The sequence below is a fragment of the Garra rufa genome, chromosome 10, assembly GCF_049309525.1.
Source record: "Garra rufa chromosome 10, GarRuf1.0, whole genome shotgun sequence".
NCBI lineage: Eukaryota > Metazoa > Chordata > Actinopteri > Cypriniformes > Cyprinidae > Garra > Garra rufa.
This window is the reverse complement of record NC_133370.1, coordinates 45033669-45177847: the sequence shown is the minus strand read 5'-3', so window position 1 is coordinate 45177847 and position 144179 is coordinate 45033669. Positions and strand designations below refer to the sequence as shown.

At 38.2% G+C, this 144179-nt stretch overlaps 2 protein-coding genes, 1 long non-coding RNA gene and 2 pseudogenes across 3 annotated transcripts; 3 read left to right on the top strand and 2 right to left on the bottom strand.

The window, feature by feature from the left end:
- The first annotated feature begins 234 nt into the window (after positions 1 to 234).
- LOC141344604 (E3 ubiquitin/ISG15 ligase TRIM25-like) lies at positions 235 to 7652 on the top strand (annotated as a pseudogene).
- A 2760-nt stretch (positions 7653 to 10412) lies between these two features.
- On the top strand, positions 10413 to 14802 carry LOC141344603 (tripartite motif-containing protein 16-like; annotated as a pseudogene).
- Positions 14803 to 32361: 17559 nt separating this feature from the next.
- Positions 32362 to 34923, bottom strand: LOC141343479 (uncharacterized). Its single transcript, XR_012356765.1, has 3 exons — positions 34113 to 34923; positions 33660 to 33762; positions 32362 to 32774 (listed from the first exon to the last, which is right to left on the bottom strand). It is a non-coding gene; the product is annotated as an uncharacterized lncRNA (long non-coding RNA).
- Positions 34924 to 71561: 36638 nt separating this feature from the next.
- On the top strand, positions 71562 to 102211 carry greb1l (GREB1 like retinoic acid receptor coactivator). The gene is made up of 31 exons (XM_073848681.1): positions 71562 to 71730; positions 71950 to 72126; positions 72314 to 72490; positions 73781 to 73903; positions 74457 to 74573; positions 78251 to 78394; positions 78492 to 78617; positions 79110 to 79250; positions 81316 to 81501; positions 81690 to 81992; positions 82181 to 82309; positions 84081 to 84215; positions 84498 to 84695; positions 85835 to 86015; positions 86106 to 86295; positions 87471 to 87607; positions 88187 to 88526; positions 88599 to 88714; positions 90228 to 90478; positions 90565 to 91094; positions 92158 to 92260; positions 92343 to 92498; positions 92603 to 92748; positions 92855 to 93016; positions 94029 to 94233; positions 95373 to 95541; positions 95628 to 95834; positions 96328 to 96469; positions 98157 to 98357; positions 98600 to 98738; positions 100197 to 102211. The coding sequence occupies exons 1-31, from the start codon at positions 71568 to 71570 to the stop codon at positions 100358 to 100360; spliced, it is 5658 nt and encodes a 1885-aa protein (XP_073704782.1). The 5' UTR covers positions 71562 to 71567; the 3' UTR covers positions 100361 to 102211.
- Positions 102212 to 103016: 805 nt separating this feature from the next.
- Positions 103017 to 128839, bottom strand: LOC141344602 (NLR family CARD domain-containing protein 3-like). The gene is made up of 19 exons (XM_073849476.1): positions 128752 to 128839; positions 127899 to 127985; positions 127609 to 127695; positions 123941 to 124027; positions 123634 to 123720; positions 123138 to 123224; positions 122806 to 122892; positions 120378 to 120464; positions 119808 to 119894; positions 119526 to 119606; positions 118423 to 118509; positions 117676 to 117762; positions 117106 to 117192; positions 116896 to 116931; positions 116411 to 116482; positions 109757 to 111562; positions 108699 to 108872; positions 104273 to 104451; positions 103017 to 104144 (listed from the first exon to the last, which is right to left on the bottom strand). Coding segments are annotated over exons 1-19 (3354 nt in total). The 5' UTR covers positions 128799 to 128839; the 3' UTR covers positions 103017 to 104142.
- Between the last annotated feature and the right edge of the window lie 15340 nt (positions 128840 to 144179).

Genomic DNA, 144179 nt, shown 5'->3' with positions numbered 1-144179 from the left:
ATTTTTCTGTTTTTCTTTTCCCCCCGGACAGCATATTGACTCCCCCCCTCAGGAGAAAACGCATTCCAGTGGATTGTTTGCATTTGACCCCCTGTCTGATCAGGGCTCTTCGATTTCCCAAACCTTCCCTCCTGTTACAGCGCCCCTGGCTCTAACTGCAAGAGGTTTTAAAAAAATAACAGAGCAAAACAAGAAACTAGGATACAGGGAACTCAAATAAAACAAAAACACAACATGATGAGAATAAATTTAACTCGGAAGGAAAAGGAAATACTGGAGATAATCACAGCAGAGGTTACATCCACAGCGTGTGACCCCAAATGTCCGGTTTTTACTGGTATTACTATACTTGTGGGAACATTTTGTTCATGTAACATACCAGGTACACACAGACACACACCAACATCTATGGAAGAAACTATCTATGGAGTATGTGATGGTTGCTTCATCCAACAGAGTTTCTTCCACAGGCTTTTGGTTGTGTCTGAGCACCAGATGGCGATGTTTCCATTCTGGAACTTTCAGGGGAAAGCTTTAGAAGCTTTAGGGACATTTCTCAGGTCCCCATGAGGAAACAGGCTTATAAATCATGCACAATGAGTTTTTTTGAGTAAGTAAAAGTGTGCACAATCTCCTGTGAGGGCTAGGTTTAGGTGTAGGGTAGGTGTAGGGCCATAGAAAGTACGGTTTGTACAGTATAAAAACCATTACGCCTATGGAATGTCCCCATAAAACATGTAAACCCAACATGTGTGTGTGTGTGTGTGTGTGTGTGTGTGTGTGTGTGTGTGTGTGTGTGTGTGTGTGTGTGTGTGTGTGTGTGTTAAGAGGCAGGGGTGTAAACTTTTGAACGGAATGAATATGTGTAGGCTACATTTTTTTACTTATTTTGCCTAAATATCAGATCTTATTTATGTAGTACTGCCCTTCAGAAGCTACAGAAGATAACCTACTTACATGTTCCCAAGAAGTTAAATTTACCCCGATCTTCAAATTCAAGTTCTTAACACAGCTGTGGATCATTCAGGTAACTACACAGTATTAAGAATCAAGTCTATGTAAACTTTTGAACAGGGTCATTTTTATAAATTACTATTATTTTATCACGTGGACTATATGTAAACGTCTTTTATGCGAAATATCTTATTCAGGTCAGTACTACATTTAAAAAACAAGAATTTTGTATGATTTCTTTTATTTTGGTAAAATAATTAACATTTTACAGATTCTGCGAGATGTAGGTTAACTTTGACCTCAACTGTAAAACTAAAGCAATTGAAGTTAATTCTTAAAGGGATAATTCACCCAAAAATAAAAATTCGATGTTTATCTGCTTACCCTCAGGGCATCCAAGATGTAGGTGACTTAGTTTCTTCAGTAAAACACAAACAAAGATTTTTAACTCAAACCGTTGCAGTCTGTCAGTCATATAATAGCAGTCAATGGGCTCCACAGATTTGAGAGTCAAAAAAACATGCACAGACAAAACTTTCCCTTTAACATGAATGAAGGTCACTCTTGAAACAACAGTTCTGCTTATGTTTTAGACTCTAGAAACCTTTAATACTTTTTATTTTGACTTTTTCAAAGTCCCTAACTATTTGAGGGTGTGTGTTTTATTATTAGTATGTACTTGAACAATAGACACTGATGATATAAACATATGCATTAAAAATATATGCTCACATACCACCATTTCAATTACATAGCATGGGATATTATAACTGTAATGTAAATCTTACAGTGTGAAATACAGTGTCGTGTTACAGTGCTAATATATAGTCAAACCACGCTGACATACCAGTTTTTTCACATTTCACTGAAACAGAATCAGGAAATATTTCAGCTTGTCAGCTGAGGAATCTGAAACATAAGCATTGTCAAACTGTCGTATGCACATCTCTCTTTGTGTGTAGTTTTTCTCAGGACCAGTTCAGCTGCTCTGTGTGTCTGGATCTGTTGAAGGATCCAGTGACCATTCCCTGTGGACACAGCTACTGTATGCACTGTATTACAGACTGGTGGAAACAGAAGAGAGTCTACAGATGCCCTCTGTGCAGACGCACCTTCACTTCAAGACCTGCTTTATGTAAGAATGTCATAATTGTTGAGATGGTAGAGAAACTGAACACAACAAATATACAAACTACACATTCTGCTCACGGTTACGCCGAACCTGGAGATGTGGAGTGCAACATCTGTACTCGGAGGAAATACAAAGCCGTCAAGTCCTGTGTGGAGTGTCTGAACTCTTACTGTCAAAGTCATCTTGAAAAACATGAGAATCTTTTTAAAGACAGGAGACACCGTCTGATGGATCCCACTAGACGACTCCATGAGGTGATCTGCCCAAAACACAACAAACTGCTGGAAATCTACTGTCGAACTGACCAACAATTCATTTGTTTTCTGTGTTTGATGGACGAACATAAAAACCATGACACTTTAGCAGCTGAAGCAGAAAGGACAGAGAAACAGGTATGAACTAAATTCAAACTCTGATGTGCCAATGTTAAGGGGCCAAGAACAACAGAACAGTTGAGCAGATAAAAATGACAGTGAGCACCAGACCAGCTGCAACAATCAGTAATTAAAGACATTTTAGATTCAGCCTGGCATGCTGTCAAATTTGTTGATTCGTTAAATGAAAACTGCTTTTCTGTCAAAACAAAATCCATAACTTTTTTGATATATCATTATAATTTATGGCCACAAGGTGGCGCTGCCCTGAAACTTTTTGAGAAGCTTCAGGACATGGTGCTGAAGACACATACCACATTTTGTAAGGATATGCCATTGCATTCATGAAATATTGTATTGCATTTTATGACAAAATTTTAAATAGTCAACGCCCAAAAAATTTGGATACCATTTGACTCTATGTCTCTATATTTCCTGACCACTTTCCTGGTGGTGCTCTGCTTAGGCTGTGGTTTCAGGTCTTGGTTATTATCAGTGGTGGAAATAGCCATGATTCACTCGGAGAACCTTTTTCCGGGACATTATATTTTTAAACCACAGATGCAGAAAATCCCATTACTTTATTTATGAAATGTGCATGACATTTGGAGATTATCATAAGGGTTTCGTGTGAATATGTTAAAGCTTTACAGATGCAGTTTGGCATCATAGCATCATCATCTAGGAAGAGTTTGAAAAAGTTTTCTTAGAAACTAATGGCCGACAGGAAGTTTGGCCATTTATGTGATAACTGGTAATTGATAATTGGTATCTATGTTTTTGGCATAATCAATTAAATCTATCAAGACCAGTCTCATGATGATAGGCTAAACTAATCAAAAGCTATTAGCATTTAAAGTTTAATTAAAAATTTTGACCACAAAATGGCACTGCCCTAAATCTTTTTGAGTACCTTTAGTATTTATCACCAGTAGGGCATGGTGCTGAAGACACATATCGAATTATGTAAGGATATGGCAATGTATTCATAAAATATAGCATGTTATGACAAAATTCAAAATGTTTGACGACAAAAATGGCCGACATGGAAAATTTTGGATATCATTTGATCTCTCTGTACATCGTAGCCATTTTTCTTATCTCCCAGCCACTAGGTGGTGCTGTACTGAAACTGTGCAGGTACTCTCAGGTCTTGGTTATTATAACACACTCCAAGTTTGGTCTCAATATGAAAAACCGTTATGGAGATAGAGCATCACAACCAGTTTGGCATACTCTTTGCCAAATTAGTTTGCATGTTGTTGGTGAATGGATTGGCTAATCAACTTGAATTCCATCATTTTTTGTCAGCATAGTCTAAAGATGGTGTAGGAGGATCTAAATAGTGGACAAAAATTTCATGACAAAAATTGTTCTAGAGTGCAGTCGATACATTTTCTTTTTTGCTGTGGTCTAAAGATGATCTGATTTGATTTTGTGAAAATTTTATCCACAGCCTAGGAAAAGTTAGAAAATCTAAAGGGCAGAACAGAAAATTTGGCCACTTATGACATAATTAATATCAGTGTTCTCTGCATAATCCAAGCAATCTATCAAGACCAGTTTCATGACAAAAGGCAAAACTAATCAAAAGCTATTATAATTTTGGACCACAAGATGGCGCTGCCCTGAAACTTTCAGGTCATGGTGTCAAAGAATTTGATATGCCAATGCGTTCATAAAATACAGTATTTTATGTCATAGTAGGTCATAGTCATTTTTAATATCTCCTGACCACTTGGTGGCACTGTGCTGAAACTGTGCAGTTACTATCAGGTCATGGTTATTATAACACACACCAAGTTTGGTCTCAATAGGTCAAACTGATGTGGAGCTGTAGCTTCACAACCATTCTGGTGTGCTCTTCATCAAATTAATTTGCGCGTTATATGAGAACGGTTTGAATAATAAACTTGAATTCCATCATTTTTTTACCGGCATGGTCTGTAGGAATAGGTTTAAAAAAAATTCTAGAATTTACAGAGTGCAGTCAAATTAATTTGAGCCGAAGAATCAGAGGTTATTTGTACTCTTATGGTTCAAAGTGCAAATTTGAGCTGTTGGGGATGCTAGAGGGTTTGAGTTAGAGACTTCAAAATTGTTGTTTTTGAAGTTGAGACTGCCTTTTATCTTTGTGCCAAATTTAATAACTTTCCCACAGGTGGTTCTAAGTGCTGCTCTATATGCATAACCTCATATATATTTATCATGAAAGTATTAAAAGCATTGAAATTTGTTTACTTACTGATTTGGTGTCTGAGATTTTACATCCTTTTTGGGGTTTTTTAACAGAGGCTCTTGGGAGAAACACAAAAAAAAGCTCCAACAGGGAATTCAGGAGAGACAGAAGCAACGCCAGGAGCTAAGAGATGCTGTGAAATCTCAAAAGGTGAGTTTGACTTTCTTTCTCACTGGAGCTCACTGTGGGTGTGTGAAGCAGCAATAAGAGCTGATTGTGATGTATGTCCTGACAGCTCTCTGCACAGGCAGCAGTGGACGACACTGAGAGGATCTTTACTGAGCTCATCCGCTCCATTGAAAGAAGCCGCTCTCAGGTGATACAGCTGATCAGAGCTCAGGAAGGGGCTGCAGTGAGTTAAGCTGAAGGACTCTTGGAGCGACTAAAGCAGGAGATTAATGATCTGATGTGGAGAGATGCTGAGCTGGAGCAGCTTTTACATGCAGACAATCATGTCCATTTCCTGCAGGTAACAGAACTGAAACACAAAACAGTGAGGGGGGAAACTTTTCCTTACTTGGTGCATCTCATTCACTAATAATTGCACAGACTATTTAATTTTTACACATGCAGGAGAAATAAAGTAATTAAAGGGGTCCTATTATGCCAGTGTGTGGTGTGTATGTTTGGGCATAAAAAGCATCTACAAAGTTACAAATCTCAAAGTCCACTCCAAAGGGAGATATTTCATTTTTTTTAAAAATCCCTTTTGATGAACTACAACGAACACCTCCTTTGGACTACAGCGTTTTTTTTCCACATGCTATGAGGTCACAACATAAATTGCACCCGCAGAAATTCAAATCATTGGGGAGGGACGAGGTCTGGATTCACTTTAGCTATACTTTAGCGATATAGCATGGACAGGTCACTTCTAGGATGCTTCAGCGAGCTGCAATATCCATATTTAAATCGTTAGAGTCACTTTAATCTAGCTTGCGCAGTTGTACACAGAATTAGCTGCTTTAGGAAGGGGCGTGGAAGTACTTTAAAGCCATCTAAGCTGTTCGTCAATCGCAAAGCAATGGGACTGCTAACCAATCACAACACATTTTGTTTTTTAAAAGGCGGACCTTCATCAAACCCGGCACTAATCGAGCCATTTGTTCCAACCTGGGGAGAAAGCTATTGTAATAATGTAAAGTATGTGAAAAATAATGCATTTTTCAAACCACCAAGCATGACAGCATGTTCTAGTGCACCCCCAAAACAAAATAAAGACTTTGTAAAAGAGCATAATAGGACCCCTTTAACAGCTTTTTGAAAAACCCTACTGTTCTCATATAACATGTAGACAAATTTTACAAAGAGCATGCCAAAATGAATGTGAGGCTATATCTGCACAATGTTTTAGCATATTCAAACCAAACTTGTTATGTGTTTAGAAATGTAACAACTATGACCTGAGGCTACCACCGCAGTTTTGGCACAGCACCATCTAGTGGTCAGGAGATAACAAAATGGCTATATTTGCAAAAATTGTCTTGTTAGCTTCGTCACGACATGTAGTTGCAAATTATATCCAATTGGCCATTTAAATTTTGTAGTAAAATGCTGTATTTTATGAACGCATTAGCGTATTGTTACAAGACTTGTATGGTATGGGTATGGGTCATCGACATGATGCCCTGAAGGAGCCTGAGAAGTTTAAAGAAGTTTCACCACCTCGTGGTAAAATGAAATATTCACATGCTTTGGATGTGGTTGACTTAGTCATCTCCTTAGATTCCAGAATCCTTGCCAAATCCAGCTACACCAAACACCCTAGGTTTCTCTTTATGGCGATTAATCGTGATGAAACCACCAGAGAAAAATCAAAAGCATAGGTCGCTGCCCATTTGCTAATGGCCAAATCTCTAAATTTTGATAGCAATTGGCAAAAAAAAAAAAATGCAATCAGAGTTAAAGTCTGCTATATGTTTTCATAAAAATAATTGTCTATATCTCCAAAACAAAACTAGATATTTAAAACAAATTGGACACAATTATGTATGGGCACACTCTAAGGACACATAAAAAAAATTGGCAGAATTATGTCACTTGTTGGCGCTATAATTAAACAAAATATGAAATTTCCACAAATTACATTATAGCATAATGATATAAAACACTATATTTTATGAATGCATCCGTATGTCCGTACGAAACAGTATGTGCCATTGACACATGCTAATAGCTTTTGATACATTTTGCATATTTTGTTGAAACTGGTCTTCAAGATTCCTTGGATCATGCAAAGAACTTAAATATCAGTTATGCCATATTCGGTCAAACTAGCAATTTGTCATTTTGAATTTCTTTGAAAACCTTCTTTTTCAAACTTCTCCTATATCTTGGTCCGATTTTTTATGTCATTGTCACCTCACACTGACCACACCATGGTAACTTGATAACAGCACCACCTATAGGTCAAAAGTGAAGCACTTAAACAGTTTTACTAGTGATTGCATTTGTGGTTTTTCAGCCATTTTGACTTTAATCATTTGAAAATTATTTTAAGCACAACAGAGTGGCTACTTGCACTGATACAGCCCAGCATTATCCTGCTCATCCAGACAGATTTTATGGTTGTGTGCAGGTCTTGTGCAGAGAGAGTGTGTGTGGACACTGTTATTGGGAGGTTGAATGGAGTGGGAGAAAAAGTGTGTGTATATCAGTGTCATACAAGAGCATCAGCAGAAAGCAATTGTTTGGATTAAATAATCAGTCCTGGAGTTTGTTCTGCTCTTCCTCCAGTTATGTATTCAGGCATAATAACTTAAAGCTTAAATTTCCTGTGTCTTCCAGATCTTCTAGAATAGGAGTGTATGTGGATCACAGTGTAGGAATTCTGTCCTTCTACAGTGTCTCTGACACAATGAGCCTCATCCACAGAATCCAGACCACAATCACTGAGCCTCTCTATCCTTGGTTTGAGTTTAGTAGTGGATCATCAGTGAAACTGTGTATTTGAGAGGTTCTGCATATTTCTGCTTCACATACTGGGTGTTATATTATGGCAGTGTTGGGGAAAGTTACTTTTAAATGTAATGCATTACAATATTGAGATGCTTCCTAAAAAAGTAACTAAATACGTTAAAATACTTTTTATGGAAAGTAATGCGTTATGTTACTTTTGCGTTACTTTTAAAATCTGGGCAGGGCTTGCTTGTTTGTTTTTAATATAAAAAGTTCTATTTTTGGCAAATGTAAAATTATTTTTATACCAAAAGCCTCAGGCTTAGAGAAAAGTACATTCACGTCTGTACAGTAGACCGCAGAAGAAAAAATCAACTCTTCAGCAATAAAAATAAATGGAAAACAAATGTTAGGTCAGCAGCAAAGACATTGGTTAATAAAATGGCATTAAATCCCATAACGGTCGGTTATTCTCTAAATCATTTACAACTTATATACTTTTTAATCTCAAACTCTCGTCTTGCCTAGCTCTGCGTGAACTGTGTATTCCAGTTCTTGACAGTTAGGGTATGTCGAAAAACTCTCATCTCATCGCAAAAAAGATCAAACACCCTTTACAAAAAAAGGAAGCTGGAAGAGAAAATGAGATGGGAGTTTTTCGACATACCCTAAACTGTCATGAACCGAAATACACACAGAGCTATAAAGACGAGCATTTGAGGTTAAAAAGTATCTAAACTGTAATTTTTTTTAAATAACTGATCGCTTCGCTTAATAAGACCCTTCTTTCCTCGGCTGTGATTGTTTAGAGCAATTTGAAGCTGTACAGTCGTGGACAAAAGTTTTGAGAATGACACAAATATTAGTTTTCACAAAGTTTGCTGCTCAACTGCTTTTAGATCTTTGTTTCAGTTATTTCTGTGATGTACTGAAATATAATTACAAGCACTTCATAAGTTTCAAAGGCTTTTATCGACAATTACATGACATTTATGCAAAGAGTCAGTATTTGCAGTGTTGGCCCTTCTTTTTCAGGACCTCTGCTATTCGACTGGGCATGCTCTCAATCAACTTCTGGGGCAATCCTGACTGATAGCAACCCATTCTTTCATAATCACTTTTTGGAGTTTGTCAGAATTAGTGGGTTTTTGTTTGTCCACCCGCCTCTTGAGGATTGACCACAAGCTTTAAGATCTGGGGAGTTTCCAGGCCATGGACCCAAAATGTCAACGTTTTGGTCCCCGAGCCACTTAGTTATCACTTTTGCCTTATGGCACAGTGCTCCATCGTGCTGGAAAATGCATTGTTCTTCACCAAACTGTTGTTGGATTGTTGGAAGAAGTTGCTGTTTTGGTGTTTTGGTACCATTCTTTATTCATGGCTGTGTTTTTGGGCAAAAAAAACACGCTCACACCTGCCTGCTGCCATTCCTGAGCAAGCTCTGCACTGGTGGCACTCCGATCCCGCAGCTGAATCCTCTTTAGGAGACGATCCTGACGCTTGCTGGACTTTCTTGGACGCCCTGAAGCCTTCTTAACAATGCAGTGGAAAGTTTTTTTCGGGATTAAGTTAATTTTCATGGCAAAGAAGGACTATGCAATTCATCTGATCACTCTTCATAACATTCTGGAGTATATGCAAATTGCTATTATAAAAACTTAAGCAGCAACTTTTCTAATTTCCAATATTTATGTAATTCTCAAAACATTTGGCCACGACTGTATTTTGGAAGTTCAAACTCAGGGGCACCATAGAAGTCCATTATATACAGAGAAATCCTGAAATGTTTTCCTCAAAAAACATAATTTCCTTATGACTGAAGAAAGAAAGACATGAACATCTTGGATGACAAGAGAGTGAGTACATTATCTGTAATTTTTTTGTTCTAAACATGAACGACTCCTTTAATGCTTGTTCACATTTATTCTAGAACTAATGTAACATCTTACTCACAATTTCCCCTGACATGGGGACAGTAGAGCTTTTAACCAATGAATGGGGGAAAAGTAACTGGCGTTACTTATTTGAAAAAGTAACTATTTGTCAATTAAAAGGTAATGCGTTACTTTACTAGGTACTTGGAAAAAGTAATATTATTAGGTAATCTGCGTTACTTGTAATGCATTACCGTCTGCACTGTATTATGGGTACAAACACTGAAGGATGACTAAAAATACTCTGTACATATACTAAAACCTTTTAATAATAGTAAAGCTAATGTAATGTAATGTAAACCTACAGTAGTATGCGCTCTCACTGTTTTTATGAATGATCTTACTTTCTAATTTATCAAATGGAACTTCTTTGATTAAGCTATGATTTGATTTTATAAAAATACCTTATTCTGAAGTCCACATTTCTCCTACATATATCACAATGATTAGATGTTGATGTCTCTTTGTGTTTAGATGATTGAACTTGAAAAATTCTTTCAAGTTTATAAACACATGTTGACTATATTTCAGTTGCATCCATAATTAAAAGACATTTACTGTGTTTGTTAGTTGACATATAAAATAAAACAGAATTGTCATAGGATATTGGCATATCCTAGTTCAGTAGCATCATATCTAACTGACATGGCTTATGTTTGTAGTCTAAACGAGGGTTTTATTGTTTTCCTAAAAACATTTTTTAATTAATCCAAACTGTTTGTGGACTAAAACAAAGCCAAGCCACACCTTATAAACACATTTTTCACACACTATCAAACACAGAACCAAGCATTATTACTTATTAACTTGTGAGGAAACTGAAACCTAAGCGTTGTGGAGCTGTTGTACGCGTTTTTCTATTTGTGTGTGCATACAGCAAAATGGCAGAAGCTAGTTTTTCCCAGGACCAGTTTAGCTGCTCAGTGTGTCTGGATCTACTGACAAATCCAGTGACCATTCCCTGTGGACACAGCTACTGTATGCACTGTATTACAGACTGGTGTAAACAGAAGAGAGTCTACAGATGCCCTCAGTGCAGACGCTCCTTCACTTCAAGACCTGCTTTATGTAAGAATGTCATTATTGCTGAGATGGTGGAGAAACTGACGATGACAAACTTACAAACAGCCGAACCTGGAGATGTGGAGTGCAACATCTGTACTGGGAAGAAATACAAAGCCGTCAAGTCCTGTGTGGAGTGTCTGAACTCTTACTGTCAAAGTCATCTTGAACAACATGAGAATCTTTTTAAAGACAGGAGACATCGTCTGATGGATCCCACTAGACGACTCCAAGAGATGATCTGCCCAAAACACAACAAACAGCTGGAAATCTACTGTCGTACTGACCAGCAATTCCTTTGTTATCCATGTTTGATGGATGAGCATAAAAAACACGACACTGTAACAGCTGAAGCAGAAAGGACAGAAAAGCAAGTATGAACTGAAATACTAAATGCTATTTTATTACATAATGAGATTTTACAGCCTTTTCGTTTTCCTACAGGGGCTTTTGAAAGAAACACAAAGAAAGCTCCAGCAGGGAATTCAGGTGAGACAGAAGCAGCTCCAAGAGCTAAGAGATGCTGTGAAGTCTTAAAAGGTGAGTTTGACTTTCGTTCTTGCTGGAGCTCACTGTGGGTGTATAAAGCAGCAGTAAAAGCTGATTGTGATGTGTGTCCTGACAGCTCTCTGCACAGGCAACAGTGGACGACACTGAGATGATCTTTACTCAGCTCTTCCATTCCATTCAGAGAAGCCGCTCTGAGGTGATACAGCTGATCAGAGCTCAGGAAGAGTCTGCTGTGAGCCAAGCTGAAGGACTCTTGGAGCGACTAGAGCAGGAGATTAATGATCTGACATGGAGAGATGCTGAGCTGGAGCAGCTTTTACACACAGACAATCATGTCCATTTCCTGCAGGTGACAGAAATCTAAAACACAAGACATTGGTGGTAATAAGTAACTTCATAGTTTAATTTTTTTAATTTTTTTATTTTTTTGTAGATGTTCCAGTTTGTCGCTAGCCTAGAATCTAGACGCGCCCCTAGCGGCAGCAAATTACATTTGCTTCTAAGGGCAGTCTAGTAACTCTCCGTTCACTTGAGATTTCCAAAAATCCAAAATCGACCGGGCCAATCACGAGTCGGTGGGCGGGCTTAACATGATGACGACTGACCTGCGACCATTAGTTCCGTCAGACGTTCTCTGGTTCCGTGAATTACACGTGAGAGATAGAGCGATGGCTGCTTCTAGCGAACAACTTTCTTTCGAATCGGCTTTGGCCGCCACTCTGAAAGACTTGGAGTTAAGCTTTTCTCTGAGAAAAGAACAAGAAACTGCACTGAGGTCGTTCTCACAAAAGAAGGATGTATTTGGAGTTGACTACGTCACCTTCTTCGTTGCTCCGATTGGTTGTAGCGCTATCCTATTGCGTGGAGAGTGAGTTTGAAAGACAACCGCTTATCCCGCCCCTCCGGTTGAGCCCTGTCTATGGAGAGTGCCCAGACCCTACATTTATGTGGGTCTGGCTTGTCAGGCTAGTTTGTCGCTGCACCTCCTGAATCTACAGACTTTTGCAGCTTCACTGTGAGTTCTCTCCTCTCTTTTCGTGATCTGGCAAATTCAGTCTCTCAAATTAAGGAAAAACTGGAGGGTTTCTGTAAATTAATAGAAAAGATCTCTGATAGAGGTAAAGCTTTTACTTTTAGGAATGAGTCTGACATCATACAGTATATAATAAATATGTGACCCTGAACCACAAAACCTCTTAAGTAGCATTGGTATATTTGTAGCAATAGCCAAAAATACATTCTATGGGTCAAAATTATACATTTTCCTTTATGCCAAAAATCATTAGGATATTAAGATCATGTTCCATGAAGATATTTTGTAAATGTTCTAATGTAAATATATCAAAACTTTTTCAAATAGTTGTATATCATCATACAACTTCAACTTGGATGATGCAGAGAACATCACTATCAATTTTGTCATATTCCAGGGGTCTAGGACCTTGATTTCCAAGTAAAATGCAAAACTTGCTCTCATCTGAAAAGAAGACTTTGGACCACTGGGCAACAATCCATTTCTTCTTCTCTTTAGCCCAGATGCCTCTGATGTTGTCTGTGGTTCAGGAGTGGCTTAACAAGAGGAATACAACAACTGTAGTCAAATTCCTTGACATGTCTGTGTGTGGTGGCTCTTGATGCCTTGACCCCAGCCTCAGTCCATTCCTTGTGAAGTTCACCCAAATTCTTGAATCAGTTTTGCTTGACAAGCCTGTCAAGGCTGCGGTTCTCTCGGTTGGTTGTGCATCTTTTTCTTCCACACTTTTTTCTTCCACTCAACTTTCTGTTAACATGCTTGGATACAGCACTCTGTGAACAACCATGATCTTTGGCAATGAATGTTTGTGGCTTACCCTCCTTGTGAAAAGTGTCAATGATTGTCTTCTGGACAACTGTCAGATCAGCAGTCTTCCCCATGATTGTGTAGCCCACTGAACCAAACTGAGAGACCATTTTGAAGGCTCAGGAAACCTTTGCAGGTGTTTTGAGTTGATTAGGCATATCACCATATTCTAATTTGTTGAGATAGCGAATTGGTGGGTTTTTGTTAAATGTGAGCCAAATCATCACAATTAAAAGAATTAAAGACTTAAATTTAATGCACGCAGAGTGAAGTAGTTTATTTAATACACAAGTCTCACAATTTGAGTTGAATTACTGAAATAAATTAACTTTTTCATGACTTTTTCAAGCACCTGTATATCTTTTGAAAAGAAATGATCATTTGTCTGTCTGGTGCATAAAAAAAATAATAAACTATTCTAGCATTAAAAGGTATAATGAATACAGGTAAAATCATAATAAAATAATAATAATAATAGTAGTCAGTCCGGCCCATGGAATTTTCTTTTATAAACCAACCCGGCCCCCCATTAAAGAAAAGAAAATTATGTGGCCCACTCAGAAAAGTTTGGGGACCCCTGTCCTAGAGTCTAGAGGAAGGGTGGAGAAGCTCATAGGTCAAGTTTCTTGAAGTCCAGTGTTAAGTTTCCACAGTCTGTGCTGATTTGGGGTGCAGTGTCATCTGCTGGTGTTGGTCCACTGTGTTTTTTGAATCACACGTCAAATTCCGCCATCAGCATTTTTTGTTGGCATAATGCCAAGCGGATTCTGAGGCCGCAACTCTGCTTTGGTATATTGGCATCAAAACGTAATTTTTGGTTAGTAATATGCATTGCTAAGAACTTCATTTGGACAATTATAAAGGTGATTTTTATCAATGTTCTGATTTTACACCCTCAGATTCCAGAAATTTTTCAAATAGTTGTATCTCGGCCAAAATTGTCATATCCTAACAAACCATATATCAATGGCAGTGCTTATTTATTCAGCTTTCAGATGATGTATAAATCTAAATTTAAACAAAATTGACCCTTATGACTGGTTTTGTGGTCCAGGGTTACATAAAAAGAATATTAAATGACATAAATTGTAGTAATTAAATCAGTTTTTTTTTTCATAGTAACGCATTGAAACAACTCCCACTAATGAACCCAAGACTAGGGAACAGTTCCTTCAGTGTATAAGCATACACACACACATTGGGTTTCTATGTTTTATGAGTTAATTTCATGGGCGTAGTAATGATGAACAGTCTCAGGCATTTGAAAACCAGTATGCATTCACAGTCACAAACTAACAATGATAATTGATTGTTTTATCTCCATTAGATTCCTGCCAGCTCATTCTGGATTCTAACACAGTGAATCGTTTTCTCCGTCTGTCTTAAGAAAACAGAGTAGCAACTTATACTGCCACAGCCCAGCATTATCTTTCTCATCCAGACAGATTTGATGGTTGCGTGCAGGTCTTGTGTAGAGAGAGTGTGTGTGGACGCTGTTATTGGGAGGTTGAATGGAGTGGGACTTATGGTGTGTTTATAGCAGTGTCAAGAGCATTGGCAGGAGGGGATTGTTTAATAAGTGTATATTTGGATGGAATAATATGTCCTGTGGTTTGTACTGCTTTCCCTCTAGATATTCATTAATGCAAAATAACATAAAGACTAAGATTCCTGTATCGTCCCGATCCTCTAGAATAGGAGTGTATGTGGATCACAGTGCAGGAACTCTGTCCTTCTACAGCGTCTCTGACACAATGAACCTTATTTACAGAATCCAGACCACATTCACTGAGCCTCTGTATCCAGGGTTTGGGTTTGTTATTGGATCTTCAGTGAAACTGTGTCATCCAACAATGTAGATGAGAGATTCTTCAAATGTTACAGAAATAATATATTTTGGGGTCTTTTTCAATGCTGTTAAACGATTAATCACATAAAAGTTTTTGTTTACATAATATATGTGACCACAAAACCAGTCGTAAGTAGCACAGGTATATTTGTAGCAATAGTAAAAAATACATTGTATGGGTCAAAATTATAGATTTTTCTTTTATGCCAAAAATTATTAGCATATTAAGTAAAGATCATGTTCCATGATGATATTTTGTAAAATTCCTACTGTAAATATATCAAAACGTTTTGATTGGTAATATGCATTGCTAAGAACTTCATTTGGACAACTTTAAAGGCGATTTTCTGCACCCTCAGATTTTCAAATAGTTGTATATTATCTAACAAAATACACATCAATGGAAAGCTTTTTTATTCAGTTTTCAGTTTCCAAAAATTTACCCTTACGACCCTTATAAATATATCCAAGGATCACCACAAAGGCCATCCTGATGAATCTGGGCTCTGCTGGTGGCAACATCTCAAGGCAGACAGTCCAACAGACACTGCACACCACTGGCTTCCACGGAAGCAGACCAAGGAGGACACCACTTCTCCAGATAAGGCACACAAAAGCCCACTTGGCCTTTGCAAATGCTCATCTGGACAAAGAAGGCTTCTGGTCAGATGAAACAAAAATTTAATTGTTTGGCCACAATGATGTAGCCTTCATTTGGCGTAAAAAAGGAGAAGCCTCAGAACCCTAAGAACACCATCCCCACTGTCAAACATGGTGGTGGGCACCTAATGTTTTGGGGGTGTTTTTCAGCCGGTGGACCAGTGAACTTAATCACAGTAAACAGCACCATGAAAAACAAGAAATACATCAAAAATCTCAACAACAACATCAGGCAGTCTGCAGAGAAACTTGGCCTTGGGCACCAGTGGACATTTCAGCACGACATCGACCCAAAACACACAGCAAAAGTGGTGAAGAAATGGTTAGCAGACAAAAACATTAATGTTTTGCAGTGGCCCAGCCAGAGTCCTGACTTAAATCCAATTGAGAATCTGTGGAGGGAGCTAAAGATCAGGGTGATGGCAAGGAGACCCTCCAACCTGAAAGAGTTAGAGCTCATCGCTAAAGATGAATGGGCAAAAATACCAGTGGAGACATGCAAAATGCTGGTCAGCAATTATAGGAAGCGTTTGATTGCTGTAATAGCCAATAAAGGCTTTTCTATTGATTATTGAGAAGGGTATGAATAATTTTGGACATGCCACTTTTTGTTCAAATGTAAATAAAAGATGAGTAATAATTTTTCCACAATGATGCCTCTTGTACATCGTCTTATTATGTTGTGGGAGACGTCTATGTCATTTCTAATCAAACAAAATTGCTGGTTGAATAAAAATATCTTTAAGTCAGAATTTGCTAGGGGTATGAATAATTTCAGTCATGACTGTATATATATATAAATACACTAACATACAGAACATTTAGGAAATGTTTACATGTATATATTTGTATTCATATAATTAATAATATATAACATATTTAATAAATAAACATAAATATGTCCATACATGTGTGTGTGTTTATATAATAAATATACACCGTACACACAAACCAAATCGTTTAGGCCTATTTTGGATGCGATTAATCATTTGACAGCACTATATTGTACTTTATGTTAATAAAAAAAAATTAAATACAGGGGGAAATTGTGTATTACTAATTATGTATTTTCTGGATGGCACCAAAATAAAATGTATAAAAAATAAAAATAGAAATATTTATTTACTCAGCAGATGCTAAAACCATATTAAAACAAAAGCTAATAACTTTTAGTAGCTCATGCGGTTCTGCGGTCAAAACATAAAAACCTTAATCTAAACCTCCAGCAGGGAGCGCTGTATTTCCATCTGTATGAATCGGTATGAATGATCTTACCTTGTAGTTTATCAAGTGGAACCCTAGGTGGTTATTTTTAGGTTATAATAGACTTTATACCAGTACCACTGTTCACATTCCTCCCACATATATCACGATTATATTTGTGTCTCTTGTTTACCTGATCCAAGACACTGTATTTTTTCTATGCCTTTTAAATTGTTAGTAGTAAGTAGTATCCATAAGAAAAGACGTTTACTGTTTGTAACTTTCTTGAGAAATAGAATCAGATTTGTCCACTCTCATGCTTTGTTTGTTTGTTTAATGCAACAAATGTATTTTTCTCATTCATACATTAAGCGTGGTTCACAAAAGAAAAGTTTGTGCTCAGCTGCTCACAATCTGTTGCTGTTTTTGTTTGTTATTAAAGCAAGATTGAAATCAGGAATCGCTGATGTGTGGATATTAACTAAATTAGTCGCATGATTGTTTATTTTACTTGAATGCACAATTAAGATTAGACTATTTCTTATTCAAGTTCATTGTGGTTTTAAATTGATTTAATTATTAAGAATATCTTTTGGCCATCCTTAAAATAACAACACTTACAAACCCGCAGTTTGTCCCTGTTTTCATTTCACGGAGCTGAATGTTTTGGGCAGATACACACACTGGAAACAAATGGTACGTGACGTGACAGAACGTACAGTCAGTCGGTTCTTCCGAGTGCCGACGTCACGTCGAGCTTCCCAGCGGCAGTCAGTCAGTGAGCCAGAGCTGAAATGAACTAAAATCTGCTGAAGAGAAGCGAATAGAAAGACGAGCTCATACATCTAGACGAAACAGATCATCTGCTTGCAGAATTCGGTAAGTTATGACATATTTTCCAAAACTGTTGTATTTCATTGGAGCGTGCGTGATACCTACAAGGTTCAAGGTTGAGTCAGGTTTGATGCCAAACAAATCGAGTTTGGTCAAGAACATCATTCTGCTGTTTTTTGACAGCTTGACATTTCTTTCTGAGCTTGGTTTACTAAAACTACTCACTGTGTTTACAGCTGGATAGCACATCATGTGGCTTTAACTTTATCAGCATCATCTAAAAACACGTTGATGCTTACAGGACAAAGATTAATATGTTTACTCATGCTTTTAATGTGGTTACACATGACTTTACCTTAATGTGAGTGAAATAATGCACAGTTTATGAAACGATGGTGTGTCATGTGTCAAATGAAACCACACTGGGGGTCATGAAGTTGTAAAAAAATCGTGTAAACTTGACAAAACTTGCGGGGATGCTGGACATTTGATATATAAAATTTGTTTTATTATTATTATTATTATTATTATAAAAAAAACTACATTTCTTTCCTCTAAAATTAGGCTTTTCCTAATTGAAAACTCACATATGTATAAATGACAGCACTGAATGAAAAAAAAAAAAAATATATATATATATATATATATATATATATATATATATATATATATATATCGTTTTGATGCAGTGCTGTCATTTATACATAAGTGAGTTTTCAATTAGGAAGTTCTAAAATCTAAAATATACCCTTTTTTCAATATAAAGATCCTTTTCCTTAGGCAGTCACTCAAAGTTTGACCTAAAGTCTTGGTGTTAAAAAAAGTTCATGTCCATTTTTTGGTCTTTAAAAAAGGAAAAATTACTTCAATCTTAAAATAATAAAGATTTGTTTTATTATTATTATTATTATTATTATTATTATTATTATTATTATACAAAATGACATTTCTTTCCTGTAAAATTTGTCTTTTCCTAATTGAAAACTCACATATAAATAACAGCACTGAATCAAAACAATATATATATATATATATATAATATTATTTTAAGATTGGAGTACTTTTTCCTTTTTTAAATACCAAAAAATGGACATGAACTTTTTTAACACCAAGACCGGTCAAACTTTGTGTGACTGCCTAAGGAAAAGTGTTTTTTTTTTTTTAAAGGTTCATTAGCATTTAAAGCTCCATTAAAAACCTTTAACATTTATACAGCCTTTCCTGAATACAAAAGGCTCTTTAAATTGAAAAAAAAAGGTATTTTTTAGATTATTAAAGTAGAATTGTTCACAGATGTTCTTTGGGGAATGGGGAGTCCAAAATAGTTCTTATACAGCATTTCATTTAAAGTGTATTTCATAAAATCTAATGAAATAAAACTGACTATTTTTTTATAACTTTTAGCTTTTTGTCCAGTTGATAAAGGAAATTATTCTTTAAAATAGATTTGAATGAAATCTAGTATGTCACACAGCAAGGTACTACTTTCACTTTTTGAAATGTCAGCTACTCTCGTCTCGTTTGAGGTTTTGCAATGCAACTCTGACGATGATCTTTCTATCAAAGCCATTATCTCTAGATTCAAAAGCATTTGATTGGATTGGGTGTTTTGAGTTTGACCCAACTTCTAGTTTGAGTGTCCTTTTATTTTTGCTTTCTTTGACCATCTCTAGTTAGCTGTTAGTAGATAAAGTCATGATCTGAATATATCTGTATGGAAAGATCATAAGTGTTCATTAAAACTCATTGAATATAAAGTGTCATATTCAGCCGGTGATCCTCGGAATCCTAGGTTGCATTCCTGATCTTGACCACATTCCCATCTAAACTGGACATTCATCTGATGTCCTTCAAGGTCCCATGACCTGAAGGTTTAAAGGCAATGTTTTGGTCACATTCCTGTGTCCTGACGGCCTCATTCTTTCCCACCCCCTGAACATTTCACAGACACTTCGGAGCCTAAGTCACATGAGAAAGCTGGACTCCCAAACATCTCAGAAAAGATGGCAAACTGTTAGCTGTTGTAGCTAACACACAGTTGACTTTGGTTTTCTTCATAGAGTCAAGGTGAAAAAAAAATCTAATTTTTGATGACGTAGATGAAAACTATGATGCAAATGCAATAAAAAATAGTAACTTTTGTTTGGTGATGTCTGCTTGAAACAGCATGTGCAACCAAATGTGATATTTTAGAGTAAAAAAGGATATTCAATAAAAACAAAAAAACGAATGAAAAGTGGTTCCTATATCACAAGTGGTTTGAGTTTTTTTTTTTTTTTTTTTTTTGTCCGTTAAAAAAAAAATCTCACAATTATGACTTTTTTTCACACGATTGCAAGTTTACATCTTGCAATTCTGGCTTTTTTTCACAGAATTGCGAGTTTATATCACAATTCGGACTTTCTAACTCACAATTCTGAGAAAAAAAAAGTCACAATTACGAGAAAAAAGTCAGAATTATGAGTTTATATCTCAGGAATTGCAACTTTACTTTTCAGAATTGCGAGTTTATATCTCACAATTCGGACTTTCTAACTCACGATTCTAAGAAAAAAGTCAAAATTGTGAGTTTATTATTTTTTATTATATTTTTTCGATTATTAGTCTTAGATAAATCAGTAATTAGAAACAACATTTATTTTGATGGGGTTTTTTTGTCCTTAGCATTTAGTATGTGGAAAAATTGTGTGTGTGTGAGTTTTTGTCAGATGAATTGGTACATAGATTAAATTCTGCAGTTTTGAGTGCAGCAATTTTTTTTACTTAGTGTAAAATAGATTTATGAAATTTAGGAAATGAAGGTGAAATATTAGAATTCTAATAAAAATACACATTTTGGTGAATATGTAAGCTGTTTGCATTAACAGCCAAACTGGAAACAAAAATCCTAATGAGAATCAAAGGTTAACTATGAAAGCCCTTTCCACCACTGAGTTAAAAAAAAAAAAAAACCTCACAATTCAGAATTTTTTCACGCAATTGCAAGTTTGCATCTCGCAATTCTGTCTTTTTTTCTCACAATTCTGAGAAAAAAAATCACAATTACGACAAAAAAAGTCAGAATTATGAGTTTATATCTCAGAATTGCAACTTTATTTTTCAGAATTACGAGTTTATATCACAATTCTTGTAATTCTGAGAAAAAAAATTACAATTACAATTCTATATATATATATATATATATATAGAGAGAGAGAGAGAGAGAGAGAGAGAAATCAAAATTGTGAGTTAATTATTTTTTATTATATTTTTCGATTATTAGTCTTGGATAAATCAGTAATTAAAAACAACATTTATTTTTTGATGATATTTTGTGTCTCTGTTTTTGTCAGATTAATTGGTACTTGGATTAAATTCTACAGTTTTAATGGGGACTTTTTTGATTCAGTTTCCGCCACTTAATAAAAAATAAATAAATAAAACATTTCTGACTTTGTTTTTGAATCTTTCAAAGTCAGACCAGGAATGTATGTTAAAATCTGCATGTCAATTAAAATTGACCTTTTTTCTTAATGCATACTATATATACTTCTGGTCAAATCATTATGATTTTTTATGTTTTTGAAAAAAGTCTCCTGTTTTCACCTATTTTTAAAAAAAAAAATACAGTGCAAAAAATAACTGATGTCTATCTTAATATATTTTAAAAAATGAAATTATTTTAATTATTATTATTATTATTTTTTTTTTTTTTTAAATGTAGTGATTTATTTAAGTTTTCAGCATCATTACTGCGGTTTTCAGTGGTTCAATGTTGTATCAATGTAAAGCTGGTTGAAAATCTACAAAGTTGTGCTTTAACCACCTTCACGTCATTCCAAACCTGTATCACTTTCTTTCTTCGTCTGTATTCTGGAGAAGCAAAAGTCATACAGGTAGTAGACCATTTAAGAAAGCAAATGAAAGATTGATTGCTTTGTAGGTTTTATACTTAGGCCAAATTCAGTCAAATTATTTTAAAAGCCACATTACAAAAGATGTGCTCGTTGTACCTATTAAAGTGGTCAGTTTATTTCAAATTCATATAATTTATTTGCAAATAGCTGCATGCAAGCTGCTTTAGGTCTCTCTGAGCCTGAGTTGTTTTGGCCATTTAAAGAAAAAAGCATCATTTGAGGCTCAAGTGAGGTCAGGTTTTAATCAAGATGGCATTGGTCAGGTATTAAGTTATACACTTTCAATGCAATCAGCCTTTAGTGGTAATTCAATCTGGTTCCTCCTGCTTCTAATTTACCACTCTGGGGTGATTAGTAAGCCAGACCAACTGGCTAAGCTGCCACTTTATCAGCACGAGCTTAGAGCTTATGAAAAAGTGTGAGTCCTTGTTTGATTGGCTGAAAAGACGAGGTTTGCTGGGTGGCCTTTCGGTGCTGGAGGCATGTGCAGTTGTGTCCCCTGGCGGAGCCTTTAGGTCAGGGGTCTTGGACGGTGACCATCTGGACCTTTAGGGGGTGGTTTCCTAAGATGCAGCCTTTGTTTGCCCAAAACAATTGGAAGTTAATCTGGAGGAGATAAGAATAGCCTCTGCTACATCGCCGCCATCAGCCAGTCGTCGCATAGTGTGTGTAAAGTGACATCTCTTTCTGCTTCTATCTCTTTCTTCAAAGAGGGTTTGACTGACTGGCTTCCCTTTTTTTGAAGGGATTGAGGAGGTCTTACAAAAACAGTGTTACTTTTTTAACAAGTCTTGATATTTTAGACCATTTCATGATACTCGATATCAATGTATATTCACTCTTAAAAGACTTTAAATTGAGTGTTTTTCCAGTGGAAGCAATTTCACTGTAGACGAAGAGATGCAAATAGTTTGAAATCACAATGATTATTAAAAAAAATGTAGGGCATTGACTTTGTTCTATCTATGATTATTTGGACATGTTTTGTCTTGTAGTTGATTGAAGCAGCGATTAAGTAGATTAAATAATTGAGAAGACCTGCTTATTTCACCGTAAATTTTGGTATTTCACCAGAGGATCAAGTTATGACATTTTAATTTAAAAATTATTAGGTTAAAAAAAAATTGTTCTAAATGCAGTTTTCCAAATGCATGCTGACTTTAATGTAAAATACACGGAAAATCGAGTTAAAATTAATCATGGCACATTTTCCACACTATTTTTCAATCAATGAAAACAAGCATTTCTAATATTTAATCATTTTCCTTTTCTATGCATCATCATATTACTTCATCAGTAAGATTTTTAATGTTTTTAAAGAAGTCTCTTATGCTCATTAAAGTTCGATTTATTTGATCAAAAATACAAAAAGTAATATTTTGAAATATTATTGCAATTTAAAATAACAGGTTTCTAGTTTAATATACTTTAAAATATCATTTATTTCTCAAAAATGACTGGAAAATTAAAGAAAAAAGCTAAATGTTTTTTTAAAGAAGCCTCTTATGCTCATCAAAGTTCCATTTATTTGATCAAAAATACAGAAAAAGTAATGTTATTGTGAAATATTATTGCAATTAAAAATAAGAGTTTTCTATATTAATATACTTTAAGATATAGTTTATTTCTGTGATGCAAAGCCGAATTCTCATCAGCCATTACTCCAGTCTTGGGGGGCATTAATTAGATTAAATAATAAGAGAAGACCTGTTTATGTCACCATAAGGATTAAAAAAATAAGTTAATAAAACATTAATAAAAAAAGAAACACCAAGAAATGGAGAGTTTGAAGAACTTTCAAATCAGATTTCTAAATGCATGCTGACTTTAATGTAAAATACACTAAAAATCGAGTTAAAATTAAACATGGCACGTTATCCATATACATAATTAATTAATAATTTATTCTAGAGAAATGTATGTAGATTGCCGTTCAAAATCAGTAAGATTTTTTAATTATTTTTAAAGAAGTCACTTGTGTTCATCAAATTTCCATCTATTTGATAAAAAATTCTGAAAAAAACATTAATATTATGAAATATATTATTGCAATTTAAAATAACAGTTTTAGTATTGTATACCTTAAAATATAATTTATTTCTGTGATACAAAGCTGAATTTTCATCAGCCATTACTCCAGTCTTCAGTGTCACATGATCCTTCAGAAATCATTCTAATATGCTAACAGTTGTGCTGCTTAATATTTTTTGGAACCTGTGATACGTTTTACAGGATTATTCGATGAATAAAAAGTTAAAAAGAACAGCATTTATTTAAAATAGAACAATGCAAGTCTTTGCTATCACTTTTTATCAATTTAACACATGAATAAAATTATTAATTTCTTTCAAACAAATGAAGAAATAAAAAAATGTACTGACCCCAAACTTTGAATGGTAGTGTATATTAAAAGATTCGGTAACACTTTACAATAAGGTTCATTAGTTAACATTAGTTAACCACATTAGTTAACATGAACTAATAATGAACTGCACTTATACAGTATTTATTAATCTTTGTTAATGATAATTTCAACATTTACTAATGCATTATTAAAATTTTGTTAACATTAGTTAATGCAGTGTGAACTAACATGAACAAACAATGAACAACTGTATTTCCGTTAACTAACGGTAATAAAGATTAGTTAATACAGTAACAAATGTATTGCTCATGGTTAGTTCATGTTAGTTAATACATTAACTAAGGTTTAACTAATGAACCTTATTGTAAAGTGTTACCAAAGATTCCTATTTTAAATAATGCTGTCCTTTTCAAAAATTTATTCATCAAAGAATCCTGAAAAAAAAAAAAATAATAATAAGCAGCACATTTTTCCAACATTGATAATAAATCAGCATATTAGACTGATTTCTGTAGAATCACATGACACTGACTGGAGTAATGATGCTTAAAATCCAGCTTTGCATCACAAGAATAAATTCTATTATAAAGTATATTAAAATAGAAAACCACTATTTTAAATTGCAATAATATTTCACAGTATTACTGTTTTTTCTGTATTTTTAATCAAATAAATGCAGCCTTGATGAGCAGAAAAGCTTCTGTCATTCAAAACATTGTGTAAAAAATGCTGAGCATGTCATTTACATTTCAAGCATTTGACAGCTGAATCACATCAAGTTGTCTTATTTTTCTTTAATAAGGCTCCAAAATAATCTCCATGGACATGCATATCAAAGTAAATGGATCAGCTTTTAAGACGTCACTGCTCTTCCTGAAGCCCATTTATCCCGAGTTTAAATTCAACATTTGGCTCACCCATTTTTCCAAAGGAGTGATTGAAAAGAGAGCCAAGGATTGTTTGCTGTTTGTTGATTGCCAGTGAGTCCTTTACTCTAGCTCTTGTCCACGGTTATACATGAAACCCTTTGTCTCAGTGGGCCAGAAACCTGCAGGGAGGACACAAAGGTTCTGCTGAAAGCTGCTTGACATCTCCTACACAGATAACACAGCTCAATGTGACTTAGACACTTCATTATTGATTGATTTTCTTATTTTTAGTTTTCCTGTTACCATAGTAACTGTTTTACAAGTCCTTCTCCTTGGTGATCTCTCTTTCTTTCTTTTCTTTCCTCCTTCCTTCCTTCCTTCCTTCCTTCCTCTCTTCCTTCCTTGGTCGTGTGTCATTACTCTAAGATGTTTTGACGTGGCCATGTGTGTGCTAAACTTCTTTCTGTCATAACAGAAGGGGATTGTAAGAAAATCTAATATAAACTGCATTGGATATCAATAAAGTCAAGAGGGGTTGGCTTTCAGTATCCAGTATTGATCTGTGCAATGCAATGATCAATCACTGAACAAAGAAGAGCAAAATCAGCATACAATTAAGTTGCTTAAATTACCATTAAAATTACAGGTGCTGTTTCTCTCATTTCTTCCTGGTGTTGATTTATAGCATCACTTTTTGGTCAGTTAATCAGCTGATGCCCAGTGCTTGGTGTTAGTGTTACTGAAATATAATCCGCATATTATAAGCAGTTATTTAGTCTATACTAAAATGCAAAGCCCCTCCTTCAAATTTTTAATGATTACTGTAGGCCAAATACTGTATATTGGATTATCAATATTTTTACCTTTCAAAAGTTTGAGGTCAATTAAAATTAGTATTTTCAATTAGCAAGGATGCAATGAATTCAATTGATCAACAGTGACAGTAAAGACATTTATAATGTTACAAAATATTTCTATGACAAATGATGTTCTTTTAAGCTTTCTTTTCATCAAAGAATCCTGAAAAAACGTGTCACGGTTTCCACAAAAATATGAAGCAGCACAACTGTTTGCGACATGTTTCTTAAGCAGCAAATCAGAAGAGTAGAATGATTTCTGAAGGATCATGTGGCACTGAAGAATAGAGTAATGATGCTGAAAATTCAGCTTTGATATAATAACTACATATAATAACATATAATTGATATAATAATTTGATAAAATAATTACAAGAATAAATTACACTTTTACACTAGGGTTCTATGAAATCCGTTTTACAAAAAAATTTTAAAATCCAAATTCCATTTTTTGGTGTTTTATTTTTTTCGTTTGAATTTTTCTAGACTCTGTTTTATTGGTTAAATTAGGAAATGTTAGTCAAACAGCATGTCTAATTAATTGAAATCATGAAAATTACACAGTTTAACAGCAATTTATTAAACATTTAACAAAAATTCAATTCATAGGGCTCTATAAAATAACTTTCTTCACAAATTCAGTTTTATTTTTACCAAATTATGTGTTTTCCATTAATTTTCTGAATTCCATTTCAATAATTTCATTAATTTGAATAATCAAATGCATGTCTAATTAAATTAATGTTTTTTTTATTATAATAATTTTTTTTTATAGAAATACTGTCCTATGTATTTATATTTTCTGGTAAACATTTCTTAAAAATATTTTTTTAATAATAATTTTATTAGTAGTAGTAGTACTATTATTACAATAAGCAATATATTTCTGTCACAATTTCTTCAAGTTAAACCAAACCTTTATTTTGATGGATTGCTGTGAAGACCTTTAAGTTTCAGCTTGTATGTGGTATGACAATTCATCAAAGAATCCTGAAAAAAACGTGTCACGGTTTCCACAAAAATATGAAGCAGCACAACTGTTTTCGACATGTTTCTTAAGCAGCAAATCAGAAGATTAGAATGATTTCTGAAGGATCATGTGACACTTATGGCAGGAGTAATGATGCTAAAAATTCAGCTTTGATATAATAATTACATATAAAAAATATATAATTGATACAGTAATTTCATATAATAATTACACGAATAAATTACACTTAGGACCCTATGAAATCTGTTTTATTTTTTACAAAAGTCCTGTTTTGGGTTTTATTTTATTTTTTTTTATTCAGATTCAGATTCAGTTTTTCCATTTTCATTTTTCTAGACTCAGTTTTAATGGCAAAATCAAGAAATATTAATCAAAAGGCATGTCTAATTAATTGAAATCATGAACACAATTTACCAGCAATTTATTAAACGTTTAACAAAAATTCAATTTTTAGGGCGCTATGAAATACTTTTTTTCATAAAATCAGTTTTATTTTTATCAAATTATGTGTTTTCCATTAATTTTCTGAATTCCCTTTTAATAATTTAATTAATTTGAATAATCAAATGTAAATTATTTGATTTTATAATTTGATTTTTTTTTTTTTTTTTTGAAAAACTGTCCTATGTATTTATATTTTCTGGTAAACATTTTTTATAATAATTTTATTAGTAATAGCAGTACTACTATCATTACAATAAGCAATATATTTCTGTCACAATTTATTTTAGTTAAACCAAACTTTTATTTTGACGGATTGTTGTGAAGACCATTAAGTTTCAGCTTGTATATGGTATGACAATGTTTTTTTTTTCTCAAAAGAAATGGTAAAATGCTCATGAAGTGACTTTCAGAGCAGTTCTAGAGATCATGTTAATGTGTTTATGTACTCATATTTCGAGGCGACAGGGCCTGAAAACACTGCTTCAGTATGTGTTTAGTAAACGAAATCATGCCTCTGTGCCATTCATTCACACAGAGCAATGATGCTGAAAATTCAGTGTTGCATCACAGGAATAAGGAATTCTATTTTAAAGTATAATAAAATAGAGAAGAACTATTTAAAATTACAATAATATTTCACAATATTGCTGTTTTTTTCTGTATTTTTAATCAAATAAACGCAGCCTTGGTGAGCAAAAAAGACTTATTTAAAACACTAAAAACAATTATTAAAATATAATGTTAAGGTTACCACTGCATTTTTCAGAAAAAAATGCAGCAATTGATTATATAGTTCATTAGTTATTTTCAAAGCTTCAATGTACTGTGACTGTCATTAAAAAAACTTTATTATTGTTTATTTAATTCTAATAAATAATTTCCTGTTAAAAGCTAACCAACATTAAAAAAAATAGCTTGAAATTTCCACAGGAAAGACTTAGGCCCAATCCCAATTCTATTTTCTACCCCTTCGCCTTCCCCTCTCCCCTTCCCCTTGTCCCTTGAAACAAAGTGGAAAGGGGAAGGGCTAAAATATTTCCCCTAAGAAATGGGACACCACTACAACACTGTTATACGTCATCATACGTGGTCGCTAGTTCCTAATGTTACGTCAGAGGTCATGCGCAGATGTTTATCACTCATTCCAAGATGTCAAAAATGTTGTCATGTTGCAAAAGTACAAATGTACGGTGTACGCACCGTTCATTCACATGTGGCCATAAGCAAAACAAACAACGCGTTATCACATGCGCGGCAAATTGCTAATCAGTGTAGTGGTGCCGGGAGAAGTGCTATATGCTTCATTTGTGAATTTCGTTTTGAACTTTCTATTTGAACGCATTCGTTTACTGGATCCTTGGAATAAAATGTTTACAGGGGTTCACTGGATTAAGAATTTATTTAATAATGCACATCAGAGGGGATTTAAAAAGTGGAAGTATGTATACACTGTATAACTTACTTGCGTACACCCTCCACTACACCACCGTTGCAAATTGCCGTGCCACTGGTCTTTCATGTTTCTAACATGCAGTCAAGTGTATATGACATAAAAATATATTTTGTAATATCGTGCAATCAGTGCAATCTGCTAGCAAACTTTAGCGATTTTTTTGCAAACGTATATTTACAAAACAACACCATAAACACAAACACAAGATTGAAGGTAATATACATATAATGAAACATTGTCATGAAAATCCTTATTAAAGGCAAAAATTACTTATATTTATGAGTCTGCTTGCTCGAGTGAGCAGCCATGTTGGAAATTTCTCTTAGCCCTTCGTTTGAAGTGAGGTCCTGAAAAATCTTCGTTTGGAGGGCTATCTGGCCCTTCCCCTTACCCCTACCCCTCCAACCAAAAGAGAAATGAGACACCCCTACCCCTTCACATGAACGCGCCAAACGGAGGGGTAGGGCTAAGTGTAGGGGTAAGGGGTAGAATTGGGATTGAGCCTTAGTGTTGTTTCGAAACCAAAAGGAATCAGTATCGGCATAGGCTAATTGCCAAAATGAGTTAAAAAAATATTGGATATCGGCAAAAAATCCTGATTTTGACTGTACAATGAGATAACATACAGTCAGTGTGAGACCCCTCTGTTTCACATTGTCCTGATCTCCCTAATAACTGGATGTACATTTTCTCTCACTTAACTTCCCATTACCTGTTCAATAAATTCTTACATTTGATTTCTGGTGGTCACTGTGAGGCTGAGGCGAATATGCTTTATACAAACTGAAAACGCAGAAATCAATCAGAATGAACAGCGTGTCCTAAAAGGTTTATATAAACACACAATCACTCAAATGGACTTCCAAACATTCTGCCTGCAAAAAAAAAAAAAAAAAACACCACTCACCGCATCGCAGTAATGATATTTATAACCTCTCACTTTCATCAGAAATCTACTAGCAATTTCTTGGTCAATAATAAACACTCACAGCCTGGTGCTCGCAACATTTCAGTGTTTAATAAAAGCAGTTCACTGAACCAACAGAGTAAAGTCTCAAAGATCAGAACATGCAGAATGCATATTTAATATTTACAGGCACTAGTCCATCTTGCATTTTGATTTAAAAGGGTCATTAGATGCAAAACTAACTTTTACATGTGGTTTGAACATTAATGTGTGTTGGTAGCTTGTGTACACAACCACCCTACAATATTAAAAATCCACCCAGTGGTATTTTTTTAATCTTTAAAAGTAATATCCCCTTTTTAAAATCAAGTCATTGAGAAGTCATTCTCAGCTTCTTGTGCGGGTGCAGAGGAAGACTCTAACTGAGCGATTGAGGTGTTCTGTTGTTGGATGTAATAATGAACAAAGCAGTAGTCATTTACTCCCGACATCTGAGCCGCTGAAGATGCAGAGGATTAACATTACTTTCAGGTTTAAAAGGAAAGCGCCGATCCCAGTCTACACATGCATCTATGTTCGTGTGAATCATTCGTGATGCAGCTTCACCCACAGCAGAAGTGAATAAAAAGGTTTTTTATCCCTCTTTGCAAATGGCCTTTCTTAATAATGTGCTTGTTGGCAAGTTTCACTGATAAACGCGGCTAAACGCAGCTAAACGCATCTAAACTTGGCTAAAGTAAACATTACACCTCATAATCCCACAGCAGAGAGGGGCGGGGCAAGCAGAGCTCATTTGCATTTAAAGGGCCCATGCAATAAAATGAGCCGGTATTTTGCAGAGCTGATTTTGACAAGATAAAAGGGTGTTTTTTACACTACTATTGAGAATTTTTAACCAAAGTATATTACAGACTTTTTATTAAGTCCCTAAAGATTCATATGAACTTGTTGAAAATAGGCATCCGATGACCTCTATAAGTGTACTGACCTACTTTTCGATGATTTTTTCCAAAGTATGGCAAATTCTGTTATACAGTATTCCATATATACATTATATAAATTCTATTTTTATGACTAGAGTTTTTTTTTTAAAGTTATTTTTTTTATCAAATATATGCAGCCGTGATGAGCATAAGTCACTTCTTTCAAAGACATTAAAAAATCTTACCGACCCCTACATTTTAAACAGTAGTGGATTTTAGCAAGTAGTGCACTTTTAAAAGAGGCCACTTAAAGATCTTATTTTGTTGTCATTCTCTGTGTATCTGCCATCTCCGTGCTGCTGAAAAGCAGAAGGCTCCTCTGGCCATTAGTGACGTGTGCAGATGGCAAGATAAAAAGATGCTAATCTAGCTGTTAAAATTCCTCCTATTGTTTGAAACTCTTGGAATAGATTCACCACGACTCAGGCAGCAGGTGCTTCTTTCTCTAGACAAACGTCTTGGTCTTTTTCAAGCAGCCTGTTTCAGTGGATTTCACCCAAGATCATAATTGAGCTCTACAGTGGCTAATGGCTTCTTAAAGTTTGCTATAGTAGTGCTGGATTAGCAGATCAGGGACTAAATTGCATGTTTCAAAAACCTGAATCTGACTTGAAATATAAATGTGCAACATAAAAATCTTGCCTCGAGACCATTGTGAAAGATATCAGATCTCAAGGAGCACAAATAAATGCTTCCTCTTCTTGTGGCCATGGTTACCAAGGTGAAGGTCAGAGGAGGAGCTTCTGCATTCAGCTGAGATAGCAATTGTTAGTTAATACATGTTATTTGAAATATATTGGTTCAGTGAGCTGCTATGATTAAACACTGAGATATTGCGAGCACCAGGCTGTGAGTGTTTATTGTTGATCAAGAAATTGCTAGTAGATTTCTGATGAAAGTGAGAGGTTACAAATGTCATTACTGCGATACGGTGAGTGGTGTTTTTTTGGCAGGCAGAATGTTTGGAAGTCCATTTGAGTGATTGTGTGTTTATATAAACGTTTCAGGACATGCTGTTCATTCTGAATGATTCCTGCATTTTCAGTCTGTATAAAGCGTATTCGCCTCAGCCTCATAGTGACCAAAAATCAAATGAAAAAATTTATTGAACAAGTAATGGGAAGTTACGTGAGGGAAAATGTACATCCAGTTATTAGGGTGTTCAGGACTTTGCGCTATGTCATTGTACAAAAGACTTAAAGGTCCACTGAAGTGCCTTGAAACATGCAGCGTTATTCTATGCGGTGACGTACTTTTAATTGAAACAAAAACATATCGCCCAGCCCCGCCCATTTATTTTGAATAGCCAATAGCGTTCCATTTATATCTGCTCGGGCCAGAGCCGTTAAGCTCTGTAAAGCCGCATTTGTAGCTTATGACAGCCACAGACTAATAAATTACCCCACAGATTTAATATGAAACTCTTGCTAAAACAAAATAGTGATCATAATCATGCTGAGGCTGTGTAGTTTAATACATGCCGATCGCACATATGAGCGCATATGATCTGCTCCATGTATTGCGTCTCTGTGTAGGGGGTGGGACAATACGGAGTCTAGAGAGCATTTGATTGGACAGAACGTTTGATGAGAAACTGAAGTGCATGGTGATATCATCAAAATCGTTGATTCATATTGGCGGAAGTGACGAGATTGTAAGTTTTGAATGCTCATATCTTGTAAATGCGAATTTTGTCGTTGTTTTGAAGCACACTAGTTTATAGATAATCTTACACTCTAAAAAGTGCTGGGTTAAAAAATAACCCAACCATAACCCAGCTGCTGGGTAACTATGGGACAGAACACGCGTTGGGTTGTTTTGACCCAAGTGCTGGGTTAAATCATTTGACCCAAAATGCTGGGTTGTTTATTTGACCCAACCAGTGGGTCAGATTAACTGTGTTGCTGGGTTAAAAACTACCAAAATATTGGGTTATTTGTTGTCTAATTGCCTTGCTACCTTTATATTTACCAATAATAATATATAAATCACAAAAGAATGTAAAATTATTATTGTTTTTCTGTAATACAGTTACACAACACAAAAAAATGAATATGTAAATGTCATTTTAATGAGTTTTCATATTTCTTTTTAATACAGTTTTCAAATAGGTGTAGCTGTCACACATTTTGTCACATTTTGTTTTTAGTAGATCAGTTTCTTTTAAACACAAAACTGTAAACTAGGCACACTATATTCATATTCTTTATGTCAACATTGCAGCAGCAGAACACTCAAAAATGAATTATTACCACATTAGAATCATTCCAAACATTGTGCCATTAAAACTAAGCCAAACAAAGAGTCCACCAGACAATTCTTACAATTTAAAACATGTTTCAAGTGGCCAAAAAAAAAACTTCACACATGAAGACTTATGTCCATCAATATGATATACTGCAAGCTGGAGAAATTCCCAGGCAACAAGTCCGCTTCAATGGCATGGCCTGGAACAATGGCGAAGGTCTAGAAATGTTGTTGTCTCATCCCAAGGCTCAAATCCACCATGATGGTCCCCACCTGTTAATTATACGGAATTTAGTCTTGCAACATTACATTTTAAGTTAAGTGTATTTTATGAACATAAACACAGAGGCATGAAATAAATGCTCATTTTACTTCTCAACTTTTCATACAGTTGTGGTCAAAATTATTAGAAAACTAGTATTTTCACAAGCTAAATAAGGTTTTAAGTCAGTGATTTCTATCTTTTGCTGTAGTGTGTCAGTAGGAAATATCGCTTTACATTTCCATTCATTTTGCCATTAATTGTGATAATCCAGTGACATTTTTGTTCTGTGCTCCACACAGGATCTGATCTCATCATCATCCAGAAGAACTGTGAAAGCGTCACCAAGATGCTCCAAGAGACCTAACTGCAAAGCTACAATACTGTTAAAAGTTTTAAGCACTTGTCTAAAAATGTCATAAAATGACGCTGTCAAAAATAATGTCATAAATAAATGTTCTTAATCAATTAACCTTGATTAACTAAATTAAATCAACATTTGGTTTGACCGTCCTTTTGTGTTTAAAGCAGCTTTTGCCCTACACTAGGTGCACTTGCACATAGTTTTTCAGGTAGCTTTGCAGGTAGGTCTCTTGAAGCATCTTGGGGACGTTGTCACAGTTCTTCTGGATTTAGTCTCAGTTTGTTCTGTTTCTTCATGTCATTCCAGACAGACTGGATGATGATGAGATCAGATCTCTGTGTGGAGGATTGGCTGTTGTGCCAATGTAAACTGATATTTCTCACTGACACACTACAGCAAAAAATAAAAAACACTGACTTAAAATCATTTTTTAGCTGGTGAAAATACAACTGTTATAATAATTTTGGCCACCACTGTGTTTATATATATACATACACCCTTATTAGAGCAGAAAACGTAAAACAAAACTTACAGGTTGTACGTCAATGAATGGCCTCCGGGATTCCGTGGTTGTGGGTCTGAAGACCTTTTCTCCAGAGTGGGCAGGACTTTGAAACCACTTTCCCCTTTAGCATCTAAACCATAGGAATAATATGCAAACTGTGAACCATATTTTATAATCAAAACAAACTGAAACACTTTCATATGAAGATTTCTTCATTCCTTTAAATAATGCAAATTAATTCCCACCCTCATTCAACTACTGCAGATTAAGTTTAGGTATGGGGTCAGATTCAGGGATGTAGAATATGCTCATGCAGAATAAGGCATCAGTATGTGCTTCATAAGTACTAATTAACAGCCAATATACAAGTTAATAAACAACTAGTTAAGTGTTACTGTACCATTGTATTTACCAGTTGATGTGTGTCAAATACAGTTGCATGTTGTTTTATAGATTGACATATTATAAGAAAAAGCTTACCTTAAGTCATGTCACCCAGCTCTGAATGCACCTCACTGAGCACTGGCAAGAATTAGGTCTGCAACTGTAGCCCAGTCTTCAAAAAGTCTGCCTCTGAATATAGCTTCCTAAAGTCTTGTGAAATCTGATCAAATCTGAAAAACAAATGTGGTTCAATAAGTTTAAGGTTTATACTGGTCTCTTAGTTTGTAATGCAACACAGGCATTCACTAAAATAGAGGAAGAGTAACGGTGTGTTCACACCTTCACACCCCCTTAAGGGGCCGTTCACATGCTGCGCCTAAAAACGCGTGAAAACGCAAGACGCGTCGCTTTCTTTCCAAAAACGCAGCTTGCTCTCCCATGGCGTCTGCCGTTGCTAAGCAACCATGTCCCGCGCCTGGAAAAAATGAGCTTCCATTATGAGCGTATAATAACGAACTTCAGTGCGCAAAAAACGCGACATGTGAACGGCCACATACACCACGAGAGATTAAGTCTAACTTTACATACTGTAGCTAAGACAACATTACATTTAAGTAATAAAAAATAGTACATACCAGTCATATTGTGGTTTAACATTATTAAAGTAAGGGACATAGCGTTTTAGCTAATGCAGATAAGTTACCTCAAGGAAAAAACCGCGAAAATGCTCAACATAAAACATATGGATCTATCGTTGGATTCGGCACGTCGCAAACATTTACTTGAAAAATATGCCCTTAAAAGATCAATTTTTGTATGAAATGATCTAATTTTGACAAAACATTACAAAGCAATACAGTATGCAGACAGTAAAGGAACTTACCCCCGTATTTCTGACCTACGTACTCTTTCCATAAGGCGTTAAAATAAAGGCCATATGTATAACGTTACTGTAAATTATACAAATAACACTACACACACACACACACACACACACACACACACACACACACACACACACACACACACTTTATATAACAATAAAGCGATTGTTGAGGCAAAAAAGTACATCGCTAGGCTGCTTAAGTTACAACGTTCGTCATTCACGGAATAAAATGCCAACCCCGCACAGCGACATATCAAATATTGCATTAAACAGTGAAATCAGTACGCTCTAAAACACAACTTATTAAAAGTAAAGGTAAATAATTATATAATCATATTATTAATTTACCTTATAATCCTGCTTGCTGCGAGGTGCGTGACCGCCTGGCGACAAGACGATAAGAATCCAGAATGTTCGATGAAGTAAAAAAAATAAACAAACCGGTTGGGTCAAAATAACCCAACCCAGGTGTTCATAGTGAAAGAACCCCTTATAGTCCATTTGACCCAGCATGATCAACCCAACTGTGTGTTTACAGTGCCTCAAACAACCCAACATTTTGACCCAGCACAATTAACCCAGCAATGTGTTTACAAAAATAACCCAGCACTTTTTAGAGTGTAAGGCTAACATATTCATACTAAAAGCCAAAAAAACTTTCATTTTGATTTTAGGGGGACTTTAAAGGGATAGTTCACCCAAAAATTAAAATTTGATGTTTATCTGCTTACCCCCAGGGTATCCAAGATGTAGGTGATTTTGTTTCCTCAGCAGGACACAAATGAATATTTTTAGGGAAAACCGGTCTGCCAGCCATATAATGGCAGTAGATGGGCACAGTAGATGTATACATGCGACAGATCGCTTCCGGCGTTTGCATATTCTACGCCAGAGCGTGTACACATGTAGCGTGCCGGATGCTAAACTCGTGCTCATGACAGATGGACGTGGCTGTGTATCAAAGGTAAAAAATCATATAAATACTGTTCAGTTTCTCACAAAAACCGATCGTTTCGTGTCTTATGACATCAATGTATCGTCACGAGCCGCAGGGTGTAATTTGGATTTGTCTGTGCATGTTTTTGTTTACTTTTGAAGGTTTGGTGCCCATCCACTCACATTATTTGGCTGGCAGACTGCACCGGTTTTCGTTAAAAATCTTTGTTTGTGTTCTGCTGAAGAAACAAAGTCACCTACATATTGGATGCCCTGGGGGTAAGCAGATACACATCACATTTTCATTTTTGGGTGAACTATCCCTTTAACTACGGAATGCTGCAATGACCAGTCAAAATCAGGATTTTTTTTGCCTACTAATTTTTTTAAATTAACTAATTATTTAAAATTTTGGTTAGTTTTTAACAAGAACTTATTTGTTAGAATTAAATACATATTAATCAAGTTTTTTATATAATGACAGTCACAGTACATTGAAGCTTTGATCTAATCGCTGCATTTTTTTCTTCTCTGAATAATGCAGTGGTAACCGTAACATTTTATTTCAGTATTTTACATTTTTAGATGGTCTATAGCAAAAGAGTTTTAAAAATAATTTTTAGATTTTTTTTAGAAGTCTTTCTTGCTCATCAAAGCTGCTTTTATTTGATTAAAAATACAGAAAAAAATGTAATATTGTAAAATATTATTGCAATTTCAAATAGTTGATCTCTATGTTCTATATTTAATCTATATGATATATTGATTAAAAAGTGATAGTATATAGACTTATATTGTAAGTAAATATTTCTGTTTTAAATAAATTCTGTTCTTCCTAACATTTCATTCATTAAAGAATCCTGGGAAAAAAATGATCACATGTTCCAAAAAAAAAAAAAAGATTTGTTTTAAATTGCAATAATATTTCATAAAATTACTCTTTTGTATGTATTTTTTTATCAAATAACTGGAACTTTCATGAGTATAAGAGACTTATTTAAAAACATTAAACATTGATAGATTATTTATTTAGACATAAATCATTTTCAAAACATCTTTAACATTCCACAGTCATTTATGCCCATATTGGACTACAGATCTTATATAAAAGAGCAATGTCTTTTACTCTAGATTATTATTTTTTTATTTCACAGACATCCATTGTTACATACTGAAACAAGACATTTTTTTCAGTTTTAATGCCTATATTATAAATATTAATTATATTTGACCTTAATTGCTTTGAAAGTTCTTTGTGACAATAAATCACAAAACATTTCTGATATAAATACATGTAGTTTTCAACCTAACACAGTATTATTTGAAGCAGTCCACGGCGGTAACGGCAGTGTACAAACTGACCATTCCTTGACCTTTCATATCTGTCATAAAATGTTCTGTCCATGACACTCAAAGCCCTCCATGACCTCTTACTCATTACTGTTATCTCTCATAAACGTCTTCTGAGCATCTTTTGCTCAGAATGCTTGATTTAAAGCTTTAATCTTAAAATTTAAAGTTATCCTGAGCGGCCAGTGCTCCTCCTCCCACCTGACGGCTCTGGGAATCAGCGGTGACCCCTGTCATGTTTCAGCGGAGACCTGGCCGCTTGTAAACTTTTAACCTGTCCCCTTCTTTAACGACAGGGCAAGAATGCATGGAACTCTTCTTTGCATTGTCTTTCTCTCCCATGCGTAAAAATGACACTGGGAATGAGAGCGGGGATGTTGATTGAGCTAATAAGAGCCAAAGTGCCGTAATGTTCTTTCTCAGTAGTCTTATCAATACCACACTGAGAGTAAAGAAGCAAAATGCCTTTTTAAATAGTCTTTCATTATTAATCGTTTATATGTATATGCATATGTTTGTTCAATCTGAAGAGTGTGGGTGTCATTATTTAGCCCTGAAAAGACGAGTTTCAAAGAAGTGTCTGCCGCACAGTCTGGGCTCGGATTCGACAATATCACACAATTGGATCAATGTAGCTAATTTTACAAAAGATCACGTCCCCTCCCCCCTCTGAATGGAGATGTCAAAGGTTGCTGACCTCTTGCTTTCATGTGCATTGATCGTTTCTCGGGAGGTGGGCTGCTCTCCTCCAAAGCCCTTCACATCAGCTAATATATCTTTGTTTGGACCTGAAAGCTGTTTTCTTACATTTTGTCGCCCAGTTTTTTTTTTTTTTGTTTTTTTTTTTCACATGGAAGATTTTACTGTAAGAGATAAAGCAACACCAGCAGAAAATTGCAGCCTTGGACAGAAAAAGTTTTACTGAATAGTATACTTTATTCTAGAGTAGAGAATATACAGTCAAACCAAAAATTACCCAGACACCAGATATAATTTAATGCAGGACATTAACATTTATTTATGTAAGTGGGGATAGCAAAATAAGTAAATAAAAGTAAACTGTGACATATTACACCCAAAAAATTTTCATACACTGGACTGCTAAAAAATTTGGTGCCAAAAATTATTCAGACACTTTGATCTGACCATGTTTTGCTTAAAAGTTTTTACTTTAATTGCTAATGTGACCTTTTTACACCACAGACTGAACACAATAAACAAACTGTTGATAGTTGTGTAAATATTGTCATACATTTGTCTGTTTTCAGTTGAGTTTTTGGTTGATTGTAATCCATTACATACCTTTCAATCAAAGTTTTCTGACATTACTGAGATTAATTTGTTCTGAGACAGTTTAACTTGAGTTCTTCTATTACCATTTTCTAACTTATAGTGAATAAATTATGTGAGAAATGTTAAAGGTGTCTGAATAAATTTTGGTTTGACTATACCCTTGACATTTTATTCAACATTGAGATGTTTATTTATTTAAATTAATGTTTTATATATATATATATATATATATTTAAATATTCATGTGTCTTAGAAAACGTATCTGGTAAAATCTGTATTTTTCACCTTTTTTGTTTGTTTGTTTGTTTGTTTGTTTTAAAATTATTTATCAATTTATTAATATTCATATGTTTTAGGGAAAAGATCTAGTAAAATCTGTAGTTTTTCATTATTTATTTATTTACTTGTTTGTCTATTTATTTATGTTTGATTTATTTATTTTTAAATTGCATTAATTATTAATTGTGTATATATATAGATTTTTTTGGAAACATATCTAGTAAAATCTGTATTTAACTATTTATTTATTAATTTATTTGTCTGTTTCATTATTTATTTATTTATTTGAAATATTCATGTGTTTTAGGCAAATTGTCTTGTCACCTATTTATTTATTTGTCTATTTATTAATTTTTAAATGTATTTATTAATTTTTAGTATTCATATGTTTTAGGAAAGTATCTGTAGTTTTTCACTATTTATTCATTTGTCTATTTATTTATGTTTAAATGTATTTATTTTTAAATTGTATTTATTTATGTATTTTTAATATTCATATTCTTTAAGTATCGAGTAAAATCTGTAGTTTTTCACTATTATTTATTCATTTATTTGTCTATTTATTTATTTATTTTTTAATAAATATTCATGTTTTAGGAAACATCTAGTAAAATATCTAGTGTTTCACTATTTATTTATTTATTTATTTAAGTTAACACACATGCCATGTAGTCTCTTAACTTCAAATTATTATTATTATTTTTTTAAGTTTTACTACAAGTATAACAGGACACAGCTGAGATTTCTGAAGTATCTATATACTAAAACTATAGTTTAAAAAAAAAGAAATGAAAATTTTTAATTTTAATATAAATGTCTAAACACAATAAACCTAAATGTAAATAATAATAATAATACAGGGGTCCTTGTCCTCTAAATATGAATTACTCAATTGATTATAATAATATCTAACAATAATAACAATAATATTATTTATATTTTTTAATTGAAGGGTGTAACCTGATATTCAACGATAGGGATGTTGGCAATGTAAACATTCAGGAACTTAAATTTGCACTGGACATGTTCTCAATGTCTACATTAGCTATGACTGTGAATATGCAAACTTTATACTACAGCGTTTACAAAGACATCAGATTTCAGGCATGAATCACAGCCTCAGTTGTTTAAGTGACTGTACTGAGTTTGTACAGTTTAAGAGGAAGGAAGAGCATTGTGTTGACGTGATAGTGTTCTGGGACGTGGCACAGATGGATGTGCGTCTCCTCGTCCTGTCATGGTTATCCTGGGCGCTGACGAACAGGACAGACTTATCTGGAGCAGATGGGTCCTGGAACTCCTCCTCCACTTCTCCTTCAAAAGGCTGATGTTTTCAGCACACACAGCTTATCTGCACTGGCCTCCAGTCATTTGTTAGGAAACATGTCTGGAAACAAATCCAAGGCTTTGCCAGCAGCTCTGCTTGAAGGAAGGCATGTCACGATGAAGGACGAGGAGGCTGTGTGCGAGCGCTGTCCCACATAGCTGCACGTCAACACTTCATTAGCAACACTGAGCTCAGCATTCGAGCCAGGAACTTTTAGATAAATCGTAAAAAAGTACTCGTCTCAGTTACTATTGCTCATTTCAGTTTGTGCAGTGGTTCTCAATTCTTTTCACTCCAAAGCCCCTCACTGTCCACAATAATATCTGAAAGTTGGATAAGTACTGGACAAGGTTTTTAAAACTATTTTTATGAACAATTCCTAGAAAAAAAATAATATCCAATATAAAAATGCTTGTGGAGCAAAGTTTTATGGTCACACTTTAGTTTGTGGACCAGTTCTCAGTATTAATTAACTACAACTAATTAACTAAGTAAATAATTAACCATTAACACTAAAATCTAAAATATGGTCATGCAGAATAAGGCATTAATATGTGTACTAAGTACTAATAAAATACTAAAAAAAAAAGTTAATACTCAGAATTGGTCCCTAAAGTGTTTCCAATTGTATTAATTTTACATCCTTTTTCCAGATCTAGAAATTACACTTTGCATATGCGTCAAAGAACCAAAAGGCATTCAAAACAATAAAAGTTTAATACAGCTTTATTTATTTATTTTTTATTTTTATTTGAATGTGTCCCTTTTTTGGAGCAAAAAGTAACCACTATCATACATTTTAACCATGATTACCCATTAAAATGTTGTTCAGTATAACAATTTGTAATATAGCAAAAAAATCTTGTTAGGAATATTTAGCACAAGAATCTTTAGATGACATTAAAACTCTATTTAAGCCCTCTATTTAAGTTTTAAATCTTTAACAATCTTTGCCATGAGCCTTGACATAATTTAAACGATAATAAAATTGTCAAATTTGGTATGTTCACTTTTTACTTTATATATTTTAAATTAAAAACATATATTAACATTAATGCCAGGCAATTACAATTACATGACGTTAGTGTTACAGATACAGTGAGGTCAATTAGTATTTGATCACCCTGTGATTTTGCAAGTTCTCTTACTTAGAAATCAAGGAGGGGTCTACAATTTTCAGCATAGGTGCATTTCCACTGTGAGAGACAGAATCTAAAAATAAAAATCCGGAAATCACATTGTATGTTTTTGAACAATTTATTTGTGAATTACAGTGTCAAACAAGTATTTGATCACTTGAGTCAAAAAATTGTAATATTTGGTACAGAAGCCTTTGTTAACAATTACAGAGGTCAAACGGTTCCTATAGTTCTTCACCAGGTTTGCAAACACTGCAGGAGGGATTTTGGCCCACTCCTCCATACAAATCTTCTCTAGATCTGTCAGGTTTCGGGGCTGTCACTGAGCAACACAGAGTTTCAGCTCCCTCCAAAGATTTTCTATTGGATTTAGGTCTGGAGACTGGCTAGGCAACTCCCGAACCTTGATATGCTTCTTGCGGAGACACTCCTTGGTTTTCCTGGCTCTGTGCTTTGGGTCATTGTCATGTTGGAAAACCCAGCCACAACCCATCTTTAATGCTCTGACTGAGGGAAGGAGGTTTTTGCCCAATATGTCACAATACATGGCCGTGTTCATCCTCTCCTTAATACAGTGCAGTCGTCTTCTGTGCAGAAAAACACCCCCAAAGCATGATGCTTCCAGTCCCATGCTTCACTGTAGGTATGGTATTATTGGGATGATACTCATCATTCTTCTTCCTCCAAACACGGGGAATGTAGTTAAGACCAAAAAGTTCTACTTTGGTCTCATCTGACCACAGGACTTTCTCCCATGACTCCTCTGGATCATCCAGATGGTCCCTGGCAAACTTCAGACGGGCCTGGACATGGGCTGATATAAGCAGGGGAACCTTCCGTGCGATGCAAGATTTTAAACTACGACATCTTAGTGTATTACTGATAGTAGCCTTGGAAACGATGGTTCCAGCTCTCTTCACGGCATTGACCAGCTCCTCCGGTGTAGTTCTGGGCTGATTCTTCACCATTCTTAGCATCATTGATACCCCACGAGGAGAGATCCTCCGTGGGGCCCCAGTCCGAGGGACATTGACAATCATCATTAGCCTCTTCCATTTTCTGACAATTGCTCCAACAGGTGTTCTTTTTTCACCAAGCTGCTTGGCAATTGCCCTGTAGCCCTTTCCAGCTTTGTGAAGGTCTACAATTTTGTCTCTCGTCTCTTTTGACAGCTCTTTGGTTTTGCCCATGTTGCTACTTAGACTTTGACTGATTGTGGGGTGCACAGGTGTCTTTATGACAGCTAACGCCCTCAAACAGGTGCTACTAATTAAGAATCATGAGCAGAGTGTAGCTGGACTGTTTAAAAGCAAAATAACAGGTCTTTGAGGGTCAGAAAACTGGCTGATAAGCAAGTGATCAAATACTTATTTGACACAGTAATTCACAAATAAATTGTTAAAAAAAATCATACAATGTGATTTCCGGATTTTTATTTTGAGGCTCTCTTGTTGTTAAATAAAAAAAAAATCCCATTGACTAACATTAAAGGAGGGATTTGAATTGCATTCTGAGATCAGGATATCATAGACTTTCATATAATTTGAGGGTGGACTTTCTGTATGTAATCACCTTGCAACCCCACTTGCATTGTGATTATAGCATTGTGTTATTATTAAATAGCTGTTTAATAACCCTGTGCATTATAGCAATTGAGGTTGTTTTAAGGATTAATGCCAGTATGTAATTCTGCTCTCCCTGTAGCTGTAACCTGAATTGCCCTTTATCTTGGCTTGTCTGCTCAAGTACATGCTGTTCACTACAATTGAAAATTTGCAGGCAAGAGTAACTTGATTTACTTGTCTTTATAGAGTACAGAGTGTTTGTTCATGTGTCTTTCCCTTTTCTGGAAAGCCACTGCTGACATGATTTAATGCCTTTTATGTTATAGTTATTTTTATTTTGCAGGACAGTTTAACTTACTAGTAGTATTTTATGACTTTAAAAGCCTAATTTTACTATAAATGCTCTCTGCATTAATAAACGCTCTATTATCAAACACATGCACAAATACTCCATTTGCGCTTTTCTTTTTTTTACATTCTTTGGAATTACAAACTTGGCAATTTCTCTTGGAAATGCTTCCAAGAGATTTCTTCACTAAGGTGATAAACCTCATAAAAATCACACTCTGTAACTGTTCTTTCCACACACTGTTTGTTTCAACCTAAAGCTCTGTCCAAATGTTTTAGCATTTTTCAAACTCTTCTGTGTTCTGCACAGAGCCTCTCACACACTCAGCTGAGCCCAAGGTCAGGGGAGATGGGGTGAGGGGTGAGGAGTGAGTGCTAACGGGGGCGGGCTGGCCAAAGTCACGGTGACCACGACCCAGTCCTGGACTGCACTAGAGAAAAAGAGAAAAGACAGCTGACTCTGAATCCTCATCTGATCTCAGAAGATTTCAGAAGTCTCAGTGGAAAGCATAAATGGATCCTGGATGAAACAAAGATGTTTTACCAATAAGTTCAGTCCAACAGCTTTTTTTGGATTCCCACTAACTATGTAAGCCGCTGAATAAAAAAAGGGTTATTTTGAGATATAAACTCACAATTGCGAGTTATAAAGTCTTTATAACTCGAAATTGTGCATTTATATCTCACATTATTGAAAAAAAGTCAGAATTGTGAGTTTATATGATGCAGTTCTGATAAAAACATGTCAGAATTGTGAGATACATGTCACGTATCAGCCGTTCCTCACGCAACTCATCTTCACAAATCACCGTCACCTGGACCCAATCACCCGCGCACCTGTCCGCAATCATCCTCCTCACTATAAGAACGCACGCCACACACCACTCACTGTCCGGGCTCGTTGACTCGTTCCAGCGAAAGCGGACTGCTAGTGTCTCTCTACGAGTCTCACTATCTAAATCCTTACCCTATTGTACTAACCTGAACTCTGTCTCGTTCCAGTTCCAGTCTTCTGTGTCTTCTCAGTTCCAGTCGTCAGTGGTGGGTGGCCATAAGCTGACTCCCACGTCAGCGGAGGTTGGTGGACTCACGGACTCTCAAGTATACCTCCTTCGATCGTTCTTGGAATCCTCCCGTCTCGCCTCCTACAAGGAAAAGGATCTGTTATTCCCATCAAGTTCCATACCGGCTCTGAAACCTTCCTATTATCACGTACTCACCATCACAGGATCTCCGTTCACCTCCGGCACTGCTGCTAACATTAATAAACATCACTTGTATCATTCTTACCTTGTTGTCCCGTCTGCTTCATAACAGAAGCCCGGACCAGAAAACAGTCAGCAGCATGTGCAACCACGATCCAGAGCCCAGTCAGCAGCTGTCAACCTTCAGCACGGAGCGCCAGCCAGAGCCCGCCGCAGCCGCAGCGCCAAGATCCATCGCATTTAAAGCGACAGAGGACGTCGCGACTGACCAGGTGTGTGAGCCGGCTAGCGTCACCGTGGGGATACTCGTGGAGATCGAGGGCTTGGAGGAAAGCCCCGCCCACACTCCTAACCCTGAGGGTGAGCTGAAACTGCGCTGTGGAGGATACTTTGAGGAATTACTGGAGATATTTGAAGCAGATTTGATTGATTGGTTTGGAGAAATAATTTCCTACCGTCCTGATTCCCCGCTGGTTCCGCCCAGCCGTCCTGAGTTCCCGCTGGTTCCGCCCAGCCGTCCTGAGTCCCCGCTGGTTCCGCCCAGCCGTCCAGAATCTCCGCCAGTCTCATCCAGTCTTCCAGAGTCTCCGATGGTTCCGTCCAGTCATCCAGAGTCTTCTCCGGTCTCGTCCAGTTCTCCAGAATCTCCGCTGGTTCCGTCAAATGCTCCAAGGTCTCCAAAGTTCCCACCCAGCCTCCCTCTCCCGCCTCCACGCAAGCCAGCCAGTCCTCCAGCCCTGTCTCCGCTGCTGCCCGTCTGTCCCACAGCTCACCCTCAGGCAGCGCCACCTAGGAGTGTGGTGCCATCGTGGGACATCCAGGCTCCAGCTGCGCCAAGGCGGATCATTCCCCAGTCCCTGCCTCCATCCTCCGAGTCCTGGACTCCACCTCGGTCCTCCGACCCTTCGGCTCCGCCTTGGCTCCTGGCTCCCTCATCTCCACCGTGGCCCGTCATCCCACCAGCTCCACCGGGCTCCCTCGTCTCTCCGGCTCCGCCTTGGTCAGTCGTTGACCATCCGTCGCCTAAGGACTCCAATCCTCCGGCTTCACCTCGTCATTCCGTCCCTCCGGCTCCGTCAGGCTCCTCCTTCCCTCCAGCTCCGCCTATGTCCTCTGTCGCTCCGGTGTCACTGCGGTCTTCCGGAGCCCCAGCTCTGCCTCGGTCCCCTGAGCCTGCTGCGTCACCTTGGCCCTCCAGACCTGCGGTGTCACCCTGGCTCTCCGTCTGCTCGGCTGCTCCTGGCTCATCTTCCCCAGAGGCTTCGTCTCCGTCGCTCGTCCCCAGGGTGTCGTGGACCAGTTCTCCACCATGGCTCCTCCCTCCCTCGACTCCGCCCTGGGGTGTCATCCTGGCTGGGCTCTGGACCATCATCCGGCTCCTCCTACTTATGACTACACTCTGGCTCCTTCCTCCTTCCACTCCACCCTGGCCTCACGTTCCAGTTCATATGTCCATCTCCAGTTCGTCACCTGCTCCTCACCCGCCTCCTGAACCCCCACCCTCCCTCCGCTGGTGTATCCATTTCGGCGCGAGGACGCGCCGTTCCGGGAGGGGGGCCATATGTCACGTATCAGCCGTTCCTCACGCAACTCATCTTCACAAATCACCGTCACCTGGACCCAATCACCCGCGCACCTGTCCGCAATCATCCTCCTCACTATAAGAACGCACGCCACACACCACTCACTGTCCGGGCTCGTTGACTCGTTCCAGCGAAAGCGGACTGCTAGTGTCTCTCTACGAGTCTCACTATCTAAATCCTTACCCTATTGTACTAACCTGAACTCTGTCTCGTTCCAGTTCCAGTCTTCTGTGTCTTCTCAGTTCCAGTCGTCAGTGGTGGGTGGCCATAAGCTGACTCCCACGTCAGCGGAGGTTGGTGGACTCACGGACTCTCAAGTATACCTCCTTCGATCGTTCTTGGAATCCTCCCGTCTCGCCTCCTACAAGGAAAAGGATCTGTTATTCCCATCAAGTTCCATACCGGCTCTGAAACCTTCCTATTATCACGTACTCACCATCACAGGATCTCCGTTCACCTCCGGCACTGCTGCTAACATTAATAAACATCACTTGTATCATTCTTACCTTGTTGTCCCGTCTGCTTCATAACAATACAAAAGTCGGAACTGTGAAAAAAAAATCTGTATATGTAATGTATATCTAGCAATTCTGACTTTATAACTCACAATTGTGCATGTATATTTCACAGTATTTAGAAAAAATCTGATCATGCAATTCTGAGAAAAAAGTCAGAATTGTGAGATGTTAACACAGTTGCAAGGAAAAAAGTCAGAAGTAATTTTTACTATTTCTCGCAATTCTGACTTTATAACTCAAAAGTGTGCAAAGTCAGAATTGTTAAATGTAAATTTGCGATTGCAAGGAAAAAAAGTCAGAATTGTAAGATACAAAGTCGCAAGTGCGAGAAAAAAAGTCAGAATTCAGAAGTCAGTAATTTTGATTTTATTTCTCGCAATTCTGACTTTATAACTCGCAATTGTGTGTTTATATCTCAAAGTATTGAGGAAAAAATTCAGAATTGTGAGCTATAAACTCGCAGTTGCAAGGAAAAAGTCAGAATTGTAAGTAATTTTGACTGATTCTAACAATTCTGACTTTATAACTCGAAATTGTCCATTTATATTTCACAGTATTGAGAAAAAAAGTCAGAATTGTGAGATAAAAAGTCGCAATTACCTTTTTTATTTTTTTGTTTTATTCAGTGGCGGAAACAGGTTTCCATAAAAACAGAGGATTACAGAGGATTTTCTCTTTAAAAATTAATTTTTATTGGAGAAATTTATTGCATTTTATTAAATCATTTATCCTGTTTTTATTAGCTACTAAAAGATGTTGATTTTGGAGAAATTTAGGGGTGGGAATCTTCAGGCACTTCACGATCCGATCCGATTCTGGGAGTCACGATCCGATTCCAAAACGATTCTTGATCTACATTTTTTCCCCAATTAATTCTTCTGCTGTGCAAATACAACTTTACAATTTTAAAAACATGTAAAATTGCAGTTTCTATGCTTTTTGTTTATAGTTGGAATCTCTGTAAAAGTAGGTGTGTCAATCTTCACCGGTTTCAAGATTCAAGTTAATTACTGTTTTCATTAACAACTAAATATCACGATGAACACATTCTCAGTTTTCAATAGTACTGCACATGGCTACATTTTCATATTTGTTTTATATCAAATTTAATTTGGGCCAACTTTACTTTATTTTTTTAATTATGTAAGCAAGGTACTTTTTAAAACAATTACTTATTTAAAATAAGTTTTCTTCAGGTATCCGAAAGTTTACAGACAATAGTTTTTCTTTTTTCCTCAGCATTACTGCCATTTTATTATTACTGATGAGATCATAGACAGGCAGCTTTAACAGGCTGCATTCAAACTAATGCACAGCAGTGGCGAGAGGTGACACTTTTATTTACCAGGTATGCTGAGTGCTAAAACCACCAGTAATACCAAAAATAATAATATCTTTACATTATTTAGACACCAATAAAATCAGAGACGAAATCATATTTTAATATTTCCTCTTTTTCCTGTTTATTATTATTTTTTAAAATATATATATACATTTTATATAGGCTATTTTTTTCTGTGGACTTTAAACTTTTGAATTGTTGAGAAATTATGAAAATATACATATTATATATAATATACAAAAATACAATACATTTTTGGCAATCAGGATCTGGCAGCAACAGCGCGTTTTTCCGCTTGGGCGAGCGCTTCTCGGACAGCTTACCCCGCGAACGAAATCACGCGCATGACAGCAAAACAGAATGCGCATCAATTCTGAGGAGTCAAGGAAGATGCGGAGAATCTGCTTGCCCAGAAGATTCAAATAAGGGATTCATTTATAAGCATGTTTATATTATTTAACACCTGAACGCATTCTCTCTGACAGCCTGAGTATGCAGGGCATTAGCAGCTTACTGTATATGGACGGAACGCCAATGATGCACAGATCTATTTCAATATATCAGATGTTTTGTCCTGCTCTGAAAACATAACTGACTGTATGTACAGTTTCGTTTGAAACTATTCCAAAATGCAAGTGCATTTAACCGCATCCGCAATCGAGCTTTAGGACGAACAAACACAAAGCGCACGTGAGTCTGTCAGTGCAACAGTTTCTTGCATTCCAGACGGCAGAAATGAACGCATATCTAAAGTAAAACACGACGGATGGAAGCACACTGTCAAGCATTATGCGCACGTGTCTCACAGTGCAAATTCTGTGCGCTGTAGCCAGCCGCGTCTCTAGCGCGCACACGTGCCATATGCAGAAAAAAAAAGAAGCTCAGAATCGATTCTGAAATATTAGGAATCGATTCAGAATCGTTGAAGAGAGAATCGCGATGCATCGATGCATCGATTTTTTCTCCCACCCCTAGAGAAATTATGATTAATGTTATAACCTGTGTTTTACATAGATATTGGTGCGTTGTAATTATTGATTTTGCACGTAACTCCTTTTGCTTTTACTTTTACGTTTAAGTTTTAAATGTTCACCTGGCAGATGATAAAATGGGGTGAAGGTAATCTATATTGATTAACTTTATCCTATTTTTTTTTCTCTGAGAGTTACAGTAAATACATATGCACTGGACTTTTGGAGCTGATGTGCTTTGGCTGGACCTCATCTGACCTCAGGAAGCTTCCAGACTCGTGGCCCTGCTGCTCATGATAAGAGAAAGGGCAAATATTTACCTGTGAGGAGCATATGCTACGGTCTTAATGGCTGCTTCTTCTTAGATAAACTCTCTGTATGTCACATTAGAAGACTTCTTTAGTCCTGCTGGTGTCAGATAATTGAATTTTATTGGATAATAATTTTCACATGTCTAAAGTCTGTGCTGCGGTCAATAGTCAGGGATTGTTCACCCAAAAATGAAAATGCTGTCATTTGCTCACCCTCATGTTGTTTCAAACCTCTACAACAAGATATTTTGAGAAGTGTTTCTTTGTTCATGCAATTTAAATGCAAATATCTTATTTTATGTTCCATAGTAAAGAGAAAATCATATAGTGTTTTGAATGACATCAGGATGAGTTGATGAAAAAACCAAACCCATAAAACTTTGGTCAATAAACATGAAACATGAGAGATGTCCCATGACTGAAAAACTACTCACTCAAAATTTTAATCCTTAAAAAAGTTAATAAAGATATTGTAAACATAATCCATATGAATGAAGCACTTTAATTTTTTTTGATGAAATACTGGCACTTTATAGGACTAGCAGATTTACTTTATTCTTTTATTCATATATGAGACCCTGGACCCTTTGTAGCAATAGCCAACACTACATTGCTTAGGTCAAAATTATCGATATTTTTCTTTAATGCCAAAAATCATAAGGATATTATGAAGATTATGTTCCATGAAGATATTTTGTAAATTTTCTACCGTAAATATATCAAAACTTAATTTTTGTTTAGTAATATGCATTGCTAAGAATTTAATTTGGACAACTTTAAATGTGATTTTCTTTTGATTTTTTTTTTTTTTTTTTTTTTGGCACCCTTAGATTCCGGATTTTCACATAGTTGTATCTCGACCAAATATTGTCCTATCTTAACAGTCCATACATCAATAGAGGGCTTATCTATTCAGCTTTCAGCTTTGTATAAATCTCATGGCTAGTTTTGATGTATCACCCTTATGGCTAGTTTTGTAGTCCAGGGTCACATATAAGCAATATTACACTAGTGCTGTTTTTCCTAAATATCAGCATGATCACGAATTGATCAGGGCTCAACGCTTACTTTTCTCTTTAGGAGCACTTGTGCACGGTCAAAATTTCAGAAGCACCTTCTAACCAATAATCAAAAAATCTGATTAAAAAATTAACCTTCCCATTACGAGGTGACATTTGACTCCTTAAAGTGACTTACAGGGGAATTTTGTTTTTACCTTCAGAATGGCTTTTTTCTAACTTTATTAAAAAGTCAGAATTACGAGTTTATATGATGCAATTCTGAGAAAAAAAAGTCAGAATTGTGAAATAAAAAGCCGCAATTATCTTTTAAATAAATTTTTTTATTCTTTATTCAGTGGTGGAAACAGGCTTCCATAAAAACAGAGAATTTTCTCTTGAAAATTATTTTTAATTGGAGAAATGTATTGCATTTTACGAAATAATTTATCCCTTTTTATTAGCTACTAAAAGATGTTTATTTTGGAGAAATTATGATTTCTGTTATAACTTGTGTTTTACGTAAATATTGGTGCTTTTTAAGACTTTTTTGTAATTACTAATTTTGCACAATACTATTTTCTTTAGGAGCACTTGTTCACAGTCAAAATTTGAGGAGCACATTCTAATCAATGATCAAAAATCTGATTAAAAAATGTGCCTTCCCATTACGAGGTGACATTTGACTCCTTAAAGTGACTTACTTTTATCCTGGGTCACATATAAACACATATAAATGCAAGTATCAAATATGGTCTGCTTGAACAAGGTGGCTTGGTGCCAATGTTCAGTACATAAATAAATGGTAAAAGAAAGTAAGTGTCATGATCTGGGCTGTGGGGCTTCCCTCAGCCACCTGAGGTCGTTGTTCCCTTCCCTGCACTGCACTTCCCTGATCATCTGCACCTGGTCCTGTTGTCATTGACACTCATTACACTCACACCTGTTCACGATTACCGGACTATAAAGCTGCACATCTCCCACTCCTCATTCTGGCTGTGTTTTGTTTGGTTTGTGTTTGTTTATCGTTTTATAATTAAAAATATTCCTTCCCTGCATTTGGACCGAGATTCTCTCTGTTCCGAACGTGACAGAATGCAGCCAGCCACAGTGGGTCCAGCGGGGGAGATCCTTCGAGGTGGCCGTGACCGCTCTCTCTGTTCCTGACGCGGCGGTGACCGCCCTCTCTGTTCCTGACGTGGCCATGACCGCTCTCTCCGTTCCCGAAGCGGCGGGGACCGCCCTCTCTGTTCTTGACGCGGCCGTGACCGCTCTCTCTGTTCCTGACGCGGCCGTGACCGCTCTCTCTGTTCCTGACGCGGCCGTGACCGCTCTCTCTGTTCCTGACGCGGCGGTGACCGCTCTCTCTGTTCCTGACGCGGCGGTGACCGCTCTCTCTGTTCTTGACGCGGCCGTGACCGCTCTCTCCGTTCCTGACGCGGCGGTGACCGCTCTCTCCGTTCTGTTCCTGACGCGGCCGTGACCGCTCTCTCTGTTCCTGACGCGGCCGTGACCGCTCTCTCTGTTCCTGACGCGGCCGTGACCACTCTCTCTGTTCCTGACGCGGCGGTGACCGCTCTCTCTGTTCCTGACGCGGCGGTGACCGCTCTCTCTGTTCCGGACGCGGCGGTGACCGCTCTCTCTGTTCCGGACGTGGCGGTGACCGCTCTCTGTTCCGGATGCGGCGGTGACTGTTCTCTCTGTTCCTGACGCGGCCGTGACCGCTCTCTCTGTTCCTGACGCGGCGGTGACTGTTCTCTCTGTTCCTGACGCGGCGGTGACCGTTCTCTCTGTTCCTGACGCGGCGGTGACCGTTCTCTCTGTTCCTGACGCGGCGGTGACCGCTCTCTCTGTTCTTGACGCGGCCGTGACCGCTCTCTCTGTTCCTGACGCGGCCGTGACCGCTCTCTCTGTTCCTGACGCGGCCGTGACCGCTCTCTCTGTTCCTGACGCGGCGGTGACTGTTCTCTCTGTTCCTGACGCGGCGGTGACCGCTCTCTCTGTTCTTGACGCGGCCGTGACCGCTCTCTCTGTTCCTGACGCGGCCGTGACCGCTCTCTCTGTTCCTGACGCGGCCGTGACCGCTCTCTCTGTTCCTGACGCGGCGGTGACCGCTCTCTCTGTTCCTGACGCGGCGGTGACCGCTCTCTCTGTTCCTGACGCGGCGGTGACCGCTCTCTCTGTTCCTGACGCGGCGGTGACCGCTCTCTCTGTTCCTGACGCGGCGGTGACCGCTCTCTCTGTTCGGGACGCGGCTGTGACCGCTCTCTCTGTTCCGGACGTGGCGGTGACCGCTCTCTGTTCCGGATGCGGCGGTGACTGTTCTCTCTGTTCCCGACGCGGCCGTGACCGCTCTCTCTGTTCCTGACGCGGCCGTGACCGCTCTCTCTGTTCCTGACGCGGCGGTGACCGCTCTCTCTGTTCCTGACGCGGCGGTGACCGCTCTCTCTGTTCCGGACGCTGCGGTGACCGCTCTCTCTGTTCCGGACGCGGCGGTGACCGCTCTCTCTGTTCCGGACGCGGCGGTGACCGCTGACGTTCCTCTGGCGGTGATGCCCGCTGATGTTCCACTGGCGGCGAGGCCAACTCGCGTTCCTCTGGCGGCGGTGTCCGCTGATGTTCCTCTGGCGGCGAGGCCAGCTCACGTTCCTCTGGCGGTGAGGACAGCTCACGTTCCTCTGGCGGCGAGGCCAGCTCACGTCCCTCTGGCGGCGAGGCCAGCTCACGTCCCTCTGGCGGCGGTGTCCGCTCACGTTCCTCCGCTGCACGGGCCTGGCCCGCCATCCCTCCCCCTGATTCACCTTCCACCGTTCCTCCTCCCTCCAGGTTTTTTGTTTTGGGAACATCTGGAAGCCGTTCCCTGGGGGGGGTAATGTCATGATCTGGGCTGTGGGGCTTCCCTCAGCCACCTGAGGTCGTTGTTCCCTTCCCTGCACTGCACTTCCCTGATCATCTGCACCTGGTCCTGTTGTCATTGACACTCATTACACTCACACCTGTTCACGATTACCGGACTATAAAGCTGCACATCTCCCACTCCTCATTCTGGCTGCGTTGTCTTCTATGTCTGTCTCTGTGTCCCCAGATCAAGTCTTGTTGTGCCGTGTTGGCCTTTGGTTTGTGTTTGGTTTGGTTTGTGTTTGTTTATCGTTTTATAATTAAAAATATTCCTTCCCTGCATTTGGACCCAGATTCCCTCTGTTCCGAACGTGACAGAAAGGAAAGGTTTAAAACAATTCTTATGCTGATTCTTATGTGATGAAACCCTTGACTAGTGCAGCAGGTCTTTATATTTGAATACATTAACTCGAATGGCATCACAAAGCACATTGGTGTAGTCATTTCACGTCTGATTTGAGAGCAGTCTGGCTTTTCCCAGCACAGTTGAATTGTAAGGAAAGGGGTTTGTGTCTGTGTCAGCAATGGACAATAGATTGAAGCTGCCTTTGTTACATCGCAACAACCAAAAAGAAGCAAGAGGATTTAAATTGTCAACCCTATCACCGTGGGCAACTCACTCAGCTTTATCAGCATGACACTACTGTTACCCACCACACACACAAACACACACAGACCAGTCCTGATGCAGCAGAGGCTACCTGGGGTCAGGAAGAGGAGCATGATGGATACAGTCGAGCGCTCCGTAAGGAAGTGGGGCGGGGGCTAGGACAGGGGTCTTTCCTGAGAACATTAAAGACACTCATTGTTCATTTGTCACTCACTCATTCAAGTTGACTTTGTGACTCTGAAGAGGGGAAAGCGATGTTTCTTCGCTCTGAGTTACAAACGCTTTTATTGAAATTGATTACAGGTTGATCTGCTCAGTCGTTCAATCATTTGGCCCTTTTGGTGGGATTTGGTGGAAATCCACTATATATTTAGTAGGGATGCACTGAAATGAAAATTCTTGACCGAAGCTGAAGCCAAACAAAATTAAACACTGGGCCGAAGGCCAATTAACAAACATGTGTTTTTTGTGTTTCCCCCATGTATTTTGCCAATGTTTTCACCATTGCATAAATTAAATAGTCAAAATTATCGTTTTAAAGTTCTTGCTTTTCAAAAAAAATCAATTACAAAACAACAATTTAAAAATATTTACTTAACACTGAACATTTTTAACATTCTAGTAGACATTATAGCCTACCAACAAAGCACAATTTAACTTAGAATAAAAATGTTCTTTGGCCATTTTTAAGACCCCCTTCTTGAATCAGGCATGTGTCTTTTATGTACAGTCATGGCCAAAAGTTTTGAGAATGACACAAATATTAGTTTTCACAAAGTTTGCTGCTAAACTGCTTTTAGATCTTTGTTTCAGTTGTTTCTGTGATGTACTGAAATATAATAACAAGCACTTCATACGTTTCAAAGGCTTTTATCGACAATTACATGACATTTATGCAAAGAGTCAGTATTTGCAGTGTTGGCCCTTCTTTTTCAGGACCTCTGCAATTCGACTGGGCATGCTCTCAATCAACTTCTGGGCCAAATCCTGACTGATAGCAACCTATTCTTTCATAATCACTTCTTGGAGTTTGTCAGAATTAGTGGGTTTTTGTTTGTCCACCCGCCTCTTGAGGATTGACCACAAGTTCTCAATGGGATTAAGATCTGGGGAGTTTCCAGGCCATGGACCCAAAATGTCAATGTTTTGGTCCTCGAGCCACTTAGTTATCACTTTTGCCTTATGGCACGGTGCTCCATTGTGCTGGAAAATGCATTGTTCTTCACCAAACTGTTGTTGGATTGTTGGAAGAAGTTGCTGTTGGAGGGTGTTTTGGTACCATTCTTTTTTCATGGCTGTGTTTTGGGGCAAAATTGTGAGTGAGCCCACTCCCTTGGATGAGAAGCAACCCCACACGTGAATGGTCTCAGGATGCTTTACTGTTGGCATGACACAGGACTGATGGTAGCGCTCACCTTTTCTTCTCCGGACAAGCCTTTTTCCAGATGCCCCAAACAATCGGAAAGAGGCTTCATCAGAGAATTTGACTTTGCCCCAGTCCTCAGCAGTCCATTCGCCATACTTTTTGCAGAAGATCAATCTGTCCCTGGTGTTTTTTTTTGGAGAGAAGTGGCTTCTTTGCTGCCCTTCTTGACACCAGGCCATCTTCCAAAAGTCTTGGTCTCACTGTGCGTGCAGATGGGCTCACACCTGCCTGCTGCCATTCCTGAGCAAGCTCTGCACTGGTGGCACTCCGATCCCGCAGCTGAATCCTCTTTAGGAGACCATCCTGGCGCTTGCTGGACTTTCTTGGACGCCCTGAAGCCTTCTTAACAATGCAGTGGAAAGTTTTTTTCGGGATTAAGTTCATTTTCATGGCAAAGAAGGACTATGCAATTCATCTGATCACTCTTCATAACATTCTGGAGTATATGCAAATTGCTATTATAAAAACTTAAGCAGCAACTTTTCCAATTTCCAATATTTATGTAATTCTCAAAACTTTTGGCCACGACTGTACAAATAAATGAGGCCTTGCTGAGCAAAGGAGAATGTTATAATAAATGCATTAATGGAGCTGTTGTAATGATTGTTATCTTTATCTTCATCTTACTTTTTTTATTTTACAGAACAACAGTAAAATTACGATGCTAACATTTATGAATGTTGACTTTTATTTTGGCGGAAACCCACAAGAAGACCTCAGTACTACTTTTTGCTGACAGCAGCAGATTTATGAATGATTCTCATCGAGCAGATTTCCCTCACGCTTTGGACTTTGAACCCTGGAGCTTGTGCAGAGCTGTCAGAATAAATACAATTAGTGCGTGTATTAGACAACATAACGCTAGTTTATTTACTAATGTTTAAGGCCATTTCACAATTTCAGTCATCATACAGTAACCAGCAACAACCAGCCAGGGTTCTGCATCTCTCGTTGTCGGTGCTTGTAATGATTTTTGCGTCTTTCTCTGACAGTTTTAAATGCATCTACTTCATTCTATTTGATCGCGTCACGTCAATGTTCAGTATAATTTATTCTGCCTTTTCACTTATTCGGTTGAACACTGAAAGAGCTTTTTTTTTTTTTGCTATTTTCTGCCAAATAATTCCGGTTGCCAAACATTCTGTACATCCCTACTATTAATTAATCTGAAATTATTTATTTCTGTGACCATGATTAAAATGCATTCGATGACAGTAAATTCTTTCATTTTAGTCATATAATTCATAAGAATGTGCACCAGGTGACATTAGTCATAATAAAATTGCACATCAAACAGAAATGTACCATTTAGGCTTATGTCATTTTGGGTGTTGTCACTAAGGACTAATGAGAGATATAAGAACTTTCATAAAATGTATCATTTGAAAAATTCCAAAGATTCAAAAATAGAATACAAAATTGCATTTATCAGTTTATCTGATGTAACAGTTTTACTCATTGGAAAATGGAGAAGCTGTTCAAATTAGATACATTCTTACTATGTATCAGAACTAGTTTAGTATATTGAATTGTTTGTGCTAATTTCCATATTTTTAGATTACTTCAGCTGACACCTGACCCTTAAACATTCATCTTTGAAATTAAAACACTAATAATTTAATAACCGTCATAATAAAAGTCTCAAAATGAATATCCATTTTTCATACTGTACATTATGATAAAAAAATATGTGACACTGGACCACAAAATCAATCATAAGGATACATTTTTTGAGATTTATACATCATATGAAAGCTGAATAAAAATGCTTGTCATTGATGTATGGTTTGTTATATTTGGCTGAGATACAACTATTTGAAAATCTGGGATCAGAGGGTGCAATAAAATTAAAATATTGAGAAAATCGCCTTAAAAGTTGTCCAAATGAAGTTCTTAGCAATGGATATTACTAATAAAAAATTAAGTTTTAATGTATTTATGGTAGAAAATTGACAAAATATCTTCATGGAACTTGATCGTTACTTAATATCCTAATGATTTTTGGCATAAAAGAAAATCAGTAATTTTGACCCTTACCGTATTTTTGGCTATTGCTACAAATATACCTTTTCTGCTCTACTTATGACTGGTTTTGTAGTCCAGGTTCACGTTTTACTTTGTGATGCCCAAATTCATGCATTTAAAATTAATAGATTAAATTTTAATGTTTATTCTTTTAGACAAAGTAGTTCAGAAGTTATATTTGGCCCATATTATGAAAATAATTTTCTTCTTATACATTTTGGCCAAAAGTACATAATTTCAGTTGTACCAACATTGTGTGAATTCAGCATCAACATGTGGCACCAACACTTTGGCTTTGAGGAAAAGGTGTAAAACTTTGGTTGACCTTTTCCAGTTAACCAGATGTGCAAGATCGGTCAAGGATTAACTCAAACAGCACTGGAAAATGGTTTCCCCACTTTTCCATTGTTGAAATTGATCCTAAAACAGATGAAATAGCCTTGTATTGTCATACAATGTTTGTTATATTCTTTTTTGAAACGATCAGAAACAATAAATGACAAAGGCTTTAGTTGCATCTGGTTGAACAATATGTTGAACTGTGGTGTCTTGACCAGCACTGCCATTCCTCGCCTGAATAATGATGGATGAAGCGTCAGAGCAGGAGGAATTGTGTCAGGAAGCACATCTGACCTCTCTTTGGCCCTTGTCACCTGATAGCGCTTGTCTGTTTTGATAATATGTGCTTCATGTGACACAGGGCTATTAAACAAGACCCCTTTTTGCACTGTAACAAAAATGTCTGCCTAGAAAGGCTATTTAATCCTTAGAACAAGAACAGGGCAAACGAACCATTAGGAACCAGGAGTGAATATGTGAGCTTACCAAATAGAGCCAAAATGAGCACTTTTATTGAAATTTAAACACTTAAATTTTTCTCTTTCCAAATATCAGTGAGTCATCAGCACATAACAGCAAGCGATAAACAAATCATACAGCAAAAAGAAATGCATTTAACCCATTAGTTGAACTATTATTGTCCCTAGTGAATAACAGCTGTGGTCTGTGTTGTAAAATGCAGAGTTGGGTTCATCGGCAGGTCTCCGGTTTATTGGCCAGAGCAGCCTTGCTGTTCTTCACCCAGATTGAGCTCTTTGTTTGTTGTCATGGTATCAGGACACTTGATTTTCCCATGGACACCATAGATTTTGGAATAAAGCTTAGCTCTTACTGTTTTATTGTTGAGAATGCACTCCTTATAAAGGAAAACTAGTCATGTTGGTGCATCTAAGTCCCAATATCGGTGTCATCATTGGTTGTTTGAGCATGTGGCACTGACACTTTGGCTTTGAGGTGTAAAATTGTAGTTGACCTTTTCCAGAAAGCCAGATGTGCAAGAAAGATTCACACAATTCAAGATTCAAGAATGTATACTTGGTCAGATCAGTTGGAAGCCACCTCAGATATTTGGACTTAAAAGGTTTTCCATTTCTCCAGTGCAACTCCAATTATGGTTGATAATTTAATGTTATGGCCAATAACTGATACATGGCTGATGTTAAAATTCTAAAATAATTTGTCAAATTAAGTTGAAATAAAACACTATACTGAAATTAACAGTGTTATTAAATTATTCAGTGAGCTTTAGATGATAGCAAAGTTAATCTAAATATAAAAACAGAAATTGATATGCACTATTAAATACTAAATATAAATATTGACCAAAACAATCATAATACCAATTTATATGGTGCCAGTGTATCTAGAATCCCCACTTTTCCCAAGTTTTCTGGCTTGTATTCTTAAATTGCACTAATGGGAGGTTTTCCAAGGGGTCTTTGGTAATTACTGACGTAAAGCATTTGTCTAAGTGCAGGATTTAGTTGAAGGTTAAATTAAAGCCATTCACTTCGGCTGAATGTATGGCAAGGTCAACACTCTAATCAGGGCTTCGGTCACACAAAGGCCGTTTTTTGACTCTAATAAATGAGCCCAGCACTCCCACGATCCCACCCCGCCACAGTCTGCTGAGCGTATCTCAGGGTTGCCCCCTTGCCCCTCTCATTTTCCAGTCACTTTTATAACTGGACAGTAAACTTCCAGTGGCTTAATGATGATGACTTCTTCATCTGCCCAAATACTCCTTTTGTTGATCCTCCCAGGCCTCCACCCCCTTAAACCCTGGCTAACCTTGGCCCACCGCTACCCCCGTCCACTGCTGGACTAATCCTCTCCCCAGGCTGTCACCCTAACCCCCCTCGAGCCAATCCCTAGCTGACCAGTCAGGGTTTTCTCTCTCTCTGCCGATTTCAGCTTTGGCTTTCAGCTTGTTGTGTTGCCTCCCCCCAAGCCTCCCTTCCCCCCTCGGTTCGTGTGGCCAAGTGGAGGAGGTTATCTCCTCAGCCCTGGCTCATATTGGCCTCGGTGGAAAAGCCCCGATTTGCACTTCAGGACCCCAGCAGGAAGTCTGTGAGAGGGCTTTAATAGGCAAATGAGTGCAGGGCTTAGGGAACAACAACCTGCCGGCGGTGTGACAAGCGGCGTGAGACCCCACGCCTCACGCCCGGAATAGCCCTTATGTGGTCATGGAGGCCGAACGTGTCGGGGCAGCATTGGCTTTCACGTGACGCCGACATTGTCAGGCTGTTGTAATTGGCCCGTGTTAGGATAGATTTGTTTTTTCTGACATTGAGTAGATAGCTCCTGAAGACCTCAATGAGCTGTGGCAGTTGCCACCTCGATCTCTCCCTCCTACCCAGCTGATGCTCATTTGTCACTGCGTTAAAATCACGTTCCGCTCTCACCTCATCTATGTGATTCTTAGTTGTTGTTTTTTTTCAACTGTGCAAAGACGAGGATTCCATCACACTTCTAAAAACTCACACTTGACCCACACTCAATAATTGTGCACTGGTTTACCCTAGCCTGGGCTTCAGTTTGCCCAAATTTAGATTGAGCTGCTCCATTTAGACTAAATATGTGGCATTGGATTTGGATTAATTGTTTTTCAGCAAGAAGCAGAGAACGAGTCACACTTCTAAAACTTAAACTATAAACTGAAAAACTACCTCTGGTTTACCCTAAAATATGCTTTTTTGTTCCAAAAATTTAGATTAGTTGCTCCATTTGGATTAACTTTGTGGCATTAGATCTGGGTCTCTGAACTCAAAAGTCCTGTTATGGTTTCCCCCAAACTGTGTTACTGGCACATTTTAAAATAAATAGCCCCACTTAGATCTCCAGAAAGAAATAGAGAGCTAAAGTCACACTTCCTAAAGCATTCTGCATTCATTATTTCTGCTTTGGTTTTCCAAGTTTGTTAAGTTTGTTGGTCGAGATTCAGTTTAAATTTGGAATAAGTTTGTCCCATGGATTTGGATCGAGTGTTTCTCAGCAAGAAGCAGAGAACTAGAGTCACACTTCCCAAAGTTTCCATTTTGCATTCATTATTTCTGCTTTGGTTTTCCTAAGTGCTTCTTGGTCCAGATTCAGATTAAGTTGTTTACAATGGGTTAAGTTTGTCCCATTGGATTTGTATTAACTGTTTCTCAGCAAGAAGCCAAAAACAAGAGTCACACTTCTAAAATTTACATTCTGCACTGAAAGATCTGCTCTGGTTTACCCTAAAATATGCTTTTGTTGGTACAAATTTAGATTAAGTTGCTCCATTTGCATTAAATATATTGTGTTGGATCTGGATTGTGCATTTATCCAGTAAGAAGCCGAGAACTAGTTACACTTCCAAAAGCTTGCATTCTGCATTCTTTATTTCTGCTTTGTTTTTTGTAATTTTTTGTTGATCCAGATTTAGTTGTTTATATTTGGATTAAGTTTGTTCCATTGGATTTGGATTAAGTTTTTCTGAACAAGAAGCCGTGAACAAGAGTCACACTTCTAAAATGTGCGTTCTGAACTCATTCTGCTCTGGTTTGTCACAAACTGTTTTATTGGCTCAACTGACTCAACTGAAAAATCTGCTCTGGTTTACCCAAAAATGTGCTTTTTTGCTTCAAATTTAGATTTAATTGCTCCATTTGGATTGAGTTTTTATTCAGAAAGAAGCTGAAAACTTCACACTTCTCAAAGCTTGAATTCTGCATTCTTTTTTTTTTTTGACTTTTGTTAGCCAAGATTCAGATTAAATTGCCTAATTGTGAATTAAGTTTGTCCAACTGGATTGGGATTGAGGGGTCCCAAACTGTTTTATTAGCTCAAATTTAGATTAAGGGGTCATACTTGAATTATGTTTTCTCCAAAAAGATGATAATTTCTCCATAAAGAAGCTGAGGACTAGAGTCACACTTCCCAAAGCTTGCACTGTGCATTCATTATTTCTGCTTTGGTTTTCCTAAGAATTTGTTGGTCCAGATTTAGATTAAGTTTTTATAATTGGATTAAGTTTGTCCCATTGGATTTTGTGTAAGTGTTCTTCAGCAAGAAGCTGAGAACAAGAGTCACACTTCTAAATCTTACATTTGGAACCAAAAAATCTCCTCTAGTTTACCCCAAAATATGCTTTTGTTGGTTCAAATTTAGATTAAATTGCTCCATTTGGATTAAATTTGTTGCGTTGCATCAAGATTGTGCGCTTCTCCAGAAAGAAGCTGAGAACTAAAGTCACATTTCTCAAATCTTGCATTCTGCATTCATTATTTCAGTGTTAGTTGGTCTAGATTTGGATTAAATTGCCTATATGTGGATTAAGTTTGTTCCATCGGATTTGAATTGAGGGGTTCTTCTCAGAATAAAACATAGGAATAAAAGTCACACTTCTCACTTAAACTTTAAACTCCTGCTCTGGTTTGCCCCAAAATGTTTACTGGCCCAAATTTAGATTAAGTAGCCCCACTTGGATTATGTTTTTCCATATGGATTGTGCATTTCTCCAGAAGTAAGCAAGAACTAGAGTCACACTTCTCAAAGTTTGCATTCTGCATTCATTATTTTTGCTTTGGCTTTCCTAAGCGTTGGTTGGTCCAGATTCAGATTAAGTTGGCTATATTTAGATTAAGTTTGTCCCACTGGATTTGGATTGAGCACTTTCTCAGAACAAAAGTCAGGAACACTGTACAATTTGAAAAATCAAAACTTCTCTGGTTTGCCCTAAACTGTAATTTTGTTGGCCCAAATTTAGATTAAGTAGCCCCACTTGTATTATGTTTTCCTGTTGTATCTGGGTTGTGTTTCTCCAAAGAGAATAAGTATAAATTACATTTCTGAATTCTGTACTCAGTAACTCTGCTGTGGTTGACCTCAAACTGGGCTTTTGTTGTTCCAAAGATCCACCAAGTTGTACTGGTCTCACAGAATCTAAACAAAGATGCTGTCTGTCTGGAATGAGGCAGTTTTGCTGTATCTCGTGAGAATGGAGCACTTCTCAAAAGGAAGTAGAGAACAAGACAAAGCAGAACTCCAAAAGATGTTGAAAGAGCCGCCACCACATGACTCATCTATTCTCAGGTGGCAGTGGAAAAGATACTTCCCATTGTCAGTGCCCAGGGCTGGAGACTCAAAGCAGCGCTGAAGGATGGGTGTGAGGAGGGCCAGCTCACTCACTGACCCTTTTGTTTTACTCACAAGCTCAATTGAGCAAAGGAAACCTCCGCTTTGCTCTCTTTCTCCTTTTCCAGTGACCCATTAAGGGCTGATAGTGTTAAAGCCAGAGACTTGAAATGCCACTTTGGTTTGCCAGAAAATTGAACTTGTGCTGCATCTTCACATACATTTTTTAACAGCCTTCACAAAGAGTCTTTCCCACCAACAAAGGTACATTTCTAATGAAATATTAAGCATTTGTTGTTCTCAACTCCAACACATTCTATTGTGTGGTCCAAATGGTATCTAAAGGAGAAACCTTGCAATTAAAATAAACAATGTTTAGACAAAGCCCCCAGATTAGCTGGAATGACAGCATTAATGACTCTGGGAGGCTAATAAAGCCCTCTGAGGGCAGGAGGTCATTGTTTAAAGCTGACTCCCATACTGCTTTAGCCCCTATCTACTAATTCTTATTAGGGTGAGAAGAAGTATATGGCTCGATTTAGACCAATTGTGTTTTTTTCTGCAACAAGAGTTGTAAAAGCAGAATAAACTACTGATTTACAGTACTTCCTGATCAAAAATGACATTTCCTGCAAGGTTATACTTTTTTTTTTTTTGGTTTATCTCACCAAACGCTTGCTTCTAATGCATTGTTTTGTTGACATGGCTGTTTTGTTGTTTGCTTGACAAATTCTTTGTGTCTTTAACTTTGACAAATGCATTTCACTGTTGCGGTTCTCAGCACACTCTTTGTACCATTGCGTCAAGTCACCTTTTTGTTCCATGGACAAGGCTGTTATCAATTATTAACAAATCCTACTACTTGCTGCAGACAAAACAGGATCTCGGTGTGTTGATTAAATCTACTGTGTATATTTACCCTCTAAAGCCATCTGATATGGTTGGGCTGATGAATCTTGATGTAACATTTTATGCCAGAATAGAGCAAGATTATGATTATTGGATCCATGGTGAGTCGTAATGAATGGTAACAAGTCACAAATGGGCCGGAACTGTTTTATTTAAAAACCGTTCCTGTTTTCCAAGGTCTTGAAATGAAGAGGTCACAATATTTTGCCATTATCTTGCGAGATAAGAAAAGAGATGGAGTCATTGTTAGAGAGAGTTTGGAGCACCAGGGGAACCCGATCCTCCCATATTTGCATTCGAATCTCTTTCACTTCCTCTGAGTCACTTCTCCATGGCACGCGGTAGGAAATGATCAATCCGGCAAAGAGCAAAACATCAATCTCCTGTCAAGTTATTTAGACCAGATGAGTCCCTGCTACTCGGCTATTTACAATGGGCCTGAATTCTCAGTTAATCGTCAACCTCCGGCGTTGAGAGGGATGTGAGTTCAGGCAAGGCCGACGGACAAAATGCGAACTGACCCCACATTCTTTAGCAAGTGTCCCTAGTTTGCTATTGGTGTGCCATATCAGTAAAATGGCCCCAATAAAACGGGGAGCGGCAGAAGGGGAGGAAAACGATCCTTCGCCTTACGTCGTACCCCCATCTGCGAGCATGGCACTTAGCGGTCTCCGGTGTCACGTTAAGAGAGGGGCATCTGCGCATCGTGCGTGGTGAACCCAGCACGCGTGTGGCGCGCGGAGGCACCTCGCCTCTATTGTGCCGCGCTCTGCGGTATGGTCATCTCCACAACAGCATCTGTCACCTTAGGGGGTCAGCAAGGGCCAAGATGAATGAGCCCTGATGAATGCCCCTCTCACCCCACAGAGCAAATGGCCAAGAAGAGGGAGGGGGCAAGAGGAACGGGGGAGGGCCTGCTGTTTGTGTATGTGAGTGTTGGAGGGTTTGTGTATCCAGAGCCACTCAGTACAGGACAGAGAAGGTGGCTCCAGTGGAGTTCCTGAAATCAGCCATTGCTGCCCTGACTCTGGACTATCATGACCTGGGAGCTGCTAGCTCGCAACAGAAACAAGGAATACTGTCACAGCCTTAACGCTGCTTTTGGATATCCGAAGGACGTTTGCTATGGAAATAGGCTGTTTGTGTTTTAGTGATCAGCTTTGAGGTCTTCAGTGGGATTTGAGGCACACTCCACACCCCGGCTGCTTATGAAAGGTACAGAAGCGTTATGTTAGTTTCTTTGACACTCACCGGCTCCTGCTAAATTGGTGTGAATGGCCATGGCGCTTAGCGCCCCATTTATTTAAAGATATTTGCATTTTTGCATTGGCTAATCTCTGTCCCATCCCCCTGCTTGACGTTTTGCTCTTTAAACTCTCTTTCCTTTAGTGAATAACTCTGAATGTAAAAAACTAAGTGTGAACTGGTCAATGAGTGCTGAATCATAACTGAAGTAATGCGGTGTTAGACTTTATGTAAATATAGACAGGAATAGTTAAAAACATTCGGTTATGTGTTTCTTGTTTTTAGTCTAAATGTTTGTATCGTATAAATAGGCTGTTTTTATAAATTCCACTGGAGTTTTTGTGAAACCCAAGTAGAATTTGTTCATTGAAAAGTGCATTGAAAGCAAGTTGTCCTCTCCCATTGTCATCAGTTTAATGCAATTATGCAGATAAGGAAGGAAACAAAAGAGGGAGTGGATTGAGAGAAAGAGAGAAAGGTAACCACATTTACTGCCACATTTGGCATATTTTATATAAACCTTTTATTTGACTTTTTATTTAGAAATACAAAAGCACTCTCGCAGCAACTTCAGGTACTGAGGCCAAAGAACTTGCCCAAGAATAAGAAATCAAAAGATCTAAAAATGTCTGCTCCCTCAACTGAGAATGTCCACACTGAATGTTTTTGTACTTGTTGTCATTAATAAAACAACCTTTTCTATGGACCTTTTATAGGTCAAATTTACTTTACAAAGTTAGGTCAAGAGACTAATGCCACCCAATAACATATTGTGTCTTTTGGAGAACACTGGTGTAAATTTGAGACAAAACAAACATTACCAGCCAAGCAAACACGTTTTGGTAGCTTTGCCTAATTATGTCTGTGGTTTGGTTTGTTTTGGCTACTTAAAGTGTTGTGTTTCCCTTCTCGGCTATTTCAGGATCCCCTAGTTTATATTTGTTAAGCTTTTAGTTTCTTGAACATCCTTGAACACACCATTTGCGTCACATCAAATCCTTGGTTGTCGGTAAACTCGTTTTGATCAGGGAAAGAGACTTGCATACACACTGTCAGTGTTATATTGAATCTTCAATGAATGATTACATTTTCTTCCATTTCTACAGTATTTTTAGATGTCGTGACAGCTTTTGTGCTGCATGCATTTATGAAAGCGAAATGTACAGAAGCAATAAGAAGTGACTGGAGCTGAAACAGCTCTTGGCCTAAGGGCAGGGCTCTTTGCAGGCATGTCCACATTAGCATTTAACACCCCTTGAATGTCATTAGCAGTCAAACTGGACCCTGAGAGCCCCGAAGGCAGAGCAGAAATATGCTCAGGTGCTGCTACCTCACTTTTCCTCTGTTTACCACAGTATCAAGATGAGCGATTAGCTGAAACTTGGCCCAGCAGGCCTCTATGTGAGCTGTTTGCAAAACAGGGTGTGCTACTTGTTTTTTGAGCTATTCAATGGTGGCATCAATTGATATGTCCCATGCGGCACACCAGCAATTTTACATATCAATCTGCAGAGACTTGTTTTTTACCTGAAAAAATGGATTTGCTGATGCATTGTGGAGTCTCTTAAGAGGAAGCTTTTTAATATTTCTGATGGAGATGTTTGGAGATCTTTAGAGTGCAGTCGGTCACAATTATATCTGATTTTCTTGTAAATGTGGGCATAAACTAAATTTATTGTAGCTGCATTATTTATTGTGAAGCTATCACCTGGTAGAAATCAATGTATTTGGTCAACTCTAACCTAAAATATACTAAAAACTACCCACACAGTTGTTCATTTTCTGTTTAGTTTTTTTTTTCTCAAGTATACAGATCATATAATATTTGCAAATTTGGGATACTTGGAATAGAAGTATTTGCTGATTGATTGATGGCTTTACTGCTTTTCACTCTTGTTTTAACCAGGCCAAAAGCACAAAACCTGTCCCATCAGTCTTTGTGTAATCCTGGAAGTAAGAGACGTGGAGTTCCTTTCCCCTATGCGCTCCACAAACATTCCCTTGAGGTCATAGTGTCATATAACTCATCCCTCAGCGTTATCAGTTAACAGCTACATATGTTGAAGATCACTGCAATCTGTCCGACTTTACAAACAACTGTCTGATCTGAGATAACGCATGAATTAATACTCACTACATATGATTTATTCTACAATAAATTCTCAATTCAATGCTTTTGTGAATCTCTAATGCTGCAATAGTTAAATTTGATTGCACAGATCAAGCGATTAACAGATGCCTGTTTTCCCAATTTTACCAAATGTAAACATAATACATGGTATTTATACTATAAACAAAGTTCTGACAGTTTCCCTTATGTTTGTAGGTGCAGGAACACTGCAGTTCAACTTTGATATACCATGGAGAAGAGGTGATCCTGTCCTTCTACAGCTAAAGAAAAATAACCAAAAGGTATAGTATAATGCCAATTATTTTCCATATTTAATGTTTTGTCTATTGCTGCAGCTGTATTATTTCATGGAAGTAGTTAATTATTAAATATGCACTGCAAAAAATGCTTTTCTCATTTAGATTTTTTGTCTTGTTTCCAGCCAAAATACCTTAAAATTATTAAATCAAGAAGGGTTTTCTAGACAAGTACTAATTATTGTCTTGTTTTCAGAAAAAAATTAAGTGTTTTTGCTTGAAACATGCTAAATAATCTGCCAATGGGGTAAGCAAAATAATCTTGTTGTCTGCTTGAAATAAGATTATTTTACCCCAATAATTTTTATTTGTCTAGAAAATCCTTCTTGATTTAAGAATATTTTAGCTGGAAACAAAACAAAACATCCAAATAAGAAAAGCATTTTTTTTTGCAGTGTGAGAGCCGTCTTTGTTTTTGTTTTTTTGTGAATTTAAAGCAACAGACTCATTCACTGCAAAAATGCTTTTCTTACTTAGATTTTTTTGTCTTGTTTCCAGCCAATACATAAAAAAATTCTTAAATCAAGAAGGATTTTCTACACGAGTAAAAATTAAAGTAAAAACTAGTCAAAATAAAGAGTTTTTGCTTTGAACAAGCAAAATAATCTGTCAATGGGGTAAGAAAAATAATCTTATTTCAAAAAGAAAACAAGATAATTTTTCTTACCCCTTTGGCAGATTATTTACCTTGTTTGGAGCGGAAACGCACTTAATTTTGACTTGTTTTTCTGAAAACAAGACAATAGTTTTTACTCGTCTAGAAAATTCTTCTTGATTTAAGAATCTTTAGATATTTTGGCTGGAAACAAGACAATAAATCTAAGAAAGAATTGCATTTTTTGCAGTGTGTCATCTAGTTTACAAATACAAACCAATACTGAGCTTTGGTCGTTTCACAAGGCAAACAAAAATGTAAAGGGGAAAGGAAATGCAATCAGAAGTGCAAATTAAAGCGTCAATGCAGAGCAGATGGTCTAGCAGATGAGATGGTTATACTTGACGTGTGGCTTAACGGTCAGGCACTGCTTTTTAATAAATTGGTACAGTAATTATTATTTTTTATATAAATATGTATTGGAGCCTTTCTGTATTCAAATATTTATTGGAATCAGCTTTGTTGTTGCTAAATACACTCCTTAAAGGCGATATAAGGCTCTTTAGATTCATGTCAGGGTCTTGATCATGCTATCAGGGTTTATTTTGCAATAATGGTCAACTAATTGTACATTATCCATTACTTTCTATAGTTGGATCATTTTTATAGTCAAGTATTTCTGAACAAAAACAACTCAAGGAGTCTGCAGAAAAGTCATAAGGATGGATGTTTTGGTGGCTCACATGACGTATTGGAATATAGTTGATCACTGCAAAAAAAAGCTTTTCATACTTAGATTTTTTGCTTGGGAACAAGACATCAATTCTCAAGTAAGAAAAGCATTTTTTGCAGTGTTCTCATTTGATTTATGTCGGCGTGCTGTTTGCACTGCAAAAAATGCTTTTCTTACTTAGATTTTTTGTCTTGTTTCCAGCCAAAATATCTAAAAATTCTTAAAACAAGAAGCATTTTCTAGATGAGTAAAAATGATTGTCTTGTTTTCAGAAAAAAATAGTCAAAATTAAGGGTGTTTTTGCTTGAAACAGGCAAAATAATCTGCCAATGGGGTAAGAAAAATAATCTTGTTTTCTGTTGGAAATAAGATTTTTTTTCTTACCCCAATGGCAGATTATTTGGCTTAGAAAAAGCAAAAAAATCACTTAATTTTGGCTTGTTTTTTCTGAAAACAAGAAAATATTTTTTACTCGTCTAGAAAATCCATCTTCATTTAAGAATTTTCAGATATTTTGGCTGGAAACAAGACAAAAAATCTAAGTAAGAAAAGCATTTTTTGCAGTGTGAAATCAGGCATTCATGATACAGTTTAGTTGTTGAGTGTCTCATGCACAGAAACATGCCTGGACTGCTTGTGCTAGTAATACAGCAGAAACAGTTTCAAGGGCGATTCTATGAAAGACTGAAAATAGCCTTTATAAATTATTTATAAATAGCCTGGTAATAATAAATAGCCATGTGAATAAAGGCTTTTTATTCTTACTAAGAAGATTTTCGAGTGCCTTGGTTTGATGAGTTTTTTTTTTTTTTTTTTAAATAGCCTTGTTCAAGGTGGAATTAAAATCTCGACCACGCAGTCTGTCAGAACATTACATTAATGTTTCCTTCCATCTCAGTGTCATTATAAATGAACCCTTGAAACCAAAAAAGTTCTACTTTGTGAGTTCAAAACTGAACTGATCATGATGTGTGTGGGTGGTATTTATGCAGGACATATTTACATGTGAAAATTGTATGTTTTGTTTCAGATCATGGGGAATTCATATGCAGGGCAGCTGAAGTCTGCCCGCTTTGAAGAGGCTCTTCACAACTCTATAGAGGCCTCATTACGATCGAGCGGCGGCGACCCGCAGCCCGTATTCACACAGCTTTATCTGGAGCCTGATCAGTATCCTAGCAACCTGGAAGGTAATCATTTGGCTTTAAAGGAATTGATTTTAATCATAAATTGCATTTTAAGGAAAAACACTTCTGGTAGAGATTTTAGAAAATGTGGTCAAAGAGGCTCTATTTCATCCATCACAAAGCTTCATATGTGGGTCATTCTATCTATATTTTAGGGTACATGTCATGTCCATTGATGAGATATATATATATATATTTATTTATTTATTTATTTATTTATTTATTTTAGTTTTCAGCTTGCTTAAAATTGCCTTAAATGACAGAACAATTTTAAGCAGCACAACTGTTGCCAACATAGATAATAAATCAGCATAAAAGGTCACAGAAATAAATTATATTTAATTTCTGTGATTAATAAAAAGTAATTATTCAAAATAGAAATCTTTTCTAACAATATAAGTCTTTACTGTCACTTTTTAATCAAATTAACACATCTTTGCTGAATAAAAGTATTAATTTCTTTTAAAGAAAGAAAGAAAGAAAGAAATTACTGACCCCAAACTTTGAACAGGAGTGTATATTGCTGTAACTGCTGTTCTTTTTAACATTTTATTCATAACAGAATCCTGAAAAAAAATATCACAGTTTCCAAAAAAATATTAAGCAGCACAACTGTTTCCAACATTGAAAATAAATCAGCATATTAGAGTGATTTCTAAAGGATCATGTGACACTGAAGACTAATGATGTGGAAAATTCAGTATATATTTTTAAAGTATATTAAAATATAAAACCACAATTTTAAATAGCTAAAATATTCCACAGTATTACAATTTGTTCTGTATTTTTGATCAAATAAACACAGTCTTGATGAGCATAAAAGGCTTCTTTAAAAACATAAAAAAAAACTTGATCCCAAACTTTTGAAAGGCAGGCTACGTACACTACCACTCAAAAGTTTGGGATCAGTAAGACTTGTAGGCCCGGTTTCCCAGACAGGGCTTAGACTAAGCCAGGATTAGACCATAGTTCAATTAGGACATTTAAGTAATTTTTATGAACATGCTAAGAAAAAAACATTACTGGTGTGCATCTTGAGACAAAATAAAGGCACTGATATATTTTAAAATCAATCAGTGCAATTTTATTTCAGTTGAAACAACTCAGACTTACATTTTAGTCTAGGACTAGGCTTAAGCCTTGTCTGCGAAACCGGGCCGTAATGTTTTTTAACAGAAGTCTCTTATGCTCATCAAGACTGCTTTTATTTGGTCAAAAATGCAGAAAAAAAAATAACACTGCAAAATGTTATTACAATATAAAATAATGTTTTTTATTTTAATATAATTTATTCCTGTCAAGCTTTTTTAACAGCTATTACTCCAGTCTTAAGTGTCACATGATCCTTCAGAAATCATTCTAATATCCTGATTTATTATTAGAATCATCAAAGCTGGAAGCTGTTGTGCTGCCAAATATTTTTGGGAACCTGGGATTCTTTTTTTTTCAGGATTCTTTGATGAGTAACATTTTGAGAAATTAATCTTTTCTAACAATGTAAATCTATGCTATCACTTTTTATTAATTTAACACATCCTTGGTGAATAAAAATATTAATTTCTTTCAAAAAACAACATTTTAACAGTAGTGTATATTGTTAGAAAAGATTTATATAAAAAATGCTGTTCTTTTTTAACTTTTATTCATCAAAGAATCCTAATAAAAAGTGTCACAGGTTCAAAAAAATATTTAGCAGCACAACTGTTTATAACATTGATAATAAATCAGCATATTAAAGTGATTTCTGAAGGATCATGTGACAATGGATACTGGAGTAATGATGCTGAAATGATGAGAAATAAAGTATTTTTTAATGTACATTAAACAGAAGAACGTTGTTTTACATCATAATAATATTTCACAATATAACTTTTTTCTGTGTTTTTGATCAAATAAACACAGCCTTAATGGGCATTAGAAACTTATTTAAAATACATAAAAAAATCTGTATGTATATCAATAACACGCCTGTTTCTGGTTCAACCCTAGATATTAAGCCCAAAATGGACCTGAGCTTGAGGTCTGACTTGTCCAGTCATGTGCTGGTGAATTGCCAGTCCTCCAATTCAGTTGATGATATGGACGACGAGGATGATTCAGACACCAGCAGCCCGCCGTTGCCATACCTGCAAGGCCCCCCTCCTGACGGCTGCTGCACTGTTGATGGTAAGAAAATTTATAGATGTTTTCCAGCATGCATTCCAGGTCCAGGTCAGAAGTCATATGAAAGCATGGTGAAACAAGCAGATTGTACAAAACCAGTGTCAAAGTTAAATGAGATTGCAAAACCAGAGACAGCGGCATTGAAAGTGACTCATGGTGCATTTAGCTACATCAGCGTGGCCGCTTTTCATTACATCGCTGACTCGAGTCATCTGTGCCCAGGGTTCTGTCAAGCGGGAAAGGATCTGCGCCTGGTTTCCATGGCAACAGAGTCTATCGAGGTTCCAGTGGGGTTTGAGCTGGTTGGTGCCAAATCGCCCAGCATCCCGGAGCACATCCTCGTCTGTGCGGTGGACAAGCGCTTCCTGCCAGATGAGAATGGGAAAAATGCACTTTTAGGTTGGTTCCAATACAATCCCAGGAAGTTAAACTAAACATATGATTTAATCAAAAAACACAAAACCAGCCATTCAGAAGCAATATTTAATATATATATTTTTTGCCTTTTTTGGATGCAGCGTAAATCTTGGTCTTTCTGAAGAGTCTTTGGCAGCATATAGTGATGGATGTTTGTGTATTTATGAAGGGTTTTCGGGGAACTGTGTGGGCTGTGGTGAGAAAGGGTTTCGCTACTTCACTGAGTTCTCAAACCACATCAACCTGAAGTTATCCACTCAGCCGAAGAAGCAGAAGCACTTAAAGTACCACCTGGTGAAGAACTCGCAGGGTGCTCTGTGCAAGGGAACCCTCATTTGCTGGAAAGGTACCACTCTCTTAATGTTTTGATGGTGTTTATTGTTTAAATGCATTTGATTAATTTTTTATTAGGAAATGGATTGAGGTGTTGTGTTTAAAGATTATTTCCAAATTTGATTATCCTTGTTATGTTTAACACGACATTTAAAAAGGCATTTTTTTTTTTGCTACTTTTTGTTTCAATATTAAATGGGTTTAAATATTACAGTTAAAAAATGACTAAATGATTTTAAACATCTATTCAATTGATAAATCAAATTGATGTGCATTTGTATTTTATTTTTAAATTGATAAATTATTTATTGATGATTTCTTGCATAAAAGGTCAATTATTTTCATAGAATATCAAATATATATATACAGTATATATAGAATTATTTGAAGCCAACTTCCAAATGTAAAAACATATAATATTACATTTTTTTAATTGCTACTAAAATGTATTTGCAGTTGGATTTTATTTTTAATTAATTAATTGATAATTGATTATTTCTTCTATAAATGTTAAAACCTTTTTTAGATAGAATATAGAACATATTTTATTATTTGAAGATAATTTGCTACATTTTTAAACATTGAAATAAAATGCTAAAAATGAAATCAAATATTAGTTGAAATTAAATTCATTTAAATTTCATTAAAATTTAATTTAACTGCAATTAAAATACATTTGCAATTATATTTTATATTTTAAATAATAATAATAATAATACATTGATAATTGATTATTTCTTCCTTAAAAGTTAAGATAAATTATTTCTATAGAATATAACATAGATTGAATTATTTGAATATTATTTCCAAATTCAATTATTATTGTTTTATTAAACAAAAACAATTTAAAATTATTTTTATTAGTAATTAATTGATAATGAACGGTTTATACATGGAATATGGTATACAATTGAATCTTTAAATATACAATTTCTAAGAATATATACATATTAGTGTATTATTTAACAAAACCTTTATTATTAAATATAAAAGGTTAAATATGTTGCTGCATTCCTAAACATCAAATAGTCATTAAAAAGGTATAATATTACAATTAATACATATTTTGCACTTGTATAAATTAATAATCTTTCCATACAAATTATGAAAAAGTGCTGTTTAACTTAAATAATCTTATTTCTGTACCAGACTTGTACTGATGAAAAAAACAAAAGCAGTTGTTCCTCATATGTTGTGCATCTTTTCCATTCACATCTTACACATAGTTGTTTCTGAATCTGTTTGATTTGAAGCAGACAGATGGTTTACTTCACATTACCTGTGCCTTTTTTTTAATTTTCAGATTGTAAGACAAGGCCGTTCTCGAGCAGTGCTTCTTCATACAAGCCTAGTTCGTCATCCTCTCTAAGCAGCAAAGAAAATGGAGACACAAATGGCCACAGTCCATCTCCCTTCCCCCTTTCAGGTGAGTGTATGTGTGGACTGTCAAATATTGCATGCTTTGTTACACAATATTCTATTTGTAGTTGTTTCTCTGGAGCGTATGAGAAGAGCAGTGTAAGACAACACATGCTGCGTCTGTCCAGTGGAGGATGTCCATCTTCTGCTGGTTTGATGCACAGAGGTCATGTTCTGTCCTGGGGGAGGGTACATACGGGGGTAGGGGTGAAACCTGGGGTTAAAGAGGGGTGGGGGGCTACTCAGCATTTGGTGACATCTGGCTGGAGGCCACACAGTGTTTACCCAACGGTGTTTGGTGAAAGAAAGCAAGTCATTGTCTCATTCTTCCTCACAACACCATTCAGAGAGCTGGGCAGCTGGCAGCAGAGTGCGTCCATTAGTGCCGATAACAGTCTTTTACAATTGCACAAAATAGGTTTAGGACAAGAGCTCGTTATTTCAAACCAAATGTAATGAGTTTTGGCTTTTCAGCTAATTCAAATGCCATATCTTCTTTATTTTCCACAAAGAGTAAAAAGCAAAGCTGCAATCATAATAAGTTATTGTTTGATCCACAGACTCGCCTCCTGCCCGCATGCAATCTGGCTCATCCTCAGGGATTTTCGGACCCCCAGAGCTGGGCTTCCTCAAACCGTTGAACACGCCAACCCACGGGACCAAGACGTTACCGATCGGTACCTCATATTTGTCTCATCAATTGCTTATAATAGCAAGCTAAAACACCATCTATCATTATGTATTGACGTACAACTTGCTTTTGCATTGAAACGTTCAATGCAAGCAGCTGTTGAAATAATTTTGAGGAATTTAATGATTCAGTGTGATTGTTAATTAGTGCTATTTGCTAAAAAAACATCACTAAATTCCAATTTAATTGACAATTCAGATGTATTCGTATTCTGTCTTTAAATTTATATATTTAAATTGAACAAATGTATAATGTTTTTTCGATAAAAGATAATAAATTGTATATTGTATATTTATATTATATATACATATACATATGTGACCCTGGACCACAAAACCAGTCATAAAGTTAAATATTACCAAACTGAGATGTATACATCATATGAAAGCTTTCTATTGATATATGGTTTGTTAGGATAGGACAATATTTGGCCGAGATACATCTATTTGAAAATCTGGAATCTGAGGGTGCAAAAAAATCATAATACTAAGAAAATCACCTTTAAAGTTTTCCTAATTAAGTTCTTAACATGCATACTACTAATCATAATGATAATATCATAATAAATATATCATAATGATATATTTATAGTAGGAATTTTACCAAAAATCTTCATGGAACATGATCTTTACTTAATTTCCTAATGATTTTTGGCATAAAAGAAAAATCAATAATTTTGACCCATTCAATGTATTTTTGGCTATTGCTACAAATATACCCCAGCGACTTAAGACTAGTTTTGTGCTCCAGGGTCACATATAAATATCATTTAGAAATTTTATTATCATGGGTTCATTTAGCATTTTTTAAAAAATATTTTTCTACATTCCTGATAAAAAAAAAATTAGGTAAAATACTAAAATTATTCTATTTTTAAATGAATAAATTGCGAATGTTTCTTTCATAAAAGGTAAATAAATATTTAACAAAATACGTTTTGTTAGGTATTTTTCTATGTTTCAAATCGTTGCATGAGGTAATTTTCTTTATTAAAATGTAGTTTAATTTATATTTTCTGGAACACTTTATAATAAGGTTTATTATTAGTTAACTGCATTAGTTCACATGAACTAAAAATAAACAAAAATTCTACAGCATGTATTAATCTTAATGTTAAGTTAAGCATTTACTAATGCATTATTAAAATATTAACATTAGTTAATGCATGGTGAACTAACATGAACAAACAATTAACAACTGTATTTTTATAATAATATGTATTATATATGTAATATCTGTAATATTAACAAAGAATAATAAATAGTGTAATAAATATATTGCTCATTGTTTGTTAATGTTAGTAATACATCAATGTTAACAAATGACACCTCATTGTAAAGTATTACTGATATAATATACATAGAATCATGTTGTTTTCAAAACAATAAAATAAATACATTTTTTGCTACATTTTCAACAATAAATAAATAAGGTAAAATATTAAAATTAGGATGTGTTCGCATTTATGAAATTATTTGTAGAATATAGTATACAAATTTATTTATCATTGTTTTTAATGCAAATGTTAGTACATTTCTAAAAATTCAACATTAAAATATAAAAATTGAACTGTATTTGCAATTGATCGATTGATAATTAATGACCGACCAACTATGGTTAACTTTGTGTTTCAAATGTTATCAGCTGCTTCATTGTTTGTTTTTCTCCTCAAAAGGATAGACTGAATCTCTTCTCTGAAGGTCATTTGTATTGGCTGCTTACACAACCCCATTTTGCAAACACACACACATGAACTCACTCCAAACATCAATATAAGACCAGAAATTCTGTATTAAGGGTTTTAATGTCAGCCCACGCTTCAAGTTCCCTGCGATTGACGTTTAAAACATATGCGCTCTATTTATGTGCGTGTCAGGAATATTAGATGTAAAAGGGGCCCAGCAGTTCATTATCAATACGCCATCAGTTAAAGGAAATCAATAAACCTTGCTCCACAGGACCCATTTCTCCTTCAGAAATGAGCAAGAATGCTTTCCTCCCTATTGAATTTGTGTGCGATTGTGTGTAGGTCGGGGTGTTTGCGTAGTTTGTCACCAGAAGAGTGGACATTAGCCATTAATGTGTCAAACGTGACACCCCTCAGGGTTCTTGGGAAATTCTTGAGTAAATTTTATTGTATTGTATTTTATTGTATTCATGGGGTTTTAGAAATTGTGAACAAAATAAATCAGCATATTAGAATGATTTCTAAAGAATCATGTGATGCTGAGGACTGGAGTAATGATTCTGAAAATTTAGCTTAGCATCACAGAAATAAATTATATTTTAAAATATATATATAAATAGTAAACAGTTGTCTTTAATTGGAATAATATGTTTTTTTTGTGATTAAATACACTAATTCAAAGTTTGGGATTAGTAAGACTTGTAATATTTTTTGAAGAAGTCTCTTATGCTCAACAAGACTGCATATATTTGATTAAAAATACAGAAAAAAATAATACTGCAAAACTTTATTACAATATAATTTTTTTATATATACTTTAAAATATAGAATTTATTCCTGTGAATTTCCACATCATTCTGAAATGCTGATTTATTATTAGAATTGTTTTTTTGTTTTTGTTTTTTCAGGATGATTTTTTGATGTATAACAAGTTAAAAAGAATAGCATTTATTTAAAATATATTTTTTTTAATTAATTTAACACATTTTTGGTGAATAAAAGTATTCATTTCTTTCAAAAAAAGAAAGAATAAAATGTACTGACCCCAAATTTTTAACAGTAGTGTATATTGTTAGAAAATATTTCTATTTTAAATAAATGCTGTTCTTTTTAACATTTTATTCATTAAAGAATCCTGAAAAAAATTAAGCAGCACAAATGTTTTCAACATTGATTATAAATCAGCATATTAGAATTAACTCTGAAGGATCGTGTGACACTGAAGACTGGAGTGATGATGCTGAAAAAATTCACAGAAATAAATTACATTTTTTAATGTATAATAAAATAGAACAGCGTTGATTTGCATCATAATAATTTTTCATAATAATAATTTTTTTCTGTGTATTATTTATATTGAACAAATATTATATATTATTTATTTATTTATTTATTTATTAATTTATTGCTCTCTTAATTATATACACTACCGTTCAAAAGTTTGGGATTAGTACGATTTTTAATGTTTTTTAAAGAAGGCTGTTGCATTTATTTGACACAGTAATATTGTGAAATATTATTGCAATTTTAAATGCCAGTTTTCTGTTTTAATGTACTTTAAAATATTATTTATTCCTGTGATGCAAAGCTGAATTTTCAGCATCATTACTCCGGTCTTCAGTGTCACATGATCCTTCACAAATCACTCTAATATCCTGATTTATTATCAATGTTGGAATCAGCTTCATATTTATTTGGAACCTGTGATTTTTTTTGATGAATAAAAAGTTAAAAAGAAGAGCATTTATTCAAAATAGAAATCTTTTCTAGCAGTGAAAGTCTTTATTTTCACTTTAAGAAGAACGTTGTTTTAGTATTTTTGATCAAATAAACGCAGCCTTGATGAGCATTAGAAACTTATTAAAAAGACATTAAAAATCTTACTGATCCCAAATTTTGAACAGCAGGGTAAATGCATTTTAAATGTGTTTCTCCACCAGTTTTATTGACTTTCAGACTTATTTTTTGTTATTTAGTTCCCACTGCCCTGCGAGTAAACGGTCTAACTAATGGTCTAAGTATGGATGGACGGCCCGCTTTACTAAGTCCACCTCATACAAACCCTCTTGCAACACCTACTCATGGCTATAATAGGACCACAGAACCAGGAGACAGTCCAGGTAAGCATTAAACGGGCCAATCACGATGCTGCCTGATGCATATCATTAAGGCTTAGAAGGCATAATCAAATACACCATGCATCTGTTTTTTTTGCAGCATCCTCTGCAATGTCATCAGGTCCACCTAAAAAGCGTCACCGCAGCTGGCACCCCACGTCTCTTGTTCCCGTCCCCGCCACGGCCGTCCCTGTGCCAGCCATTCGCCCACTGACGTGCAGCTCTGGTGGGTTTGACTTTATCATCCTCAGCCTGTTGTTTGTTATTGTGCTCCTCTCTGCTGCTGTCGGTCAGTTCATCCAGGTTGTTTATGCATGTCCCTGAGCGGAAAACAGCCATGAATTTGATTACCTCACTTTAGTTCTAACAAGTACCAGGGGACGTGACATTTTCCATCCACGAGGATGATTTATTCATTGTTTTCATAGAAACAGGGGTGAAGGGTCATGTTAAAGTAGCTCCTGATCTTTTTAGCAGCAGTTTGGAGGGTTTATGCATATAACAGCTGAAAGAGTGGAGCTTGGAGATCCATCCACTGTGATCCTGTAGCTTAGGTACATTGTCCACAGCATTGATCGGAGTGTCACGGTAACAAAGCGCCAGAGACTGAAGAGATCCATCCAAAGTATTATTAGGTTTCCACAATGGCTTGACAGCACATGCTGTATGTTTGAGGACAATGAGTGCATACATGTAATGTTTTGCTCCTTTGTTTCAGGTTCTTTATTGCCCCTGTCCAATCAACAGCCTCCATCAGTGTCAGGGGTCATACAACCCCAACCAATCACAGCGGGGGAAACTGTCATCATCCCTGACAACCTTCTGAACTCCTCCGGGGTCCGACCAGTCCTTCTCATTGGTCAGTCTTCATATTTATTAATTATACTTATCACATTTATATAATTAAAACCAGTCATAATAAATAAGCCTTCCACTGATGTATGGTTTGTTAGGATAGGACAATACTTAGCCAAGATACAACTATTCAAAATATTGAGAAAATCGCCGTTGAAGTTGTCCAAATTCCGTTCTTAGCAATGCATGGGCTATTATTAATCAAAAATGACATTTTAATTAGGGGTGGGCATAGATTAAGTTTTTTAATCTAGATTAATCTAGATTAAATCTTGGAATTAATCTAGATTAAAATGGCTAATTTGAATTCTGCTGAAGGCATTCAGAATATGTGTGCTACCCAAATAATGACTAAAAGTAAGTCTTCGAGAACGGGCCAGGTGGCGCATTAGACCAGGCGCTCATCTCCTGTTTCCAAAATGCATCACAAACTGCTTGACAATTGCATTTACAACATAATTACCTATACAAACTTGTGTAACCAAGTACTTCTGCGCAAAAGGCTGCACGTCTGTGTATTTAACGGCAATGCGCACGGGCATGGATTTCTGCGTGCATAGTCTTCCATTAAACTGCGTTGCTTTTAGAAGCGTCAATTCTGTTGTTGCATATAGTTTAATGTCTTTATTTCGGGATTATCAAAGTAAATTATAACTCAAACAGATTTTACTGGGGCACAGCATATTTTCACTGGGGCACGTGCCCCAGTAAAAAGGGTCTAGCAACGCACCTGCCCTGAAGCGGCTTCATAGCTGCATCCATGTTTGCACGTCTCATTTGATGTGGTAATTTCACAGAAGTTGAAGACTCGTTCTCGCCTCCTACAGTGCAATTCGACTAGGTATACGTCATCCGCGCTAAAATATCAAGGTGAAAGTCATCATATCTTGCGTAGTTTAGACCCAGCTCCCAACCCAACTTTGAGAACAGATTAACGGCGATATTTTTTTTATCGCCCAATAAGAGTCTCACGTTAACGCAGCACGTTAACGCCGATAATGGCCCACCACTAGTTTTAATATGTTTATGGTTGGAAATTTACAAAATTTCTTCATGGAACATGATTTTTACTTATAATAATAATCTATAATTTTGACCCATGCAATGTATAGCTGGCTATTACAACAAATATACCTGACTATTTATGACTGGTTTTGTTATCCAGGGTCAAATATATATTATTTTTTTATTACTCATTTAATTATGTACAGTACTGTTCAAAAGTTTGGGACCAGTACGATTTTATTTTATTTTTTAAGAAGTCATCAAAAATACAGAAAAAAACTGTAATATTGTGAAATATTATTGCAATTTAAAATACCAGTTTTATATTATAAATATAATTTATTCCTGTGATGCAAAGCTGAATTTTCAGCATCATTACCCCAGTCCTCAGCATCACACGATCCTTCAGAAATCACTCTAAAATGCAGATTTATTATCAATGCTGGAAACAGTTGTGATGCTTTATATTTTTTTAGAACCTGTGATGTTTTTTCAGGATTTTTTTGGATGAATAAAAAGTATTTCAATATAAAAATCTTTTCTAGCAATATAATGTATATGACTTTGTATTAATGTAACACATCTATGCTGAATTAAAGTATTAATTTCTTTTTAAAAAAGAAAGAAAACATTTAACTGACCCCAAAGTTTTGAACAGTAGTGTATATTGTTACAAAAAAAAATCTATTTTAAATAAATGCTGTTCTTTTTAACTTTTTATTCATCAAAGAATCCTGAAAATAATATCACAGGTTCCAAAAAAAGGTTTCCAATATTTATAATAAATCAGCATTTTTTTTAACATTCATCTATATCTATATCTATATCTTTATTTTTTCTTAGAGTTATTACAATACATTTTTTAAACCAATCAAATTTGGAACATGCATAAAAAACAATAAAATATAATATAACACTATAAAACCTATAATGTTTTAACACCCAGGTCAATTGTACAGAAATAAGTTTGTCACAATACACAATAAAACCAGATCTCTTGATTAAATCCGTCTTTAAGTGTCTGGATGTGTGTTTGAACATGTTTGTTTGAATTTCCTCTCCAGGTCAAGGCACTTTACCTTACTTCTTTGGCAATGTGGGTGATCTGGTGGTGAGCCCCCTGCTGGTGAGCTGCTATAAGGGCCGAGAGCTCAATGAAAAGACCCTCACCAGTCTGGGCATGTCAGCAAGCCAGTTACTCACCACAGAGACCATGATACTGCTCACACTGCAATACCTCGCTCGCCTAGGTAAATAACACTGACATACAAAGCATTTTAATGCAAGTTCTAATGCATGAATAACATGAATATATTTGCACACTTGCAACATATGCATAAGAGTGCACATATGTTAAATATCTCGTTCAAATGCATCTAGATCAAGTATTATGCAAGTGCAATGAGTGCTTGCTTCATAGTGCAATCTTATAATGCAGGTACAGAGCAGATCCCGTTACGGGAAGAGTTTGAGCAGATCGTATTAAAGGCCATGCTGTGCGGTCCGACCGGCCCTCCTGTGTCCCCCGCCCAGCTGCCCTGGTTAGCCCGAATGGAGGCCAGTGTGTCAGGCGGCTGTGTTCAGGTGCTGGTCAGCCACGGCTCTCTGGGCGAGGGCATCTCCGAGTCTCTGCGCTCACTGAGTGAAACACTACCGCAGCAGCAGCAGTGTCTGCCCAACTATGTGCTCATCATCTGCACCTCCAAAAGTGGAACTAATGAGTTCTGTGTGCTGGTGTTGGGTATGTTCTGCTGCTCTCAATGACTTCTTTCTTAGTTCAAAGTCTCATTTTAATCCATTCCCATGCTATAAGAGTGCCATGGAGTCTGAAGTCACATTATTGGCTTATTAAGACTTAATAAAGTTGAAAGGTTTTTGAACAAGGTTTGTCATTGTCTTATATTTGAACTTGTGCTGTTGTTTTCTCAGGTAAATATCAGTCAAGAGCCTTGGCGGAGAGCATGCTCACTACCAATGAGTTTCTGAAGGAGATCAGCTATGAGCTCATCACCGGGAAAGTTAGTGTGCTCGCCTCGCACTTCCAGAGCACCTCTTTAGGTGAGTCTTAGTGCAAAGATGCAGTGGGTCCAATGATACGTTTTATCGATTTATCATTATTCAGGTTTCCATTCAAAGTTGCAAATTTAAAGGTTGTGTAAAACATATGTGAATAAGCACTGTTTCCGTCCAAGTCAGAGAAAAACTGGTCTATATATCACTAAGAAAAGTAGGAGAAGCACTGATTATACTGATTTTTAAATGTAATAAATTACTTGTGCCAATAAACATGGTTGCTGCTTTGGGACGTGGATGTCTGCTGTTTGGGAATGCATTCATGTAATACAATTAATTAGGCAATTATACAGAAATACTTTGATGACTTTGCTTGGGAATTTCAAATGCTGTGGATGGTGATCGGGCTATTGGTTAGTGCATTGGTTAGTCAGGTTTTGCCATCCCATAGCACAAAATATAATGCATATAGAGGAATTTATTTGGCAAATGTGTTTTCATGATTTGCATTAACCCTTTTTCGCAAGTCAAAAAACACCTCAACTGAGCTTTAAAACTTTTTTGTGAATTAAGGGATTTTTAATTAGAAAACAATTTAAGAATATAGATGTAAGAAGCAGTTTTGGGGCCAAATACACAAATGAGGCACACATTGCAAGGTGGAGTAGATTAGTGTGGTCAATGCGCCTTCTTTGGTGATTTTAGGAAGTAATTTTGACAGTTTATGTTTCCAGACCACACTGTTAAAATAGTTAAGCCGAAAACCTTTCTTTTTAATTGCACAGTGACTTTTAAAATGTATATATACTATTCAAAAGTTTGTTGTCCAACAGATTTTTAAAAAACATTTCTTATACTCACCATGGTTAAATCTATTTGATCAAAAATACAGTAATAAGAGTAATATTGTGAAATATTATTACAATCTAAACTAATCTAAAATGTATCTGAGAGCACAATCCTAAAAGAATAGTTTCTAGGCAACACTGTTTAAAATGTATATTTTATATATCAATTTGTATTGCGCAGTGACATTGACTGAATCAGTTGTACATTTACTGTTTAAAAGTTGGTGGTTGATTAGTTTTTTAATGTTTTAAACATTAAAGGATGCAAGGCTGCATTTTATATCAGATATAAAGTAAAACAGTAATATTGTGAAATATTATTACAAACTTTTCTATGGTAATATATTTTAAAATCTAATTTATTCCTGTGATGGCAAAACCAAATTTTCAGCATCATTACTCCAGTCATTCTAATATGCTGATTTGTTGCTCAGAAAAGCACTTTTTATTATTATCAGCTTTGAAAACAGTCTTAAAGGATAACTATTGCCAAAATGCCACCTGAGCTGTTTTTTTTTTTACTGTAAACGAGACAAACTTATACCTAAAAGCATAATTACGACAAACAAGCCGTTTTTGATATTGACCGTGATTTCGTTTTGTGGTCAATGGCCGGTGAATACAAGGGGCATAACTTTGAGCGCATCAAAATCAATATTTTTACAACACTAAGAAGGCTCGACACACCATGAAACTTTGCTCGAAGTATCGCCTGGGTCTCTACACATGAACTCCAGCATTGAGAACATTGTTTGTGTACACAGAGTTTACTAAAAAGAAAGGTTTTGAACAACTCACTTTCACTGTTTGAGTTTCCGCTCGCAGCCGTCTTGCCAGTCAAGAGGTGTCGTGAAGACGTAATGTGACCTTGCTGAATAAAAGTGTTGCATTCTTTCAAAGATACTATTCAGCTTTTCAGATACTTTTGTGTCTCCATTATTAATTTCAAACTGATTGTGGTGCTACAGGAGACAACATGGACAAACAGCTTGTTCGGTACCAGCGTAAACGCAAAGACCGTGTGGTTCAGCCCTTTCAGGGACATCTTACCGAATACATCCACTCCCAAGAGGCCGCAGCCATGGTACCAGAATCAGGGCCAGGTGAGGTTTTGCTCTCTCTGTATGTCTTAAACCAGGAGTTCTCAACTCTGGCCCTCAAGGTCCATTTTCCTGCAGAGTTTAGCTCCAACCCTAATCAAACACACCTGAACAAGCTAATCAAGCTCTTCATTATTACTTGAAAGTTACAGGCAGGTGAGTTTGATCAAGGTTGGACGTAAACTCTGCAGGAAAGTGGACCTCGAGGGCCAGAGTTGAGAACCTCTGTCTTAAACTCTTATATTTGGCACTTGAAAATGCTAAACGAATTTTGATATGTTACAGATCTGCTGAGTGATGGCTTTCAGATACACCCACCTCAGCTGAGCGTTGCACGCAGCCTTTTATCACAGGTGTGCGCTATCGCAGACTCAGGGAGCCAGAGTTTAGATCTGGGCCGCTTCTGTAAAGTAGACTTCCTGATTCTGGTACCGCCATCCCACGTTCTGGTTCACCAAACAGTCCAGCGAATACGACAATCAGGTACGTCACAACAGTAGAGATGATGCTGCCGTTTTCAACTAATATTCCACTGGTTTTGCCCACTGTTTTAAGAAACTGACAAAAATTATTTACACAAAATTTTCTTGCCGGGACAGTTAAACAGATAGTTGACCAATGAAAATTCTGTCATCATTTGCACTCAAGTTGTTCTAAATCTGTATGACTTTCTTTCTTCTTGAAAACAAAAGAAGACACAGTTGAGGTCAAAAGTTTACAAATGTTAATTATTATACCAAAAAAAGAGGGATCATACCAAATGCATGTTATTTTTTATTTAGTACTGACCTGAATAAGAGATTTGACATAAAAGATGTCTGCATGTAGTCCACAAGACAAAATAATAGCTGAATTTATAAACATTCCCCTTTTTAAAAGTTTACATACATTTGATTCTTAATACTTTGTTTGTTTGTTTGTTTGTTTGTTTAGTGATAGTTGTTTATGAGTCCCTTGTTTGTCCTGAACAGTTAAACTGCCTGCTGTTCCTCAGAAAAATCCTTCAGGTCCCACAAACTCTTTAGTTTTTTAGCGTTTTTGTGTATTTGACCTGTTTCCAACAATGACTGTATGATTTTGAGATCCTTCATTTCACACTGAGGTCAACTGAGGGACACATATGCAACTATTACAGAAGAATCAAATGCTCACTGATGTTCCAGAAGGAAAAAGCATGTGTTAGAAACCAGGGGTGAAAACTTTTGAACAGAATGAAGATCCTTTTTTAACCCCGGCTCTAAATGCATCGTTTTTCCTTCTGAAGCATCAGTAAGCATTTGAACCTTTTGTAATAGTTGCATATGAGTCCCTCAGTTGTCCTCCGTGTGAAACGATGCATCCCCAAATCACACAGTCATTGTTGGAAATGGTTCAAATACACAAAAATGCTGAAGAACAGCAGGCAGTTTAACTGTTCAGGACAAACAAAAAGGTACTCATGAACTACTATCACTAAACAAAAAAACACAGCTGTGGATCAGTCAGGTAACAGCACAGTATTAAGAATCAAGTGTATGTAACAGATTTGGAACAACATGAGGGTGAGTAAATGACAGAATTTAAATGTAACGAGAGATTCATTGTAGTAATATTTAACGTTTTTGTCCTCATGTCTTTGCTAGGCGTCCTGATAGATCTAGGTATAGAGGACGCCTCATTAGCCCTGCAGAAGTCTGACAAATACGTGGTGCGTCTGGACGCGGAGGTCCACACAAAAATGGAGGCTTTCATGAGGAAAGTAAAGCATAACCCTTATACACTCTTCGTCCTCATTCACGACAACTCTCACGTCGACCTGACCAGGTAAGAGACACAGCCATGTTTGGTTTGTATTAGGATCTGTCAGAAACGTCAGTGCCAAGACATCTTGTCTTTATTCTCTCTCTCCGTCAGTGCTCTGTCAGGGTCCGTTTGTCACGGGGAGTTGCAGGGATTGGCCGACCGCGTGGTGAACTGTCCGGAGGTTCTGGAAGCAATAAACTTGCTGGTTCTGCAGGTCAGCTGCTTCCCATTCACCCTGCAGAGCCGCCAGTCACGCATCAGTACCCAGAATGAAGTGCACTGGCCCAACACTGAGAACCTGGTGAGTTTCACTGACCCCGAGAAGAACTGTAAAGGAATTTATGGCAGACAGATAAGACTTCAGCTAAATGAGATGATTGACAAGCATTTTATGTGCATATGCGTACACTTCTGCTAAAAATATTTTAAAAAAGCATACTTTCATTCAGCAGGCTTGCATTAAATTGATCAAAAGTGACTATATTTCTTTTTCAGATAAATGCAGTTCTTTTGAACTTTGTATTCATCAGTAGCACTTTTTTCAATACTGATAATGCTTCTTGAGTAGCAAAATCAACATGTTAGAATGATTTCTGAAGGATTTCTAAAGTAATGATGCTGAAAATTCAGCTTTGCATCAAAGAAATGCATTGCAATTTAAAATATTTTAAAATAGAACCCAGTTATTTTGAATTGTAATACTATTTCAGAATATTACTGTTTTTACTGTATTTTTTAACAAATAAATGTTGAGTTGGTCAGTGTTTTAAAAACATTAAAATAATCTTTCCAGTCCCATACTTTTTCAGTGGTAATGTACATAAACACACATTTCATGCACAAACTTAGCGGCTAACTGTCTAAAGGCAACATTTAACAATGCAATGTGAAATTTAATTATCTTGAAGATTTTCTTTGAGTTTTCTCATGTTCCTTTTATGCAGTTTTATTGTACGTCTCCTATTTCGACCAAAGCACTCAGAACCACCAGAATAGTGGTTAATCAGGTTTTTTTTTTTTTTTTTTATGTTTAGTGCCATTTTAAAATATGTAGTTACAGCCTTGGTTTTGATGCTGGATTGTTCAAGTTTTTTGGTTTGCTATTTTGGGTGTTTTCACAAAGAGTACTAGGCGTTAAATGTTTGCATTGCTCTGTGAATAAAGTCTTTCCAGCACATTCTGTACTTTGTGGTTCAGCTTAGAACTCAGGAAGTTTATAACTGTTAAAAAATCTTTACTGCAGCGGTTTCAATCAAAATTCACACAAACGGTTAACAAATCACATTTTTAACACACTGCGGTATGATATTAATGCCATTAATGCTTGCATTATTGTTCATCTGTAAGGACATAGATGTGTTTATAGAAACACTAAAAGCATTTTCAGGCAAGAGCTTAATGAAGTAAAAAGAGAACAGAAGAGTGTTTTTTCTCAGTGAAGTAAAATATATATATATATTTTTTTTTATATAACAGCAGGCTGAGGCTTCTTCTAAGGACCTGGTCTACTTTGGGTTGAAGGACTACAGCCAGTCCCTGCAGTGGGGAGTAGCGAGTCCAATCCTCCGATGTGATGACGCCTTTGAGCGGATGGTTAAAACCCTGCTGGAGAGGTCAGTCACATTTTCATATTTACTCAGAATGCACTTCTAAGATAAAAATACAAGAACAAAATGAGGATTTAAAGCAAATTACCTTCTTTTTTTAAAGGTCATTGCACACTTGAGTCTGAAATTTTCGTATGCGTTTTTTTTTTTATTCTTCATATTTGTCATTTGTATTTAATCTAATTTGTCTTTTTTTATGTCTTTAAATATGTATTATAATTTTTCTATAATATATATATATATATATATATAATAAATTAATAAATAATATATTTTTGTTTAATTTTTTTAATAATGTTTTAATTTTTTAAGTAATTTTTTTATTTTATGTTTTTGTCGTTTTTATTTAATCTAATTTCTCCTTATTTTTAAAATGAGTCTTTGAATATGTTTTATTATTTTTTATTTCGGGTTTAGTTTAAGTTATTTTAGTACATCAAATATTTTTTTTTATGGTTTTATTTTAGTTAACTCTAATAAACCTGTCTTAGACTCTGTCTAAATGTGCATTTCAAACCATATGCATGTGTTATGCATGTGTCTTTCCGTTTATATCTCTCGTTGTGTCTTACTCCATGATTTCAGGCACCCGCATTTGCACAGCATGGTGATCCGCAGCTATCTGTTGATACAGCAGTACACAGAGGCCCTGATGGCCCTCACGGCGGCCCCCTCGCTGCGAGATCACGTAACCCCTCAGACCCTCGCCATGGTGGAGGATCTCTTGAGCGTGCCGGGGCGCAGCAGACACGGGTGCGGGCACATGCTGCTAGTGCGTGTGCCCTCGCTGCAGCTGGCACGGCTGGCACAGGAACGGCTGGAGGAGGCCCGGGATAAGCTGGGACTGCAGTACCGCTTCGCTGTGCTGCTGGGAAGCCCTGCTGCTGAGATCAGCCTGCCGGTTCACTTCTGTGCCCGTCTGCGGGTAAGAACCAGATCCCCTCGTGAATATGTAATCCTTAAAATAAACTTGGATTAAACAATCTATGTATTTCAGGCTTGGAGAGGCTGTAAGAATGAAGAATGGGTCCCACATACCTATGAAGATCTGGAAGGACTTCCATGCATCGTCATCCTCACAGGAAAAGATCCTCTAGGAGAGACATTCCCGAGGTACTGCATGAGATGTTGTTCTTTACATATTTGCTAGGTGTGGGATTGAGTAAGATCTTAATATTGAGAAGGTCTGATAACATTTCTTTTAAATTTCAAATAAAAATTGTGACCATGGACCACAAAACCAGTCATAAATTGCATGGGTATATTTGTAGCAATAGCCAAAAATACATTGTATGGGTCAAAATTAAAAAAAATTCTTTTATGTCAAAAATCATTAGGGTATTTAGTAAAGATATTTTCTAAATTTCCTGCCATAACTGTATTAAAACCTAATTTTTGCTTAGTAACATGTGTTGCTAAGAACTTAATTTGGACAACTTTAAAGGTGATTTTCTCAATATTTAGGTTTTTTTGCTCCCTCAGATTCCACATTTTCAATATTGTCCTAACCTAAAAAAACATGCAAAGCTTATTTATTCAGCAATTTACAAGAAATGACCCTTGTGACTGGTTTTGTGGTCCAGGGTCACAAATACTGTCATTTGGACCTTTTTTTTTTTTTTTTTTTTTCTTCAAGAAAATGACAATTGCTTAAAATGTTGTGATTAAAAATCAGGGTTATTCCTCCAAATATTGATTTATTTTCTGACGTTAAAACATTGGTATTGTGTTGTCTAAAAATTAATATAAATGTCTGAAAGCATGTCGTCTGGTTTGTTATTTTGACCAGTTGTCATTTTATGCATGACATTTTTAATAGTATTGTTTATAGCAGTTTACAGAATAAGACAAAAATTAAGCTTTACTCAAAAACGTAACTGTAAATCATAAGTATGTTCAAGTGGTCTCTTAATTATTTTCTATAGCTTATATATAAATATTCAGCTTAGCATCACAGGAATAAACAAAAATTTAAATAATATTTAAGTAGAAAACAATTATTTTAAATTGTAATAATTATATACACTATTTTTTTAAGTATTTTTGACCAACTAAATGCAGCCTTGGTAAGCAATTTAAACTGTGTAGTATAAATATATATTGTTTTTATTTTTTTAGTTATTCATTAAATTGGTGTAATATAAGTAAAAATATTTATTTTTAGAATTAATACTACTACTACTACTAATACTACTACTAACAATAATAATAATGTATTGTCTTTAATGACAAACCTCTACTTGAAATCAAACCTGAAGTTATACATGATAATATTTCAATATAAGACAGATGTTAATTATCTGACATTATATGATGACCTTGTAAATTAAAATGCTGCACAGTGACCAACATCTGTTGTTTTCCTCTTTCTTTTATTTTTGTTAAAGAGTACCACATTGTGGTTACTACAGTTATTACAGCTACAGGTCTAAAATCTTCCTTATGTACATGTATTATTTTAACTCTCCAGTTGCATTATTTTAAAACAGTTCATGATTGTCTTATTTTAAAAACTATGCACTATTCAAAAGGTCAAATAAAATCTGTTGCATAAACTAAAATCAACAGTATTTTTGACTTCTGAAGGGACACCAGACTAAGTGTGTTTGTGTGTGATTTCATTCAGGTCGTTGAAGTACTGTGACTTGCGGCTGATCGACTCCAGCTACCTGACACGTACAGCACTGGAACAGGAAGTGGGTTTGGCCTGCTCTTATGTGACACGTAGAGTAATACCTGAGGCAAAAACCTCAGCAGGTAGAGAAGAAAAACCAACAGATGACGAGAGGAGCTCAGGCGAAACGGCAGACCACGACGAGCTCCAGATGGAGCTGGAGAGACCACCCAGCAACGCCAGCGCTGCTACCAGGACCTCAGGTGAGGGACACTGAACACAACCTCAGCCTGATTCTTGTCTGGTGTGTTCACATGATCTAATGTCAGTCATTTTAATTATCTTTCAGGCTCCACCACCGAAAATGGCGTCAGTTCTTCAAGTGCACCGGACAAACCATCCTCACACAGTGACCCGTCCAGCAGCAGAAATATAATGGACTCTTGCTCGTCTCCCATTCGCTTCAAACAGGAGTGTGACTCCCAGGCTGCTTCTTCTTCCACGACGTCCTCGTTCTCCTCTGCCTCCTCATCCTCCTCTTCGTCCTCCTCTCCAGGAGCTCAAAGGCCGAGCCAGTCCACCCAGGCTCCACGTGAATGTAACAGAACGCAGGTCTTCCCCCGGACGGCGGTGCTGTCCCGGGCGGCGTATGCCCTGCTGGCCCCTGAGACGCTGGGTCAGCCAAGTTCAGCGTCTCTGCTGCCTCACGCAGATGTGGCCTGGAGCAGCCCACTCAGACCACCGGTTCCTCATGCTAATGGAGGAGCAGAGCAGTCCCTGTACTATCGCCAGTGGACTACGGCCAGACAGCACCATGCGGATTACGATGGGCCGGCTGCGCCCCATCCCAGAAGACTGCTGTTGAGTGGACCACCACAGGTGAGGAGTAGCTAAATTAGGGCTTGATGGATGATATCAAGCATTTTTATGGTTATCGGTATCAGTCATTTTCAAAAGCCATTTGTCGAAAAAATAATTTAAAAGCATTTGACATTAATTTTCATTTTTATACCAGACTGATATATCTGTTCAAAATATAAATAAAAAATGTAAAAAAAATATAACAAATTAATATTGTATAAATTGGATAAAAACAATATGAAATAGACATGTCAAATTATACAAAAATGTTTAGAATAATATGGGTAAATATACCGATTGCACAGTTGAAGTACAGAAATTATACAGATATTATATTTAAATAATTGAATATATATATAAAAAAAGTTAAATTGTTTAAAATGTATAGTTTAAATACACAATTATACAAAAAATTATTAAATATTGAAAAATATATGTTGTATTATATATATTAAATATAAAAATAAAATACATAAATAAAATATATACAGAATATGTAATGGGCAAAAAAAATCATATTAAATGGATAGTTAAAATATACAGAATTCATAGTTAAAATAATATATTTCTAAAAAAAATCTAAGCATTAAAGTACATAAAATGTGCACAAATATTTGTACAAAGTGAATGTGAAAAAAGAGAATATACAGTTGAAATACACAAAATATACAAATGTATTTTAAATATAATAAAAAATACAATATACTTACAATATAAAATGTTGCACAAAATATGTATACAATTAAATATTTAAACAGTTAAAATGTACAAAAACAATAATCAAAACAAAAAGATTTTAGCATTCAAAACCATTGAAATACACAAAATGTGCAAAAATATTAGTAAAAATCATATGTGAAGAAATAGTTAAAATACAGAGAATATAGTTGAAATACGCAAAATATATAAATGTATTTTACATATATTAAAAAAACAATATATGTACAATATAAAATGTCACATAAAATATTTATATAATATTCAAAAGTATTTTAAACATTAAGTATTAAAATATTAAGAACTAATGTAAATATACCAAAAATATATATTTTTATTGTGACTCATTGTGGCTCTGTTAAAGGTTGGAAAAACAGGTGCCTATCTGCAGTTTCTGCGAATCTTGTTCCGTATGCTGATTCGTCTTCTAGAGGTGGATGTGTATGATGAAGAAGAGCTGGAGGAGGGTAAGAAAGCAATCACCATTATACTTCACTCAATGATCCTACCCTTGACCTTTTTTAAATGCCCTTGAATTTAACTCTCCAGACTTGCAAGACAAATCAAAGGTTCCCGCTGCCAGTGGGCCGCAGTGGCCTGACGTGGAGGACGTCCGCAAACTGCCCTTTGACCTCTACCCCCATGACCCCAAGTTCAGATACGCGAGTCCAGTGTATGCAGACAAAATGCCAAAGTCGCTGAACGGTATTGAACTGCTCTTTTATTATGGTGTGCTTTGTTTCAAACCAACTTGAAAAAAAAAAGCAGGTATGCTCATGTGTTGTTTTGCATCCTCGCACGAAACACAGGGGTTAAAACAGAAAAACTAGAGACAGAAGGGGAGCCCCCGAAGAGAAACACTGTGTCTGTTAGACTCAGCCTGTTTGCGGCCCACAATGCATTTCACCACTGTGAGCAGTGCCACCATTACAGCGAACCTGCTCCTGCTGCTCAGGTGAGGATTTTTAAATTATATTATTTCAAAACACCTCAAACATAAATACTAGCATGTTTCGAAAGGTATACAGCTGTTGTAAGATGTTCTGTGTGTTTTATTCTAGCTTTCCGACTGCACCTTCCATGCCTTCACGTTCTGCTCATCCATGCTGGGAGAGGAAGTCCAGCTGCACTTTATTATTCCTAAAGCCAAAGAGCCTCATTTTGTGTTTAGCCAGCAGGGCAGTCATTTAGAGAGCATGCGGCTCCCACTGATCTCAGACAAGGCGAGTGACACACTTATTAAAAAGGAGCTTTTTTGTAAGATGGTCATGTCATGTCGTGTTTTTTTTCCCCTTGTTTGTCCTGAACAGTTAGACTGCCTGCTGTTCTTCAGAAAAATCTTTCAGGTCCCACAAATTCTTTGGTTTTCCAGCATTTTTGTGTATTTGAACACTTTCAAACAATGACTGTATCATTTGTAGATGCATATTTTTACACTGAGGACAACTGAGGGACTCATATCCAACTATAACAGAAGGTTATAGGAAAACCATGCATTAAGAGCCGGGGTGAAAACTATTTAAATTTGAAGATCAGAGTAGATTTAACTTATTTTGTCTTCTGGGAAACATGTAAGTATCTTCTGTAGCCTCTGAAGGGCAGTACTAAATGAAAAAAAAAAGATATTTAGGCAAAATAAGAAAAATGCACACATCTCCTTTTCCAAAAGTTTTCACCCGCTGGTTCTTAGTGCATGTTTTTTCCTTCTGGAGCATCAGTGAGCATTTGAACCTTCTGTAATAGTTGCATATGAGTCCCTCAGTTGTTCTCAGTGTGAAAAGATGGGTCTCAAAATCATTAGTTATAGTTCATTTGTTTACAAAGGCAATGCACATTAATAAACACGGCTGTAAGTGTGCCAAAATTAGCCAAAAGTCTATTTTTGCTATATATCCTTGACAGAATGTAATAAAAAAATCACCCTAAAATCAAAAACAAAGCATCAGATATACATATACACACCCACAAAAAAGAAGAAAAGAAAAAAAAATGTACAAGTACATGATTCCACGTGAAAATTGCACTGAAGTGCTGAGTTGTGAGCAAATACTGTGAAAATAAATATAGAGATGCATTCTGATGTAAGGAGCACCTGGATGCCTGAGCAATGCAAAAAGTGCTGTTGGTTGCTGAGTCATCGCTCGTGTTTTTTACATTATGTTTTCTGGCCATATTGCACAAGTTGTCTTAAAGCTGCCTTAAAGTGACTGTGTTCCTCTGTGTTTGCTGACTCAGGAGCCCGCCCTGCTGAAAAGTCCCATCTTCACACCCACCACGGGCCGTCAGGAGCACGGCCTGCTCAACATCTACCACGCCATAGAGGGAGCCGAGCACCTGCACATTTTGGTGGTCAAGCAGTATGAAATGCCTCTCTACAGGAAATACTGGCCCAACCACATCCTTCTGGTGCTGCCCGCCATGTTCAACAACTCAGGAGTGGGTGAGTGTTGGCCCGAAATGAGAAACAATAATGCGTATTCATTACTGTGATTGAAAAAAAAACTCAGCAATAGTCTAATGGTGTTTATGAAAGTTCTTCAGCTGGCACAGTAGGTTTCAAGATTATCCCGATAATATTAATAGATAATGTTGCTTTTTTTTTTTTTACTTTTAGCTATTTAAAGTACTTTTAAAGAGTAAATAAAAATGCTACAAATTTAATGATTAATTAAAATGATTATGGTTTATTTAATTTATTTAGATAAAATAATACACTATTTTATAATCCACATTTGTTTGTATCAGCCATTGCATGACAGTAATTGTTGGTTTTTCAGTTGTTGTTTTTTTTGCATGCATAATCTAGTGTAATATTAATGTTTTTTGTATTGGAAAATTTACCTTGTTACACACACAGGTCCTTATGGAAGCCTGTTTTGAGTAAAAACCCTAAAAATACTAAGAATAATTGTGACTTTTTATTCAATTGCAGGAAAAATATATAACTAAATGATATAAAAGTTAGAAGTTAGAACTCCATGATAGAAACTAAAAATTCAAAATTTCTTGCAATTGCATGCTTATTTATCACATTTCTGACTTTATTATTGCAGTTGTGAGTTTATATCCTGCAATTTTGACTTCTTTTCCCAGAATTGTGAGGTATAAACTTGCAGTTATAAGAAATTTATTTTCCTCAGAATCAGATTTTATAACTCGCAGTTGCATGTTCATTTCTCACATTTGCTGAATAAATAAGCTTTCCATCGATGTATAGTTTGTTAAGATAGGACAATATTTGGCCGAGATAAAATCTGGAATCTAAGAGTGTAAAAAAATCCAATTATTGAAAAAATCGCCTTTAAATTTGTCCAAATGAAGTTCTTTGCAATGCATATTACTAATCAAAAATTAAGTTTTGATATATTTACGGTAGGAAATTTGCAAAATATCTTCATGGAACATGATCTTTACTTAACATTCTAATGATTTTGACCCATACAATGTATTTTTGGCTATTGCTGCAAATGTACCCGTGCAACTTAAGACTGTTTTTTTTTTGTTTTTTTCTTTATTAATCAATGCCGGAAACAAGCTTCTATAGTTGTTGTGATTAATTGTATTGATGTGGCGTTTCAGGAGCGGCTCGATTCATGATCAAGGAACTGTCCTACCACAACCTGGAGCTGGAGAGGAACAGGCAAGAGGAGCAGGGCGTCAAACGACAGGACGTGTGGCCCTTCATCGTTATGATGGACGACTCCTGCGTCCTGTGGAACGCCCATCAGCCTGGACCCGAGGGCAACAGGTATGTAATGATGGATGAATCAGTCTACGGATTTGTTGGAATGTCTTCATTGTCTGACATCCATGGATTCTCTGTCTTTCTCTCAGTGAGGTGATGAATGTGTCACTGAAGAGTGTCCTGCAGCACATGGAGGCCACTCCTAAGATCTCTCTTTATGCCATGTGTGGCCTGCGGAAATGGAACAGTAGATTGTCTTCTCAAGCTCCCACAAGCCCTTTCTCTCGCTGTCACCTCCATGACCTCATCATGCTGAACGTTGACCTCACTCAGAACGTCCAGTATGACCTCAACCGGTGAGCGTTTGTGCTTTGAGAGAGAAGTTGTGTAGGTTTTGAGTACTGGCACATGACCCTGGACCACAAAACCAGTCTTAAGTTGCACAGGTATTCTTGCAGCAATATCCAACAATTCATTGTATGGGTCAGAGTTATCTATTTTTCTTTTATGCCAAAAATCATTATGATATTAAGTAAAGATCACATTCCATGAAGATATTTTGTAAATGTCCTACTATAAATATATCAAAACTTAATTTTTGATTAGTAATATGCGTTGCTGAGAACTTCATTTGGACAACTTTAAAGGTGATTTTCTCAATATTTCGATTTTTTTGCACCCTCAGATTCCAGATTCTCAAACTATTCATTAATGGAAAGCTTAAGTATTCAGCTTTTAGATTATGTATACATCTCAGTTTCACAAAATGAACCCTTATGACTGGTTTTGTGGTTCAGGCTCTCATGTGTGGCTTTTTTAAGGTGTCTAACAGTATAAATGTGTGTGTAGGTTCACATGTGAAGAAGTGGACTTTAACCTGAGGGCGAACAGCAGTGGCCTTCTGCTCTGTCGGTTCAATCACTTCAGCATCATGAAGAAACACATCCCCATCGGAGGACATAAAGACTTCCTCATCAAGCCCAAACTCATGGTGAGCTTCATAATGCCCCTTTCAGATCTGAAAGGCCTGCTTCAAAGTTTGATTACAGCCAAACACTAATATTAGTTTGTTAGGATGGAGTTAATGGTAACTGCAATTAGGTTGTACATTCACTAGTGGGCGCTATCAAACCAGTCATTTTGATGGTGGCATTTTGAACATTTCTTGCATTTTTAAAGCAATTCTCTCAACTCTTACTGACTTAAAGGAGTAGTTCACTTCCAAAACAGAACTTTACAGATAATTTACTCACCCCCTTGTCATCCAAGATGTTCATGTCTTTCTTTCTTCAGTCGTAAGGAATTGTGTTTTTTGAGGAAAACATTTCAGGATTTTTCTCCATATAGTGGACTTCTATGGTGCCCCAAGTTTGAACTTCCAAAATGCAGTTTAAATGCAGCTTCAAAGGGCTCTTAATGATCCCAGCCGAGCAAAAAGGGTCTTATCTAGCGAAACAATTGGTTATTTTCTAAAAACAATTGACTACTTTTATATACTTTTTAACCTTAAATGCTTGTCTTGTCTAGCTCCGTGTGGACTCCAGTTCATGACAGTTAAGTTATGTTGAAAAACTCCCATCTCATTTTCTCCTCCAACTTCAAAATCAACCTACATCGCTGCAGAAGTACCGACCCAGTGTTTACAAAGTGAACGTGCAAAGAAGATTAAACACCCTTTACGCAAAAAGGTAAAATTGTGATGTAGGACGATTTTGAAGTTGGAGAAGAAAATGAAATGAAACTATCTATGAAACCAGAGTACGCAGAGCTAGACAAGACAAGCATTTGAAGTTAAAAAGTATATAAATTGTCAGTTGTTTTTAGAAAATTAGAGCCCTTTGAAGCCGCATTTAAACTGCATTTTGGAAGTTCAATCTCGGGGCACCATAGAAGTCCATTATATGGAGAGAAATCCTGAAATGTTTTCCTCAAAAATATAATTTCTTTACAACAGAAGAAGGAAAGGCATGAACATCTTGGATGACAAGGGAGTAAGTACATTATCTGTCAATTTTGGTTCTGGAAGTGAACTTCACCTTTAAACATTGACTTATATCATCCTAAAATGTACATTTACAATGTATGCCTGCATTTGTTCAGTTTCTATAATTAAAATAGATATACAGTAAATCAATATAATGTGTTATTTTACACTACCATTCAAAAGTTTGGCGTCAGTAAGGTTTAATTCAAGCAATTAATAACTTTATTCAGCAAGGACGCACTAAATTAAATCAAACTTGACAGTAAACATGTTTGTGTTGTTACAAAAGTCAAATTTCAAATAGACGCTGCTTTCTTGAATTAAAAAGAAAATATCACAGTCTCCACCAAAATATTAAGCAGCATAACTATTTTCAACATTGATAATGATAATAAATGTTTCTCAAGTAGGAAATCAGCGTGTTAGAATGATTTCTGAAGGATTGTTTGACGACTGGAGTAATGATGCTAAAAAAAATTCAGCTTTGATCACAGCAATACATTGCATTTTACAATATATTCACATAGAAAACAGTTCACATGTGATTTTAAACAAATAAATGCAGCCTTAGTGAGCATAAAATACTTTTTTTAAACATATTTAAAAAAAATCTTACCAACCCCAAACATGTGGACTAAACTATATTAAAGATTCTTTAATGATTTTTTTTGCCTCTTTCTCTTTTGCTCTGCAGAGGATAGAGACCCCAGTGCGTGTGTGTGCGTCTCAGTATGTTTGCGCTCCGGACAGTGAACAAACACTGCTGTCAGCACCAGCTCAGTTCCTGCTGGAGAAGTTTCTGCAGTCCTGTAGCCACCGTCTCTTTCCTCTGGCCCTCTGCAACAGCGCAAACCCTGTGCTCTCCATAGATAGCTACCTCAACCTTGGCCCACAGGTAAAAATAAACTATCACTCTCACAATTCAATGGATAGTTTACACAAAATCAACACACTTTGATTATCCACTCACCTTAATATCACTCCGAAACTGTGTGCATTATGTGTTTTTGTGGAACAAAAAAAGGAGAATTTTTGTTCTTACAGCAAATTTGGTTAATTCTGGTTAAAAAATGAAATTACTTGGAGACACAGTATTAGCAGTTGTGCATATTCAAAACATTTTCTTTGTGTTTACAGATTCAGACGTGTTATATGAGCTCTCGGCCTCACTCAGTGAACGTGGATCATCAAGGGGTGGTCTTTAGTGGGCTATTGCTCTACTTGTGTGATTCCTTTGTCGTTTCAAGCCTCCTAAAGAAATTCCACTTCCTCAAAGGTGAGTCCAGATTGCTTACAGCTGGAATATTTTATTTAAAAAAAATCCACAATACACTTACACTATCATTAAGTACAAAAGGTTTGGGGTGAGTAAAGTCTCTTATGGTCACTAAGGCTGCATTTATTTGATAAAATACAGTAAAAATTGTAATATTGTGAAATATTATTACAATAAAAAAAAAAAGCTGATTTCTATTTGAATATATTTAAATTTAAATCATTGCTGAATAAAAGCAACTCATCTCTTTAAAAAAATCTTATTGACCCCTCATTTTAAGCAGAATCTCAAACACAAAACCTTGGTTTCATAACTAAAATGTGACCCTGGATCACAAAACCTTGAGTAGCACAGGTATATTTGTAGCTATAGCCAAAAATACATTGTGTGGATCAAAAATATAATTTTTTTAATGCCAGAAATCATTAGGATATCATTACACTGCATTGAAATGCTTTTCTTACTTAGATCTTAAATCTAAAAAAAAAAAAAGTCTTAAATCAAAAAGGATTTTCTAGACAATTTAAATTACCTTTTTTTTTGTTTACCCCATTGGCAGATTATTTTGCTTGTTCTAAGCAAAAACTCACTTAATTTTGATTTGTTTGTTTTTTCTTAGAACAAGAAGATAATTTTTAACTCGTCTCCTTCTTGATTTAAGAATTTTTAGATATTTTGGCTGCAAACAAGACAAATCTAAAAAAATTCTTAAATCAAGAAGGATTATTAAGACAAGTAAAAATTATCTTCTTGTTTTCAAAAAAAAAAAACACGTCAAAATTAAGTGCATTTTTGCTTGAAACAAAGCAAAAACAAGCAAAATAATCTGCCAATAAGATAAGAAAATAATACTGTTTTCAGTCTGAAATAAGATTTTTTTTGCTTACCCTATTGGCAGATTATTTAGCTTGTTCTAAGCAAAAACTCACTCAAGTTTGACCTTTTTTTCTGGAAATCCTTCTTGATTTAAGAATTTTTAGATATTTTGGCTGGAAACAACACAAAAAATCCTTTTTTGCTGTGTAGAAGAAAAGATCATGTTCCATGAAAATATTTAGTACGTTGTCTACCTTAAATATATCAAAACTTTGCTAAGAACTTCATTTGGACAACTTTAAAGGCAGTTTTCTGAATATTTAGAATTTTTTGCACCCTCAGATTCCAGATTTTCAAATAGTTGTATCTCTGCCAAAAATTGTCCAATCATAACAAACCATATATCAACGGGAATCTTATTTAGCTTGCAGATGAAATCTCAATTATGAGAAATTTTCCCTTATGACTGGTTTTGTGGTCCAGGGTCACAAATTGCAAATTGCACAAACACTAATCTCAATGGCACAAAATCCCACTCCACATAGTTATTTAACATCAAAGTTCATCAGAACAGTAATAGCACACCACGGTGTTCTTATAAGAAGCTTTAAATCATCATCATTTCTATTGCTCATCTTGCAGGCGCCACGCTGTGCGTGATCTGTCAGGACCGGAGCTCTTTGCGTCAGACTATTGTGCGTTTGGAGCTGGAGGACGAGTGGCAGTTTCGTCTGCGGGATGAGTTTCAGACGGCCAACTGCAGCGAGGACCGTCCCCTCTACTTCCTCACAGGACGCCACATCTAATCTCCTCATCTCCATTTCCCTGGAAACCACTGTTTGGCCAACACATAGAGAAGATGTTTGATGTTTTCCAGCATCATAACTCTCAGACACTGAGAGTTTCTGCTTCTGAAGAGAATAAGACTTGAGATTCTCATCCGTTCTGTGTTTAAGGAGATACTGTGCTGGGTGCAGATGTTGTGTGGTTCCTCTTTTTTACATTTGGAAAAACTTTGTTTGTTGGGGATCAAACACGTAAGGACACTGCGAAGGATATTTCCTTCTACATACGATCTCAGGGTTTTTTGTCGTGAGACAAAAGGACTTACTACTGCTATTTTTCTTTCTTGCCTGCTCATCATTAAAGCTGTCCACCAAAGACTTAGAAACTCCTCAAGCTGGACGCTCACACAACGCCACACAAAGCTTTAAGGTGTGTATTCTTGGGAGCATTTCATTGGGTAATCCGAACCCATGTGTCATAAAGTGAAAAGACAAAGAATCTTCTACAATCTTTTATCTTGCCAAAGATATTACCTGACGTTAAAAACAGTCCTTGCTCCTTAGAGTTGTCAGTCATCCAAGTTTGAACTTTGTAACCCATTGCAACACCCAATTACTGATGTCAACATCTGCCATATCTAAAAGCCATTTATGATCTTCTCCATTCTGTCATGAATCAGCTGATGTTGGTACATATCTGAAGTGTTAACCACAGAGTTAAAAGGTCATGTTTAAAGTTAGCATCTATTAATCATCATATTTCAGCAAAACATTCCTCTTTTTGAAGTAGCTGTGAATGTTTTGGAGTTGCACACTGTAAATGCCTTAAGTATCCCTGATCACGACACAATCCCAAACTCCGATTAACGTCAGTGAAACAGGAAAGACAATGACCATTTCATAGCTAGTTAGCTTATATGGTGTGTTTGACAAGATGAATGTTCTGGATTTTGGTGTTAAAAAAGCTGTTTGCATTTTAAGAAATGCCGATATTAATATATATGACAGACTTTTTGTCACTTTGGATTCTGGCTAGTTTTACCGAAGAGTCACTTTGAGCCGTACGTGTCACAGATCGAAGGCGTTCTTTTATTTTTCCACGGCACAAAGAATCTACCTATTACCCATTAGTTTCTGTTTCGGGTGATTTATTTAAAACTAGAAAAATGGATCCCTTTTTTGAGGGATTTTTTTTTATTTATTGAAAAGCTTCTTGGACTGATAATCATTGAAATATCAGGAATGCTTTGCTAGGTCAAGTCCTCGAGTTTGTCACCAAAAGCTTTGCACACTTGAAACTATGTACAGATGATGTATTAGAAATGAACAAATGTGAGCAAAAATAGCCTAAAAAATATGTGGTTTACATTATTATGAACCAACTGGAGTGTTCCTGCAATGATGCTGATTGTAATGATGAAGAAAGCCAAATACCCACTGGACAACCTTTCGAATGTGTCTCATTTGTAGATAATTTTTAATGTGCACATAAATTATGCAATTTGCTTCTCACAATCTGTGCATCTTTCCTGTCAGCTGTGAATATTCTGAACATATGTAGCACCGAACCATTTGAAATCTTCTACCTCATGAACTACTGGCCGGCTTTGGTTTAGTAAACATTTGATTTCAGAAAAATGTTCTCATTGCTGTTGAGATAAATGAATGTAATAAAGTGTTATCAACAATCTTATAGTCTGGTTTTTCAGTTACAGCTATGAAAAGTTAGTCTAAAACAGCAAAAGTCTAAAACACATACACACACAGAAAAGAAAAGATATGTTAAACTTCTACTAATTCATAAGGATGTTTAAAATCATTTTAATGATCTATAAGCACTTGTGAAATAATAACATGAAACAATTCAATGACAATTCAATGATATATATATATATATATATATATATATATATATATATATATATATATATATATACAAAAAAGAAAAATAAGTTGTAAGACTAAGTAAGATGGTTAAAATAACGGTGATTTCAAAGCATTTTGAAAATGACACACTTCCCGCTGCCAATTGGTGCTATAACTTTGACTCATAATTGGCAAATAAATATAAAGTTAAAGTCTGTGTGCCACAATCAAATTGTTCAAGATATCAAAAATCCCTTTGCAGTTTTGCATCCTCAGTGTCTTGAGACCATATCGACCGAGTTTGATGCCGATTGCATGAAAACCCTAGAATGAGTATATCAAATTTCAAAGCATAAGTTTTTCAAATAATCCACAATAGCTGACTTCCTGTTGGGGCGGAGCACTGACTGTCAGCACAAAAGTTGTCAGTTGTTGATGAGATTTATATGCGTAATAAGTTTTTTGAGTGTAGGTGAAATGGTGTGTTCTATAGAGCCCCTCAAAAATGGCATTATTAATGATCTTCTGGCCAGCCCTTATGACCAACGATACCAACATGTGCAAAGTTTCAAGAGTTTTTGTGCATGTTAAGGGCCCCAAAAGTCCCAAAAATCCTTGAAAATAAATAATCACAAAGTCCTTATAAAAATAATAATAAATTAAAAAATGAATAACCACATATTAAAGGAAATATTCCATACTAAATGCTGTAGTTTGGATACAGTATATATGTAACAATATTCCACTTACAGAGGCCTATAAAAAACTCATTTCTTTTAAGTAAAAAAAAAACAATGGCCAGTTCTTAATTTTGGCTTGATAACCATATAGCGTAAATACTGTAAACTTTAGAAGATTTTGTAGTGGAGAGAAGGGAACTAAAATAGTCCATAGCTGTGTTTATAATGTTTCTTCTGTATTTACTGGCATTTTAGCCTACATTATTTCTGAAGGTAATAATAAAATGCAACATAGGCTACAGCCAACGCAATCTTTTTTTCTTCTTAACACGCAATTTATTATGACTAGCGTATTCTTTTTAACCATGCAATAAACATTTTTAAATATCTTTAAAAATACACTTGGCCAAAACCTTGTTATAAAAGACAATACCGTATTGGCATATAATTTTACTCATGATGGAATATATAATTTGCACATCCTTTTAAGTCTTGTCAACTTAAACATTAAAGCGACTTTAAGCAATTCAAGCACAAAAGAAGTGACAGAGAACACAATAGTAGGCTACTTGTGCACTCTCTTATAGACGGTTTTCTGTGCGCCCACACCCAAAGCGTGCTCACTTTAAGCCGCCTCTGTAACAGTGCACGAGTACATGTTTGCACCTTAGTTTATAGTACTTAAACGGCAAAAAGATTATGTCAAAATGCCCGTCTTGGTAAGTATTCATGTAAACACAGTCAGTTTATATTAAATGTAGTCAGTGTATAGGCTATTAAATCAATGTAAACCGTTAAGAAGCAAAACTCACGTGTAAAAGTACATTAGATCAGTTCATGAGCTTTTAAAGAGACAGCTGCCTAAATAAATCTGCTGCGGTGAAGTCTATCCAGTGTTATTTTACAGTTGAATTCAGTTTCAGTAGTAATTTTGTACCTAATATTACTGTTAGACCTACCGGAAAAACTTAAAATACTGTTAATTTAATTTGTATCTTGTTGTGTATCTTATTGTTTTTGTTTGTGCTATTGCTTTTCATTTAATTATTTATCATTTATAGGAACGGACAGTGGTCCATGGGAAATAGTCCCCCACCACAACTGGAAAAAATCCTAGAGGTAACATAAAACAAAAAAAATGTCAGTGTGATGATTCTGAGTCTCCGTTGATTGTGTGACTGTGAAATCTCTGTAGCGACTTCTTATTCACCATCAGTTGATCCAGAAGAAACTGGACTGACGTCTAAATATTGGGAGTCCTACAGTAAAACACAGATCACTTCTGAGAATGAGACATTTAAATTTCAGGGAAAAAAACAGCTAGAGATATATGAGCCTGTTACTTGACTTGGGTCAATTTAAAAGCTTTAATTAGAAATATACTCACAATAGTATAATGTCTCCAGTTTATAATGTGGATCATCCTTCAGAACAAAGAGCAAATTTATATCTGATTGTCCTAGTTTATTCCAAGACAGATCCAGTTGTCTTAAGTTTAAGGGGTTTAATCTCAGGGCTGAAGCCAGAGCAGCACAACCTTCAGCTGTGACATCACAATCAAGCAACCTGTAGAGAACAATGGAATGATTTAAATTTTAGTTAATGTGTCTATAGTTTTTTATTTGCTCAGTTCATTATTGGCAGCTGAAGGTTGACCTAAGGAACAGTTGAAGTTTCCACAATGCATTGCAAGGATAACACTCAGGCTAGACTTGGCCATAACATCTGACTGTTCTAAGCAAGTGGTAATGTTGGAAAGACCAGATAGAAGACGCCCACAAGCACAAGAAGGCCAGGTATCTTGAACTAGGAGAGGAATGTCAAAGGCATGAGTGGAGATCCCACTGCAAGCCCATTAAGGTTGGCTGCAGCCGGGGCTTTGTAGGAGTCTCTACATCAGACACGCAGTCTCCATGGTATCTGATGAAAAAAAGCTTCAAGGTGGCTGTGGATCAAGGGGTGATCCATGGTGTAATGCGCTACTTGGACACAAGCTGGGGACTGATCACCCCCAGCTGGGTAGGGTGTCTGATGATCCAAGATGTAACATCCTACACTGCAAAAAATGCTTTTCTTACTTAGACTTTTTGTCTTGTTTCCAGCCAAAATATCAAAAAATTCTTAAATCAACAAGGATTTTCTAGACGAATAAAATTTATTGTCTTGTTTTCAGAAAAACAAGTCCAAATTAATTGTGTTTTTGCTTGAAGCAAGCACTGTAATCTGGCAATGTTGTAAGACAAATAATTAAAAAAAAATCTTACCCCATTGGCAGATTATTTAGCTTGTTCTAAGCAAAAACTCACTTAATTTTGACTTGTTCCCCATCAGGAACTCGAGCTGTGTCCAAAAACGCTATGGGGAATGCCCGCAGTGAACCCACGCTCTGAATCGTGTGTGTAACCAATCAATGGAAGGGCATGACGTCACGGGCAGGAACCGGCTCTGTGTTATTGTGTATTTCACTTTGTTTTTCTTGCAAGTTTGCACAACTTTATTTTGAGTGACTATGTCGTTGAGTAAGGGCAAGAAGTTGAGCGAGAGTGGACCACATTATAAACTGTGTGTTTCTTCCTGCCAGCGTTTTATCTATGGTGGGGATACACACAATTTATGTGTGGTTTGCTTGGGAGCGGAGCATGCTGAGTCAGCTCTTGAGTAGGCCTTCCAATCCATTTGCTCCACTCCCGGAAGGCTCTCTTTGATGGCAGCTGTACTCGTGGGGTTCGGAGTTGGATCTTCTGGAGGGAATGGAGACAGGTGACCCCCTATCTCCTTCCTCACCCAGCAGATCCACAGCCCATTCGCTGGGTGCGGAAGCCCGCACTGCGGTTACTTCACCACGGGGAATGGGCTTGGCGCTCCACCTATCTTCCTCTGAGGAGGTGGATGTGGATAGCGTCGCTAAGGATCCGCTTCCTCAGTCGCCCCAGTATGAGGAGTTGTTGGAGGTGGTTACTTGTGTGGTCTCAAAATTAAAAATCGACTGGCCCACCGAGAAACAACATAAGCCGCAGAAAAGCAAGTTGGACGAACACTTTCTGGGGACTAAGCCACCACCTCTACAACGGAGCCTTCCGTTTTTCCCCAATCTCCACACAGAGGTGTCGAAATTGTGGGTTAGACCGTTTTTAGCAGGCTTATTCATCCCTGCCTCAGATTACTACGGTAATGTGGCGGGACTGGGTGAGCGCGGCTACAAGATGACGTCTCCATCCCTCCTCAAAACAGGAGGTTCCTGAGGTTTTCTCTCACCCCGTCAATTCACGAAGTGTGTGGATGAAGCTCTGACTACTCTGTGACTCCAGGGCATCCGCATACTGAACTACATCGATGATTGGTTGATTTTAGCTCGTTTGGAGCAGTTGGCAGATCGACATCGAGATGACGTTCTTGCCCACATGAGAGCATTGAGGTTGAGACTGAACATCAAGAAGAGTGTGTTGTCTCCATTACAGAGAACCACTTATCTAGGCGTGGTGTGGGATTCGACCTCGATGCAGGCACGTATGTCACCTACTCGGATCGAGTCGATCCTCACTGCAGTCAGGAGTGTCAAGTTATGTCAGTCACTCACTGTAAAACAGTTCCAAATGCTGCTGGGTCTGATGGCAGCAGCATCCAACGTGATATCTCTTGGACTGCTGTACTTGAAGCCCCTACAGTGGTGGCTCAAGACCAAGGAATTCTCCCCTAGGGGAAAACCCACTTTGTATGATCAAGGTGGCCTTGGACATGTGGAAAAAACCTTGGTTCTTGTCTCAGGTCCCGGTGCTGGGATCACCTTGTCACCAGGTAACGCTAGCGACGGACACGTTCCTTACTGGTTGGGGAGTGGTCATGATCTGCCCGCGGCCTGTGGAGTGGTCACCATCTCTCATGGCACAACTTGGGCGTCTGTGTTCACGCCCCTTGTACAAGCTGGCGTACCAGATCCTTCTGTGGTCCCAGGGAAAACTCCTCTCGCTGAGAGTGGTTCATATTCCTGGGCTTATCAATGTGGGAGAAGACGTCCTGTAGAGACAGGGGCCGAGGCCCAGGGAATGGATCTGCCATGGTACAGACGTGGCCAAGGCTGCGTCTGTACACTTTTTTCTGCCGATCGATCTTCTCCCGGGACTTCTGGAGAGAGTGCGCTGGAACGGGGTTCGACTACTTCTAGTAGCCCTGTACTGGCCGGGCCGAGTATGGTTCTCGGACCTGATTTCCCTTCTAGATGGCTCTCCATGGGAGATTCCCATCAGGAGGGATCTCCTCTCACAAGCAGGGTGCTTCATTCTTCACCCCGTCCAGAGATGTGGAAGTTGTGGGTGTGGCCCCTCAGGTCCAGAGCTCCCTCCATGAGGAAACGGTACGCCTTGAAGTTTCCTCCACGGTGTGCTGAGGTCTCGAGCATTACTTCACGTTCCCACTTGGGACCTCGCTGTGGTGCTTGAAGCCCTCTGCAGACCTCCATTCGAGCCTATAGAGGAAATTTCTGATCGTATGCTGACAATAAAGACTATGCTTCTTCTTGCCCTCTCTTCTCTTAAGAGAGTTGAGGACCTGCAGGCCGTTTTGGCCAAAGCATTCTTGTGCCCTCGAGCGGGGTATGTCCCTACGGTCCCGTCATCAGTACCACAGCCTGTCGTGTTTCAGGCTTTCTGTCCTCCCCCATTTGTGTAGCCTGACCAGCAGAAGTATAACTGTGTGTTATACTTGCAAGCACTGGACACATACGTCCACAGAGCTGCCCTGTGGCATAAGGCGGATCAGCTACTTGTTTGTTATGGCCCCACTAAGAGGGGGCGTCCAGTTTCTAAACAAACAACCAGCAGGTGGATCGTTGATGCAATCTCTGCTTCTCATGAGTCCTCTGACCTCTCCTCACCATTGGGAGTCAAGGCTCACTGTACCGGAGGCATGGCTGCCTCTAAAGCCCTTTTGGCAGGTGTCCCTGTACAGAACGTCTGCAATGCTGCGGGGTGGTCCATGCCTCTTACTTTGGTCAGGTTTTATGACCTGGACCTTAAAGCCACTCCAGGCTCCTCTGTTCTCTTGCCCTAGCTCTTCCTAGGCAGGGACTTGGAATGTGGGCATCTCTTTCCCCATAGCATTATCGGACGCAGCTCGAGTTCCTGAAGGGGAACGCCCCAGGTTACATATGTAACCCTGGTTCCCCGAGGGAATGAGACGCTGCGTCGGGGCCAATATTCCGGCATCCCTGGATAACTTGCTTCAATTTCCAGAAGCTGACGCCGGTTCCGCCGCATGTGCTTTTATACTTCATAGTCACCAACGTCACCCGGCCGCGACGTCACGCCCTTCCATTGATTGGTTACACACACGATTCAGAGCGTGGGTTCACTGCTGGCGTTCCTCATAGCGTCGGGGAACCAGGGTTACATACATAACCTTGGACATTTTTTTCTGACAACAAGAAAATCTCAGTCTCAAGACACTGAGGATGCAAAACTGCAAAGGGATTTTTGATATCTTGAACTATTTGATTGTGGCACACAAATCTAAGTAAGAAAAGCATTTTTTGACGACTCTTGGTTCATCACTGACGGTGTGTCTAAGTTGCACCATTGGGTGTTTCAGAAATCATACATGAATGTCATCAGAACGTTCAGTATCAAACTACTACAAGCAACTGAAGCTCAGTAAATAGTTGGTGGGTAAAAACAGGGGCAGTGGGTTTTTAGTCAGTGTCATCTTCACAGTCATTTGTGCTGAGCATGTATTTTACAAACAGATTTTAGTCAAAAATGTACTTCAAAAGAAAGGTTTACTGAGGACAATACATGTGTGACTTTCAGAGTTATTCTTACCACAGTTTCTCCAGTTTACAATGAGGATCTTCAAGTCCAGCACAGAGAATCTTCACACCCACATCTTGTAGTTTATTATGAGACAGATTTAGTTCTTTCGTGTGTGAGAGGTTTGATCTCAGAGCTGAAGCCAGAGCAACACAACCTTCAGCTGTGAGACCACAATTAGTCAATCTGTAGAAAGATTAAAAATCATACTTAAACATTATGAACTGAAAAAGAAAGCAATAAAATAATTTGCAGCAATAAACAAATAAATTGCAATTCCAATTCCAAAGTAAATGATTAATTCTGAAAGAAAACAAACTACATACACACTCTTACTACACACTCAAACTACATACATACTCACAAACATTAATCACCAAAACAGTGCAGTACTAACTGTAAGAAAATCCTCAATTTTATTCAAAACCTTTAGTATAATTTTTTTAAAGAAATTACAACTTTTATTCACCAAGGTTGCAATAAATTCAAAAGTAAAGACATTTGTAATGTTACAAAAGGTATTATTTCAAATAAATTATTAAAACAATTCTATTCATGTTACAATCATGCATCACAGTTTCCTCCAAAAATATTAGCACAACTGTTTTTAACATGATAAGGATTGGAAATAAATAATTTAATTATTTTAATTTTAATTTGAGGAATCATGTGACACTGAAGACTGGAGTAATGATGCTGAAAAGTTATAATTGATCGCAAAAATAAATTGCAATTTGAAATATATTCAAATAGAAAACACTTATTTTAAACTGTCCCAGTTCCCAAACTGGGGGAACATCTTTGCAAGTTGAAAGATATTAAGGTGGAACATAATATTTTTACAAATTTTAAATTCTTTTTCATTTGTGGTACAATTCACACAAATAAAAATATTTTATGACCAAATTAAATTAATATTTATGTATTATTCTTTTGTAACTTTAAACTTGTTCAACTTGTTTAATACCATTCCACATGTTCACTGTATAGAAAATACTGACCAATACACTCTCTGGAACTCTTAAGCTTTATGAGTGATTATGAAAGTGATTGTTCTCAGTGATACTTACTGAACTGATCTGCTTTCTTTAATCACAGGCAACAGCTTCTGAAGAACTTGCAGTATTTTATTTTTTCTCCCAACAAATTTATGAATATCAAACTTGTCCAGCCTTTTCTCTGATGTCAACAACACAAAAACTACAGCTGACCACTGAGATGAAGAGAGTTTGGCTTCACCTATTCTTTCAGATGTCAGATACTGTTGTATTTCTTCCACTAATGAATGGTCATCCAGCTCATTCAGGCAGTGGAACAGATTGATGGATTTCTCTGGAGAGTCAATTATCCTGATCTTCATCTTGATGTACTCAATAGTTTTTTTATTGCTGTCAGAGCTGCTTCTTCGCAGCGTCATTAGTTCTTGTAGTAAAATCTGATTAGACTCCACTGACAAACCCAGAAGAAACCGCAGGAAAAGATCCAGATGTCCATTTTTACTCTCTAGAGACTCATCAACAGCTCTCTTGTGCAGCCCAGATACTGAGACATGCTCTGATGAATTGGGTAGAACCCAGTCTCTAACTTTAGACCACAAACTCTGTTTGGTGATTTGCTTAAACACATTTTTGCTGTGGTTTGTAAAGGAGAGGTGCACATATAGAGCTGCTAGATGTTCCTGAATGCTCAGATGAACAAAGCAGAAGACTCTTCCCTGATTCAAGCCAAGCTCCTCTCTGAAGATCTGAGTGCACATTCCTGAGTACACTGATGCTTCTGTCACATCAATGCCACACTCTCTCAGGTCTTCCTCATAGAAGATCAGGTTGCCCTTTTTCAGTTGCTCATATGCCAGTTTCCCTAATTTGAAAATCATCTCTTTGTCTTTGCCTTTCTTTTCCTTGTACTTTGTGCCTTTGATGCTAATTTGTGCCACCAGGAAGTGTGTGTACATTTGAGTGAGAGTCTTGGGAATCTCTCCACTCGCTGCTCGAGTGCTCAACATCTTCTCTAGAACAGCGGCTGAGATCCAGCAGAACACTGGGATGTGGCACATGATGTAGAGGCTCCTTGATGACTTGAGGTGTGAGATGATCCTGTTGGCCAGACTCTGATTACTAATTCTCTTCTTGAAGTATTCCGCCTTCTGTGGCTCATTGAAGCCTCGTATCTCTGTCACTCGATGGACACACTCAGAGGGGATGAGATCAGCTGCTGCTGGTCTGGAGGTGATCCAGATGAGAGCAGAGGGAAGCAGATTCCCCACAAGAAGGTTCATCAGCAGCACAGCCACAGAGGCTGATTCACCTACATCACACAACCTCACAACCCTTCGAAAATCCAGAGAAATACGACACTCATCCAGACCATCAAAGATAAACAACACTTTATATTGTTCACTAAATATTTCCATTTCTTGTGTTACAGGGAAAAAGACATGAAGAAGTTCTGAAAGACTGAGTATTTTGTTGTTCATCAAGTTGAGCTCTCTGAAAGGAAGTGGAAATATGAGCTGGACATCCTGATTGGCTTTCCCTTCAGTCCAGTCTATGATGAACTTCTGCACAGACACTGTTTTTCCAATGCCAGCGACTCCCTTTGTCAGCACAGTTCTGATGGATTTGTTTTGTCCAGGTAAAGGTTTGAAGATGTCACTGCATTTGATCCGTTTGTCCTCCGTTGCCACTCTCCTGGATTGTGTCTCAATCTGTCTGACCTCATGCTCATTATTGATGTCTCCACTCTCACTCTCTGTGATATAGAGCTCTGTGTAGACCTCATTTAGGAGTGTTGGGTTTCCCTGCTTTGCTGTTCCCTCATACAGACACTCAAAGCACTTCCTTAGATTTGATCTAAACACGTTGAAGGCTTTGTGCCTGTAAAATAAATATACCACATTATTTCAAATATGGTAAATGTATAGAGCAAAATGTCTATGTCTTCTGCATTATGAGGGACTAAACATAACATATTTTATAAAAATGATAGTTATTATTAATAATGCATTAATAACATAAATAACATAAATAATAAAAAATAAATAAAATACAAAATACTACAATTTACCAGAAAACCAAGATATATGGTTTCATTTAAGTTCTGTGGTTAATTCAAAGTACCCATCTGTAAGTAGTATGATTGAGTCACAGATTTTAATCATGAAAATAATTGATTAGAAACTGTAATATTGGTGGAATTTTTCTCATTTCCTTAATTCTTCCCATGGCCATAGCCAGCTATGAGCAGTGGATAACGCATTACAAGTAACGCAAGTTACGTAATAATATTACTTTTTCCAGGTAACTAGTAAAGTAACGCATTACTTTTTAATGGACAAGAAAATATGAGTTACTTTCTCAAATAAGTAAAGCCAGTTACTTTTTCCCCCCATTTATTGATTAAAAGCTCTCCTGTCCCCATGTTGAGAGAAATCGTAAGATGTTACTTTAGTTCTAAAATAAATGTGAACATGCATTAATTCATCTCACTTACTAAAAAAAAAACAAATACAGTATTCCTCAAAATAAATAAAAACAGTGAAATTCAATGAAAACCTGCAATAATTAAATATGTTAAATACAAATATCCTTTATGTATTTAATCCCATTTTATTAACCTTCTATGATCGAATTCATCCATACTAATAAGCAAAAATTACTCAAGATAATCTAACATTTGTTTTGCTTTTTTTTATTGCTGAAGAGTTGAAATTTTTTCTTCTAAAGTCTACTATACAGACGTAAATGTACTTTTCTCTAAGCCTGAGGCTTTTGGTGTGAAAAGGCTTTTACATTTGCCAAAAATAGAACTTTTTATATTAAAAACAAACAAGCAAGCCCTGCCCAGATTTAAAAAGTAACATAATGCATTACTTTCCATAAAAAGTATAGTTACGTAATTAGTTACTTTTTTAGGGAGTAACTCAATATTGTAATGCATTGCTTTTAAAGGTAACTTTCCACAACACTGGCTATGAGGTCACCAAAATCCAGACCTTTTAAAGCTAAATAAAGCTAAATAAATAAAATTTAAAGCTATTTGAACGATTAATTAGCTGTTTGATTCTGAATTATTAATTAGCTGGTGTTAAAATGATGTGTGAGAGAGATTCATGTTGCTGTGACTGTATTCAAAAATGCCTATAGAGAGCGCAATAACAATAACAGGTTTTTGCTGACAGGATACCGCATTGTGCAAATTCATGACCATGATATTATCTGTAAGAAACAATATTAACATTACCAAAAACAGAAACATAAAGTTAGTTCCCCTTCAGTCGTTTCACTACGACGTTACATTGGGAACTCGCCTGAGAGACCAATCATCTCTGAGCCTTATTCAAAAGGCCAATGAACATTGGCGAGTGGTATTTGCATGCCAAGCCACTCCCCCGTACATACGGGTATATAAGATGGCGGCACGCACCACTCATTCAGATTTTCGCTTCAGAGCCTTTCTGCTCGAGCCGAACACCTAATGTTCCTGTGAGTTCTTACTCTCTCCCCGCTGGCGTGCTGCCGATCTAAAAGAGCAACATCTAAAAGAGTGTTTGGCAGCCGCCAGCGGGATCCTGCGGTCAGCCGTTTTCACGGCCATAAACAAGCCTTCCTGCAAGCCAGCGATCAAGCCCATTTGAGTGCACAGTGGTGCCGCGGTTTCCTCCCTGGGCAGACCGGGACTAAAAGAGTAATTTCTCACGGCTGTATAACGTTCTTTTCAGAATGGCTTTCCGGCCGTGCGCTTCTGAGTGTGGCAGTTTCCTCACCTCTCTGGACGGACATGAGCACTGCCTCACATGTCTGGGCCGAGAACACGCTGAGTCGGCGTTCACGGATGATTGTGAACGCATGACCATGGTCACGCTGAAGTCCCGCCGCTCGTTCGCGAGGCGGCTCCCCTGGTCGTTGAGCCGACAATGCTTTTCGGCCAACGTGGCGAGACAGACGTCTCTTCCAAATCGTCTCTTCCAAAGCCCTGCGACCTACTGCACCTCAGCGTGATCCCGTCGAGCTGCCAGAGCAGTACGCTTCCCCACACGCCGGGCTAAGCGTTTCCTTTGGCGCTCCACAGGAGGAAGAGATGTCTGTTGCAGCCTCAGAGGGAGAGTCTGAGGGTGAGGCTGGCATCCCCGCGGCCCAGCGCCCCTCTGTGGTCGCTGTCCCGTCAGAGGTTGACGCCGAACTCTAGGCTATGCTCCTGTGAGCCGCCAGGGGATCCTTCCAGGCTGGATGATTGGTTTCTCGGGAGGGCCCCCGCGGCACCGCCGCATCCCCCCCCTCCTGGTGCCTTTCTTCCCGGAGGTGCATGAGGAGCTGGTGAAAGCATGGCGGGCACCCTTTTCATCTCACCTGTGGCCCAGCTCCTCTTCCCTCGCCGCCCTCGATGGCGGGGCGGCCCGGGGATACGCGTCGATCCCCCAGGTCAAGTGCGCTGTTGCGGTGCATCTATGCCCGCGCGGCGCCGCCACCTGGCGGGATCAGCCACATCTCCCGTCCAGGGCATGTGAACGCTTGTCCGCGCTTGCTGGCTGGCTCCTGGACGGCACACGTCAGACCTCTCCAGCCTTCCACAGTGCTTTGCGTATATACCTAAACCGCACTCGGCACTTCAGACGCACCAAGCAGCTCTCAGAGATGATTGGTCTATCAGGCGAGCTGTAACGTCTCCAATGTAACGTCTCCATTCCCTCCTTCGTAACCTAGACGTTTTAGGCCCTGGTTGTCCATGAAAGATAAGTCCGTACCTTCTTTGTTTGGACCAGCAAGCGACTCTGAATCACAACCTGTATGATTATGTGTACATTTTCAAATGAGTGCAGGTTTATGTTTCAAGGTAAACCACAATATTACTGTCTTACTGAAATAGTTCTAATAATTTGCTGTGAGCTCACTATTTCATAAGAATGTGTCGGTTTATGTAGACTGTTCTGATTATCTTGTTTAATAATAGAGAATGTAGACATATTTTGGTTTATAAAATGTGTTGTTTCATCAGTTAGTCACGTTAGCACTTGGCATTTCCACCATCACCAGTTCAATTAAAAAAAAATTATGGTGCATCCACATTTTTATTTTCTGCACAAATCTGAGTGTCATCATCTTAAAAGTGATAACCTAAACCTAATAATTCCTAATAGTGCCTAATAATTTGTCCCAAAGGAAGCAATATAGGACCTAAAACAGATCCCTGAGGAACATCATGGCGGACCGCTCCAAAGACCTTTTTTGTTTCCCAAGGCAACAAAATGGGAACGATCTGTAAAGATTTAAACCATTAAACCACAGTACCAGAGATACAAGCTCTCAAGTCTATTAAGCAGAATGGAGTGCAACACTGTTCACAGATGAACACTGGAACACTGAACACAGATCAACAGGCATTTTAAGGACTGGAATGATAGCTGCAACCTTAAAGGATTAGTTCACTTCCAGAACAAAAATGTACAGATAATTTACTCACCCCATTGTCATCAAAGATAAAAGATATATTTTTTTCTTCAGTCGTAAAGAAATTATGTTTCTTGAGGAAAACTTTTCAGGAATTATCACCTTAGACTGCACTTCCATGTGCCCCCAAGTTTGAACTTCCAAAATGCAGTTTAAATGCAGCTTCAAATGGCTCAAAACGATCCCAACCGAGGAAAAAGGTCATACCTAGCGAAACAATAGGTCATTTTCGAAACAAATTGACAATTTATATAATTTTTAACCTCAAACGCACGTCTTGTCTCATCTCTGTGATGCGCATTCGTATTCTGTGTAATCCGGGTCAATACAGTTAGGGTATGTCGAAAAACTCCCATCTCGTTTTCTTCTTCAACTTCAAAATCACCCTACATCACTGTTTACCCTTTTTTTGTAAAGTGTGTTTGAACTTCTTTGCATGTTCACTTCGCATGTAAACATTGGGTCGGTACTTCTGCAGGGATGTAGGATGATTTTGAAGTTAGGGAAGAAAACGAGATGTGAGTTTTTCGACATACCCTAACTGCCTTGAACCGGAAAAAACAGAGTTCATGCAGACGTAGACAAGACAAGCATTTGAGGTTTAAAAGTATGTAAATTTTCAGTTTGTTTCAACAATGATCAATCATTTTGATAAATAAGACCCTACTTCCTCAACTGGGACAATTTAGAGTCTTTTGAAGCCAAATTTAAACTGCATTTTGGACATTCAAACTCACGGGCACCATTGAAGTCTATTATATGGAGAGAAATCCTGAAATGTTTTCCTCAAGAAACATAATTTCTAATCCCCTGAAGAAAGAAAGACATGAACATCTTGGATGACAAGTGGGTGAGTAAATTATCTGTAAATTTTTGTTCTGCAAGTAAAATAATCCTTCAAGGGCTTCTGGAACAATACCAGTAATAAGAAAAGTGTTAGACAATTATAGACATAGACAATTCTGATTGTAGTCTAATGTGGATTCTTGTCATGTTGTCATATTGTTAAAATATATTATTTGTACCTTTTTATAAAAAGCCAAAGGCTGCACCTGCTTAAGAATTGTCATGGAAACATTCTTTGCTGTGTAAAAAAATACCCCAAATTGGATGAAAATCATATACAATACTGTTGTAATTGATTAATTATTATATTCTTGTTTCATCTGTAAAAACATGTTTCATCTGTTAAAAAAGCAAATTATCTGCCATAACAGTGTCATAACAGCAATCGTGGAATACTGTATGCCAATGATGACTTTCAAATAAATGTTATACCTGATTTTTAGTGGACGTTCCAGTAATGACACTTCAAAGAAGTCATGTACTGAGCTCTTCAGTGGGAATGAACTACAAAACAGAGAGATTAAAGATAATAATTTAAATTAATGTATTCATATTTATTTATTATTAAAAAGCACATTTAAGCTTTTTTATTTAAACTATGTTGATACAAAACCGCCAACTGAACCAATGCTTTCTTGCTACCTGATATTTAATAATACCACAACACTATAAATACTTCATATAAAAACACCAGTTATCCTCCTGCTTGAATTATGGCAGTAACTTCTGTTGAATTTTAAATAATTGGCAAAAGGCCATTTCATTTACACTACATTGAATCCAAAAATGTAAACTGAAAGTGCTTTTCACTAATGTTGTCTCACTGCCTAATATTTAATATGAATATCATACTATTAGAATACTTCATAAAAACACCAGTTATAAATGTTATTAGTAAAAAAATGTTATAGGCCTACCTATACTTAGGTTTGGAGCTCATTCGCGGCAGTGTACTATTACAGAGAGAATAAAGGAAATCATTATTGTTTTCATATTCATCAGTTAAAAAAAATTTATTTAAGCTATGTTGATACAGAAACTGTAAACTGAACTAAGTGCATCATAGATGTATTTCTCTAGGTGAGCAACTGTTAAAAAAACAGATGAAGATAAAGAAAATATTATACTTGAAAGCCTGTGGATGATCGATACATCTGTCACTCCACATAGGCATAGAGCAGATCTCAGTTTCTGAAATCCTTCTTTGAATGGCACTGTAACAAACCAAGATTAAGGATAATAATTTTAATTATTCTATTCATATTTATTCAACAATCAAAAAAACTCATAAGCTTTTCAACTATGTTAACAAAAAAAAAGTGCTTTCATGGATTTGTCTCTCTGCCAAATATATCTAATATGAATAACATTATATTGGGAACACTTTATAAGAAATCAATTATAAATATGTCAGTGATGCCTTCTAAAGAAATGTTATACATGAAATCCTGTGGATGATCCATGCTCCTGTCACCCCACATAGGCATACAGCGGATCTCTGGTTCATTTTTATTTATTATTTAAAAACACTCACAGTGCTTTCATTTACACTAATCCAAAATGCCTTTACTAATGTTGTCTCACTGCCTAATATTAAATATGAATAACATAATATTAGAATACTTCATAAAAACACTAATTATACATATGTAAATGATGCTTAAAGAAATGCCTTCTAAAGAAAATTTGAGGCCTACCTCAAATCTGGTGGATGACCCATGGATATGGTACTCCTCACAGACACATCGCTGAACTTTGGTTTTGAGCTCATTCGCGGCAGTGTACTATAACAGAAAGAATGAAAAAATCATTATAATTTTCATATTCATTCATCAGTAAATAAAAAAAACACGCATAAGCTTATAATTTCAAATATGTTGATTGTAATGGGGACTTGACGACAGCGTAGATAGATCCAAGTGCAAGCTTTATTAGACAGATCGTGGTCAAAACAGGCAGGTTTGAAATACCAGCAAACAGAGATATCCAAGGGCAAGACAACCGCGTAATCCAAACATACAGACAAGGGTCAAAATCCAAGAGGGCAGTACAAAGTAACAAACTGAACAAGGCATTGAAACAAGGCAAAAACTTTGGCAATGAAAATACAGACTTTGACAATGAAACAAGACAATGGCAATGGAAAAACAAGGAAAACGCTTAGTACAGTCCGCAACAGCAAAATAATACTTCGCAAAGCCTATTTGGCATGGCCATCCTTATATGGCTGTCAAACAGGAAGTAACCATAGAAGCAGAGGGAGCAGTAACAGTCTGTACTGGATAAGGGCTCCCTCTGCTGGCCTGGTGTTACATTGATACAAAAGACAAAAATTTTGATAGATGTGTCTCTCTGCCCAATATCTAATATGAATAACATAATACTTGGAACACTTTATAAAAAAAAAATTATATATGTCAGTGACGTCTTCTAAAGCAATATACCTGAAACCCTCTTGATAACCCATAGTTCTGTCACTCCTCATAGACACACAGCTGATCTCTGGTTGTGAGCTCTTTCTCTGAATCAAACTGTAAAAACAGAGATTAAAGATAATCATTTAAATACTGCATTTACTTTTATTCATCTTTAAAATTGCTTAAAACATTTTCATTTACACTACATTAAATAAAAAAATGTAAACTGAAAGTGCTTTCACTAATGTTGTTTCACTGCCTAAATGTTTCTTGCTACCTGATATTTAATAATAATAATAATAATAATAATTCCTTGCATTTATATAGTGCTTTTCTAGACACTCAAAGCGCTTACAGTGTCAGGGGTATCTCCTCATCCACCACCAGTGTGCAGCATCCACCTGGATGATGCGACGGCAGCCATAGTGCGCCAGAACGCCCACCACACACCAGCTTACTGGTGGAGAGGAGACAGAGTGATGAAGCCAATCAGAATATGGGGATGATTAGGAGGCCATGATGGTCAGAGGCCAATGGGCAAATTTGGCCAGGATGCCGAGGTCACACCTCTACTCTTTTCAAAAGACATCCTGGGATTTTTTATGACCACAGAGAGTCAGGACCTCGGTTTAACGTCTCATCCAAAGGACAGTGCTTTTTGGCAGTATAGTTTCCCCATCACTATACTGGGGTGCTAGGACCCACAGAGACCACAGGGTGAGCACCCCCTGCTGGCCTCACTAGCACCTCTTCCAGCAGCAACCTAGTTTTCCCAGGAGGTCTCCCATCCAGGTACTGACCAGGCTCAACCCTGCTTAGCTTCAGTGGGCGACCAGTCTTGGGCTACAGGGTGATATGGCTGCCACAACACTATAAATACTTCATATAAAAACACCAGTTATCCTCCTGCTTGAATTATGGCAGTAACTTCTGTTGAATTTTAAATAATTGGCAAAAGGCCATTTCATTTACACTACATTGAATCAAAAAATGTAAACTGAAAGTGCTTTTCACTAATGTTGTCTCACTGCCTAATATTTAATATGAATATCATACTATTAGAATACTTCATAAAAACACCAGTTATAAATATGTAAGAAATGCCTTCTAAAAAAATGTTATAGGCCTACCTCAAATCTGGTGGATGGCCCATGGGTACGTTAATCCTCATATGGCTTAACTTTGGTTTTGAGCTCATTCGCGGCAGTGTACTATAACAGAGAGAATAAAGGAAATCATTATTGTTTTCATATTCATTCATTAGTTAAAAAAAACACTCATAAGTTTTTTTTATTTATTTATTTAAGCTATGTTGATACAGAAACTGTAAACTGAACTAAGTGCATCATAGATGTATTTCTCTAGGTGAGCAACTGTTAAAAAAACAGATGAAGATAAAGAAAATATTATACTTGAAAGCCTGTGGATGATCGATACATCTGTCACTCCACATAGGCATAGAGCAGATCTCAGTTTCTGAAATCCTTCTTTGAATGGCACTGTAACAAACCAAGATTAAGGATAATAATTTTAATTATTCTATTCATATTTATTCAACAATCAAAAAAACTCATAAGCTTTTCAACTATGTTAACAAAAAAAAAGTGCTTTCATGGATTTGTCTCTCTGCCAAATATATCTAATATGAATAACATTATATTGGGAACACTTTATAAGAAATCAATTATAAATATGTCAGTGATGCCTTCTAAAGAAATGTTATACATGAAATCCTGTGGATGATCCATGGTCCTGTCACCCCACATAGGCATACAGCGGATCTCTGGTTCATTTTTATTCATTATTTAAAAACACTCACAGTGCTTTCATTTACACTAATCCAAAATGCCTTTACTAATGTTGTCTCACTGCCTAATATTAAATATGAATATCATAATATTAGAATACTTCATAAAAACACCAATTATACATATGTAAATGATGCTTAAAGAAATGCCTTCTAAAGAAAATTTGAGGCCTACTTCAAATCTGGTGGATGACCCATGGATATGTTACTCCTCACAGACACATCGCTGAACTTTGGTTTTGAGCTCATTCGCGGCAGTGTACTATAACAGAGAGATTTAAAAAATCATTATCATTTTCATATTCATTCATCAGTAAAAAAAAAAAACCACTCATAACTTATCATTTCAAATATGTTGATTGTAATGGGGACTTGATGGCAGCGTAGATAGATCCAAGTGCGAGCTTTATTAGACAGGTCGTAGTCAGAACAGGCAGGGTCGAAATACCAGCAAACACAAATATCCAAGGGCAAGACAACCGCGTAATCCAAAAATACAAACAAGGGTCAAAATCCAAGAGGGCAGTCCAAAGTAACAAATAAAACAAGGCAATGAAACAAGGCAAAAACTATGGCATTGAAAATACAGACTATGACAATGAAACAAGATGATGGCAATAGAAAAAAACAAGGAAAACGCTTGGTAGAGTCCGCATAAGCAAAACAATACTTCGCAAAGCCTGTTTGGCATGGCCATCCTTATATGGCTGCCAAAAAGGAAGTAACCATAGAAGCAGAGGGAGCAGTAACAGTCTGTACTGGGTAAGGGCTCCCTCTGCTCAAAACACAAACTCTAAATCCAGGAGGGTGGTAGAGCAGGGGCAAAACAAGGGGTGGGATGGAGGGCCAGGTCCATGTAGGGGAACAGGTACAGATTTAGGGCCTGGAGCGTGGAACAGGGGACAAGACCATGGGCTATGGTGCAATGGTGGGCCTGAATCATGGAGCAGAGGCAGACAGTGAAGAACTGGAGGACCTGGGCCATGGAGCAGTGAAAGCCAGGGTGGAGCAGGCAGAGCAGGCATCCATAACAGTGCAGGCAGAGCAGGTTGCCATGCTGCAGCAGGCAGAGCAGTGAGCCATAGCAGAGCAGGCAAAGCAGTGAGCCATGGGGGAGCAGGCAGCCAAGGCAGAGCATACAGAGCAGGGAGCCAAGGCGTAGCGAATGACCAGCACAGCAGAGCAGACAGGAGCAAGAATCCCTACCATGCAGGTCTCCATGGTGAAGCAGACGACAACCACAACAGAGCAAAAGAGAGCAGGAATTCCCACGGCAGAGCAGGGAGTCATGGTGATGAAGGGAGAGCAGGAACATTGACAGTGGCAGAGCAGGCAGTGAGTTCATACTTAGGTGTCACCCCCTTTTGAGGTTCTGCAGTGGGAGCTGCCACCTCAGGGGGTTCCACAGGGGTCTCCGCCTCCACAAGAGGCCTAGGCGCAGGCTCGTGAACAGAAGAGGCTTCTGGAGAAGACTCGTGGACAGGAGAGGCCTCTGGAGCAGACTTGTGGACAGGAGAGGCCTCCGGAGCAGACTCGTGGACAGGAGATACCTCCTCAGCAAACTCGTGGACAGGAGATACCTCCTCAGCAAACTCGTGGACAGGAGATACCTCCTGAGCAAACTCGTGGACAGGAGATACCTCCGAAGCAGACTCCTGGACAGGAGAGGCCTCCGGAGCAGACTCCTGGACAGGAGAGGCTTCCGGGATGCAGTGTGCAGCCCAGACACTTAAAATGGCCAGCACAATCACAGGGAGCGAAGGCTCTGCGTGGCTTGGGAGCAAAGGTGTCATTGGGATGCTTGCGGCCTGCACTGACATCAGAGGAGGATCCATCACACTGGCAATCAAGATATGACGAGGCTCTGGAGAATTAGACGAGACATGGCGTGGCTCTGGCAGATCTGACGAGAGCAGGCCTTTGAACGGCAGGCATGACGCGAGGAGGCTGTGACTTGGCAGGTGTGTCGTTAGGAGGCTGTAGCTTGGCAGACGTGACGGGAGCATGTGTGGGGGGGTACTGTGAGATTGCAGGGCTCCTCATCCGCAACTTCCACAGTAAAAGTTAAGCCAGCCAGCAACAACGCAAAGTCTATATATTGCTCTAGCATAGAAGAGCATCTGTTGTCTGGTATGAGACAGCGAAAAAAGTCTTTCAGTACATTCTGGAAAATTCCCTTTAAAGCCATGTCATTAAAATCCACCAAATCACAAAGTCCACCAAAACAAGGCATTGAAACAAGGCAAAAACTATGGCAATAAAAATACAGACTATGACAATGAAACAAGACAATGGCAATGGAAAAACAAGGAAAACGTTTGGTGCAGTCCGCAACAGCAAAATAATACTTCGCAAAGCCTGTTTGGCATGGCCATCCTTATATGGCTGTCAAACAGGAAGTAACCATAGAAGCAGAGGGAGCAGTAACTGTCTGTACTGGGTAAGGGCTCCCTCTGCTGGCCTGGTGTTACATTGATACTAAAGACAAACATTTTGATAGATGTGTCTCTCTGCCCAATATCTAATATGAATAACATAATACTGGGAACACTTTATAAAAAAATCAATTTTATATGTCAGTGACGTTTTCTAAAGCAATATACCTGAAACCCTCTTGATAACCCATAGATCTGTCACTCCTCATAGACACACAGCTGATCTCTGGTTGTGAGCTCTTTCTCTGAATCAAACTGTAAAAACAGAGATTAAAGATAATCATTTAAATACTGCATTTACTTTTATTCATCTTTAAAAATGCTTAAAACATTTTCATTTACTCTACATTGAATCAAAAAATTTAAACTGAAAGTGCTTTCACTAATGTTGTTTCACTGCCTAATATTTAATATGAATATCATAATATTAGAATACTTCATGAAAAACACCAATTATACATATGTAAGTGATGCCTTCTAAAGAAATGTTATAGGCCTACCTCAAATCTGGTGGATGACCCATGGGTATGTCAATCCTCATAGACACATGGCTGAACGTTGGTTTTGAGCGCATTTGCAGCAGTGAACTATAACAGACAGAATAAAGGAAATCATTGTTGTATTCATATTCATACATCAGTAAAAAAAACACTCATAAGCTTATTATTTCAACTATTTGTTCAAATGTAAATAAAAAATAAGTAATATTTTTTTCCACAATGATGCCTCTTGTACATCGCCTTATTATCTTTTGGGGAAAGCCTGTGTCATTCCCAGTCAAAAAAAACTTGCTGGTTGAATAAAAAGTAACTTTAATTTAGAATTTGCCAGGGGTATGAATAATTTCGTGCTTGACTGTATGTTGATACGAAAGACTTAATGTTTTCATAGATTTGTCTTTCTGCCCAATATCTAATATGAATAACATAATACTGGGAACACTTTATAAAAAAAAATCAATTATATATGTCAGTGACGTCTTCTAAAGCAATATACCTGAAACCCTCTTGATAACCCATAGATCTGTCACTCCTCATAGACACACAGCTGATCTCTGGTTGTGAGCTCTTTCTCTGAATCAAACTGTAAAAACAGAGATTAAAGATAATCATTTAAATACTGTATTTGTTTTTATTCATCTTTAAAAATGCTTGAAACATTTTCATTTACACTACATTGAATCAATAAATGTAAACTGAAAGTGCTTTCACTAATGTTGTCTCCCTGCCTAATATTTAATATGAATATCATAATACTAGAATACTAGAAAGTGATGCCTTCTAAAGAAATGTTATAGGCTTACCTCAAATCTGGTGGATGACCAATGGATATGTCACTCCTCATAGACACACAGCTGATCTCTGGTTGTGAGCTCTTTCTCTGAATCAAACTGTAAAAACAGAGATTAAAGATAATCATTTAAATACTGCATTTACTTTTATTCATCTTTAAAAATGCTTGAAATATTTTCATTTACACTACATTGAATCAATAAATGTAAACTGAAAGTGCTTTCACTAATGTTGTCTCCCTGCCTAATATTTAATATGAATATCATAATCCTCCGGGGATCGCCACCTTAGCGTGGTGGAGGAGTTTGAGTGTCTGCATGATCCTAGGAGCTATGTTGTCAGGGGCTATAACGCCCCTGGTAGGGTCTCCCAAGGCAAACAGGTCCTAGGTGACAGGCCAGACAAAGAGCGGTCCAAAAAACCCCATATGGCTGAAAATCAACATAGGTCCGTGACGTCGCCCGGTATGGCGCAGCCGGGGCCCCACCCTGGAGCCAGGTCTGGGGTTGGGGCTCGTATGCGAGCGCCTGGTGGCCGGGCCTTACCCCACGGGGCCCGGCCGGGCTTAGCCCGAAAAAGCAACGTGGGGCCGCCCTCCCGTGGGCCCACCACCTGCGGGAGGGGCCATAGGGGACCGGTGCATTGTGGGATGGGTGGCAGTCGAAGGCGGGGGCCTCGGCGACCCAATCCTTGGACGCAGAATTTGGCTATAGGAACATGGAATGTTACCTCACTGGGGGGGAAGGAGCCTGAGTTGGTGCGGGAGGTTGAGAAATACCGATTAGAGATAGTCGGGCTTGCCTCCACGCACATCTCGGGATCTGGAACCCAACTCCTCGAAAGGGGATGGACTCTTCACTACTCTGGAGTTGCCTGCGGTGAGAGGAGGCGGGCTGGTGTGGGCTTGCTTATAGCCCCCCAGCTTAGCCGCCATGTGTTGGAGTTTACCCCAGTAGACGAGAGGGTCGTTTCCCTGCGCCTTCGGGTTGGGGATAGGTTTTTCACTGTCGTTTGTGCCTATGGGCCGAATGGCAGTGTAGAGTACCCGGCCTTTCTGGAGTCACTGGGAGGGGTGCTGGAAAGCTCTCCGACCGGGGACTCCGTTGTTCTGCTGGGGGACTTCAACGCCCACGTGGGCAATTCTAGTGATACCTGGAGGGGCGTGATTGGGAGGAACGGTCCCCCTGATCTGAACCCGAGTGGTGTTCAGTTGTTGGACTTCTGTGCTAGTCACAGTTTGTCCATAACGAACACCATGTTCGAGCATAAGGGTGTCCATCAGTACACGTGGTACCAGGACACCCTGGGGCGGAGGTCGATGATTGACTTTGTGGTTGTTTCATCTGACCTCCGGCCATATGTCTTGGACACTCGGGTGAAGAGAGGGGCGGAGCTGTCAACTGATCACCACCTGGTGGTGAGTTGGATCCGTTGGCGGGGGAGGAAGCTGGACAGACTCGGCAGGCCCAAACGTACTGTGAGGGTCTGTTGGGAAAGCTTGGCAGAGCCCCCTGTCAGAGAGGTCTTCAACTCCCATCTCCGGCAGAGCTTTAACCAGATTCCGAGGGAGGCTGGAGACATTGAGTCCGAGTGGACTATGTTCTCCGCCTCCATTGTCAATGCGGCTGTTCGGAGCTGTGGCCGTAAGGGCCTCTGGTGCCTCTCGTGGTGGCAACCCCCGAACCCGGTGGTGGACATCGGAAGTAAGGGATGCCGTCAGGCTGAAGAAGGAGTCCTATCGAGCCTGGTTGGCTCGTGGGACTCCTGAAGCAGCTGAGGGGTACCGGTGGGCCAAGCGGACGGCAGCCCGGATGGTTGTGGAGGCAAAAACTCGGGTCTGGGAGGAGTTCGGTGAGGCCATGGAGAAGGACTATCGGTCGGCCTCGAAGAGATTCTGGCAAACCGTCCGGCACCTCAGGAGGGGGAAGCAGTGCCCTGCCAACACTGTGTACAGTGGGGGTGGGAATCTGCTGACTTCAACTGGGGATATTGTCGGACGGTGGAAGGAATACTTCGAGGATCTCCTCAATCCCACCAACACGTCTTCCATTGAGGAAGCAGAGGCCAGGGGTTCAGAGGCGGACTCAACCATTTCCCGGGCTGAAGTCGCCGAGGTAGTTGAGAAGCTGCCCGGTGGCACGGCACCGGGGGTGGATGAGATCCGCCCTGAATACTTAAAGTCTCTGGATGTTGTAGGGCTGTCTTGGTTGACACGCCTTTGCAACATCGCGTGGAGGCTGGGGACAGTGCCTCTGGACTGGCAGACCGGGGTGGTGGTCCCTCTTTTTAAGAAGGGGGACCGGAGAGTGTGTTCCAACTATAGGGGGATCACACTTCTCAGCCTCCCCGGGAAGGTCTACGCCAGGGTACTGGAGAGGAGAATTCGTCCGATTGTCGAACCTCGGATCCAAGAGGAGCAATGCGGTTTTCGTCCTGGTCGTGGAACAATGGACCAGCTCTATACCCTGTTCAGGGTGCTGGAGGGTTCATGGGAGTTTGCTCAACCAGTCCACATGTGTTTTGTGGATCTGGAGAAGCCATTCGACCGTGTCCCTCGCAGTGTCCTGTGGGGGGTGCTCTGGGAGTATGGGGTCCGGGGTCCTTTGCTAAGGGCTGTCCGGTCCCTGTATGACCGGAGCAGGAGTCTGGTTCGTATTGCTGGCAGTAAGTCGGACCTGTTCCCGGTGCGTGTTGGACTCCGGCAGGGCTGCCCTTTGTCACCGGTCCTGTTCATTATTTTTATGGACAGGATTTCTAGGCGCAGCCAGGGGCTGGAGGGGGTCTGGTTTGGGGACCACAGGATCTCATCTTTGCTTTTTGCGGATGATGTTGTCCTGTTGGCTTCCTCAAACCAGGACCTACAGCAGGCACTGGGGCGGTTTGCAGCCCAGTGTGAAGCGGCTGGGATGAGAATCAGCACCTCTAAGTCCGAGGCCATGGTTCTCAGTCGGAAAAGGGTGGCTTGTCCTCTTCAGGTTGGTGGGGAGTCTCTGCCCCAGGTGGAGGAGTTTAAGTATCTGGGGGTCTTGTTCACGAGTGAGGGAAGGATGGAGCGGGAGATTGACAGACGGATCGGTGCAGCTTCTGCAGTAATGCGGTCGATGTACCGGTCTGTCGTGGTGAAGAAAGAGCTGAGCTGTAAGGCGAAGCTCTCGATTTACCGGTCGATCTACGTTCCTACTCTCACCTATGGTCATGAGCTTTGGGTCATGACCGAAAGGATAAGATCCCGGATACAGGCGGTCGAAATGAGTTTCCTCCGTAGGGTGGCTGGGCGCTCCCTTAGAGATAGGGTGAGGAGCTCAGTCACTCAGGGGGAGCTCGGAGTAGACCCGCTGCTCCTTCACATCGAGAGAGGCCAGTTGAGGTGGCTCGGGCATCTGTTCCGGATGCCTCCTGGACGCCTCCCTGGGGAGGTGTTCCGGGCATGTCCCACCGGGAGGAGGCCCCGGGGAAGACCCAGGACACGCTGGAGGGACTATGTCTCTCGGCTGGCCTGGGAACGCCTCGGTGTTCCGCCGGAAGAGCTGGAGGAAGTGTCTGGGGAAAGGGAAGTCTGGGTGTCTCTGCTTAGACTGCTGCCCCCGCGACCCGGTTCCGGATAAGCGGAGGAAAATGAGATGAGATAATACTAGAATACTAGAAAGTGATGCCTTCTAAAGAAATGTTATAGGCTTACCTCAAATCTGGTGGATGACCAATGGATATGTCACTCCTCAAAGACACATGGCTGAACTTTGGTTTTGAGCTCATTCGTGGCAGTGAACTATAATAGACAGAATAAAGGAAATCATTATTGTATTCATATTGATACCTCAGTGTAAAAAAACAACAACAACAACATTCATACGTTTTTTTATTTAAGCTATGTTGATACAGAAACTGTAAACTGAACTAAGTGCATAATAGATGTATTACTCTAGGTGAGCAACTGTTAAAAAAACAGATAAAGACAGAGGAATATTATACTTGAAAGCCTGTGGATGATCGATACATCTGTCACTCCACATAGGCATAGAGCAGATCTCTGTTTCTGAACTCCTTCTTTGAACGGCACTGTAACAAACCAAGATTAAGGATAATCATTTAAATTAATCTATTCATATTTATTCAACAATCAAAAACACTTTTCAACTATGTTAATACAAAAAATTAAGTGCTTTCATGGATTTGTCTCTCTGCCCAATACAGTACAGACCAAAAGTTTGGACACACCTTCTCATTCAAAGAGTTTTCTTTATTTTCATGAAACTTTGCTCGAAGTATCGCCTGGGTCTCTACACATGAACTCAAGCATTGAGAGCATTGTTTGTGTTCACAGAGTTTACTAAAAAGAAAGGTTTTGAACAACTCACTTCACTGTTTGAGTTTCCTCTCTCGGCCGTCTTGCCGGTCAAGAAGTGTCGATCTCCGAATGCGAATTATAATTACCATTAGGTAAAAAACATTGAATAATACTTTTTATGTATGAGTCTACCTCTTGAAGCTCATCAAGAGAATGCCAAGAGTATGCAAAGCAGTAATCAAAGCAAAAGGTGGCTACTTTGAAGAACCTAGAATATGACATATTTTCAGTTGTTTCACACTTTTTTGTTATGTACTATATAATTCCACATGTGTTAATTCATAGTTTTGATGCCTTCAGTGTGTATCTACAATTTTCATAGTCATGAAAATAAAGAAAACTCTTTGAATGAGAAGGTGTGTCCAAACTTTTGGTATGTAGTGTATATCTAATATGAATAACATAATATTGGGAACACTTTATAAAAAAAAATCAATTTTAAATATGTCAGTGATGCCTTCTAAAGAAATGTTATACATGAAATCCTGTGGATGATCCATGGTCCTGTCACCCCACATAGGCATACAGCGGATGTCTTGTTCATAGCTTTTTCACTGAACCAAACTGTAATGAAAAAAAAACAGAGAATAAAGATAATTATTTAAATGTTTGCATTAATTTATTCATTATTTTAAAACACTCACAGTATTTCCTTTACACTAATCCAAAAATATAAACTGAAAATGCCTTCACTAATGTTTCTCACTGCTTAATTTAGTATGAATACCATAATACTAGGAATATTTATAAAAAACACTAATTATAAATATGTTGGTGATGCCTTCTAAAGAAATGTTATACCTGAAATCTTCAGAGAATAAAAGGAACTAATTTGAATGATTGTATTATTCATCCTATTCATTCATCTAAAAAATTCATTACGGCTGATACAGAAACTGTGTATTAAAAGTGCTATTATAACTGTATCCTTCTAGGTGAGCAACTATTAAAATACCAGATCAGAAGATAAATAAATATTATAACTGAAATCCATAGATCTGTCGCTATCCATAGACATACAGCGAATCTCTGATTCTGAGCTCTTTTGTGGTAGTGAACTATAATAAAGGAATAAAGGAAATCTACAGGCAGCAATTAAAGGGCCATGCACTACAGAAATAAGCAAGGCTACAGAAGTAAGCAAGTAAATAAAAACATTTGGAGATTATTTAAAGCAAATAGTAGAATATCATAATTAAAACCTCTAGTAATATTACATGATTCCTGTCTATGTTCCCCTGTCTTGGTTTTGTGTTTGTAGACTGTTATCCTAAAGTGTTCTTGTTCCCTATTGTTTATGTGCTCTTTTTTTCTTTAATCCCTATTCCTTTTGCCCACCTTGTTAGTTTTCCAGGTGATTCATTGATTAGCTCCTCCCCCTTGTTATCTCATTATCCTGTCTATTTAAACCCCTGTGTGTTACAATGACCAACTGGAGTGCTCTTGAGCGCCCACCCCAGACTCTTACCATTCCAGCAAAGACCATAATCCTCTTCCTAGGAACTGATACAGACTCACCTGTTTCCAATCAGGAGGACTATTTAACTGGACTCACAACACTGCAGAGTATTGTTTAGCACTGTGGACCTTACTAAGTATTTTCCCAGTTATCCTTGTCATGTTTTGCCTTGCCAGTGTGTTTCGACTTTGGACTGTTTGCTGCCTACCCTGACCATTGTGTCATGATCTGGGCTGTGGGATTTCCCTCAGCCACCTGGGGTCGCTGTTTTCCCTTCCCTGCACTGCACTTCCCTGATTGTTCACCTGTCCTGATTCTGACCCGTTCTTCCCCAGCTGTTCACAATCACTATTGTCTTTATAATCTCCACACTTCCACTACCCTGGTGAGTCTGCATTGTTTCTTGTTTCGTGTTATCCTGCTCAAGTCCAGCTCCTGTCGTGTGTGCCGTGTTGGCTTTTTGTATTGCTTGTTTGTTTGTTTGTTTATTTATATTAAATACTTCTCTTACCTGCTTTTGGACCCAGACTCCTTCCTTATTCATCGTGACACATTGACTGTTTTGTGGATTACTCCTTTGTCTATCTCTGGATACTGCTGTTTGCTGGTGATGGACCCTGCCTGTTCTGACTATGCTCTTTAATAAAGCCTGCATTTGGATCCCCACTTCATTGCAACGCTCTTCTGTAACAGAAAATAAGAGTCCACAAACACAAAACCAAGACAATGGAACACAGACCAGGATCATGACAAATATCATTCAAGTATTATCACTTTTGACCAATAGGTATGGAAGTAAATAATGACAAATGTATTTGAAATAAAAAAAAGCAAGTTGAACTGCACTAATCAAAAAATATATTGAATTATTACTAGCAACAATAACAATTAGAGAGCTCTCTAATTCAGTTTTTACTACTATAAATTCCTTTTAGAGAGCTATTTAATTAAATTACAGAGCTGTGCAAATAAACATTGAATGTGTTTTTTTTTACTAGTAAAAAATTAATTGTAGAGTTTTGTAATTAAATTAGAGAGCTCTCTGCATGGAATTCTTACTAGTAAAATTGATTTAGAGAGCTCTCTAATTGGAATTGTTACTAGTAAAAAATCTGTTGTAGAGCTCTGTTATTGAAAATGAATGGAAGTCAATGGAAACATGTGACTAGTAAAAAACTATTTGTAGAGTTCTCTAATTGGAATTGTTACTAGTAAGAATTGAATTAGAACCCTCTGTAATTGGAATTGTTACTATAAAGAATTTAATTAGAGAGCTCTCTAATTATAATTGTTACTAATAAGAATTTAATTAGAGAGCTCTCTAATTGGCATTGATACAAGTAAAAATTAAATTAATAGAGCTGTCTAATTGAAGAGTTACTAGTAAAAATACTTTGAGTGTTTTATTCATAGTATTTATTTTCATTTAAAAGCAATAGAACTTAAATTATATCATGTGTATCAGCAACACAGCAGGTGATTGTGAATAACGCGCAGTGGTGTAAAGTATTTGAGTAAATGGACTTCGTTACTGTACTTAAGTATTTTTTTGGCTACTTTTTACTTGTACTGAGTATCAAAAATATAAGCAACTTTTACTCTCTACTCGACTACATTTTTTATGTAATATATGTACTCTTTACTCCACTACATTTGAACGTACACTTACCGTTACTCATTACATTGTGATTGTGCGCGACAAGTCGGCATCTTTTTCTGCTATGGGTAATTTCTTGAGCGGAAGAGGCGATATGGCCATCTGCAGGGTGCTGAAGGTACTGGATGTTATTTGCCTATGTGCTAAATGAGACTACTCCACATGAACGTGAACGGAATCTCTATGCAGAATTCAAAATCCCCATGTGAGTAATGTTATAATGTACAGTAAAGATGCTATGCGTTTTCTTTTAAAGTTTCTTTCAGAGACTTTATGCCCTTTTCCATCAGCAAAAGTGAATATTTGTATGTCATCTAGGCATGGTGAATTGTCAGATGAAATAATGGATTTTTTTTTTTTTTACTATTCATTCAAAAATGTGAAACAGGAGGGATGGCACATCATTACAAATCAATGCAAATTGTTTTATCCTATATGAAACATTTATATCCCAAATAATTAGAATCTATATTTTGCTATAATCAGTTACTTTAAATAGTTTTAAACAAGATTTTAACATTAAACAACTTTAAACATTTATTTTGGAATAATAGGCTATGTGTTCTAGTATAGTGTATATAATTTGGGGCATTAGGCAATATTTTATATACTTTTATCAGTAATGTGTGAATTCCTTTTTCTTTTCTTTTTTTGGAAACTTTGTGGAATGCTAAGATAATATATTTTAAACTGAATAAGTGCATATATGCTTAATTTTAAATGCACTAAAAATGCTTTTAAATTCATTTTTCAATTTTTAAACAGTTTTTGAGTTTGACTGAGACTGACTTGTTCTGCCATTTTGAAACATTAAGGTGTTCAATTTCATTTCTATATTAGGATATAAATAAATTCTCACAAATAAACGGTTTCTTGTTATACACATTTCTTTGTGTTCTTTGAGCCTACGTTCAGTACGAGTAAAGTACTTAAGTTCTTTTAAAATCGGATACTCTAAGACTTTTACTCAAGTCTTATTGGAATTGGTGACTTGTAACTTGTAATGGAGTAATTTTTACAGTAAGGTATCTGTACTTTTACTCAAGTATGGTTTTCGGGTACTCTTTACACCTCTGATAACGCGATATCCGCCTTTGATCTCGTAGGTATCTGTTCCGCTTCCAAAGCTCAGAACTGTCCGTCTTGACTGCGCTTATTTCACTCCTCCCCTCACTGCAGCCGCCTACTCTCGCCTACATTTCAGGCGAGGCTAGGCGCATCTCAAACAAGCCTCTTTAGTCAGTAAGCATGCTGACATCATCCATAGCAATAAGGTCAACCCCGCCCTTTTACTCTTAGCTTAAGATTTCTCTCTATTCCTTAGTAAAAGTTTGTTTAAGCAGCTTTGTGAAAAGGTTTTTAAGAGAAAACTATTAGCTAAAAACTTTTACTGCTATTTAGGAGAACTCTTAGTGATAAGATCAAATGTTTTGATCACATAAGAAAACAGACACACAACAATGATGTCTTCGAAAGAAATGTTATAGCCTACATGAAATCTGACAGGACCCACAAATTTGTCCCTCCACTTAGCGATGAACGCTGATTCTGCTCTCGTTTGCAGCAGTGAACTATAACAAAAAGAGAATAAATGGAATCACTTATTGTATTCATATTTATTCACCATCAAAATACTCATTTACACTATACTAATACAGATAACTGTACACTGTACAAAAATACATAATACCACAATAATCTCACATAAAAACAACATAATATAGGCTAAATATAATGTAGGTATTTTAAAGAAATGTTATTCCTGAAATCTCGAGGAGCAACTGGTTGTGTATCATCCATACGATTTTACATAACATCTCTTTGGAAAACAAAAACATTAAAAATTTAAGTCTTGCTACTTTAATTTTAACTTTACAAAAACATCTAACACATCAAAGAAATAACACGTTCTTCAGTGAAAACACGAGGGCGGAAGTCACCTTTAACACGTCTCAAAACCTGCACTCACCTTGATCAACATTAAATTATTTATACACAGTTTCAGATGTTCTATCAATTAGCAACGCGAAAATCCATTACTTACCTTTTATAATGGACACTATTAGTTTAAAATCGAGTCTGGTTGTTTTAATGACGAAACTTCTTTTTCTAATTCTGCGTTGTAATGGCAGGTGCCAACTAACTTTTACTTTCACTTCCTAATGCTGCGTTGCGTTCAAGTCCCAGTGGAACACTGTGGTAAAGCCAGCCGCGATTGATTTTAATTGTGCGCGCATATTACAGTCATTACGGTAGTTTCAGAAACAGCCCAGAGAGAACGCGCTTGCAGAGCGCTTTTCATTTAGACGCCCAGGACTGAGAAATAATACTACAAAATGCTCGTGAATTTTTACTAACTTATTTATTTGCATTTCTGCTTTAATATCCGTATTATTTATAGGTGTCTTTAATGGTTCTTTTCTGATATGGGACAGTATTAGACTTTAGAGGGGTATATTGACCCCATTTCTAATAAGTAGAAAAAAACAATGATCAGTTCTTATTCAGGACGTCCCATACTATATGCACACCTCATATGAAACCATTTTACTGTTGCATTTTTAAGATATGGGTCATTATTACACTTTAAAGGGGTATATTGACCCCATTTCTAATAAATAGAAAAAAAAAACAATGATCAGTTCTTATTCAGGACGTCCCACATTAGATGCACACCTCATATGAAACCATTTTACTGTAGAATTTTTGAGATATGGGTCATTATTACACTTTAGAGGGGTGTATTGACCCCATTTCTAATAAGTAGAAAAAAACAATGATCAGTTCTTATTCAGGACGTCCCGTACTATATACACACCTCACATGAAACCATTTTACTGTAGCATTTTTGAGATATGGGCCATTATTACATTTTAGAGGGGTATATTGACGCCATTTCTAATAAGTAGAAAAAAACAATGATCAGTTCCCATTCAGGACGTCCCATACTATATGCACACCTCATATGAAACCATTTTACTGTAGCATTTTTGAGATATGGGTCATTATTACACTTTAGAGGGGTGTATTGACCCCATTTCTAATAAGTAGAAAAAAACAATGATCAGTTCTTATTCAGGACGTCCCACATTAGATGCACACCTCATATGAAACCATTTTACTGTAACATTTTTGAGATATGGGTCATTATTACACTTTAGAGGGGTATATTGACGCCATTTCTAATAAGTATAAAAAAACAATGATCAGTTCTTATTCAGGACTTCCCGTACTATATAAATACCTCATATGAAACCATTTTACTGTACCATTTTTGAGATATGGGTCATTATTACACTTTAGAGGGATGTATTGACCCCATTTCTAATAAGTAGAAAAAAACAATGATCAGTTCTTATTCGGGACATCCCACATTAGATGCACACCTCATATGAAACCATTTTACTGTAGAATTTTTGAGATATGGGTCATTATTACACTTTTTAGAGGGGTATATTGACGCCATTTCTAATAAGTAGAAAAAAACAATGATCAGTTCTTATTCAGGATGTCCCGTACTATATACACACCTCATATGAAACCATTTTACTGTAGCATTTTTGAGATATGGGTCATTATTACACTTTAGAGGGGTGTATTGACCCCATTTCTAATAAGTAGAAAAAAACAATGATCAGTTCTTATTCAGGACGTCCCACATTAGATGCACACCTCATATGAAACCATTTTACTGTAGCATTTTTGAGATATGGGTCATTATTACACTTTAGAGGGGTATATTGACACCATTTCTAATAAGTAGCTTTCTAACAATTAAGCTTCTGCTGGTCAGGCTCCCGAAAGGGAGGAGGATGAAAAGCTTGCAGTACGATAGGTACAACCTTGGGGACCTTAGGAAGGTATCCCGCCTTGGGATACAGAAACGCTTTTGCCACACCAGGCGCAAAGTCAATAAAAGAAGGAGCCACTGAGAGGGCCTGAAGGTCCCCAACCCTCTTAAGAGACGTGATGGCCAAGAAAAAGGCAGTCTTGATAGTGAGAAGGCGATCAGAGATCTCTTATAAGGGTTAAAAGGGAGGCTTACACAAAGCCTCTAGCACCACAGCCAAATCCCACGTGGGGACGCGAGAGCGTACTGGAGGCCTCAACCTCAGCGCACCACGGAGGAAATGTGTAACCAGGGGGTTTCTGCCCACTGAGGAGCCACCAAGAGGGGTGTGGTAAGCAGAAATGGCTGCCACGTAGACCTTCAAGGTGGAGTGGGTCAACCCGGCAGAGAGACGGTCCTGTAAGAACTCCAGTACTGTACCAACTGGGTCAAACTGGCGGTCTCTGCACCATGAAGTAAAGAGTCTCCACTTCAGGGCATACAGTTTCCTCGTGGAGGGAGCTCTGGACTGGAGGATGGTCTCACCAACCTCAGTTGGGAGACCGGAAGCTACGAGTTGTGCCCCCTCAGGGTCCACACCCATAGTTTCCATAGCTCCGGGCGGGGGTGAATGATGTCGCCTCCCGCCTGTGAGAGGAGATCCATCCTGACAGGAATCTCCCAGGGGGAGCCGTCTAGGAGGGAAATCAGATCTGAGAACCAAACTCGACCCGGCCAGTACGGGACGACTAAAAGAAGTCGAACCCCGTCCCAGCGCACTCACACCAGAACTCCTGTGAGCAGAGCGATCGGGGAAAAAGCGTACAGACGTAGCCTCGGCCATGTCTGTACCATGGCATCCAGCCCCAAGGGAGCTGGATGACTCAGAGAGAACCAGAGGGGACATTGCGCATATTTGTGAGTTGCAAAGAGGTCCACCTGAGCCTGGCCAAAGATTCTCCAGATCTGCTTCACCTCTAAGGGGTGAAGCATCCATTCCCCGAGCCTCGGCCCCTGCCTCGAAAGGACGTCTGCAAATAAATAAGTAAGTAAAAATTCACGAGCATTTTGTAGTATTATTTCTCAGTCCTGGGCGTCTAAATGAAAAGCGCTCTGCAAGCGCATTCTCTCTGGGCTGTTTCTGAAACTACCGTAATGACTGTAATATGCGCGCACGTTTAAAATCAATCGCGGCTGGCTTGACCGTGTTTTTCTGAACCGCGGCTGGCTTTACCGCAGTTCTGGAATGACGCAGGTGCGTTCGGTCGGAACAAGATGGCGATTTACCTTTTCTACATAAAATTCAACTTTTTTTTTTTTATCTGCATCTACAAAATGACGAATGTGCATCATTGTGTTTTTGCTTTTTTCCTGTGAGAGTGTGAGAGGGGCTTAAATGCAGTCCTAGAAATGAGGTGCAGGTGTGAGCGGTAATCAGTGCAGTGAGAAACAAGGAGCAGGTGAATGCAGTGATTAGTGCAGTGGCTTGTGGGGAATGAAGTCCATGATGTGTAGTGCAAGAGTTTATGATGACAGGACGACTCAATTCGTGACAGAGCCCCCCCAAGGAGCGGCTTCCAGACGCTCTAACCACATAATGAAACCGGAGGGTGGTGGAGCGGAGGCGGAACAGGGGGAGGGATGGAGGGCCAGGTCCATGTGGGGGTAATGGAGCTATGGACTGAGGCGGGACCAGCGGAGGGAGAAGCCATGGTGGAGGAAGGGTTGGCTCCTCCATGGGGCCGACCGACGGAGGTGGAGCCGTGGAGCCCGAGGCGGAACCGGAGAGTTGATGGTCCTGGGCGACACAGAGGATCCGGAGGGCCAAGGCGGAACCCAAACCTCTGGCGACCAAGGTGGAGATGGAGGTCCGGAGGTACACGGCGGAGCCGGAGCAACAGAGGACCGAGGCTGTGCCCGCGGGAGGGAGGAGGTCCACAGAGCCGGTAGGACGGAGCGACGAGGCGCAGCCGGAGGAGTAGAGTCCAGAGGCGAAGGTGGGGCGACGACCGACCAGGGCGGAGCCGGAGGGACGATGGAGCCCGGTGGAGCTGGTGGACCGATGGCCGACAGCGGAGACGAGGGAGCAGAGAGCCGGGGTGGAGCCGCAGGGTCGGAGGGCCGAGGTGGAGTCCAGGACTCTGAGGCTGGAGGCGATGGTGAGGGATCCTCCAGCCAGGACACCGATGGAGACTGGCAGACCCACGGCAACTCCTCTGCACCGAAGGTGGGTTGAAGGTGAGCCGAGGGACTGTCAGGAGACAGAGGTGGTGGGACTGGAGCAGTAGGGAGGGTGGGTGGGAAATTAGACAGTCCATACATGGCCTCCGTGGCCAGAACAGGGCAGACAGGAATCTCAGGAAGGCTGGGCGGAACCAGCATAGGCTCTGGACGACTGGACGGAACCAGCGGAGGTTCTGGACGGCTGGACGGAACCAGCGGAGGCTCTGGAAGGCTGGGCGGAACCAGCGGAGGCTCTGGGAGGCTGGGCGGAACCAGCGTAGGCTCTGGGAGGCCGGGCGGAACCAGCGGAGACTCTGGGAGGCCGGGCGGAACCAGCGGAGACTCTGGGAGGCCCGGGCGGAACCAGCGGAGACTCTGGGAGGCCGGGCGGAACCAGCGGAGACTCTGGGAGGCCGGGCGGCACCAGCGGAGACTCTGGGAGGCCGGGCGGCACCAGCGGAGACTCTGGGAGGCCGAGCGGCACCAGCGGAGACTCTGGGAGGCTGGGCGGCACCAGCGGAGACTCTGGACGGCCGGGCGGAACCAGCGGAGACTCTGGGAGGCTGGATGGAGCCATCTTGGCCGGGGAATCAGGCTTGGCGGCCATCTTGGCCGGGAACTCAGGAACGGGGGTCATCTTGGCCGGGGACTCAGGAACATCGGTGGCCATCGTGTGTGCAGACTCTGACGTGGCAGCCATCTTGCGTAGTGGCTCTGAGCTGGAGTTTACTGTGGGAACATTGTTGTCCTCTTCTTTGATTCCCACAGTAAAAGGAGAGCCACTCATTTGCAGAGCAATGTCAATGTAAATTTGTAAAGTCCAGTTAGGTGCAAACATGGGCATGAGTGAAGCCAATGGCTCTAAGAGTCCTCCACAGAAAAAAATCATCAGGCAAGCATCTTCCATAGTAGACTGATTTGCCAATTCAATAAAGTCCATTGCATACTCCTCAACAGACCGCTCACCTTGTTTGAGACGCATGATCTGTACTGTTGAATTCATGCTGGAACCGGATGACACCATACTAGCTGCTGGATCCTTGTAGTGGTGAAGTCTTCTGTCACAAGGATGGTCGGAGACGAGCGGATCCATTCGCAGCATTTATTAGATAAGACAAAACAAAACAAACACACAGGGGCAGGCAGAAATCGTAGTCAAAACACAGGCAGAAAGGTCGGGGCTGGTAGCGAGAATCAAACACGGGAGGGAGTCCAGGAATCAAACACGGGAAAACAAACACGGGAAGAAACGCTCAGAAATGCAGCCGGGGCAATACAAGACTTCGCGAAGAAGCTGAGTGTGAGAGTGGCTTAAATGCAGTCCTAGAAATGAGGTGCAGGTGTGAGCGGTAATCAGTGCAGTGAGAAACAAGGAGCAGGTGAATGCAGTGATTAGTGCAGTGGCTTGTGGGGAATGAAGTCCATGATGTGTAGTGCAAGAGTTTATGATGACAGGACGACTCAATTCGTGACAATGAGAAGGGCACAAGATATCCTTAGGCTATAAGGAAACAGACAGTCCCATGATTTGTCATTACATCATTGGCTATATTGCAAATACTATCGAGAAAAGAAAGACACTACGTCAGGACACATTACACTGGACACAGGATGTTATAGACTCTTACAATGGCCATTTTAAGACAGAATGTATTACTTAAACACTCCTGTGTCTCCATGTTAAAAAAAACCCACACATACTTTATTAGTATCTTTGTTAAATCATTGTTAGATATAGATACATAATTCAATAGTTAGTACATGGTTATATATGGGTTATATAACCTATAAAGCAAAAAAATCAACTCTGACTAGACTTGTCTAGACTTCATCCTCTGCAATCAGATTATGACTGAAAGAGTTTAAAAATGGAGTATTGTGACATGTTTGAAACAAATACTTCTTGAGTTATAGGCATCCAAACTTTGGGGAAAAAAACTTGAAAAGTTATGTTTCCCTATTTTTGAATGGTCACAATTGGCACATGATGCAACAAAGCTTGCTAAAGTCAACAAATTTTACTAATAGAACTACTAGAACTACCAATGTGTAAAAATAATATAATGACACTGCTATCTTTCTGAAGTCATTTTTACCCCCCTGTAATTTGACTGATTTGACCCCCCTCTACAAAATAGTGGTTCAATCAGTAAATATTCATCCATGACATTTAATATTTTGTCTTTCAACGCTTTATCTTTCTTCAGAAAAAAATATTAGCAAAATCAAAAAATTGAGCCAAGGAAGTTTTGGAAATTAGACTTAAAGGAGTAGTTCACTTTCGGAACAACAATTTACAGATAATTTACTCACCCCCTGTCACAGTTCTGTCTGTCTTGTCATTGGTTTTTCCCATTTGTCTTCCCCCCGTTGATCTGTCATTTGGTTTAGCCCTCGTCACCGTCATCTGTAACACCTGTGTTTTATTATCAGTCATCCATGTCACCTGTGTATCTTGATTAGTTTGTCTTTAAGAGTCTGTCTTTGAGTTCAGTGTATTGTCGGTCCTTAACGTTTTGATGTGTGTGAAAGCTCTTCGTGTTCCTGCCTTGTTCCTCTTGGAGAATTATATTAAATATATTGTATTTGTGAATATCGTCTATCGTCTCGTCTACTCCTGCACGCACCCCTGACAGAAGGACCGACCTAAACAGTTCCCCAGCGTGTTTCCCCTGCTTTATTTTTCGTTTTTCTCAGTGTTTATTTTTTGGTTTTTTTCATGGACCCTGCTGTGAGCATCATTCTCCTGGAGCAGGGGGATCGCTCTCTCGAGGACTACACCAGAGACTTCATCCACCTCGTGCCTTACACGCACTACCCGGACTACTGCCTCTGTACCTTTTTCCGTAAGGGACTTAACCACACCATCAAGAGGCAGTTGTCCGGGGAAGGTCCTCGAGAGAGCATCGCTGATTTCATCGTGTGGGTGCTGGTGTCCAGCAGATCTTCGTCAAACGCGGAGGATGACACCAGCCCCACACCTGACCCAGAACCCAGCCCAACATCACCCCGACAAGCGGAGTTGCAGCCCGAGCCCACCGACGATGGAGAGCCAGAGCCGAGAGCGACAGAGCCAGAGCTGGACCCATCGGACCAGGTGCGAGAGCCGACTGCAACATCCGTGACGGTGGAGTATGACGTGGAGCTAGAGAGGGCCACAGAGAGCCCTGCCCACTGCACCACCGCTGAGGGTGAGCTTGGATCTATTTCTGGGGATTTAATAGACTTCTTCTCGGATCTTGCCCAAGATAACTCTGGTAACTTAATTGACTTTGATATGGAAATATCCGTCTGCCCGGAATTCCCACCCACCCACCCTCTGTCATCTGATGCCATGTTTGTCTGGCCGCCGCTGTCCCCTGACAGCCCCTCAGCTCACCCTCAGCCCACCACCTGTGCAGTGGGCTCGCCGCGGGACTGCCAGCTTCCATCGGCGTCTCGGCTGGAGGATCCCTCAGCTCCGCCTCCAGCCTCCGAGTCCTGGACTCCGCCTCGGCCCTTCGACCCCGCGGTTCCACCACGGCTCTCGACGCCCTCCTCTACACCGTCACCCGTCGATCCACCAGCTCCACCGGGCTCCATCGTCTTTCCGGCTCCGCCCTGGTCAGTCGTCACCCCATCGGCTCCTTGGGACTCCTCCTTCCTGCGGGCACAGCCTCCATCCTCTGTCGCTCTGGCTCCGCCGCGGATCTCCGGGACTCCGCCTCCGCCTCGGGCGCCAGAGCCTGTTCCACCTTGGCCCTCCGGATCCTCGGCGTCACCCCGGATCATCGGCTCTCCGTCTCCGCCTCGGGCTCCTCTTCCATCTGCTCCGCCTCTGTCGATCGGCCCCATGGAGTCGGCGGTCCTCCCTCCACCATGGCTCCTCCCTCCGTCGGCTCCACCGTGGGCCGTCATCATGGCTGTGGTCTGGGTCCTGTGGATTTCCTCCTGCTTCAGGTCCCTCCTGTGTCTTCCCTGGCTCCTCCCTCCGTCGTCGCCCCCATGGACTGTCTTCTGTGTTACCTGGACTTTTGTTCTGGTCCTCCTCCGGGGGTTGCGTCCTCCGCCGGAGCCCTCTCCCTCATTGACTTTGGTTTCCTGGTTTTCCGCCCCTCTCGTTTTTTCGTTTTTTCCACGGCGCGAGGACGCGCCTTTCCGGAGGGGGGCGTAATGTCACAGTTCTGTCTGTCTTGTCATTGGTTTTTCCCATTTGTCTTCCCCCCGTTGATCTGTCATTTGGTTTAGCCCTCGTCACCGTCATCTGTAACACCTGTGTTTTATTATCAGTCATCCATGTCACCTGTGTATCTTGATTAGTTTGTCTTTAAGAGTCTGTCTTTGAGTTCAGTGTATTGTCGGTCCTTAACGTTTTGATGTGTGTGAAAGCTCTTCGTGTTCCTGCCTTGTTCCTCTTGGAGAATTATATTAAATATATTGTATTTGTGAATATCGTCTATCGTCTCGTCTACTCCTGCACGCACCCCTGACACCCCCTTGTCATCCAAGATGTTTATGTCTTTTTTTCTTCAGTCGTCAAGAAATTATGTTTTTTGAGATAAAAATTTCTGGAAATTTCTCCATATAATGGTCTTAAATGGTGCCCCGATTTTTGAATCTTCCAAATGCCGTTTAAATGCAGCTTCAAATGGCTGTAAACGATCCCAGCCGACGAAGAAGGGTCTTGTCGTTTACTGAAACGTTCGGTCATTTTCTTAGAAAAATATATTTTTATATACCTTTTAAGCACTGAAACTCGTCCAGCACTAGGGCTTGTAGTGCGCGTTCCCGACTTTTTTTTTTTTTAAACCTTTCAGCTTTCCACTGGTCAACACTGCAAATCTATAACCAACTTGAACTCGGATATTATAAAGTGGGCCTGCTATTAGAGAAAGAGAGGAATCAATTTTGCAAAATACCCTGTTGGGTATAAAGTCTGGATTAAACATGAATAAACAAATGGCAACGGAGATTTTTTTAAGCACATATTATTAGCTTTAGGTTTTGTTCCCTGTGGATGTAAAATGGCAAACACCACATTTATTACAGTGGAGCAGATCAACAATAAGTTGCTGCATGATGCGTTTTGGCACTGCTTCGCTCAAGTGACCTCTGTTTTGTTGGATACAGATAGTTTTTGTTCCTCCATGATAAAGCAGTAATTGCGCAACATAGTCACAACAAGTTGGATCATTGCAGCTTCAACATTAAAGCTGCCTCTTCACTCAGAGTTACTTGTCGTTACAAACCTGTATGACTTGCTTTCTTTTGCAGGAAACAAAAGAATAAACTTTGTTAATTATCAAAGTATTTCTGAACCCATTGACTTCCATTCTATGGGAGCTGCTCAGTGGTGTCTTTTTTCAAATATAAGTAAATAAAATAAATAAAATAAATAAATAACAGTTGTAAGAAGCACAGGTACAGCTGGGAAAAAAAGTATTTGACACATCAGCATTTTTAACTGTAAGGATATTTCTAAGTGGGCTATTGACACAGATGTAGTACAATTAGCTCAAATTTATAATGATTCAAATAATGAATCGAATCAAAAGATTCGAAACTTGATTAAATTGATTCAGAATTGATAGATTAAGCTTCTTAACCATTCGTCCAGTGAAGTGGTTAATTCAGTATACATTATCAACTCTGTTTATATTATAAGTTTATATTATGCTCCTGGCCAAGACCACAAATAAACCAAATATTACGTTAGGAAATTTTAAAGCTGAGGTAGCTTTGGATCTAAACACAGATAGAACTTTTGTGAACATAAAATTCAAGACACTTCTTTTAATAAAACAATGATTTATTGAACTACTCTAAGACACAATCTAAGCTACTAAAACATAAACACACACACACACACACACACACACACACACACACACACACACACACACACACATTCACACTTACACTCATTCAGTTCCGGGGATGAGATATTACTGAATTGAAGAGAACATCTCGGGTTACGTATGAGATACCCTGAGGGAAGGAGACGCTGCGTCATTCAACGCTATGGGGAACGCCATTGGCGAGCCTCTCTCTGAACGTAGTCTACCAACCAATCAAATGACGGGAGTGACGTCACCGGCGCGGTGACGTCAGCGACCAGGAAGTATAAAGCACGTGTGTTTCAAGCCAGCTTCAGCTTCCAGGAATGAAGCGATGCGCGGCAGGAATGCGGGAATTATGGTTCATGACGCAGCGTCTCGTTCCCTCAGGGAACGAGGGTTACATATGTAACCTGAGACGTTTCCTTCCGGGAACTCGGCTGCGTCATTCAATGCTATGGGGAACGAGATGCCCATGCCCCCATAATTCCAAATCCCTGCCTAGAGTTCGCTTGGACAAGGGTGGAAAGAGTTGTGTCTGGTGAATCTGCCAGGACACTGGAATGTCTCCGCCTGGGGAAATTGCCAGGACGCGAGTGGTATTACACCTCTGTCTGGGGCACCGCCAGAACAAGAGGAAGAAACATACCTCGGCCCTCAGCCACAACGAGGAAAAGGTAGTACACCTCTGCCTGGGGAAACTACCAGGACACGAGGGACAAATGTCTGTCACTCAAGGACAGAGGAGCCTGGAGTGGCCCTCAGGTCTAGCTCGTAGAACCTGACAAATGTTAGAGGTGAGGACCAACCCGCAGCACTGCAAATTTCCTGAATAGGGACACCTGCTGTCAGAGCTTTAGAAGCAGCCACGCCTCGAGTAGAGTGAGCCTTGACCCCCAAGGGTGATGGCAGGCCAGAGGA

Coding starts and splice junctions, on each gene's coding strand:
- LOC141344602 (XM_073849476.1), bottom strand. CDS start 128,798: ATGCCTATGTGGGGTGACAGGACCATGGATCATCCACAGGATTTCAT. Junction 118,510..119,525: donor GGCCATCCACCAGATTTGAG/GTAGGCCTATAA, acceptor CTGTTTTTACAG/TTTGATTCAGAGAAAGAGCT. Junction 116,932..117,105: donor GATCATCCACAGGCTTTCAA/GTATAATATTTT, acceptor TCTCTGTAATAG/TACACTGCCGCGAATGAGCT.
- greb1l (XM_073848681.1), top strand. CDS start 71,568: ATGGACCTGAGCTTGAGGTCTGACTTGTCCAGTCATGTGCTGGTGAAT. Junction 91,095..92,157: donor TGTTGAGTGGACCACCACAG/GTGAGGAGTAGC, acceptor GCTCTGTTAAAG/GTTGGAAAAACAGGTGCCTA. Junction 92,261..92,342: donor TGAAGAAGAGCTGGAGGAGG/GTAAGAAAGCAA, acceptor TTAACTCTCCAG/ACTTGCAAGACAAATCAAAG.